Below are 132,314 nucleotides of genomic sequence, written 5' to 3'. Positions count from 1 at the left end.
CAACCACCCATCCAACTACCCCACCCACACCACCCCAACTCGCCCTCCACCCAGAACCACCCCTTTCGACACCCCCTCGACTACACTCGACGCACATGACCCCCCACCTCCTGATCCCCGTACGGTGCATCCACCCACTCAGACCCCACCTCCTTCCCCCAGCCTCCTGACCGCCCCCTGACCGCCCTACCCCAGGTTATGGGGTCAATGGTAAGTGAATGTGGCCGGCAGATATAGAGGGGGGAGTGTATTTCACCCCGGTCTCTTTGGCGGTGGGGGGAGGGGCCGGGCCAATATTTATTCCTTAACCAACGTCGCTAAAAAAGAAAACCCACAGACGATCGGGTTCGTGATGGCCTTCCCCTGCGTGGGATCTTGCTGTGCGCCAACGGGCTGCCAGGTTTGTGACGCTGCGACAGTGACCTCGCTTGTGAAAGTGCACCATTGGCTTGTTAGGAGCTGTGGGAGGTCCTTGGGGTGGAGAAAGGCGCTATGCAAATGCAAGCCCTTGTATCAAACAGTCAATCGGGGCAGGGGACAGGGAGCTGAAGAGGTAACAGGAATGAGGCTGTACCCCCGGCCTGGGATTAGCACTCGGGTGACCAAACTCATCCAGGAATCCGGATAGATTAATGAGAAATAGTGGCGGTGTTCAAATGCCTCCTCTAGCCCTCCCCATCTCTATAACCTCCTCCAGCCCCCTCCAACCTTCCCTATCTCTGTAACCTCCTCCAGCCCCTCCAACCCTCACTATCTCTATAACCTCCTCCAGCCCCTCCAACACTCCCTATCTCTATAACCTCCTCCAGACCCTCCAACCATGCCTATCTCTATAACCTCCTCCAGCCGCTCCAACCCTCCCTATCTCTGTAACCTCCTCCAGCCCCTCCAACCCTCCCTATCTCTATAACCTCCTCCAGCCCCTCCAACCCTCCCTATCTCTGTAACCTCCTCCAGACCCCTACAACCCTCCTTATCTCTGTTAACTCCTCCAGACCCTACAACCCTCCTTATCTCTGTAACCTCCTCCAGCCCCTCCAACCCTCCCTATCTCTATAACCTCCTCCAGCCCCTACAACCCTCCCTATCTCTGTAACCTCCTCCAGCCCCTACAACCCTCCCTATCTGTGCAGAGATAGCTACAGGTAACTAGCCTTGCAAGCCAACCAGGAGTATCCATGGAAACGCGCGCACAATGTCAAACCACATGTATGTGAGCTGGGGGTTGTTGGTGGTCGGTGGGTTGGTGGGGGTGTATTTCGATAACAGGGTGTCTATTTGAATGTTTTTGACCACCACTTTCTCGCCAATTTTATGTCCTGTAACACGAGCCTAACCAAAAGATGATCTTAATCAGCCTTATCTCTCCATCGGTCGGTGGTTAGTAGTTTGTTCCTATTTTTATTCGTCTACTCATGACAGTTCCGGTTTTGCTAGCCCTCTTGCAGAGTGCACTACAAACTGCTGCACCGTCCCAGATCAAACCATGCTCCCAATGTCACAGGAATTCCCCCATCAAGATGCCTGGTTTACTTCCTCTTCCCCTCAGCAGGGCACACCCGCCAGAGGTTTTGGCACAGCCGTGTACAGTCAGGAGAGGGTCAGCTGGCACTCTTCACCATTGACTCCAGACTCGTCTCCCCTCCCACTGGCATCGGGTCAAACATGGGCAAGGAGACCTCCTGCTGATGACCACGTACCGCCCTCCCTCAGCCTGATGAATCAGTGCTTCCTCCATGTTGAACATCACTTGGAGGGAGCACTGGGGGTGGCAAGGGAGCTGAAAGTCCTCTGGGAGGGGGGACTTCAATGTCCTATCACCAAGAGTGGCTCGGTAGCACCACTACTGACCGAGCTGGCTGAGTCCTAAAGGACATCGCTGCTAGACTGGGTCTGCGGCAGGTGGTGAGGGAACCAACAAGAGGGAAAAACATACTTGACCTGATCCTCACCAACCTGCCTGCCGCAGATGCATCTGTCCATGACAGTATCGGTAGGAGTGACCACCGCACAGTCATTGTGGAGACAAAGTCCCGTCTTCACATTGAGGATACCCTCCATCGTGTTGTGTGACACTATTGCCGTGCTAAATGGGATAGATTTCAAACAGATCTAGCAACTCAAGACTGGGCATCCATGAGGCGCTGTGGGCCATCAGCAGCAGCAGAATTGTACTCGAACTCAATCTGTAACCTCATGGCCTGGCATATCCCCCACTCTACCATTACCATCAACCCTGGTTTAATGAAGAGTGCAGGAGGGCATGCCAGGAGCAGCACCAGGCAAACCTAAACACGTGGTGTCAACCTGGTAAACCTACAACACAGGACTACTTGTGTGCCACACAGCATGGGATCATTTATTGCGAGGGGGATGGAATATAAAAGTAGGGGCGTTTTGCTACAGATGTACAGGGCGCTGGTGAGACCACATCTGGGGCAAGATGTTCAGCTTGGCGGGCGGGCGCTCAGCCAACACGAACGAGCGTAAAATAGAGCGTGATGATGTCGGGCGAGCGTCCCAACGCCATCGCACATCCGAGCGATATTTCACCAATCAACAATTAAGAGACTGTTAAGCCCATTAACCAATTCATTGGGTTGACAAGTGTCAGGCAATGACCATCTCCAACAAGACAGAATCTAACCATCGCCCCTTGACATTCAATGGCATTACCATCACTGAATCCCCCACTATCAACATCCTGGGGGTTACCATTGACCAGAAACTGTACTGGACCAGCCATATAAATACTGTGGCTACAAGAGCAGGTCAGAGTCTGGGAATCCTGCAGCGAGTAACTCACCTCCTGACTCCCCAAAGCCTGTCCACCATCTACAAGGCACAAGTCAGGAGTGTGATGGAATACTCCCCACTTGCCTGGATGAGTGCAGCTCCCACAACGCTCAAGAAGCTCGACACCATCCAGGACAAAGCAGCCCCGCTTGATTGGCATCCCATCCACAAACATTCACTCCCTCCACCACCGATGCACAGTAGCAGCAGTGTGTGTACCATCTACAAGATGCACTGCAGGAACTCACCAAGGCTCCTTCGACAGCACCTTCCAAACCCACGACCACTATTATCTAGAAGGACAAGGGCAGCAGACACATGGGGAACACCACCACCTGGAAGTTCCCCTCCGAGCCACTCACCATCCTGACTTGGAAATATATCGGCCGTTCCTTCACTGTCGCTGGGTCAAAATCCTGGAACAACCTCCCTAACAGTGCCGTGGGTGTACCTACACCACATGGGCTGCAGCGGCTCAAGAAGGCAGCTCACCCACCACCTTCTCAAGGGGCAATTAGGGATGGGCAATAAATGCTGGGCCCAGCCAGTGAAGCCCATATCCCTGTAAATGAACAAAATGTCCGAGCATTTATCCTGGACGATATTACTGGATAAATTAAGTCAGAAATGTTCCTTCTAGTGAGATTAATACAGTGGAAATACTGTAAAGACAGTAAAAGATCATCAGGCCACAAGAAACTGTCTTATTAGACACAGAAACAGAGGTGGAGGCAGACAGAAGATGAATGCTGGTTTTAATACTGAAAGAGATTGGGGAGAGGTTTCCTGTTTCTTCGAGATATCTATTGGGATCCTCATCATGGTCCTTTCTGTGGTGGCAGCAGTGAGTCACCCTGAATCTGTCAGCAACATCGTGTCAGCACCTGATCACAAACAGAAATACACCACACGCTGCAGCTGGCCTCGACCCTGTGGGCGGACTTGCTCATGTGAAACTTCCTCTTCCAGCAGTGAGGGAGATAGCGATCGGCGTACCGGCCAGCCACACCAACACGCTTCTCGTCATTCTCCCTCTCTCCGTCCAGCTGCATCTCTCTCACACTCACTCTCTCCCTGTCACAACCACTCTCCCTTTCTCCGTCCAACTGCATCTCTCTCTCTCTCTCTCCCTGTCACAACCACTCTCCCTCTCTCCACCCATCTCCATCTCTCCCTCTCTCCCCCTGTCACAACCACGCTTCCTGTCTCTAATCAGCTCCACCTCTCTCTCTCTCTCCTTGTCACAACCACTCTCCCTCTCTCCATCCAGCTCCATCTCTCTCTCCTGCCACAACCACTCTCTCTCTCTCTCCATCCATCTCCATCTCTCTCTCTCCCTGTCACAGTCACTCTCCCTCTCTCCATCCACCTCCATCTCTCTCTCTCTCCCTGTCACAGTCACTCTCCCTCTCTCCATCCACCTCTATCTCTCTCTCTCTCCCTGTCGCAGTCAGCCTCCCTCTCTCCATCCATCTCCATCTCTCTCTCACCCCATCACAATCACGCTCCCTCTCTCCATCTATCTCCATCTCTCCCCGAGACAATCACGCTCTCTCTCTCCCTCCATCTCCATTTCTCCCTCTGTTGTAGGGTGCCCGAGTGGTACTATTAGTGATGGAGTTGAACTGCAGACACTTGTTGGGTGAAAACATTAAGTTTATTTACAATATGCTCAGCAGCAACTACACGCGTGCGCTCAACTCCAACTCTACCTCAACTCTGACTGCTGAGGTGGCCAGCACTACTCTCCTATTGGTTACTACAGGTCATGTGATCTTGCTTAACAAGCATCATTCTTAAAGGTACATTACACACTAAATAAAACCATGGGGCAGGATCTTCCAATGTAAAATGACGTAGGCTGGAACTCCCATTGTCACCCCGCGTCATTTCCATTTTCAGGTCAGCGGGGGCTCAGCCATGTCAGCTGTGCACCCCCGCCGACCTGTCCACAGCCTATTGAGGCCACTGAAAAACTAATTAAGGTCATTAATGGACCTGTCCGTCCGACGTTAAGGTTGGCGGGCAGTGAGGGAGCCCTGGCAGGCTTCAGAGAAAGCATGAAACCTCATCCACGGGCGGGATGAGGGTAGTTAACATTTTATCAAGCCTTTCGATAGAAGTCATGGACCATGTCCCAACCCAACGTGACACGTGAGGGGACATGTCAGGGAAATTTCTTTATCATTTGTATTAGAGATTTTAGTTCTGAGCCGATCACCCTGAGGCTGCACTTAGCCTCAGGGAAACAAGTGTGCTCTTTTGTGTGCATGTGCGATAGATTGGACTCCCGGCTCAGGGAAATCCCCACCCCCACCTGCACAGGGAGCGCATAGCGCTTCCGAAAGGACGTCACGCTGGGCGGGCCTTAACTTAGCCCGCCCGCGTAAAATGGCGGCGCGCCCCACATCGGGGGCGCCGATCGGAGGTGTGCTCACAGATGCCCACTCCCGCACCTCCCTCCCAACGGGGGGAAAATTGTTCCCCATAATTACTCCATTCCTCCCCCCTTTAACTCAGCTATAGTAAGCGCATATTTTTCAAGGCAACGTAATGTTTACACTGGGCAAGGAATTTACAAGTTCGGTTTCTCGGATGGTTTCCTGTGGTATGTGTGGAATGTCGCAGCTCCACAATGTCGGAGTCTTTGTCAGGAACCTCCTTCTCCGGAGTTGCCTGGACATCAGGTGCTTGCAGTTCTGGATCCTCAACTCTTACAGGCGTGGTCAGTCCTGGGTTGAGTTCCCTCAACATGGAAACACAGACCCGGTCATGATCACTGGTGGAACCAAATCTTGGTGATTTGTCTCTCTCTCTTCCTTAAATAGTCCACATGTTTACTTCCACCTCCACCTGGTAAGATAGAGGTCCAGTCACCACACTTATTTCACCCGGTAACCACTTTGGCCTTTCCCCGAGGTTCTTCACACATACCGGCTCTCCCATGGTAAATTTCCTCTCACCACCATGTCGGGCGTGTCTACTTTTCTGACTTCCCTGACTCCTTTCCCACCTTCCCCTCGAAATTCGGCGTTATTAACCTCGATCTTGCCCTGGGACAGCGTTTCGGCAATAACATCCGCGGGTGTGACCCCTGTCGTTGTTGTTGTTGTTGTGAGGGGTGGTCCTGTAACGGTAAAGAAAGCGTGCTAACCTGGTTGCCAAGGAATCGCCAGTCAGCGTTCTCATGCCCGTCTTGAACGTTTGATCCGCCCTCTCGGCCAGTCCGTTCGAGGAAGGGTGGGCGCGGTGCAGTTTTCACGAGAGATACCGTTGAGGCTGATCAACCGTTGAAACTTAGCTCTCGTAAATGCCGTGGCGTTATCGGAAACGACTACTTCTGGTGGTCCGTGAATGGCAAAACTCTGAACGTAGTTTCTCAATCGTAGCGGCCGACGTCGGTGACTTCACCTCATGTGTAAGGAACACAAGAAATAGGAGGAGGAATAGGCCATTCGGCCCCTCAAGCCCACCCCGCCATTCAATAAAACCGTGGCTGATCGGCCCCATGCCTCAAGTCCTCTTTTGTGCCAGCCCCCCATATATTCCCCATTATCTCAAAAATCTATCCCCTCCTCTCTAAATACTTCCAGTGATCTGGCTTTCACAACGTTCTGGGGTAGAGAATTCTAGACATTCACTACCCTCTGAGAGAAGAAATTTGTTTGCACCTGTCACGAAGCTATTAATGTAAATGACGTTGTTGGAAATTATTTTTTCTCGAATAGAGGTTTAGTCTGTGGGCGTATCATAATTGGATTAAAGCCAGCTAGTCTGGGTGCTTGACATGTACTAGTTTTGAGATGTAAGAGAGGTAGAGAGCATTTGCATTTTGTTGGATAGAGCATTCAAGAAGGGGAGTGAAATCTGGGACCTAGCTAGCAGAGACCAAGCAATACATTTATATTACTGATAAAATCGGTACTGTGAAAGGGGTTTTATTGTTAGAAGAGGTGGAGTTCAAAGGGGCTGGTGATACAATGAGAATTTGCATTCAATGGGATGTGCTGGGTATAACCGATAGCAGTTTCATGTGCGCAGGGCAGAGGCGATGTAAGATCAAAGCCTGTAACTTACCACTGTGTCTGCAAAGGAACCAAAGTGAAAAGAACCTCATTTTGAATTTGTCAGGTGAAAATGCTTTGCCTGGTGTTTTGGTTAAGTCTATGGGTTGCTGTTGCCTTAATGGAGATTAGTTTGGGGATTTGTTAAAAAGCTATGATAGTAGTAATTTGTAGCCATGTGTATATATATTTAACTTGTGTAAAATAATAAATGTCTCGTGTATCTTGATATAAAACCTCTCGAGACCTGGTGGTCTTAATCCTGAATTTAGAGCTGCATCTCAAAATATACCGCTTGGAAATTATAGGTTATGACAGTTGTTTAAAGTTCCCCTCTGGGATTTTGAACTAACTCTGTTTTACCGACTGCCGGGTCATAACCAGCATCTCAGTTTTAAATGAGTGCCCCCTTATTATGTAACTATAACCCCTAGTTGGAGATTCCCCCACTAGTGGAAACATCTTCTCAACATCTACCCTGTCAAAGCCCCCTCAAAATCTTGTAGGTTTCAGTAAGATCACCCCTCATTCTTCTAAACTCTAATGAATAAAGGCTTAACCTGTTTCGCCGTTCTTGATAAGTCAACCCCTTCACCCCAGGAATCAGCCTAGTGGATCTTTTTTGGACTGGCTCCGACGCCAGTACATCCTTTCTTAAACACGGTGACCAAAACTGTACACGGTGCTCCAGGTGCGGCCTCACCAACATCCTGTACAGTTGCAACTAAGACTTCCCTATTTTTAAACTCCAACCCCCTAGCAATAAAATTCCATTTGCCTTCTTAATTATTTGCTGCACCTGCAGGCTAACTTTTTGTGTCTCATACGCGTCCAACCATTTTGAACGGGCATCACCAATGAGCAGGAACATTGTTCCCGGGAAAGGTCCGGTGTAGTCAATGTGTAACCGCACCCAGGGTCTACCTGGCCACTCCCAGGGGTGTAAGGGAGCTGGTCACTGGCAACTCCTGCAGTTGCTGACATTGTCTACAGCGCTTTACTAAACTCTCCATTTCACCACCCATCCCAGGCCACCATAGATAGCTGAAGCGCTGTGGTCCTCATTCAGGAAATTCCTGGATGGGCAACTGCGTAGCTCAATTAAATAGTGGCTCCCTTCCCTTTGGAGGAACTATCGCTCGTGCTCCCCACAATAAGACGCCATCCTGACTGGTTATTTCATGCCTGCTGTTGAAGTAGGGCTTCATTTCGTCAGACACGGGCTCCTGAGACCAACCCTGTAGCACTGGCTCTCATACTTGAGACGGGACTGGGTCCCGGCTTGTCCAGTCTCCGACCTGTCGAACACACACACCGGCGAGGGACCGAAGAAATTTAACATACAACAAGTTCCTGTGGAACCGGGACGCGCTCATCATTTTCTTGTTAAAGGCAAACGACGAAGGGCATCGGAGTTTGCGATTTGACTGCCGGGCCTATGTGCAAAAGTGTATCCGTGTGCTGCCAGGGTTAGAGTCCCATTGGTATTTCTGCATCTCCTTTCCGTGTGCCTTCTCCTTCCTAGCGCAGGCTTTAATCCCGGCCTACTTTCTGACTTGGCCTATTGGACGGACTTCTCTCAGACGCCAGCTCAACATGTCTGAGCTGAGTGGCTGAGTCTCCCAGAATTTCGCCATCTGTCTATCTTCTTGGGAAATTCTGCGGCTTTTGCTTCCAAAGTCTCTTTGGCTTCATTCAGCTGATTCATCAGCTCTTCTTCCTCTTTTTGGGTATCGGTTTGCTGCCTCCTGGAAAATCGAACATTGTTGTGTCCCCTCCGCCAACTCGTCCTTCAGTTTGTTCAGAGAGGCGCCGAATTCTTTCCGTTCCTCTTCAGACTTTTCCAGAAGTACAAACTCGGACCTGGGGAGAATCTCGTCATCTGTGAGGGTCTCTCAACAGGTTCCCTGCGAGGGTAGCTCACCTCGTCTCGAACTCTGTCACCAAGCAGGGTCTCTTCGAGCTCCTTCTGCTGTTCTTCCAGGTCTTGGCTTAAGACAGCCTGCATTTCCTCCAGGTTGTTGAGTCCTTACACACTCCTTTTCCAAAACAGGAAGGCTTCCAGCTTCCTTTTGGAGCCTCAGTGGCCAATCACGGTTGATTTCCCTTGGCCAATTTCACCCTAGAAGACTTGGTCCTCTGCCTCTCAAGACCAACACTGGTGGCTTTGCCGATTGACATCCACAACGGACAGTTACTCTGCTTGTGCCTTTGACTTGAATGTCTTCACCCGCCTAGGTTTTTGGCTTGGCGGCTGCTTGTTCCAAACTTAACTGATGTTCACCATTATTGAAATATCTGAAGGCACGATCCTCAGTTCCTGTAGTGGAAACTCCCGTGTCCACATCCATTTTGACAGATCTGCCGTTTACTTTCACTGTGACAAATATTGGTTCTGTCCTTCCAACTTTCAGGTTAAACAACGAGTAAATGTCTGAATTTGTTGTTTCCACCTCTTCCACATTGTAGATTCCATTGGGCTTCTTCTTTTGTTTACCAGCTTGTTTGGATCTTTCCATGCGCTGCCTCACTGTGTGTCCGTTCCTGTGACAAGAATAGCGTTCGATTTTTTTTAAACTGCCAATCGCTGGGGGAACTGATGGTTTCCACCGCTACTGAAATGATGCAATGATTTCACTGCTAAGCAATGTTTCCTTTTATCTTCGACTAGTGGAGGCTGTTTCCTGATTCTCAGGAGAGTCGCGCATTTTCATGGCCTTTACAGCTGGGGTTTTCCATCTGATGTGGAGGACGGGGCCATTTTGCTGACCCTGTTTTGCTTGTAAGTCTCTTACAGTGTTTTCCACGGCCAACGCTGTCTCTAGCGCCTTCCAGAAAACCAGCTCGACTTCGGACAATAATCTTTTCTGATTAGTGCCCTCTTTTCACACCGCACGCCAAGTGATCTTTGAGCATGTCGGTCAGAGTCGTACCGAGCTCACAGTATTCCACTAGCTGCTTCAAATTTACCACTCCCTCAGTGCTGACCCTCCGACAGTGCAGCGCTCCCTCAGTACTGACCCTCCGACAGTGCAGCACTCCCTCAGTGCTGACCCTCCGACAGTGCGGCACTCCCTCAGTACTGACCCTCCGACAGTGCAGCACTCCCTCAGTACTGACCCTCCGACAGTGCAGCGCTCCCTCAGTACTGACCCTCCGACAGTGCAGCGCTCCCTCAGTACTGACCCTCCGACAGTGCAGCACTCCCTCAGTACTGACCCTCCGACAGTGCAGCACCCCCTCAGTGCTGACCCTCCGACAGTGCAGCACTCCCTCAGTACTGACCCTCCGACAGTGCGGCACTCCCTCAGTACTGACCCTCCGACAGTGCGGCGCTCCCTCAGTACTGACCCTCTGACAGTGCAGCGCTCCCTCAGTACTGACCCTCCGACAGTGCAGCGCTCCCTCAGTACTGACCCTCCGACAGTGCGGCACTCCCTCAGTACTGACCCTCCGACAGTGCGGCACTCCCTCAGTACTGACCCTCCGACAGTGCGGCGCTCCCTCAGTACTGACCCTCCGACAGTGCGGCGCTCCCTCAGTACTGACCCTCCGACAGTGCGGCACTCCCTCAGTACTGACCCTCCGACAGTGCGGCACTCCCACACTGCTGACCCTCTGGCTAATTGTTTCACTGAATGGCCATCCACAGCTGCCCTGCTGGGGTGTAGAATTCCAAAGATTCACAAATCCCTGAGCGAGGTCATTTCTCCGCGTCTCAGTCCACAATGGTTGACAGGCTGTTCTGCTGTTAGAGTGATGTAGGACCCTCAGAGATACTTTCCTGTGGTGGACATTGCAATGAGAATCGTGGACAAAGGGAATACAGTGATTTTAGAGCAAACTTTACCATTAATTGTCTTCAACTTTCTTTCAGACTTTGGAAATGAAATCATTATTAATCCTCGGACTGCTGCTGTCGGCTTGCTGGGGTAGGTGTCCCTTTAATTGTACTTTAACCGCTGTGATTTAGAGTGTTAGTGTTAAGATGGTGAGAGATAACCCAAGGTGACTCACCGAGGAGGATGGGAGGTCGGGGGGTGGACAAGGAGGTATCGGGTACAAAGATGACTTTTAATCATGGGTAGGAAGGTACAGAGGCTGAGGGGGTTGTGATGGAGAGGGAGAGTCTGGGAGTAGATTGGGTGGGATATGAAAGGGTGTGGGGAGTGAGGGGGAGAGTGGGACTAGACTGGGTGGGATATTAAAGGGTGCGGGGAGTGAGGGGGTGAGTGGGATTAGACTGGGTGGGATATTAAAGGGTGCGGGGAGTGAGGGGGGAGAGTGGGATTAGACTGGGTGGGATATTAAAGGGTGCGGGGAGTGAGGGGGGAGAGTGGGATTAGACTGGGTGCGATATTAAAGGGTGCGGGGAGTGAGGGGGGAGAGTGGGATTAGACTGGGTGGGAAATTAAAGGGTGCAGGGTGTGAGGGGGAGAGTGGGATTAGACTGGGTGGGATATAAAAGGGTGTGGGGGGTGAGGGGGCAGAGTGGGATTAGACTGGGTGGGATATTAAAGGGTGTGGGGAGTGAGGGGGCAGAGTGGGATTAGACTGGGTGGGATATTAAAGGGTGTGGGGAGTGAGGGGGGAGAGTGGGTTTAGACTGGGTGGGATATTAAAGGGTGCGGGGAGTGAGGGGGAGAATGGGATTAGACTGGTTGGGATATTAAAGGGTGCGGGGAGTGAGGGAGAGAGTGGGATTAGACTGGGTGGGATATTAAAGGGAGCGGGGAGTGAGGGGGAGAGTGGGATTAGACTGGGTGAGATATTAAAGGGAGCGGGGAGTGAGGGGGAGAGTGGGATTAGACTGGGTGGGATATAAAACGGTGTGGGGGGTGAGGGGGCAGAGTGGGATTAGACTGGGTGGGATATTAAAGGGTGTGGGGAGTGAGGGGGGAGAGTGGGATTAGACTGGGTGGGATATAAAAGGGTGTGGGGAGTGAGGGGGGAGAGTGGGATTAGACTGGGTGGGATATTAAAGGGTGTGGGGAGTGAGGGGGGAGAGTGGGATTAGACTGGGTGGGATATTAAAGGGTGTGGGGAGTGAGGGGGGAGAGTGGGATTAGACTGGGTGGGATATTAAAGGGTGTGGGGAGTGAGGGGGGAGAGTGGGTTTAGACTGGGTGGGATATTAAAGGGTGCGGGGAGTGAGGGGGAGAGTGGGATTAGACTGGTTGGGATATTAAAGGGTGCGGGGAGTGAGGGAGAGAGTGGGATTAGACTGGGTGGGATATTAAAGGGAGCGGGGAGTGAGGGGGAGAGTGGGATTAGACTGGGTGGGATATAAAAGGGTGTGGGGAGTGAGGGGGAGAGTGGGATTAGACTGGGTGGGATATTAAAGGGTGTGGGGAGTGAGGGGGGAGAGTGGGATTAGACTGGGTGGGATATTAAAGGGTGTGGGGAGTGAGGGGGAGAGTGGGATTAGACTGGGTGGGATATTAAAGGGTGTGGGGAGTGAGGGGGGAGAGTGGGATTAGACTGGGTGGGGTATTAAAAGGTGCGGGGAGTGAGGGGGAGAGCGGGATTAGACTGGGTGGGATATTAAATGTCTCCCTTCTTGGACCTGCAGTGATTTATGAATCACTGGGTGGTCTTTAATTGTGATTAAGACACTGTACAAATCCACATTGTTCTCGTTCTAGATATTCTTTGTGATAAATGGGGAGTGGATGCCCCAAAGTCTGTCAGGGGCGTCGAGGGTACCTGCCTGGTGATCCCATGCACATTCCGGTATGAAATCCAGCGCAGCAGTGACACCCTGGTGCGGATCGCCTGGTTACATGAAGACAAGATCCATGGAAACCAAGTGATCAACTCAAGTGGGAAATCAGACGCACAGTTCCAGGGACGCACCAAATTCCTTGGCGATTGGAGGAAGAACAGAGATTGTACCTTGCAAATAGAGAACTTGCAGGAGAGGGACAAAGGGCTATATCATTTTCGCATGGAAGTCTCTTATGGACATAAGTATTCAGACCCAGTTGGAGTCACCATTGACATAGCCAGTAGGTTTCAAAATTCTTCTCCTTAGTCATAATCAAATGAACAGAAGACAGGATGCAGGGGGCTGAATAGCCTCCTCCTGTTCCTGTGTAACAGGTTCGAGGGGGCTGAATGGGCCTCCTCCTGTTCCTGTGTAACAGGCTCGAGGGGGGTGAATGGGCCTCCTCCTGTTCCTGTGTAACAGGCTCGAGGGGGCTGAATGGCCTCCTCCAGTTCCTGTGTAACAGGCTCGAGGGGGATGAATGGGCCTCCTCCTGTTCCTGTGTAACAGGCTCGAGGGGGCTGAATGGCCACCTCCTGTCTCTGTGTAACAAGCTCGAGGGGCCGAATGGACTCTTGCTGATCCCATGCGCTTATTTCAAACCGAACCTAATGTGAGCTTTCTCTGGTATGTTTTTATTCAATATTATAGCACCAGGAGCAGGCCATTCAGCCCATCGTGCCTGTGCTGGGTCTTTGAAAGATCCATCCAATTAGTCCCCTCTCTCCCCCTCTCTCCCCCTCCTGCTCTGTCCCCCATAGACCGGCAAATTTTTCCCCTTCGAGTATTTATCCAATTCCCCCTTTTTGAAAGTTCCTATTGAATCTGCTTCCACCGCCCTTTCAGGCAGCACCTTCCAGATCACAACAACTCGCTGTGTGTAAAACAAAATCCTCCTCATCTCCCCCTCTGGTTCTTTTCCCCGATTCTCTTCAATCTGTGTCCCTATGGTTACCGACCCTCCTGCCCACAGGAAACACTTTCTCCCTCATCGACTCTATCCAAACCCCCTCGTGATTTTGAACGCCTTGATTCAATCTCCCCCTTAACCTTCTCCGCTCTCCGAGGAGAACAATCCCAGATTCTCCCGGTCTCTCCACACGGACTGAAGTCGCTTCATCCAGATCACAACACATTGCTTGGAGTTGGAGCACTGTGAAGTCTCCATATCCCTTGGTTAGACCACACTGGGAGCACTGTGCACAGTTCCGGTCTCCATATCCCTTGGTTGCACCACACTGGGAGCACTGTGCACAGTTCCGGTCTCCATATCCCTTGGTTAGACCACACTGGGAGCACTGTGCACAGTTCCGGTCTCCATATCCCTTAGTTAGACTACACTGGGAGCACTGTGCACAGTTCCGATCTCCATATCCCTTGGTTAGACCACACTGGGAGCTCTGGGCACAGTTCCGGTCTCCATATCCCTTGGTTCGACCACACTGGGAGCACTGTGCACAGTTCCGGTCTCCATATCCCTTGGTTAAACCACACTGGGAGCACTGTGCACAGTTCCGGTCTCCATATCCCTTGGTTAAACCACACTGGGAGCACTGTGCACAGTTCCAGTCTCCATATCCCTTGGTTAGACCACACTGGGAGCACTGTGCACAGTTCCAGTCTCCGTATCCCTTGGTTAGACCACACTGGGAGCACTGTGCACAGTTCCGGTCTCCGTATCCCTTGGTTAGACCACACTGGGAGCACTGTGCACAGTTCCGGTCTCCGTATCCCTTGGTTAGACCACACTGGGAGCACTGTGCACAGTTCCGGTCTCCATATCCCTTGGTTAGACCACACTGGGAGCACTGTGCACAGTTCCGGTCTCCATATCCCTTGGTTAGACCACACTGGGAGCACTGTGCACAGTTCCGGTCTCCATATCCCTTGGTTAAACCACACTGGGAGCACTGTGCACAGTTCCAGTCTCCATATCCCTTGGTTAGACCACACTGGGAGCACTGTGCACAGTTCCAGTCTCCATATCCCTTGGTTAGACCACACTGGGAGCACTGTGCACAGTTCTGGTCTCCGTATCCCTTGGTTAGACCACACTGGGAGCACTGTGCACAGTTCCAGTCTCCATTTAGACTCAGTATAATTTTGTACTCTGTGCCTTTCTAGTCCAGTGCGTTCCTGGATCGTTGGTATTATCTTTCGGAGCTGACTGTGTATTAACATTGTGTCTCCCTTCACTATTTCTCTGAAGATGCGTCTAGTTTGATCGCCATATCACCAATGAGTGATATCAAGGAGGGAGAACAGGCGAACATTGTTTGCTCGGTGAAGTTTTTGTGTCCTGGGTTCCTCCAATGGTACGATTTCGAAGGCTTAAACAAATCCACAATCTCAAATATCAGTGGCATTGCACTAAATGGATGGGCGACCGGACGCGGCCTGAGTTTTATCCCTTCGTACAAGGATAATGAGAGGACACTGAGATGTGGAATTCGAACAGCAAAAGGAGAGGTCCACAAAAAGAGCTTCACTTTAAACGTGCAATGTAAGTAATGAGCGCTCACTAACGGAGATCCAACCACCAGGCGTTTAGATCCGGCATTGCTCTGCAGCTTGGCTCAATCGCAGAGTCATTAGGGCACGGGGGAGGCCATTCAGCCCATCGGGTCCACGCCGTCTTCATGTAGAGCAATCCCGTCAGTCCAAATCCCCCTCCCCCCAGCTCTATTCCCATATCCCTGCAAGATTATTTCCCCTCAAGTGTCCGTCCAATTTCCTTTTGAACTCGATCATTGCAGCTTCTGATGAGCACCGTGGTCAGAAGGTCATGGGTTCAAACCATTGACTCCACAGATTTGCGCACCAAGACTCAGGCTGACATTCCCCAGGCAGGGTGTGCTGCACTGTCGGAGGGTCAGTACTGAGGGAGTGCTGCACTGTCGGAGGGTCAGTACTGAGGGAGTGCTGCACTGTCGGAGGGTCAGTACTGAGGGAGTGCTGCACTGTCGGAGGGTCAGTGCTGAGGGAGTGCCGCACTGTCGGAGGGTCAGTACTGAGAGAGTGCCGCACTGTCGGAGGTTCAGTACTGAGGGAGTGCCGCACTGCCTGAGGGTCAGTACTGAGGGAGTGCTGCCCTATCAGAGGGTCAGTGCCGAGGGAGTGCTGTACTGCCGGAGGGTCAGTACTGAGGGAGTGCTGAACTGTCGGAGGGTCAGTGCTGAGGGAGTGCTGCACTGTCGGAGGGTCAGTGCTGAGGAAGTGCTGCACTGTCGGAGGGTCAGTGCTGAGGAAGTGCTGCACTGTCGGAGGGTCAGTACTGAGGGAGTACTGCACTGTCGGAGGGTCAGTGCTGAGGGAGTGCTGCACTGTCGGAGGGTCAGTACTGAGGGAGTGCTGCACTGTCAGAGGGTCAGTGCTGAGGAAGTGCTGCACTGTCGGAGGGTCAGTGCTGAGGAAGTGCTGCACTGTCGGAGGGTCAGTGCTGAGGAAGTGCTGCACTGTCGGAGGGTCAGTGCTGAGGAAGTGCTGCACTGTCAGAGGGTCAGTACTGAGGGAGTGCTGCACTGTCGGAGGGTCAGTGCTGAGGGAGTGCTGCACTGTCGGAGGGTCAGTACTGAGGGAGTGCTGCACTGTCGGAGATGCTGTCTGTCAGAAGAGACACTAAACCGAGGCCCCGTCTGACCTCTCGGGCGGGTGTGAAAGATCCCACAGCCGCTATTTGGAAGACGAGCAGGGGGCAGCTCTCACCGGTGTCCTGGGGCCAATATTTATCCCTCAACCAAGAAACAAACTGTTAATTATTTCAATTGTTGGAGTCACTGGGTTCAGTTCTGTGTCCCGCTCCTCACGGAGGATATATTGTCCTTTGAGCGGGTGCAGAGCTGAGTCACCAGAACGCTCCCGGGGCTAAATGGCCTCCTACTGTTCCTGTGTAACAGGCTCGAGGGGGCTGAATGAGCCTCCTCCTGTTCCTGTGTAACAGGCTCGAGGGGGCTGAATGAGCCTCCTACTGTTCCTGCATCCCTGTCAGCTTCTGCATAACAATGTGTGTCCCGTGGTAATGAATCCCTGGCGCTAGGAGGGCTTTGGGCTGTATGTGATCTGCCTGATGTCTGTGATCTCCCTCTGGCATTAACATGGTTCAGTGACTCTGTTCTCCTCTTAATCAGATGCCCCGAAGCTGGTTTACGTTGACTCTCCTCAATATTCACCAACATCTTACATACGTAGTGTGAGTTTAACATGTGTGGTCTCAACCAGTAACCCTCCGGTATCAATGTACAGATGGAAGAAAGTGACTGGCGCCAGTGCCAGCCAGATTGCAACTACCCAAATATTGAGAAAGCTTCAAGAGCATGAGACCTATCGGTGTGAAGCATCTAATTCAGTTGGAATAACCACCTCCGATGACGTCAGCATCGCAACATTACGTATGTATCAAAAAACCTCCCGCCTCCCGCCCTCCATCCACTCCACCTCGTCCAAAACTGTTGCTCTCCTATCCTAACTCGACCCATGTTTCGTTCACCCATCACCCCCCATGTCAGTCGCTGAGCTACACTGGCTCCTGGTCCAGCAACGAGTCCATTCTCAAACTTCAACCCTGCCTTCAAATTGCTCCCTCTCCCCTCCCTATCTCTGTAACCTCCTCCAGTCCCTGCACCCCTCCCTAACTCTGTAACCTCTTCCAGCCCCTACATCCCTCACTATCCCTGTAACCTCCTCCAGCCCCGACATCCCTCCCTAACTCTGTACCCTCCTCTAGACCTTTCAACCCTCACTATCTCTTTAACTTCCACCAGTCCCTACACCCCTCCCTATCTCTGTACCCTCCTCCAGACCCTTCAAGCCTCCCTATCTCTGTAACCTCCTCCAGACCCTTCAACCCTCCATAACTCTGTACCCTCCTCTAGACCTTTCAACCCTCACTATCTCTTTAACCTCCACCAGTCCCTACACCCCTCCCTATCTCTGTACCCTCCTCCAGAGCCTTCAAGCCTCCCTATCTCTGTAACCTCCTCCAGACCCTTCAACCCTCCCTAACTCTGTACCCTTCTCTAGACCCTTCAACCCTCACTATCTCTGTAACCTCCTCCAGTCCCTACACCCCTCCCTATCCCTGTAATCTCCTCCAGACCCTTCAACCCTCGCTATCTCTGTAACCTCCTTCAGCCCCTACATCCCTCCCTATCTCTGTAACCTCCTCCAGCCTCTACAACCCTCCCTATCTCTGTAACCTCCTCCAGCCCCTGCATCCCTCCCTATCTCTGTAACCTCCTCCAGCCCCTACATCCCTCCCTATCTCTGTAACCTCCTCCAGCCCCTACAACCCTCCCTATCTCTGTAATCTCCCCAAACCCTACAAACTCTCCCAATCTCTGTAACCTCCTCCCAGATCTCTGCGCTCCTCCAATTCCGGCCTCTTGACCATCCCCCGATTCCCTATCGCTCCACCATTGGCGGCCGTGCCTTCAGCTGCCTGGGGGCCCTGAGCTCTGGAATTCAACCCCAAAATTAGGAATGGCGGAGAGGTATTGATCTTGGGGGGTAGAGTGGGGAGTGGGGAGTTCCCCCCGGTGTCCTGGGGTCCAATTTTTATCCGTCAACCAACATCACTAAAAACTGAAGATCTGGATCATTATCACAGTGCTGTTAGTGGGATCTTGCTGTGCGCAACCTGGCAGCTGCGTTTCCTACATTACAACAGTGACCATGCTTAAAGAAAAAATGTCCTTCATTGGCTGTGAAACGTCCCGAGGTGGGGAAAGGCATTAGAGAAATGCAAGTCATACTCATCTACAGAACTGAGAGGTTATAACTATCAGGAAAAATGGAACAGGCTGGGGCTCTATTCTCTAGAAAAGAGAAGGCTGAGGGGTGACCTGATCGAGGTCTTTAAAATGATGAAAGGGTTTCGATGGGGTAGACGGAGAGAAGATGTTTCCACTTGTCGGAGTGAGACCAGAACTAGGGGACCATCGATTATAAGATCGTCACTAATAAACCCCAATGGGGAATTCAGGAGAAACTTCTTTACCCAGAGAGTGGGGAGAATGTGGGACTCGCTCCCACAGGGAGTGGTCGAGGTGAATAGTGTCGATGTGTTTAAGGGGGAAGCTGTATAAACACGTGGGGGAGAAAGGAATAGAGGGATATGGGGATGGGGTGAGATGGAGAGGGGGTGGGAGGAAGCTGGTGTGGAGCAGAAATACCGACACTGAGCAGATGGGCCGAATGGCCTCTTTCTGTGCTGGAAATATCTCCGTCGGATTTGACCATGAGTCTCAGTGCTGTCAGGGGCGTGCCTAAGCCAGTGCACCCTCTCGTTCCCCACCCTGTCCCAAATATGATATAATATATGATATATAATGCTCAGCCTTCTTGAGTATTGCTGATGGAGAGACATCCTGTCAAAGCTTTTCATCTTGAACTCATCAGAACAAACACAAACCCGCCAAATTCCCGACCAAGCTATTTGCTGATTAGCAGGGACCGCACGAGTGGTATCTTCCACTCACAGGTTGCTGCTGTCCGTTGGAGAAGATGTACAGCCTGTTACACAATTGAGCGATGTTGCCTATGAATTTCAACGTCGGTGTGATACCAGGTGCGTCGGCCATACGATCCCGCGATTGGCTGATCGTACCAAACAGCGCATTCCTTTGGCTGCTCGTAATAGGCAGAGTGCGGACTGTACACAGCCAGTTAGCGCTTGCAAAAAACCCAAAACGTCCACTGTGAGGAGCGATTCCACGATTGGACAGCACTTCCTGAACAACCCTGACTGCGCTAGTAGCGACACTAACAACTGAATCAAGATAAATCGCTCGCGCTCCTAACGTGGCTCGTTTTACGCTCGCTGGAAGCGACCTACATTCATACACAGGGGTCGCGTGCTCTGCAAGCGAAAGGAATATGTTCAAGCCTAGCATCTTTGGTAAAATTACCAGGGAGCTCATAGTACCTCACTGCTTTCTCCAAGGCAGCCAACCAGGGCGGTCTTGCCAATCTCTTCTCCTGCAGTAACAATTGTTGTGATAGTTTGAAATTTGGCGTTCTTGTGTTTGTCCCAGTGAGCGCACAGCAAAAATCATCGGCGACATGTCCCTCTTTTCAGCAAATCCCAAACTCTTCCCCCGCCCGGGTAAGGTTCCTCCCAGGTCTGTGATGACCCTCACTGAGGTCTTGTCTCTTACAGGTAACGGCAATTGGGGAGTGTGGAGTCCGCTCGTGCTGAGGGCTCGAGAAGGCTCATGTGTGACCATCCCGTGTCAGTTCAGCCACCCGAACGCGGAGCAGGATGCCCCTCAGAAGATTGGGATGTGGCTCAAAGGGAACAATTACGATGGAATTAAAGTCTTTCACAACAAGGAGAGCAGCAATGTTGCCTACAGGCAGCGGGTCGAGTTCCTCGGCAGCATGGACAACAAAAACTGTACTTTGAAGATAAATAACTTAATGGCAAACGACAGTGGGAAATATTACTTCCGGATTGAAATGAGCAGAGATAAGTGGTCCCAGAAATCAGGCAGCAGGCTTCTGGTATCTGGTGAGTTTCTGAATGAAATGGTGCCCATTAATGTAATTAATGTAATGCCCAGAATGTTAAATGTGGCGCGGTGGGGTCAATATTCTTCCTCCTACACTCTCTCCTCTCTCTCTCTCTCTCTCTCCTCTGCCCTCCTCCCTCTCTCTCCTCTTCCTCTCTCTCTCTCTCTCCTCTGCCCTCCTCCCTCTCTCTCCCCTCCCTCTCACTCCTCTCCCTCACTCTCCTCTCCCTCTCTCTTCTCCCTCTCTCTCTCTCTCCTCTGCCCTCCTCCCTCTCTCTCCCCTCCCTCACTCTCCTCTCCCTCTCTCTTCTCCCTCTCTCTCCCTCTCCTCTGCCCTCCTCCCTCTCTCTCCTCTCCCTCTCTCTCCTCTCCCTCTCTCTTCTCCCTTTCTCTGTCTCTCCTCTGCCCTCCTCCCTCTCTCTCCTCTCCCTCTCTCTCTCCTCTCCCTCTCTCTCTCTCTCCTCTGCCCTCCTCCCTCTCTCTCCTCTCCCTCTCTCTCTCTCTCTCCTCTGCCCTTTCTCTCTTCTCCCTCTCTCTCCTCTCCCTCTCTCTCCTCTCCCTCTCCCTCCCTCTCCCTCTCTCCCCACTCCCAATCTCTCCTTTCCCTCTCTCTCTCCTCTCCCTCTCTCCCCCATTCTCTGTCTCTCACCCTCTCCAACTCTCTCACTCTCCCACTCTCACTCTCTTTCTCGCTCTCCCCTTTATCTCCAGTTCTTTCTCTCCCTCTCTCTCCCACTTTCTCTGTCTGCCCTTGCCCTCCCTCTCTCTCCCTCCCTCTCTTCTCGCTCTACTCACCCCCATTCTTTCTCTCAAACCCTCGAATTACCTCCCTCTCTGTCTCTCTCTCTCTATATATACATTACTCTCCTAATCACTCTCTCTCTCCTCTGCACTCTGCCTCGATAACTCTCTCCTGCTTAACAACCTCTCCTTCCCATGTAATCACTCTTTCTCTCTCTAACTCTCACCTTTAAGATACAAAATCCATATATTGAACCCAGAGAAGCCAGGTGCCAGAGCGGAGGAAGCGCTGCACAGTCAAAGATAGCACCCCACAGTACTGACCCTCCGACAGTGCAGCACTCCCTCAGTACTGACCCTCCGACAGTGCAGCACTCCCTCAGTACTGACCCTCCGATAGTGCAGCACTCCCTCAGTACTGACTCTCCGACAGTGCAGCACACCCTCAGTACTGACCCTCCGACAGTGCGCCGCTCCCTCAGTACTGTATCCATTATTCCGTATTAACCATTTCCTTGGCTTGTCTATCCCACAGAGACACCAGAGAAACCCGTGATCTCGCCCGTGGAGGGGTTGGTCGAGGAGAAACTTGCCAAATTGACGTGTTCTTTTCAGACCTTATGCCCTGAAGATGCCCCTGTCCTGAACTGGACCATCCCATTCAACAATTATCCAACTGCGACCACGCATTCCTACAGGGATAACGTGTGGACCTATTCCAGCCTTGTGACCTTTACCCCAAGGTTTGAGGATCTGGATCAGCCTCTGAGATGCACGGCTCTGTTTGGAGACATGGGGATTTCGGCATGGAGTGAGATACATCTCCAGCTTCAGTGTGAGTATCTCAACCTCAGCCCCGTGGCTGACCAGGTTTTCCTAAGGATAGGATGGGAGTCCATTCAGCCCATCGTGCCCGCGTTGGCTCTTTCTAGAAACTCTCCAGTTCATCCCAACACAACCCCATTTTATCTCCTCCTTGTAATGTTTTTCTCACTCGAATCTCACCTCTGTGTTAACGTTCTGGTTTTGACTGGGGATATCTTCCCCAGTGACCTGACCTGTGTGGGCTATGCAGAGTTGGGCAGGGCCCTGTCTCCCTGAAGGCAGAGGTTCATCTGAAACCCTGCAACCCCTGTTTTAGTCCAGAGCACGCCCCGATCCCCCATCGCCCCATCAATTCGCCGGCTGACATTGGTTCCTGCTCAACGAACATTGACTTTAAAATTATCATGTTTGTATTCAAATCCCTCCTCCCGAGCTCCCTATCTCTCTAACCTCATCCAGACCCTACAACCCTCCCTATCTCTCTAACCTCCTCCAGCCCCTACAACCATCCCTATCTCTGTAACCTCCTCCAGCCCCCACAACCCTCCCTATCTCTGTAACCTCCTCCAGCCCCCACAACCCTCCCTATCTCTGTAACCTCCTCCAGCCCCGACAACCCTCCCTATCTCTGTAACCTCCTCCAGCCCCTGCAACCCTCCCTATCTCTGTAACCTCCTCCAGGCCCTACAACCCTCCCTATCTCTGTAACCTCCTCCAACCCCTACAACTCTTCCCTATCTGTGTAACCTCCTCCAGCCCCTACACCTCTCCCTATCTCTGTAACCTCCTCCAGCCCCTACACCTCTCCCTATCTCTGTAACCTCCTCCAGCCCCTACACCTCTCCCTATCTCTGTAACCTCCTCCAGCCCCTACACCTCTCCCTATCTCTGTAACCTCCTCCAGCCCCTACACCTCTGCCTATCTCTGTAACCACCTCCAGCCCCTACACCTCTCCCTATCTCTGTTACCTCCTCCAGTCCCTACACCTCTCCCTATCTCTGTAACCTCCTCCAGTCCCTACACCTCTCCCTATCTCTGTAACCTCCTCCAGCCCCTACAACCCTCCCTATCTCTGTAACCTCCTCCAGCCCCTGCAACTCTCCCTATCTCTGTAACCTCCTCCAGCCCCTGCAACTCTCCCTATCTCTGTAACCTCCTCCAGCCCCTACAACCCTCCCTATCTCTGTAACCTCCTCCAGCCCCTGCAACTCTCCCTATCTCTGTAACCTCATCCAGCCCCTACAACCCTCCCTATCTCTGTAACCTCATCCAGCCCCTACAACCCTCCCTATCTCTGTAACCTCCTCCAGCCCCTGCAACTCTCCCTATCTCTGTAACCTCATCCAGCCCCTACAACCCTCCCTATCTCTCTAACCTCATCCAGCCCCTGCAACTCTCCCTATCTCTGTAACCTCCTCCAGCCCCTGCAACTCTCCCTATCTCTGTAACCTCATCCAGCGCCTACACCTCTCCCTATCTCTGTAACCTCCTCCAGCCCCTACAACCATCCCTATCTCTGTAACCTCCTCCAGCCCCCACAACCCTCCCTATCTCTGTAACCTCCTCCAGCCCCCACAACCCTCCCTATCTCTGTAACCTCCTCCAGTCCCTACAACACTCCCTATCTCTGTAACCTCCTCCAGCCCCTGCAACCCTCCCTATCTCTGTAACCTCCTCCAGGCCCTACAACCCTCCCTACCTCTGTAACCTCCTCCAACCCCTACAACCCTTCCCTATCTCTGTAACCTCCTCCAGCCCCTACACCTCTCCCTATCTCTGTAACCTCCTCCAGCCCCTACACCTCTCCCTATCTCTGTAACCTCCTCCAGCCCCTACACCTTTCCCTATCTCTGTAACCTCCTCCAGCCCCTACACCTCTGCCTATCTCTGTAACCTCCTCCAGCCCCTACACCTCTCCCTATCTCTGTTACCTCCTCCAGTCCCTACACCTCTCCCTATCTCTGTAACCTCCTCCAGCCCCTGCAACTCTCCCTTTCTCTGTAACCTCCTCCAGCCCCTGCAACCCTCCCTGTCCCTGTAACCTCCTCCAGCCTCTACTACCCTCCCTATCTCTGTAACTTGCTCCAGCCCCTACAACCCTCCCTATTTCTATAACCTCCACCAGACCCTACAACCCTCCGAGATCCCTGCGCTCCTCCAATTCCGGCCTCTTGACCATCCCCCGATTCCCCATCGCTCCGCCATTGGCGGCTGTGCCTTCAGCTGCCTGGGGGCCCTGCGCTCAGGAATTCCCTCCATGAACCTTTCCGTCTCGCTATGTCTTTCGCTCTCTCCTTGTCTGCGTGTGTCTCTCCCTCTCTCTCTCTATTTTCTTCCTCCTCGTCACTCTCCCTCTCTCCTCCTTTAAGATGCTCCTTAAAAACCGACCCCTTCGGCCGAGGTTCTGGCCGCCCGTCCTGAGTATCTCCCCCCGTAAGACTGAAGGGGTAACCTATTTGGGCAGGAGGAGGTTATGTGGTCGGGCGCCGGGGCTTGTTTGGAGTGTAAACCCCATGACAGGGGTGAGTCGGGCTGAATGGCCTTCCCGTATTGTCGGTTCGATGTAACTCGCCCTCTCCTCTCTGTGCGTTTTCAGATAAACCTCGGAACATCGATACCTCACTGACCGTAAACGGTGTGGCCGACACTCACACAATGAAAGAAGGAGACTTTGTCACTGTAGAATGCAAAGCCCTCGCCAGTAACCCCACCGTCCACGATTACACCTGGCACAAGATGGGAAATGAGGGTTGGAGTTGGTCTGGTCAGACCCTGGAATTCCATGAAATCTCCTACACAGACTACGGGGAATATTATTGCAAGGCTTTCAATAACATTGGGAATGACGTTTCCAATGATGTCCAGCTGCGGGGCCAGTGTAAGTATTGCACGAGTGAAAGCTCTGTTTGCCGGGGTTCGGACAGGAATCGGCGAGGGGACCGGGCCCTTTCCGTGACCCGCTCGACCCTGAGGGGACTCTGTCTCCAAATAACGGTCCCCAGGGGATGAGGCGTGGAGGGACTGGGAGAAGCTGGGATCGTTCTCCTCGGAGCGGAGAAGGTTAAGGGGGAGATTGAATCGGGGCGTTCAAAATCACGAGGGGGTGTTTTGGATAGAGTCGATGAGGGAGAAAGCGTTTCCACTGGGCAGGAGGGTCGGTAACCAGAGGGACACAGATTGAAGAGAATCGGGGGAAAAGAACCAGAGGCGGAGATGAGGAGGATTTTGTTTTACACACAGCGAGTTGTTGTGATCTGGAAGGCGCTGCCTGAAAGGGCGGTGGAAGCAGATTCAATAGGAACTTTCCAAAAGGGGGGGGGAATTGGAGAAACACTCGAAAGGGGGAAACATTTTCTATGGGGTGAGATATTAAACCGAGGCCCGTCTGCCCTCTGGGGCGGGTGTGAAAGATCCCACAGCCACTATTTGGAAGAAGAGCAGGGGGGAGTTCTCCCCGGTGTCCCTGGGGCCAATATTTACCCCTTGACCAACATCACTAAAAATAGATGATCTGGGTCATTCTCACTTGGCTGTTTGATGACAGGACATGGAGATTCTTGGCAATTCGATACCGAACCGGGGCTTAGCGCGGGGACATTGTGCTGCAGGCCGTCCAAGAAGGTAAAATACTCTGGTCCGCCACAGCTGGGAAGGGAATCAAATCCAATGTGGTCAGCGTGAATCTGAAGCAAATACTAGCCCACCTTGCTGGCGGAGTTAACCATCTCCCCGGTATCACTCGTCAATCCAATCGGGGAATTCAGGAGAAACCTCTTTACCCAGAGAGTGGGGAGAATGTGGAACCCACTCCCACAGAGAGTGGTCGAGGTGAATAGTATCACTGGATCACAGAGTGCTGAAGAGGCCCTTCGGCCCATCGAGTCTGCACCAACACATGAGAAACAAACACCTGACCTACCTACCGAACCCCATTGACCAGCACTTGGCCCCATAGCCTTGAATGTTATGAGGTGCCAAATGCTCATCCAGGTACTTTTTAAAGGATGTGAGGCTAACCCACCTCCCCCACCCTCCCAGGCAGCGCATTCCAGACCCTCACCACCCTCTGGGTAAAAAAGTTCTTCCTCACATCCCCCCCCAACTAAACCTCCTGCCCCTCACCTTGAACTTATGTCCCCTCGTGACTGACCCTTCAACTACGGGGGAACAGCTGCTCCCTATCCACCCTGTCCATGCCCCTCATGTTGATGTATGTAAGCGGGAAGCTGGATAAACACATGAGAGGGAGAAAGGAATTAGAAGGGTATGGGGATGGGGTGAGATGGAGAGGGGGGGTGGGAGGAGGCTCGAGTGGAGCTGAAAAACCAGCACGGAGCAGATGGGCCCAACGGTCTGTTCTTGGGCTGCAAACACTCAACGTGAAATGAACACTTGAATAGAATTCACCCCGTCATCAAAAAATAACTCGTTCGCTCTCTCAACTCTGTTTCAGACGCTCCCAGAGATTTCAGCATTTTCGACAATGAGAATGGTAAAAAGGTCAGTGATTCAATTGGCGTCAGGGAGAGGAGCAAGGTGAATTTGACCTGCGTCAGTGCAAAGAGTGACCCTGCAGTCAGGACTTACAGATGGTTCAAGGAGGGGGACGCACGTTACAGAGGCGATAATCAGATACTGCTCCTTGACAGCATCACAAAACAAGACGCTGGTGAATACTACTGCGAGGCAGGGAACGAAATTGGAAAACAGAGGTCAGACAGAGTCACCATCAATGTTGAGCGTGAGTATAGCCCCCATCGCCTTCCCGAGACACGCCTCTGTCACTTTCTGATCTGCTCCACCACGTCTGATGTCCCTGGGTTCTGCCGATTAAAGGGTTAATGGTGATGTCAGTGAGCGCAAGGCGACATTAATGACGTCAAGGTGACATCAAAGGTCGCGGATGACCAATAGGCCCCAAGAGTGCTTTCCCGCCTATTGGCCTGCGTCCCATCAGCATCATGTGATTAACCTGAGTCTTTGGAATAAGCCCTTCAACATTCACTTGAAGTTAGGCTACACAAACCATCTCAGGGCTGTCAAGGCAGACGCACAGCATTGTCCAGGTTCAGTAAGACAAGCAGCCATGGTGACAGTAAAACCCCAAAAAAGCGCAGATATAACATGGAACAGCTTCCGAGAGACCCACTCACAGAGGCATGAGTGAGGTTCCAATGTGGACGACATGGTGCCAGTACTGAGGGAGTGCCGCACTGTCGGAGGGTCAGTACTGAGGGGGTGCTGCACTGTCGGAGGGTCAGTACTGAGGGAGTGCCGCACTGTCGGAGGGTCAGTACTGAGGGAGTGCTGCACTGTCGGAGGGTCAGTACTGAGGGAGTGCTGCACTGTCGGAGGGTCAGTACTGAGGGAGTGCCGCACTGTCGGAGGGTCAGTACTGAGGGGGTGCTGCACTGTCGGAGGGTCAGTGCTGAGGGAGTGCTGCACTGTCGGAGGGTCAGTGCTGAGGGAGTGCCGCACTGTCGGAGGGTCAGTACTGAGGGGGTGCTGCACTGTCGGAGGGTCAGTGCTGAGGGAGTGCTGCACTGTCGGAGGGTCAGTGCTGAGGGAGTGCTGCACTGTCGGAGGGTCAGTACTGAGGGAGTGCTGCACTGACGGAGGGTCAGTACTGAGGGAGTGCTGCACTGACGGAGGGTCAGTACTGAGGGAGTGCCGCACTGTCGGAGGGTCAGTACTGAGGGGGTGCTGCACTGTCGGAGGGTCAGTGCTGAGGGAGTGCTGCACTGTCGGAGGGTCAGTGCTGAGGGAGTGCCGCACTGTCGGAGGGTCAGTACTGAGGGGGTGCTGCACTGTCGGAGGGTCAGTGCTGAGGGAGTGCTGCACTGTCGGAGGGTCAGTGCTGAGGGAGTGCTGCACTGTCGGAGGGTCAGTACTGAGGGAGTGCTGCACTGACGGAGGGTCAGTACTGAGGGAGTGCCGCACTGTCGGAGGGTCAGTACTGAGGGAGCGCTGTACTGTCAGGGGGTCAGTACTGAGGGAGTGCTGCACTGTCGGAGTGGCAGTACTGAGGGAGTGCTGCACTGTTGGAGGGTCAGTACTAAGGGAGCGCTGCATTGTCGGAGGGTCAGTACTGAGGGAGTGCTGCACTGTCAGGGGGTCAGTACTGAGGGAGTGCTGCACTGTCGGAGTGGCAGTACTGAGGGAGTGCTGCACTGTCGGAGGGTCAGTACTGAGGGAGCGCTGCACTGTCAGAGGGCCAGTACTGAGGGAGCGCCGCACTGTCGGAGGGTCAGTACTGAGGGAGTGCTGCACTGTCAGAGGGCCAGTACTGAGGGAGTGCTGCACTGTCGGAGGGTCAGTACTGAGGGAGTGCTGCACTGTCGGAGAAGCAGAGGCGGAGATGAGGAGGATTTTGTTTTACACACAGCGAGTTGTTGTGATCTGGAAGGCGCTGCCTGAAAGGGCGGTGGAAGCAGATTCAATAGGGACTTTCAAAATGGGGGGGAATTGGATAAACACTCGGAGGGGGGAAATTTTCAGAGCGGTTGGGGGAAAGAGTGAATTATTAACACAAGGGCCCTCCCGTCGGCCCTCTCAGGCGAGCGTGAAAGATCCCACGGCCGCTGTTTGGAAGACAAATGTCCTGGGGCCTATATTTACCCCTCACCCAACACCAGTGCAATGTTTCACACAAGATTTATTTTCACAGACTCTCCCATCAATGTCAGAGTCAATTCTTTGGAGACCGTTAATGAAGGAGACGCTGTGGATTTAAACTGTCAATCCGATGCCTACCCTATAGCATTTTCATTCAGCTGGGAAAAGGAATGTGATGGTGTTACATCAGGTCTATGTGGAGATAGCTCTCACTGTCGACAGAGAGTCTCAGTAGAGGATGCGCCCTGCAACTATTACTGTACAGCACAGAATCGTATTGGTGAAATGAAGTCTCAGCCCAAACAACTGAATGTACAATGTAAGTGTCTACAGCGGGAAATCTCTCAATCCAAATTAGAAAGTGTGAGATTCACTCAAACTCTCTTTCTGCAACTCCAATTGAATCTTCACATCCTTGTGTTCAAGTCCCTCCAAATCTGCCGCAGGCCCCACACCCCTCCCTCTCTCTGTAACCTCCTCCAGCCCCCTACACCCCTCCCTCTCTCTGTAACCTCCTCCAGCCCCCTACACCCCTCCCTCTCTCTGTAACCTCCTCCAGCCCCCTACTCCCCTCCCTATCTCTGTAACCTCCTCCAGCCCCCTACTCCCCTCCCTATCTCTGTAACCTCCTCCAGCCCCCTACACCCCTCCCTATCTCTGTAACCTCCTCCAGCCCCCTACACCTCTCCATATCTCTGTAACCTCCTCCAGCCCCCTACTCCCCTCCCTATCTCTGTAACCTCCTCCAGCCCCCTACACCCCTCCCTATCTCTGTAACCTCCTCCAGCCCCCTACAACCCTCCCTATCTCTGTAACCTCCTCTAGCCCCCTACACCCCTCCCTATCTCTGTAACCTCCTCCAGCCCCCTACACCCCTCCCTATCTCTGTAACCTCCTCCAGCCCCTACAACCCTCCCTATCTCTGTAACCTCCTCCAGCCCCTACACCCCTCCCTATCACTGTAACCTCCTCCAGCCCCTACAACCCTCCCTATCTCTGTAACCTCCTGCACCCCCAACAACCCTCCCTGTCTCTGTAACCTCCTCCAGCTCCCTACACCCCTCCCTCTCTCTGTAACCTCCTCCAGCCCCCTACTCCCCTCCCTATCTCTGTAACCTCCTCCAGCCCCCTACTCCCCTCCCTATCTCTGTAACCTCCTCCAGCCCCCTACACCCCTCCCTATCTCTGTAACCTCCTCCAGCCCCCTACAACCCTCCCTATCTCTGTAACCTCCTCTAGCCCCCTACACCCCTCCCTATCTCTGTAACCTCCTCCAGCCCCTACAACCCTCCCTATCTCTGTAACCTCCTCCAGCCCCTACACCCCTCCCTATCACTGTAACCTCCTCCAGCCCCTACAACCCTCCCTATCTCTGTAACCTCCTGCACCCCCAACAACCCTCCCTGTCTCTGTAACCTCCTCCAGCTCCCTACACCCCTCCCTCTCTCTGTAACCTCCTCCAGCCCCCTACTCCCCTCCCTATCTCTGTAACCTCCTCCAGCCCCCTACTCCCCTCCCTATCTCTGTAACCTCCTCCAGCCCCCTACACCCCTCCCTATCTCTGTAACCTCCTCCAGCCCCCTACAACCCTCCCTATCTCTGTAACCTCCTCTAGCCCCCTACACCCCTCCCTATCTCTGTAACCTCCTCCAGCCCCCTACACCCCTCCCTATCTCTGTAACCTCCTCCAGCCCCTACAACCCTCCCTATCTCTGTAACCTCCTCCAGCCCCTACACCCCTCCCTATCACTGTAACCTCCTCCAGCCCCTACAACCCTCCCTATCTCTGTAACCTCCTGCAGCCCCTACAACCCTCCCTGTCTCTGTAACCTCCTCCAGCTCCCTACACCCCTCCCTCTCTCTGTAACCTCCTCCAGCCTCCAAAACCCTCCCTATCTCTGTATCCTCCTCCAGCCCCCTACAACCCTCCCTATCTCTGTAACCTCCTCCAGCCCCTACAACCCTCCCTATCTCTGTAACCTCCTCCGGCGCCTACGACCCTCCCTATCTCTGTCACCTCCTCCAGCACCCTACAACCCTCCCTATCTCTGTAACCTCCTCCAGCCCCTACAACCCTCCCTATCTCTGTCACCTCCTCCAGCACCCTACAACCCTCCCTATCTCTGTAACCTCCTCCAGCCACTACAACCCTCCCTATCTCTGTAATCTCCTCCAGCCACTACAACCCTCCCTATCTCTGTAACCTCCTCCAGCCCCTACAAACCTCCGAGATCTCTGCACTCCCCTAATTCCGTCCTCTTGACCATCCCCCGATTCCCACCGCTCCACCATTGGCGGCCGTGCCTTCAGCTGCCTGGTGGGTGGGTAGTGGGGGGGGGGTCCCTGAGCTCTGGAACTCCCTCCCTAAACCTCTCCGCCTCTCTCTCTCTCCCTTTCTCTATCTCTCTCTCCTTCTCCGTCTCTACCCCCGCTTTTGTTCTCCTATCACTAACATCTCCTCATGTGTCTGCGGGTCGGACCCTGTCTGGGATGTTCCACTTTTTGTAAAGGGTTGTACACGTGCACGTCTTGACGTTGTCTACTTGCCATCTTTCTGTTCCTGTACCAGGTTTTCTGTCTCGTGTCAATATTTCCTCTCCGCTTGGCATGTGGGCAAGAATATTTGAGAGATGCCATTGTAACGTTTGAATGATTTCCTTCCCCACAGACAAGCCAAGGAACGTGGAGATTATTTCTAAAGATACAGCTCGGCACGGAGTTACCATTCCTCTAAGATGTGAAAGCGATGCCAACCCTGTTGCAAATATCATCCACTGGAGCAAGCGATGCAGTGGGAACGACAAACAGCTCCCCGAAAAATCTACCACCATTTGGATTGAAATTATCAGTGCCGATGAGCATTGCGAATATTTCTGTAAAGCAGAGAATGACCTTGGGGTACAGGAGTCTCAGTCCAAAAGCATTGCTGTACAATGTAAGTAACCAGTGTGTGACATGCCTGCTAACGGATCTGTACATGCATAGATATATACAGTGAGCACTGTGCACAGTTCCGGTCTCCGTATCCCTTAGTTAGACTACACTGGGAGCACTGTGCACAGTTCCAGTCTCCATACCCTGGGTTAGACCACACTGGGAGCACTGTGCACAGTTCCAGTCTCCATATCCCTTGGTTAGACCACACTGGGAGCACTGTGCACAGTTCCAGTCTCCATATCCCTTGGTTAGACCACACTGGGAGCACTGTGCACAGTTCCGGTCTCCATATCCCTTAGTTAGACCACACTGGGAGCACTTTGGACAGTTCCGGTCTCCATACCCCATGGTTAGACCACATTGGGAGCACTGTGCACAGTTCCAGTCTCCATATCCCTTGGTTAGACCACACTAGGAGCACTGTGCACAGAGTTCCAGTCTCCATATCCCTTGGTTAGACCACACTTGGAACTCTGTGCACAGTTCCAGTCTCCATATCCCTTGGTTAGACCACACTGGGAGCACTGTGCACAGTTCCGGTCTCCATATCCCTTGGTTAGACCACACTGGGAGCACTGTGCACAGTTCCAGTCTCCATATCCCTTGGTTAGACCACACTGGGAGCACTGTGCACAGTTCCAGTCTCCATATCCCTTGGTTAGACCACACTGGGAGCACTGTGCACAGTTCCGGTCTCCATATCCCTTGGTTAGACCACACTGGGAGCACTGTGCACAGTTCCGATCCCCATGTAATAAAATGATATTCAAGAATTAGAGAATGTACATGAAGATTCCAAGAATTATATCAGAGCTGAAACATTATAACTGTCAGGAAGAATTGAACCGGCTGGGGCTCTTTTCTCTAGAAAAGAGAAGGCTGAGGGGGTGACCTGATCGAGGTCTTTAAAATGACGAAAAGGTTTCGATGGGGTAGACGTAGAGAAGATGTTTCGACTTGTCGGAGTGAGACCGGAACTAAGGGGGACCATCAATATAAGATCGTCACTAATAAACCCCAATGGGGAATTCAGGAGAAACTTCTTTACCCAAAGAGCGGGGAGAATGTGGGACTCGCTCCCACAGGGAGTGGTCGAGGTGAATAGTGTCGATGTATTTAAGGGGGGAGCTGGATAAACACATGAGGGGGAGAAAGGAATAGAAGGATATGGGGTTGGGGTGAGATGGAGAGGGAGGGGGGTGGGAGGAGGCTGGTGTGGAGCAGACACACCAGCACGGGGCAGATGGCCCGAATGGCCTGCTTTGGCCTTGCGTTGTGTCTCATCCTGATTGTCTGTCACACAACGGGAGGGGTGGGGTTTAGCATTTGAGGGGGGAAGCCTAAAGATGCAACGAGATTGTCTGGAGAATTGTATGATGTTCCCTCGCGTTCTTCCCTTACCTCCTGTCTGAATCGAGCTGTAATTCATCTTGTAGATGTTCCACAGGATGTGTCTGTTGTGTGCAGTGAGCAGACAGGGCAGGTGAAGGAAGGGGCCCGGGTTACATTGACGTGTAACTCCAGGAGCAACCCGAAACCTCAGTACACCTGGTACAAAGACAGCACGGACAGGAGCATCGAGGAAAGTATCAGCAACATCCTGGTGATCGACCGCGTCAGTCTGAAAGACTCTGGAAAATATTCCTGTAAGGTGCAGAACTCAATGGGCAGTACCACCTCCGCGCCCATTCAGATCGAGGTCTTATGTGAGTGCTTGAATTTCACGGATTGATCTTGTCTGAGTGTATCCGTCCTTCTCGATCGCAGTCAGAGAGCAATCTCTGGAAACGTAACTCTGAGCTGGGCCTCGCACACCCCCCACCACCCCCTTATCCGATCCATCATTAACACCAACTATTGCTATCTCCATCACATTTCCCACTTCCCTCCAGCCCCTACACCCCTCCCTATCTCTGTAACCTACTCCAGCCCCTACACCCCTCCCTATCTTTGTAACCTACTCCGGCCCCAACACCCCTCCCTATCTCTGTAACCTACTCCGGCACCTACACCCCTCCCTATCTCTGTAACCTCCTCCAGCCCCTACAACCCTCCCTATCTCTGTAACCTCCTCCAGCCCCTACACCCCTCCCTATCTCTATAACCTACTCCAGCCCCTACAACCCTCCCTATCTCTGTAACCTACTCCAGCCCCTACACCCCTCCCTATCTCTGTAACCTCCTCCAGCCCCTACAACCATCCCTATCTCTGTAACCTACTCCGGCACCTACACCCCTCCCTATCTCTGTAACCTCCTCCAGCCCCTACAACCCTCCCTATCTCTGTAACCTCCTCCAGCCCCTACACCCCTCCCTATCTCTATAACCTACTCCAGCCCCTACAACCCTCCCTATCTCTATAACCTACTCCAGCCCCTACAACCCTCCCTATCTCTGTAACCACCTCCAGCCCCTACAACCCTGCCTATCTCTATAACCTCCTCCAGCCCCTACAACCCTCCCTATCTCTGTAACCTCCTCCAGCCCCTACACCCCTCCCTATCTCTATAACCTACTCCAGCCCCTACACCCCTCCCTATCTCTATAACCTACTCGGGCCCATACACCCCTCCCTATCTCTGTAACCTCCTCCAGCCTCTACAACCCTCCCTATCTCTGTAACCTACTCCGGCCCCTACAACCCTCCCTATCTCTGTAACCTCCTCCAGCCCCTACAACCCTCCCTATCTCTGTAACCTCCTCCAGCCCCTAGAACCCTCCCTGTCTCTGTAACCTCCTCTAGCCCCTACAACCCTCCCTATCTCTGTAACCTCCTCCAGCCCCTACAAACCTCCCTATCTCTGTAACCTCCTCCAGCCCCTACAAACCTCCCTATCTCTGTAACCTCCTCCAGCCACTACAACCCTCCCTATCTCTGTAACCACCTCCAGCCCCTACAGCACTCCCTATCTCTTTAACCACCTCCAGCCCCTACAACCCTCCCTATCTCTGTAACCTCCTCCAGCCCCTACAACCCCTCCCTATCTCTGTAATCTCCTCCAGTCCCTACAACCCTCCCTATCTCTGTAACCAACTCCAACCCCTACAGCCCTCCCTATCTCTGTAAACACCTCCAGCCCCTACAACCCCTCCCTATCTCTGTAACCTCCTCCAGTCCCTACAACCCTCCCTATCTCGGTAACCTCCTCCAGCCCCGACAACCCTCCCTATCTCTGTAACCAACTCCAACCCCTACAACCCTCCCTATCTCTGTCACCTCCTCCAGTCCCTACAACCCTCCCTATCTCTTTAACCACCTCCAGCCCCTATAACCCTCCCTATCTCTTTAACCACCTCCAGCCCCTACAAACCCTCCCTATCTCTGTAACCTCCTCCAGCCCCTACAACCCTCCCTATCTCTGTAACCTACTCCGGCACCTACACCCCTCCCTATCTCTGTAACCTCCTCCAGCCCCTACAACCCTCCCTATCTCTGTAACCTCCTCCAGCTCCTACACCCCTCCCTATCTCTATAACCTACTCCAGCCCCTACAACCCTCCCTATCTCTATAACCTACTCCAGCCCCTACAACCCTCCCTATCTCTGTAACCTCCTCCAGCCCCTACAACCCTGCCTATCTCTATAACCTCCTCCAGCCCCTACAACCCTCCCTATCTCTGTAACCTCCTCCAGCCCCTACACCCCTCCCTATCTCTATAACCTACTCCAGCCCCTACACCCCTCCCTATCTCTATAACCTACTCCGGCCCCTACAACCCTCCCTATCTCTGTAACCTCCTCCAGCCCCTACAACCCTCCCTATCTCTGTAACCTCCTCCAGCCCCTAGAACCCTCCCTGTCTCTGTAACCTCCTCTAGCCCCTACAACCCTCCCTATCTCTGTAACCTCCTCCAGCCCCTACAAACCTCCCTATCTCTGTAACCTCCTCCAGCCCCTACAAACCTCCCTATCTCTGTAACCTCCTCCAGCCACTACAACCCTCCCTATCTCTGTAACCACCTCCAGCCCCTACAGCACTCCCTATCTCTTTAACCACCTCCAGCCCCTACAACCCTCCCTATCTCTGTAACCTCCTCCAGCCCCTACAACCCCTCCCTATCTCTGTAATCTCCTCCAGTCCCTACAACCCTCCCTATCTCTGTAACCAACTCCAACCCCTACAGCCCTCCCTATCTCTGTAAACTCCTCCAGCCCCTACAACCCCTCCCTATCTCTGTAACCTCCTCCAGTCCCTACAACCCTCCCTATCTCGGTAACCTCCTCCAGCCCCGACAACCCTCCCTATCTCTGTAACCAACTCCAACCCCTACAACCCTCCCTATCTCTGTCACCTCCTCCAGTCCCTACAACCCTCCCTATCTCTTTAACCACCTCCAGCCCCTATAACCCTCCCTATCTCTGTAACCTCCTCCAGCCCCTACAACCCTCCCTATCTCTGTAACCTCCTCCAGCCCCTACAACCCTCCCTATCTCTGTAACCTCCTCCAGCCCCTACACCTCTCCCTATCTCTGTAACCTCCTCCAGCCCCTACAACCCTCCGAGATCTCTGCGCTCCTCCAATTCCAGCCTCTTGACCATCCCCCGATTCCCATCGCTCCGCCATTGGCGGCCGTGCCTTCAGCTGCCTGGGGGGCCCTGAGCTCTGGAATTCCCTCCCGAACATCTCCCTCTCGATCTCTCTCCCAATCTCTCTCCTCCTTTATAAGACCCTCCTTCACAACCGCCCTCGTTGTCGGAGCTTTTGGGTGGCCTGTCTCTCCTGTCTTCCGATGTGGCTCGGGGTCAAATTTTCCCAGACTCGTCGCGATGCCTCACTGAGCGTGCGGCGCTAGGTCAATGCAGGCTCCCTTTGAGTGTCTTTGGTCTCTCACTCAGATGCCCCGAGGAACATCAAGGTATTGACCTCCTCGCCGGATAAAGATGTGATTTGGGAAGGGGACAACATCACGTTGATGTGCAACAGTGAGAGCAACCCCCCTGTCCACTCGTACAAATGGACATGGAAGTATGGAGATAAAACCGTCACTCTGCAGGCGTCTGAGAGAAACCTGACCTTGTCGCAAGTCACCCGCAAAAACGAGGGTCTGTACTTCTGTGAGGCCACAAACGCAGTCGGCTTCCAGCCATCCGAGGGACACAAGATCGAGGTCCAGAGTGAGTACGCCCTCCCTCGTAATGGTAGCTGCAGCCCCTGACCACTCCACCCCTGACCCTTCAGTGCCGCCCGCGCTTGTGGGCACCGCTGCACTTGCCCAGCAGCCTGGGACCCCTGCGGTAGCGGCAAACGAAGAACAGCTCCGAGGCTGGGAGTCCTGCGGGCGGGTCACTCACCCCCTGACTCCCCACAGCCCGTCGCCATCTACAAGGCACAAGGCAGGAGTGCGATGGGACGCTCCCCGCTTGCCTGGATGAGTGCGGCCCCCTCAACACTCAAGCAGCCCGACACCGTCCATATCAACAGCCGAAATTGGAGGCAGGATTAGGCCACTCGGCCCCTCTAGCCTGTTCCGCCATTCAATAAGATCATGGCTGACCTGATTGTAACCTCAACCTCACATTCCCGCCTACCCCCCCCCCGATAACCTTTCACCCCTTTGTTTAGCAAGAATCTATATCGCTCTGCCTGGAAAATATTCAAAGACTCTGCTCCCACCGCCTTTTGAGGAAGACAGTTCCAAAAACTCACCACCCACTGAGAGAACAAATTCTCTTCATCTCTGTCTTAAATGAGCGACCCCTTATTTTGAAACAGTGACCCCCTAGTTCTTAGATCCTCCCACAAGAGGAAACAACCTCTCCAGATCCAGGACCAAGCAGCCAGTTGATCTGCACCCCAACTCCCAACTTAAACATTCACTCCCTCCACCACCGACGCACAGTAGCAGCAGTGTGTGTACCATCTACAAGATGCACTGCAGCAACTCACCAAGGCTCCTTCGACAGCACCTTCCAAACCCACGACCACTACCATCTAGAAGGACAAGGGCAGCAGACACATGGGGAACACCCACCACCTGGAAGTTCCCCTCCAAGTCACTCACCATCCTGACCTGGAAATATATCGGCCATTCCTTCACTGTCGCTGGGTCCAAATCTTGGGGTTGAGGGTGACTATGATTACCTAGAAACATAGAAAATAGGAGCAGGAATAGGCCATTTGGCCCTTCAAGCCTGCTCCTTCAATATGATCATGGCTGATCCTCTATCTCAACCCCATAACTCCCGCACTCTCCCCATACCCATTGACACCTTTAGAGTCTAGAAATCTATCTATTCCCTTCTTAAATATATTCAGTAACTTGACCTATGTGGTAGAGAATTCCTTAGGTTCACCACCCTCTGAGTGAGGAAGTTTCTCCTCATCTCAGCCCTATATGGTCTACCCCGTATCCTGAGACTGTGACCCCTTGTTCTAGACCCTCACCCCAGCCAGAGGAAACATCAACCCTGCACCCAGTCTGCCCATCCCTGTCAGAATTTTATATGTTTCAATGAGATCCCTTCTCACTCTTCTAAACTCTAGTGAATACAGGGCCTAGTCAGCCCAATCTCTCCTCATAACAACCATCCTGCCATCCCGGGAATGGTGAAACTTCGCTGCTCTTCCTCTATGGCAAGTACATCCTTTCTTAGGTAAGGAGACCAAAACTGCACACAATAAGCCAGGTGTGGTCTCACCAAGGCCCTGTACAGCTGCAGTAAGACATCCTGGCTCCTGTACTCAAGTCCTCTCATAATGAAAGCCAACATACCATTTGCCTCCTTAACTGCTTGCTCCACCTGCATGCTTGCTTTCAGTGACTGGTGTACTGGGACACCCAGGTCCCTTTGTACATCAACATTTCCCAATCTGTCACCGTTTAAATAGTACTCTGCCATTCTGTTTTTCGTACCAAAGTGGATAACTTCACACTTGTCCACGTTATACTGCATCTGCCATGTATTTGCCCACTCACTCAACCTGTCCAAATCACCCTGAAGCCTCTTAACATCCTCCTCATCGCTCACATTCCCACCAAGTTTCGTATCTTCAGCAACCTTTGAAATGTTACATTTGGTTCCCTCATCCAAATCATATATATACACATATATAAGTTATAATAGCTGGGGCCCAAGCACTGATCCCTGAGGTACCCTACTAGTCACTGCCTGCCATTCTGAAAAAGACCCATTTATTCCTACTCCCTATTTCCTGCCTGCTAACCAATTCTCAATCCATGCCAATATATTACCCCCAATCCCGTGCGCTTTAATTTTTCACACCAACCTCTAATGTGGACATTCTCAAAAGCTCTCTCAAAATCCAAATACACCACATCCACTGGCTCCCCTTTATCTATTCTGCTAGTTATGTCCTCAAAAAACTCCAGTAGGTTTGTCAAACATGGTTTCCCTTTCATAAATCCATGTTGACTTTGTCTAATCCCGTCGATATTTTCTAACTGTCCTGTTATCACATCCTTTATAATAGACTCCAGCATTTTCCCTACCACTGACGTTAGGCTAACTGGTCTGTAAGTCCCTGTTTTCTCCCTCCCTCCTTTTTTTTTAAATAGTGGGGTTACATTTGCCACCCTCCAATCTGCTTCCCGAATCAAATCTTCCAAAATCTACAGAATTTTGGGAGATGACAACCAAATCATCGACTATTTCCAATGGCCACCTCCTTTAGCACCATGGGATGTAGATTCTCGGGCCCTGGAGATTTATTGGCTTTCAGTCCCATTATGTTCCCTAGCACTATTGTTTTAGTAATACTAATTCCGTTCAATTCCTCCTTCTCACTAGACCCTCGATTCCCGAGTATTTCTGGGAAGTTATTTGTGTCTTCCTCCATGAAGACAGGACTAAAGTAGTTGTTTAATTGCTCTGCCATTTCCTTGTTTTCTACTATAAGTTCTCCCGTTTCGGACTGTAAGGGACCTACATTTGTCCTCAATAATCTTTTTATTTTTACATACCTATAGAAGCTTTTACATTCTGCTTTTATGTTCCTTGCAATTTTACTCTCATACTCTATTTTTCCCCTCTCAGTCAATCTCTTGGTCCTCCTTTGCTGAATTCTAAACTGCTCCCAATTCCCAGACTTGCTACTTTATCTAGCAACTTTATATGACTCCTCTTTGGATCTAATACTACCCTTAATTTATTTTGTTAGCCACGGTTGGGCCGCTTTTCCTGTTGTGTTTTTGCACCAGGTAGAAATGTGTAACTGTTGCAATGCATACATTCATTCCTTAAATATTAGCCATTGCCTATCCACCATCATGCCTTTTAACAAAGTTCCCCAATCTATCTTAGCCAACTCACACCTCACATCTTCATAATTCCCTTTGTTAAGGTTTAGGACCCTAGTTTCGGATTGGACTACTTCACTTTCCATCCTAATGAAGAGTGCTATCGTGTTATGATCACTGTTACCTAAAGGATCCCACAAAACACGATTATAATTAGCCCCTTCTTGCTGCACAACACCAAATCTAGGATAGCCTGTTTCCTAGTCGGTTTCTCAACATACTGGTCTAAAAAAACCATCTCGTACACGCTCCAGAAATTCATCCGTCACGATATTACTGCTAATTTGGTTTGCCCAGCCTATATGTAAATTAAAGTCGCCCATGACCTTTGTTACATGCACCTCTCATTTCCTGTTTAATGTTGTCCCCTACCTTATCACTGCTGTTCGGAGGCCTACAGACAACTCCCACTGATGTTTTCTGCCCTTTAGTTGCTTCATAGCTCCACCCAGACTGATTCTACATCTAGATTTTCTGAGCCGATATCCTCTCTCACCATCGAACTGATTCCATCCTTAAGTAACAGCGCCACCCAACTTCCTTTCCCTTTATGCCTGTCCATCCTAAATATCGAGTACCCTTGGATATCCACTCCCCAGCCTCGGTCACCCTGCAGCCATGTCTCTGTAATCACAATCATATCGTATCTGTTTACATCTATTTGTGCTTTTAATTTGTCTATCCTATTGTGAATGCTCTGTGAATTCAGATACAGTGCCCTTAGACTTGGCTTTTTAACATTTTTACACATTATTTTGTACTATGGCCCTATTTGCTGCTAGTGCCTTGTTTCCTCTGCCTTCCACTTTTGCTTTCTAATTTTCTGTCTTTCATTCTTATCTTTGTTCCCCTCTCCTGTGTCTCCCAGCTCAGGTTCCCATCCCCCTGCCACTCTAGTTTAAGCCCTCCCCCACAGTACTAGCGAATACCCCCTGCCAGGATATCGGCCCCGGTCCTGCTGCAATGCAACCCTTGCACAGGTCCCGTCTTCCACAGAATCGATCCCAGTGCCTCAGGAATCTAAACCCCTCTCCCTCCAACACCATCTCTCCAGCCACACGTTCAACTGATCTATTCTCCGGTTGATGATCTCGCTAGCACGTGGCACTGGGAGTAATCCTGAGATTACTACCTTTGGGGTCCTGCTTTTGAATTTATTCCCTAGCTCCCTATATTCTGCTTTCAGAACATCATCCCTCTTTTTTAGCGATGTGGTTGGTACCAATATGGACCACAACCTCTGGCTGTTCACCCTCCCCCTTCAGAATGTCTTGCAGCCGCTCGGTGACATTCTTGAACCTGGTACCAGTGGGGCAACATACCACCCTGGTATCGCCGTAGAAACATCTATCTGTTTCCCTTACTATCGAATCGTCCACCCATTCCCTTTTTGCCTGTGCACTCTTTACCTGTGGTGGGGCCACCTGACTGTGCATGCTACCCACGGAGACCTCATCCTTGCGGGATATCCACACACTGACTCCAGGCGCAGCTCCAGCTCCAAAACACCAATTTTGAGTAACTGCAGCTGGAGACATTTCCTGCACACACGGCCGCCCTGGACAATGGAAGTGCCCCCTGACTTCCCACGTTGCACAGGAGGAGCATTCCACTTGCCCGAGCTGCCCTGTCATGACTTAACCTCAAGTAACTCCCTTTACTTTCACTTCCTACAGTTTAGAGACTATAAGGACAGAAGGAATACTTACCAGGTCCTACTCACCCAGGCCGCCGCTCCACTTACTTGAGGAAAGGCTGAAAATGAAAGGATCACCTCCTTTCTTCTTTACCGAACTCCCTCTCTCACCAAACTCCAACTGAAGCACTCTAAGATCGCCCATAACAGCACTTTAGAGCAGACAAAAGCAGCTGTAGATGGCTTGCTTTGGTGCTGCCTGAATCTAACTTCTGAAAACCTGTTTAAGCCAGTTAATGAATTAACTATCAGCAGCTGCAAACAGAGCCTATATAACCCCTGTTTTAAAGCTGGGCTAAAACTCACCTTCTCCCAACCCAAAGAGCAACTTTTAGGATTTGCTCAACTAAAAAAGTTTGACTTTGGATAGAAATTAACCCTTAAAGGTTCCTCCCTCACCAAACTCCGACTGAAGCACTCTAATGCAGAACAGAGCAGCACTCCAGAGCAGACAATAAACAGCAGCCATTCCAGTGACACCCACATCTCGAGAATAAATTAAACAAAAATTTTAGATCACCAGCGAACACCCCCACTTCCGACCTTAGGATGGAAGGAAGGTCATCGAGGAAGCAGCTGAAGATGGTTGGGCCGAGGACACTACCCTGAGGAACTCCTGCAGTGATGTCTTGGAGCTGAGGTGACTGACCTCCAACAGCCACAACCATCTTCCTTTACGCTAGGTATGACTCCAACCAGTGGAGAGTTTTCCCCCTGATTCCCATTGACTCCAGTTTTGCCCGGGCTCCTTGATGCCACACTCAGTCAAATGCAGCCTTGATGTCAAGGACAGTCACTCTCACCTCACCTCAGGAGTTCAGCTCTTTAGTCCATGTTTGAACCAAGGCTGTAATGAGGTCAGGAGACAAGGGGCACAGGATTTTAATTCATGTCTCTATAATCTTGTAATTCATTTTCTTTATTCTAGAAAGTCACATCAAAGTGGTAATCATTATTCTCAGCATGCTGTTGCTCATCTTATTTATTGTGGTTTCTGCGATCCTATTTTGCAGACGGTAAGCATGTTCTTTGTCGAGTTTCTCAAATATGACGAAAGGAATTGAGGCAAAACCTGTATTTAAGCTTCTGTGGACCACACCCGGAGCACTGTGCACAGTTCCGGTCTCCGTATCCCTCGGTTAGACCACACTGGGAGCACTGTGCACAGTTCCGGTCTCCGTATCCCTTGGTTAGACCACACTGGGAGCACTGTGCACAGTTCCGGTCTCCGTATCCCTTGGTTAGACCACACTGGGAGCACTGTGCACAGTTCCGGTCTCCGTATCCCTTGGTTAGACCACACTGGCAGCACTGTGCACAGTTCCGGTCTCCGTATCCCTTGGTTAGACCACACTGGCAGCACTGTGCACATTTCCGGTCTCCGTAACCCTTGGTTAGACCACACTGGGAGCACTGTGCACAGTTCCGGTCTCCGTATCCCTTGGTTAGACCACACTTGGAGCACTGTGCACAGTTCCGGTCTCCGTATCCCTTGGTTAGACCACACTTGGAGCACTGTGCACAGTTCCGGTCTCCGTATCCCTTGGTTAAACCACACTGGGAGCACTGTGCACAGTCCCGGTCTCCATATCCCTTGGTTAGACCACACTGGGAGCATTGTGCACAGTTCCGGTCTCCATATCCCTTAGTTAGACCACACTGGGAGCTCTGTGCACAGTTCTGGTCTCCGTATCCCTCGGTTAGACCACACTGGGAGTTCTGTGCTCAGTTCCGGTCTCCATGTCCCTTGGTTAGACCACACTGGGAGCACTGTGCACAGTTCCAGTCTCCATATCCCTTGGTTAGACCACACTGGGAGCTCTGTGCACAGTTCTGGTCTCCGTATCCCTCGGTTAGACCACACTGGGAGCACTGTGCACAGTTCCGGTCTCCATATCCCTTGGTTAGACCACACTGGGAGTTCTGTGCTCAGTTCCGGTCTCCATATCCCTTGGTTAGACCACACTGGGAGCACTGTGCACAGTTCTGGTCTCCATATAAGGAGGATATTAAGGCATTGGATAAGGTGCAAGGAATGTTTACAAGGATGATAGCAGAAATGAGAGTTTATAGCTATTGGCAAAGGTTGAACAGACGGCTGGGAATGTGGAACTCGCTCCCACAGGGAGTGGTCGAGGTGAATAGTGTCGATGTATTTAAGGGGGAAGCTGGATAAACACATGAGGGAGAGAAAGGAATAGAAGGATATGGGGATGAGGTGAGATGGAGAGGGGGGGGTGGGAGAAGACTGGTGTGGAGCAGAAAAAACACAGCACGGAGCAGATGGGCCAAATGGCCACTTCCTGTGCTGTAAAGTCTGTGGGACTTGATCATGAGCATTCAAGGTGTCAGGGACATTCTAACCCATTGCAATGTCCCCTTCCCCACCTCATCTCCAAACTGAAATATCCTTTTAATTCTGGAAAGTTCCACTGATCCCGCAAGCATGAATTCCCGCATTTCAGTCTAATATCTTCATGGGGATGTGGGCGTCGCTGGCCGGGCCCAGTATTGATTGCCCCGTCCCTAATTGCCCCTTGAGAAGGTGGTGGGTGAGCTGCCTTCTTGAGCCGCTGCAGTCCCCGTGTGGTGTAGGTACACCCACAGCGCTGTTAGGGAGGGAGTTCCAGGATTTTGACCCAGCGACAGTGAAGGAACGGCCGATATATTTCCAAGTCGGGATGGTGAGGGGCTCGGAGGGGAACTTCCAGGTGGTGGGTGTTCCCCATGTGTCTGCTGCCCTTGTCCTTCTAGATGGCACCATTTTTATGATAGACAACCCCGCACTGATCTCAGTGAAGACAGCTGAGTTTGTAGATCTCAAACTCTTCACCAAGATTTCCTCAGTTGTTTGTTTTTACCTCCCCCTCTCCTCCAACAGGAGGAAAGGCAATGGAGATTCTCTCAGTCAGCAGCACATCGATGTCACTAACACCGTCTACAGTGTGGTCACAAAACGCAGCAAGGTCAGTACCAGCAAGGCTCGACATAAACCCAACAGACAGGCTGAGGCCATTCTTCCCCTCAAACTCGCTGGCTGGTCTTCTCCCTCGACTTCACTTACCCACCCTATCCCTTCTTCCCCAAACACCCCACCGACCTCAAGGGGACGGGAGGGGAGGGGGAGAGGGAGAGGGAGAGGTGGAGGGGGAGAGGGAGATGGGGGAGGGAGAAAGGGAGGGAGAGAGGTGGATGGGGAGGGAGAGGTGGAGAGAGAGAGAGGGAAGGGAAAGAGGGAGGGGAAGGGAGATGGCGAGAGGGAGGGAGGGAGGGAGAGAGGGAGGGAGGGAGGGAGAGGAAGAGGGGAAGGGAGAGGGAGAGGGAAAGGGAGAGGGAGAGGGAGATGGGGAAGGGAGAGAGGGAGGGAGAGAGGTGGATGGGGAGGGAGAAGTGGAGAGAGAGGGAAGGGAAAGAGGGAGGGGTAGAGCGAGGGAGAGGGAGAGAAGGTGGGAGGGAGAGGGAGAGGGAAAGGGAGAGGGAGAGGGGAAGGGAGTGGGTGAGGGGAAGGGAGAGAGGGAGGGAGAGAGTTGGATGGGATGGAGAGAGAGGGAAGGGAAAGAGGGAAGGGGAGAGGGAGGGGGACGGAGAGGGAGGGAGGGAGAGGAGGAGGGAGAGATGTGGATGGGAAGAGAGAGATGGAGAGAGAGGGAAGGGAAAGAGGGAGGGAGAGGGAGAGAGGGAGGAAGGGAGGAAGAGGGAGAAGGAGAGGGTAAGGGAGGGAGGGAGGGAGAGAGGTGGATGGGGAGGGAGAGATGGAGAGAGGGAAGGGAAAGAGGGAGGGGGAGAGGCAGAGGAGGGGGGATGGAGAGAGGGAGAGGGGGAGGGGGGATGGAGAGAGGGAGAGGGGGAGGGGGAGAGGAAGGGAGGGAGAGAGGGAGAGGGGGAGAGGAAGGGAGGGAGAGAGGGAGAGGGGGAGAGGAAGGGAGGGAGAGAGGGGGAGAGGGACAGAAACAGACAGCTAAATCCACAGATCCAGGACTGATATCTGGTGTCAGATTCTGCTCCTGTTTAAGCAGCTTGGGGATGTTTTGCTACCTGATAAGGCGCTACCTGAATGCAGGTGGTTGAGAAGCGATGAGTGAAACGTGCTTTCAGGTTGCTGCCTTGTGCTTCTCTAGTCCAGGGAGCCGATGGTCTATGAAAATGTGGTGATGACAGAGAGCATGGAGAATCCGATGGCTTCACCCTATAGAGATAACGTGGAATACGCCTCCGTCAACTACACATACCAACAACCCACAGAGCAGCAGCAAGGAGCAGCAGCTCGGTATGTCAGGGCAAGAGGGGTTCGAGGGGTACCACTCGGGAGAGGGCCTAGGAGCAACAGGACCCTGGGGGGGGTCTATGTGCAATGTCTGTCAAACAAACAGGGCAGATTGAGGGAGGGAGAGAGAGAGAGAGAGAGCAAGAGAACTGGGCTGAATGGGTTGCTGTACAGGGTGCAGGCATGAATCCGACGGGCCGAATGGCCTCCTCCCATGCCCTTAATGGCCGTCTACGGCCGTAGAAATAGGCAGCCTCAGAGGTAAATAAATCGCAAACAGACAGACATCGGAAAAACCCCAGGGTCAGGTGGTAAGTCACCTCTCAATGCTGAAGAGGACAGGGAAAGGGTGGGGGGAAGTGAGAGACCTTGGGGAGCATGTCCACAGGATCCCTGAAGGTGGTAGGTACAGGTGGACCAGGTGGTCAAGAGAGCGTGTGGGCTGCTTTCCTTCACTGGGTGAGGTATTGAATACAAAAGCAGGGAGGTGATGGTGGAACTGTATAAAACGCTGGTTGGGCCACAGCTGGAGTTTTGGGTACAGTTCCGGTCACCACAATCACAGGAAGGACATCATTGATCTGGAGAGAGAGAGAGAGCAGAGGAGATTTACAAGAATGCGGCCAGGGCTGGAAAATTGCAGCGATGAGGAGAGACTGGATAAGCTGGGGGTTGTTTCCCTCAGAACAGAGGAGGCTGAGCAGGGGGTGGGGGTGACCTAACTGAGGTGGACAGAATTATAAGGGGCTGAGATAGGGTAGTCAGTGAAGACTAGTTTCCCTTAGCCGAGGGGGTCAATGACCAGGGGGGCATCGATTTAAGGCGATTGGTAAAAGGGTTAGAGGGGACATGAGGGAAAACCTTTTCACCCAGAGGGTGGTGAGCGCCTGGAGTTCACTGTCTAAATCGGTGGTGGGGGCTAAAATGCTTAATTCATTTAAAAGGTACTTGGATCTGCTTCTGAAACGCTGGAACCTGTGAGGCTATGGACCAGGGGCAGGAAAGCGAGGTTTAGACGGGCGGCTAGTTTCTATTTTTTTTTTGACTGGAGCAGACACGATGGGCTGAATGGCCTCCTCCTGGAAGGTCACGGTTCTGTGATTCTGCCAAACTGCTTTTGTTCACTGGGACCAGCCTCAAGTCACATCCACTTGATTGTCAGATGCTCTGTCCTTCTCGGAGCTCCCCCCAAATAGGTTCCTGGCATCTGGTGCTCATGCACAGGGATTTGGGCGTTGCTGGCCGGGCCCAGCAATTATCACCCGCCCCTCATTGCCCCTTGAGAAGGTGGTGGTGAGCTGCCTTCTTGAGCCGCTGCAGTCCCTGTGGTGTAGGTACACCCACGGTGCTGTTAGGGAGGGAGTTCCAGGATTTTGACCCAGCGACAGTGAAGGAACGGCCGATATATTTCCAAGTCGGGATGGTGAGGGGCTCGGAGGGGAACTTCCAGGTGGTGGGTGTTCCCCATGTGTCTGCTGCCCTTGTCCTTCTAGATGGTAGAGGTCGTGGGTTTGGGCGGCGCTGTCGAAGGAGCCTTGGTGAGTTGCTGCAGTGCATCTTGTAGATGGTCCACACACTGCTGCCACTGTGCGTCGGTGGTGGAGGGAGTGAATGTTTGAGGTTTGAGAGATGGGTGAAGGCTGGGAGGGAGGGCGGGAGAGGAGCCTGATACATTTCTCCCTCTCTTAAGCTCGTTCAATTCTCGCTGACCCCCACAGGAAGAAAAGGAACAAAACACCGAAGGTGAAGTGCGACGATGATCCAAGTGTGATCTACAGCCTAGTGCAGAAAGACCCACTGTCACCAAAGGTAGGACACCCATGAGGTGGTTGGGATGAGATTGGGGGGAGGGTTGGCGTGGGGAACTTGGCAGGTGTATTGAATCTGAGTGCTAAGCTCCCTAGGGTAGGGGATGTCTTCCTGTAGAGGTCTGGGAATCGCCATTGCTACTGACTTGAGTGGACGTGGAGAGGAGTACAGGAGTGGATGGTCACCCTGCCGTCCGTGGGAAACGCTCTTCCCTCAGAGTCAGGAGGACAAGGATTCGAACCCTCAGTCCAGAGGTTTCAGTCCCGGAATCCACGCCGGCTATCCCAGGACCAGGAGTAAGGGGGCGCTGCACTGTCCGAGGGTCAGTACTGAGGGAGCGCTGCACTGTCGGAGGGTCAGTGCTGAGGGACTGCTGCACTGTCGGAGGGTCAGTGCTGAGGGACTGCTGCACTGTCCGAGGGTCAGTACTGAGGGAGCGCCGCACTGTCGGAGGGTCAGTACTGAGGGAGTGCTGCACTGTCAGAGGGTCAGTACTGAGGGAGTGCTGCACTGTCCGAGGGTCAGTACTGAGGGAGTGCTGCACTGTCCGAGGGTCAGTACTGAGGGAGTGCCGCACTGTCAGAGGGTCAGTACTGAGGGAGTGCCGCACTGTCAGAGGGTCAGTACTGAGGGAGTGCTGCACTGTCAGAGGGTCAGTACTGAGGGAGTGCTGCACTGTCCGAGGGTCAGTACTGAGGGAGTGCTGCACTGTCCGAGGGTCAGTACTGAGGGAGTGCTGCACTGTCAGAGGGTCAGTACTGAGGGAGCGCCGCACTGTCGGAGGGTCAGTACTGAGGGAGTGCTGCACTGTCAGAGGGTCAGTACTGAGGGAGTGCTGCACTGTCCGAGGGTCAGTACTGAGGGAGTGCTGCACTGTCCGAGGGTCAGTACTGAGGGAGTGCTGCACTGTCCGAGGGTCAGTACTGAGGGAGTGCCGCACTGTCAGAGGGTCAGTACTGAGGGAGTGCTGCACTGTCAGAGGGTCAGTACTGAGGGAGTGCTGCACTGTTGGAGGGTCAGTACTGAGGGAGTGCCGCACTGTCGCAGGGTCAGTACTGAGGGAGTGCTGCACTGTCGGAGGGTCAGTACTGAGGGAGTGCTGCACTGTCGGAGGGTCAGTACTGAGGGAGTGCTGCACTGTCGGAGGGTCAGTACTGAGGGAGTGCTGCACTGTCCGAGGGTCAGTACTGAGGGAGTGCCGCACTGTCGGAGGGTCAGTACTGAGGAGTGCTGCACTGTCCGAGGGTCAGTACTGAGGGAGTGCCGCACTGTCGGAGGGTCAGTACTGAGCGAGTGCCGCACTGTCGGAGGGTCAGTAATGAGGGAGTGCCGCACTGTCGGAGGGTCAGTACCGAGGGAGTGCCGCACTGTCGGAGGGTCAGTACTGAGGGAGTGCCGCACTGTCGGAGGGTCAGTACTGAGGGAGTGCCGCACTGTCGGAGGGTCAGTACTGAGGGAGTGCCGCACTGTCGGAGGGTCAGTACTGAGGGAGTGCTGCACTGTCGGAGGGTCAGTACTGAGGGAGTGCTGCACTGTCGGAGGGTCAGTACTGAGGGAGTGCTGCACTGTCGGAGGGTCAGTACTGAGGGAGTGCTGCACTGTCGGAGGGTCAGTCTGAGGGAGTGCTGCACTGTCAGAGGGTCAGTACTGAGGGAGTGCTGCACTGTCGGAGGGTCAGTACTGAGGGAGTGCTGCACTGTCGGAGGGTCAGTACTGAGGGAGTGCTGCACTGTCGGAGGGTCAGTACTGAGGGAGTGCTGCACTGTCCGAGGGTCAGTACTGAGGGAGTGCCGCACTGTCGGAGGGTCAGTACTGAGGAGTGCTGCACTGTCCGAGGGTCAGTACTGAGGGAGTGCCGCACTGTCGGAGGGTCAGTACTGAGCGAGTGCCGCACTGTCGGAGGGTCAGTAATGAGGGAGTGCCGCACTGTCGGAGGGTCAGTACCGAGGGAGTGCCGCACTGTCGGAGGGTCAGTACTGAGGGAGTGCCGCACTGTCGGAGGGTCAGTACTGAGGGAGTGCCGCACTGTCGGAGGGTCAGTACTGAGGGAGTGCTGCACTGTCGGAGGGTCAGTACTGAGGGAGTGCTGCACTGTCGGAGGGTCAGTACTGAGGGAGTGCTGCACTGTCGGAGGGTCAGTACTGAGGGAGTGCTGCACTGTCGGAGGGTCAGTACTGAGGGAGTGCTGCACTGTCGGAGGGTCAGTACTGAGGGAGTGCTGCACTGTCGGAGGGTCAGTACTGAGGGAGTGCTGCACTGTCGGAGGGTCAGTACTGAGGGAGTGCTGCACTGTCGGAGGGTCAGTACTGAGGGAGTGCTGCACTGTCGGAGGGTCAGTACTGAGGGAGTGCTGCACTGTCGGAGGGTCAGTACTGAGGGAGTGCTGCACTGTCGGAGGGTCAGTACTGAGGGAGTGCTGCACTCTCGGATTAATTCCTCTCTCAGAGACAGGGATACTTTTGTGCCCTCAATCCTCGCCGATCTGTGTGCCGACTGCTCCATCTGCTGGCAAACCAGAGAAAGGTTCCTCACTAAGGACAAGCCTCCCTCGTCTCTCTCTCTCTCTCTCTCTCTCCCTGTCTCTCTCCCTCTCTCTCTCTCTCTCTCTCCCTCCCTCTCACTCCCACTCTCTCCCTCTCTCTCTCTCCCTCTCTCTCTCTCCCTCTCTCTCCCTCACTCTGTCTCTCTCCCTCTCTCCCTCTCTCTCTCCCTCCCTGTCACTCCCACTCTCTCTCTCTCTCTCTGTCTCTCTCTCTCTCTCCCCCTCTCTCTCCCTCTCTCTCTCTCCCTCTCTCCTTCTCTCTCCCTCTCTCTCTCTCCCTCCCACGTCTCTCTCTCTCTCTGTCTCTCTCTCTCTCCCTCTCTCTCTCCCTCTCTCTCTCTCTCCCTCTCTCTCTCCCTCTCTCTCTGTCTCCCTCTCTCCCTCTCTCTCTCTCTCACCCCCTCTCGCCAACTCCAGACGTCCCGGAGCGTTTCACCGCCAACGAAGGAGCTTTTCCCCTCCTTTGGAGGCCTGGTCACCGATGCCATGTTGGGAAAGTCTGAAGCCAATGCACAGCAAGCTCCCAGGATGAAAAAGCGAGGTGGTGGAACGTGTCGGGGGGGTGTGGGGTGGTGGGGTGTGGGGTGGTGGGGGGTGGGCCCTGGGGAAGGTTTGGTGGGGAGGGGGGCGAGGTTGCCGATGCGGAGCGAGGTGGGGTGAGGGAGCGGGCCTCGGTAAAGCCTGACAGGGCCGAGGGGCCACGTTTTCCGGCCTTCCGAACACCGGGATCGGGACGGGAGTTACGAAGACTCCCCCACGCCGGCCGGCAGTGCTCCCGCCTAAACCCCGCCGATCTAACGCAACAACACCCGCATTTGTATAGCACCCGCCCCCTCCTCCTAGCTCCAGGGCGCGTCATGGGAGAGATTGGGGACAGGCGACCAATAGCTCAGCCGGTGGGGGTGGTGTTCGGTTTCCCACTCAGGAGCAGGAGGAGGCCATTCGGCCCCTCAGGGGCCTCCTTGCGCCGTTCAATCACCTCGTGCCCGATCTCGCTGTGGCCTCGATGCTGTATTGCGCCTCCCCCTGGTAACTCCTGACTCCCTCGTCGGCCAAGAGTCTATTCCATCTCCGCGTTAACAACACCCGTCAGCCCTGCATCCATCGCTCCGGCGGGGAGAGATGTCCCGAATATTGGCGAGACTCTGAGGGGAAAAAGAGTTGCCCCTCGTCTCCGTCCTGAAGTGGAGGCCCGGCATGTTGAAACGGTGACTCCCCGGGTCCCACTGCCTCCCACCAGGGGCTTTAAGGAGTTGCTGCCGGGCAGAGAGAGAGAGACGAATAGACAGAGAGAGCGAGAGACATAGCGAGAGGGGGTTTGGAGAGGTTTAGGGAGGGAATTCCAGAGCTTAGGGCCCCCCAGGCAGCTGAAGGCACGGCCGCCAATGGTGGAGCGATGGGGAATCGGGGGATGGTCAAGAGGCCGGAATTGGAGGAGTGCAGAGATCTCGGAGGGTTGTAGGGGGCTGGAGGAGGTTACAGAGATAGGGAGGGGTGTAGGGGCTGGAGGAAGTTATAGGGATAGGGAGGGTTGTAAGGGCTGGAGGAGGTTACAGAGATAGGGAGGGTTGCAGGGGTTGGAGGAGGTTACAGAGATAGGGAGGGGTGTAGGGGCTGGAGGAGGTTACAGAGATAGAGAGGGTTGAAGGGGTTGGAGGAGTTACAGAGATAGGGAGGGGTGTAGGGGCTGGAGGAGGTTACAGAGATAGGGAGGGTTGCAGGGGTTGGAGGAGGTTACAGAGATAGGGAGGGGTGTAGGGGCTGGAGGAGGTTACAGAGATAGAGAGGGTTGAAGGGGTTGGAGGAGTTACAGAGATAGGGAGGGGTGCAGGGGCTGGAGGAGGTTACAGAGATAGGGAGGGTTGTAGGGGCTGGAGGAGGTTACAGGGATAGGGAGGGTTGTAGGGACTGGAGGAGGTTACAGGGATAGGGAGGGTTGTAGGGGCTGGTGGAGGTTACAGAGATAGGGAGGGTTGTGGGGGCTGGAGGAGGTTACAGAGATAGGGAGGGTTGTGGGGGCTGGAGGAAGTTACAGAGATAGGGAGGGTTGTGGGGGCTGGAGGAAGTTACAGAGATAGGGAGGGTTGTGGGGGCTGGAGGAGATTACAGAGATAGGGAGGTTGTAGGGGCTGGAGGAGGTTACAGAGATAGGGAGGGTTGTAGGGGCTGGAGGAGGTTACAGGGATAGGGAGGGTTGTAGGGGCTGGAGGAGGTTACAGAGATAGGGAGGGTTGTAGGGGCTGGAGGAGGTTACAGAGATAGGGAGGGTTGTAGGGGCTGGAGGTGGTTACAGAGATAGGGAGGGTTGTAGGGACTGGAGGAGGTTACAGAGATAGGGAGGGTTGTAGGGGCTGGAGGAGATTACAGGGATAGGGAGGGTTGTAGGGACTGGAGGAGGTTACAGGGATAGGGAGGGTTGGTCGGGGCTGGAGGAGGTTACAGAGATAGGGAGGGTTGTAGGGACTGGAGGTGGTTACAGAGATAGGGAGGGTTGTAGGGGCTGGTGGAGGTTACAGAGATAGGGAGGGTTGTAGGGACTGGAGGAGGTTACAGAGATAGGGAGGGTTGTAGGGGGCTGGAGGAGGTTACAGAGATAGGGAGGGTTGTAGGGACTGGAGGAAGTTACAGAGATAGGGAGGGTTGTAGGGGCTGGAGGAGGTTACAGAGATAGGGAGGGTTGTAGGTACTGGAGGAGGTTACAGGGATAGGGAGGGTTGGTCGGGGCTGGTGGAGAGTTGAGGAGCGATTCGGAAACAGGATGAGGAGCTTGAAGGCGATGGCACTGCCAGAGGGAGAGTTAAAGTGAAGCGATGTTGATTTGCGAGGGGATTTACAGATTTCCGTGGGTTGGGACATGATGGAATCTACGGTAAACCTTGCCTCATGTCTTCATTGCTTCTGAAGCCTGCCGGATGTGTTGTGAAATGCTCTGCTCACATCACTTACATTCCTGCCTGAATAACACGGGGGATGTAATAATCACGTGGATCTCAGGGCGATTACACAGAAACAGGAGCTAAACAGCTTCAGGAACACTTGAAGGGGAAACATTTGCGGGGCTATGGGGGAAAAGAGCAGGGGAAGTTCGGGGGGGTGGGGTTGGGTGTGGAAAGAGTGTGGGGAGCAATTCGATGGACCTCTCACAGACACTGGCATGGGCAGGATGGACCGAATGGCCTCCTCCTGTTCTTTAACCCCAGGCAGGGTCCATCCTGGGACCAGGTTCTGGCCCTGGCGAGTGTTGGGTACCCTGTTGACCATGGCCCTTGCGTCAAAGCCGCAGTTGAATTAGAGCCTCTCCCTGTGGTGGAGTCTCGAGCCCTTGCAGGGAGATAACCCCAGACTAATTCTGACTGAGCCCTTTGACCAGACAGGCTGTTTAAGAGAAATGCCCATTTGCGCAGCCTTGACCGGTGGGGGGGGTGAATATGGTGATCTGGGTGGCACTAGACTGAAAGGGCAGTGGGAGCAGATTCTACCTGAAGCAGGATTGAGGCTGTTAATCCCACGCCCCCGGCTTCCCCTCTCAGCCGGGGAGAAAGGGTCCCTCAGCGACTCTCCGGGAGTGCAGTGCGGAGGAGGGGGAGGTGTTATCCCCGGAGTCCAGGGGCCACTATCTCTCCCTTGAACAGTTATTGAGTCACTTTTCATTACATCCCAAAGAGTTTCACAGCCAAAGGACCTTTTATTTTTTTAAGTGTGCTCACTGTGTTAATGTAGGAATTGTGGCAGCCAATTTCCACACAGCAAGATCCCACAAAGAGCAATCTTATAATGACCTTAGTACTGGACCTCTGACAGTGCAGCACTCCCTCAGTACTGACCCTCCGACAGTGCAGCACTCCCTCAGTACTGACCCTCTGACAGTGCGGCACTCCCTCAGTACTGACCCTCCGACAGTGCAGCACTCCCTCAGTACTGACCCTCCGACAGTGCAGCACTCCCTCAGTACTGACCTTCTGACAGTGCAGCACTCCCTCAGTACTGACCCTCTGACAGTGCAGCACTCCCTCAGTACTGACCATCCGACAGTGCGGCACTCCCTCAGTACTGACCCTCTGACAGTGCGGCCCTCCCTCAGTACTGACCCTCTGACAGTGCGGCCCTCCCTCAGTACTGACCCTCCGACAGTGCGGCCCTCCCTCAGTACTGACCCTCCGACAGTGCAGCATTCCCTCAGTACTGACCCTCCGACAGTGCAGCACTCCCTCAGTACTGACCCTCCGACAGTGCGGCCCTCCCTCAGTACTGACCCTCCGACAGTGCAGCACTCCCTCAGTACTGAACCTCTGACAGTGCAGCACTCCCTCAGTACTGACCCTCCGACAGTGCAGCACTCCCTCAGTACTGAACCTCTGACAGTGCAGCACTCCCTCAGTACTGACCCTCTGACAGTGCAGCACTCCCTCAGTACTGACCCTGCGACAGTGCAGCACTCCCTCAGTACTGACCCTCCGACAGTGCGGCACTCCCTCAGTACTGACCCTCCGACAGTGCGGCACTCCCTCAGTACTGACCCTCCGACAGTGCGGCACTCCCTCAGTACTGACCCTCCGACAGTGCGGCCCTCCCTCAGTACTGACCCTCCGACAGTGCGGCAATCCCTCAGTACTGACCCTCCGACAGTGCGGCCCTCCCTCAGTACTGACCCTCTGACAGTGCGGCCCTCCCTCAGTACTGACCCTCCGACAGTGCGGCAATCCCTCAGTACTGACCCTCTGAGAGTGCAGCACTCCCTCAGTACTGACCCTCTGACAGTGCAGCACTCCCTCAGTACTGACCCTCCGACAGTGCGGCCCTCCCTCAGTGCCTGTGGGAGTTTGGGTACCTATCACGGGAGGTCAGGTCTCTGTAGTGGGGCTCAAAGGGCTCGAGCTGCTAAGGGGTGAGAGAAAGAGAGCAAAGGTGGCGAGATCTGATGTCAGCACCTTCCTGCTCCGAGCGTCTTCGACTGACAAAGTCTGGTTTCCCTCCAAACAGCAACACGCGAATGACGATTATGAAAACGTGGGCAACCTGTACAGAGATGCGGCCGAATCGAGCGAGGACGAGGTTAACTACACCTCCATCTCTCACATTAGCCGGCCTGGTAAACACATACGACGTCAGGATTCGGAGGAGAGCATTGACTATTCTGACATCAGGTTTTAATGCATTGAGGTAGGAAACAGGGACAAACTCCTTCAACGACAGCCAAGGCTGCTCAATCACGAAACTGCCGCAGATTGCGAGAATGACTTGCATTTATGTGGCGCCTTCAATGCCGCACGACCCCTCCCTGAGCCGCCTCGCAAGGGGCCCCATCGTCCAACACTGTCTGACCCCCCCCCACCCATCCCCGAGACACTTCGGGAGATATAAGGGACAGGCGAGCAAAAGCTCGGTCCAAGAGGTCGGGTCTAAGGGCCGTCTTAAAGGGGGAGAGTGGGTGGAGAGGTTTTAGGAGGGAATTCCAGAGCTCAGGGCCCCCAGGCAGCTGAAGGCACGGCCGCCAATGGCGGAGCGATGGGGAATCGGGGGATGGTCAAGAGGCCGGGATTGGGGGAGCGCAGAGATCTCGGAGGGTTGTAGGGGGCTGGAGTAGGTGACAGAGATAGGGAGGGTTGTTGGGGCTGGAGGAGGTGACAGAGATAGGGAGGGGTGTAGGAGCTGGAGGAGGTTACAGAGATAGGGAGGGTTGTAGGGGGCTGGAGTAGGTGACAGAGATAGGGAGGGTTGTTGGGGCTGGAGGAGGTGACAGAGATAGGGAGGGGTGTAGGAGCTGGAGGAGGTTACAGAGATAGGGAGGGTTGTAGGGGGCTGGAGGAGGTGACAGAGATAGGGAGGGTTGTTGGGGCTGGAGGAGGTGACAGAGATAGGGAGGGTTGTAGGGGCTGGAGGAGGTTACAGAGATAGGGAGGGTTGTAGGGGGCTGGAGGAGGTGACAGAGATAGGGAGGGTTGTTGGGGCTGGAGGAGGTTACAGAGATAGGGAGGGTTGTAGGTGCTGGAGGAGGTTACAGAGATAAGGAGGGTTGTAGGGACTGGAGGAGGTTACAGAGATAGGGAGGGTTGTAGGGGCTGGAGGAGGTTACAGAGATAGGGAGGGTTGTAGGTGCTGGAGGAGGTTACAGAGATAGGGAGGGTTGTAGGGACTGGAGGAGGTTACAGAGATAGGGAGGGTTGTAGGGACTGGAGGAGGTTACAGAGATAGGGAGGGTTGTAGGGGCTGGAGGAGGTTACAGAGATAGGGAGGGTTGTAGGGACTGGAGGAGGCTACAGAGATAGGGGAGGGGGTAAGGAGGGATTTGAAACAATGTGAATTTTATAATTGTGGCATTGCTCGACTGGGAGCCAGTGTAGCTCAGTGACCAACAGGGAGTGATGTGTGAACGGGACTCGGTGCGAGTTAGGACACAGGGGCACCAGAGTTTGGGATGAGCCTTAGAGAGAGAGGGAGACAGGAGTTCGATCAAGAGAGTGTTAGAGTTGTCGTGTATGGAGTTTATAAACACTCGGAGTTGTAAAGAAAGAGAGCGTTAGAATGCTCAACATGCCTCCAACAGGCAAACTCATAACCCCACATGACACATCCATTGATAAAGCAACCCTGAGAACATCTCGAAATGGCCCAAGAGAGATGAGCTGGGGCTCTGTTCTCTAGTAAAGAGAAGGCTGAGGGGGTGACCTGATCGAGGTCTTTAAAACGACGAAAGGGTTTCGATGGGGTAGACGTAGAGAAGATGTTTCCACTTGTCGGAGTGAGACCAGAACTAGGGGACCATCGATATAAGATCATCACTAATAAACCCCAATGGGGAATTCAGGAGAAACTTCTTTACCCAGAGAGTGGGGAGAATGTGGGACTCGCTCCCACAGGGAGTGGTCGAGGTGAATAGTGTTGATGTGTTTAAGGGGGGAGCTGGATAAACACATGAGAGGGAGAAAGGAATAGAAGGATATGGGGATGGGGTGAGATGGAGAGGGGGTGGTGGGAGGAGGCTGGTGTGGAGCAGGAACACCAGCACGGAGCAGATGGGCCGAATGGCTTGTATCTACACTGGGAATATTTGTAATTCTATATCGCAGTTAACTCTCTCTCTCTTTCTCTCTCTCTCTCATTCCCCTGCTCCCAGTTCGATCAGTTGAGGGGTAATGAACTGCCTTTGCCTGGGAAGAAACGTTGCAGCAAATCATTCCCTCCACCCTCAGGAAGCGACTGCAACACCAAAACAAAGTTGAATCAATAAGACTTCGTTTGGAAGGCCTGTGATTTCCTAGAACGATTGCCAAACGACTGACTTGCACTGAAGATATGGTTGTCAGTTCTGTCCAATTAGGGCTTCACTTGTAGCACTGTGCACAGTTCCGGTCTCATAACCGTTTGTTTAGACCACACTTGTAGCACTGTGCACAGTTCCGGTCTCATAGCCGTTTGTTTAGACCACACTTGTAGCACTGTGCACAGTTCCGGTCTCATAGCTGTTTGTTTAGACCACACCTGGAGCACCGTGCACAGTTCCGGTCTCATAACCGTTTGTTTAGACCACACTGGGAGCACTGTGCACAGTTCCGGTCTCATTACCGTTTGTCTAGACCACACTGGGAGCACTGTGCACAGTTCCGGTCTCATAACCGTTTGTTTAGACCACACCTGGAGCACCGTGCACAGTTCCGGTCTCATAACCGTTTGTTTAGACCACACTGGGAGCACTGTGCACAGTTCCGGTCTCCGTATCCCTTGGTTAGACCACACTGGGAGCACTGTGCACAGTTCCGGTCTCATAACCGTTTGTTTAGACCACACCTGGAGCACTGTGCACAGTTCCAGTCTCCAAATCCCTTGGTTAGACCACACTGGGAGCACCGTGCACAGTTCTGATCTCCATATCCCTTGGTTAGACCACACTGGGAGCACTGTGCACAGTTCCGGTCTCCATATCCCTTGGTTAGACCACACTGGGAGCACTGTGCACAGTTCCGGTCTCCATATCCCTTGGTTAGACCACACTGGGAGCACCGTGCACAGTTCCGGTCTCCATATCCCTTGGTTAGACCACACTGGGAGCACCGTGCACAGTTCTGATCTCCATATCCCTTGGTTAGAACACACTGGGAGCACCGTGCACAGTTCTGGTCTCCATATCCCTTGGTTAGACCACACTAATGAGGGAACATCCCAGGAATGTTGATAAGACATAGTGTGTGTGGGTTTTTTGTTTGTTTCATTTACTGTGAATGTTTTTGCGTTGTCTAATAGCCTGACTGTGAAAAAAGAAAAGATCTCTTAAATTGGTGATGGAAAGAAATTCTGCATTTGACTGCGAAATCAAGAGTTGGTTAATTGGGGCTTTCTGATTTGCCAGGAAGGGGCTGCGGGGCCTAGTGAGGTTGGGTGTCTCCGATGCCGAATGGGTTCAAAGGGGGTAGAATGAGGGGAGGGAAGGGTGGTGGTGGGTCATGGGATTTGTTGACCAGCCAATAGAGTTGGGATTCCCGGGTCTATCTCCGACATTAAGCCCGTGGACCTTATTAGCACTTCCCATTTCATCGCTGTTTATAATTTTCATCATCTTTTCTGTATACATACCAGATTTCACTTTGTAGCAATTTTGTACAACTGGGCGTCTTGCTTGGCCATTTCAGAGGGGTAGTTAAGAGCCAACCACACATCGCTGTGGGGGTCTGGAGTCACGTGTAGGACAGACCGGGTAAGGACGGGCAGATTTCCCCCCACCCAAAGGGACATTAGTGAACCAGATGGGGTTTTTTATCATCAATCGATGATAGTTTCATGGTCACCGTCCCTGAGACCCGCCCTCAATTCCAGATTTTATTCATTGGATTTAAATTCCACCAACTGCCATGAGGGGATTTGAACCCAGGTCTCCAGAGCATTAGCCTGGGCTAATAGACTACTAGTCCAGTGACGTTAGGTCTTTGCCATCTCCCCTCAAGAAGCTCGACACCATCCAGGACAAAGCAGCCCCGCTTGATGGGGCACCCCATCCACAAACATTCACTCTCTCCACCACCGACTCACAGTAGCAGCAGTGTGTGTACCATCGACAAGATGCACTGCAGGAACTCACCAAGGCTCCTTCGACAGCACCTTCCAAACCCAAGACCACTACCATCTAGAAGGACAAGGGCAGCAGACACATGGGGAACACCCACCACCTGGAAGTTCCCCTCCGAGTCACTCACCATCCTGACTTGGAAATATATCGGCTGTTCCTTCACTGTCGCTGGGTCAAAATCCTGGAACTCCCTCCCTAACAGCACCGTGGGTGTACCTACACCACACGGGACTGCAGCGGCTCAAGAAGGCAGCTCACCCACCACCTTCTCAAGGGGCAATTAGGGATGGGCAATAAATGCTGGGGCCCAGCCAGCGAAGCCCACGTCCCGCGAATGAACTTGATATGAAGGGATAAAAAGGTGACACGTCTCCCTTGGGTACGCATAGTGCCTCCTTCGAGGGCAGACTTTTAAGGTCAGGAAGATCCCACACACTTTGCCCAACCCTCAAAGAGTTTGCAGCACTCAACCGGCCAGGACACAGCAAACCAATTCCACTGGCGTGAGGGACACAGATTGAAGAGAATCGGGGAAAAGAACCAGAGGGGGGGGAGATGAGGAGGATTTTGTTTTACACACAGCGAGTTGTTGTGATCTGGAAGGCGCTGCCTGAAAGGGCGGTGGAAGCAGATTCAATAGGAACTTTCAAAAGGGGGAATTGGAGAAATACTTGAAGGAGAAAAATTTGCAGGGCTCTGGGGAAATGAGCGGGGACTAATTGGATGGATCTTTCAAAGAGCCGGTACAGGAACGATGGGCTGAATGGCCAACTATGCTGTAAGATTTTATGCGTCTAGGAATACTAAGCACATTTTGGACAAAACAGTGTCTTCCCTTAATGCTGTTCTCTTTGTTTAATGCTCTGCTAAGCATTTATAATAAACAGCCACACTGCCCATAACAGGTGACCAGAATGCAGTCGGAGAGGTAGGATATGAAGAACATCTTAAAGGAGGAGGAGGAGAGAGAGAGAGAGGGAGACAGAGAGGAGTGGAGAGGTATAGCGAGGGAATTCCTGAGCTCAGGGACCCCAGGCAGCTGAAGGCACGGCCGCCAATGGTGGAGCGATGGGGAATCGGGGGATGGTCAAGGGGCCGGAATTGGAGGAGCGCAGAGATCTCATAAGAACATGTGGACTAGGAGCAGGAGTAGGCCATTCAGCCCCTCGAGCCTGCCCCGCCATTCAATACGATCGTGGCCGATTTCATTTTGGACTTAACTCCAATTTCCCGCCCTCTCCCCATAACCTTTCAACCCCGTCGCTCATTAAAAATCTGTCTACCTCCTCCTTAAATTTATTCAGTGTCCCGGCATCCACAGCGCTTTGAGGTAGTGAATTCCACAGATTCACCGCCCTTTGAGAAAAGGAATTCCTCCTCATCTCTGATTTAAATCTACCGCCCCTTAGCCTAAAACTATGGCCTCTCGTTCTAGAATGCCCCACAAGGGGAAACATCCGCTCCACGTCTACTTTGTCTATCCCCTTTAGCATCTTATATACCTCAATTAGATCCCCTCTCATCCTCCCTAAACTCTAGCCAGTATAGGCCTAAACTGCTCAATCTCTCCTCATAAGACAAGCCCCACATCTCTGGAATCAATCGAGTGAACCTCCTCTGAACCGCCTCCAGTGCAACTACATCCTTCCTCAAGTAAGGGGACCAAAACTGTGCACAGCACTCCAGGTGCAGTCTCACCAATGCCTGGCACAGTTGCAACAACACTTTGGAGGGTTGTAGGGGCTGGAGGAGGTTACAGAGATAGGGAGGGTTGTAGGGGCTGGAAGAGGTTACAGAGATAGGGAGGGTTGTAGGGGCTGGAGGAGGTTACAGAGATAGAGGGGGTTGTAGGGGCTGGAGGAGGTTACAGAGATAGGGAGGGGTTGTAGGGGCTCGGGGAGGTTACAGAGATAGGGGGAGTTGTAGAGGCTGGAGGGTGGGTTACACTAATAAGGAGGGTTGTAGGGGCTGGAGGAGGTTACAGAGAGAGGGAGGGTTGTAGGGGCTGGAGGAGGTTACAGAGACAGGGAGGGGGTGAGGAATGGTTTGAAAACAAGGATGAGAATTTTAAAATTGAGGCCTTGCTGGACTGGGAGCCCGTGTAGCTCAGTGTGTGACGAGGGGGGTGGGTGATAAGTGAATGGGACTCAGTGCAAGTTAGGACACAGGGGCAGCAGAGTTTTGGATAATCTGAAGTTTATGAGCATGAACAATGGGAGGTCTGGCAGGCGAGTGTTGGAATAGTGGAGTTGGCGGTAACAATAGATAAATATTCATCTGTAAAAGCACTGAGGAACTAATAGAGTGAAGCACCAACATACCAGACTCTGGCTCCAACGCTTTCAGTTATGGTTTTTTTAGACTCTTGTTCATAAGGCTACTACAAATGAGGAAGCGATGAAGATTTATTCCGTGTCTAAAGGTTTCACCATCTCTGTAATCTTGCAATACAAACTCAGACATTTCCTTCTGGTTGCAGTGTTATTTACTGAAACAGAAAAGTGACTCACTGGTCAGCTGTCCTACCTGAGCTCTGAGGCAAGAGATCATGGGTTCGATGCATGCTCCTGGGACTTATCCACAACATTCAGGCTGACATTCCCGCTGACGGCGATGAGGGAGTGCTGCATTGTCGGAGGGTCAGTACTGAGGGAGTGCTGCACTGTCGGAGGGTCAGTACTGAGGGAGTGCTGCACTGTCGGAGGGTCAGTACTGAGGGAGTGCTGCACTGTCGGAGGGTCAGTACTGAGGGAGTGCTGCACTGTCGGAGGGTCAGTGCTGAGGGAGTGCTGCACTGTCGGAGGGTCAGTACTGAGGGGGTGCTGCACTGTCAGAGGGTCAGTACTGAGGGAGTGCAACACTTGGACAGTCAGTCCTGAGGGAGACATTAAACTGAGGCCCCCGTCTGCCCTCTCGGGCGGGTGTAAAGGATCCCACGTCCACGATTTGGTAAAAGACCTGGGGTGGGGTGGGGAACATCACCCCAATGTCCCTATCCCTCAACCGACATCACTAAAAAAGCAGACGATCTGGCATCATTGCCACACTGCTGTTTGTGGGATCTTGCTGTGCGCGTCGCCTCACGGGCTGCGGCATCCGCTACGTCACAACCGGGACCGCGCCTCCATTCCGAAAAAAAAAAATGCTCCTTCGCTGGCTGTGGGTGGGTCTTTGGGGGAACGCCCTGAGGGGTGGAGACAGGCGCTAGAGAAAGGCAAGTCCGCCTTTCGTGGTTGTGGCTCACCACCGCCCTCCTGAAGGGGGCGGGGGGGAGTGAGGGGGCAGTTAGGGAATGGGGCAATAAACTCTGGCCTCCCCAAACCCCCCACCCACACCACCCACCCCCTCCCCCGCTTGCCAGTGGCTGTCCACATCCTGGGAGAGGATGTGCAATAAGCGGAGTCTACAAACAACCTTCAGCAACACTTCATACACATCTTTGTCATTTACATCAACCGAGGCGTTTAATACGGACAACTCCCCGGCACCATTCGATGCGTTTTAATAATCCAGCTCTTCATTATTCACCGGTAATGATGATGATGATGGACAGTTCCTTTCAGTCACACACACAACAACAACAACAACAACGTGAAGCACGGCGTTGGCCCCAATGGCTCCCTCCACCTCCCTGCCTGTCCCCCTCTCCTCTCGGCCCCCAGGGGCGTCTCCCTCTCTCACTCGGGCCTTGAATTATATTCAGCGACCAGGCTTCCACTGCTCCCCGGGGCGGGGGAGAGAATCGCACAGGCGAACGCCCCCCCACTCTTGAGAGCCGTCTTAAACAGGAGACACCTCCCCCCTACCCCACCTCTTATTTATAAACTGGACCCCCCCCACTAGTTCTAGATTCCCCCCCATGAGGCGGGGAAACATCCTCTCTGCACCCACCCTGTCAAGTCCCCTCGGAGTCGGATATGTTTCAATAAGGTCGCCTCTCATTCTTCTCAACTCCGATGGGTACAGGGTCCAACCTGCTCAACGTTTCCTCATTAGACAAACCCCCCTTCATCCCAGGAAACAGCCCAGTGAACCTCCTCTGAACAGCCTCCAATGCAACTCTATCCCTCCCCTAAGTAAGGAGACCAGAACTGTACCCACTGCTCCTGATCCAATCTCACCAACGCACTGTACAGTTGTAGCAAGACTTCCCTCCTTTTATGCTCCATTCCCCCTTTACAATAAATAATAACATTCCACTTGCCTTCCTAACCACTTGCTGCATTTGCATATCGACTTTTAGTGATTCATGTACCAGGACACCCAGATCCCTCTGCACCTCAAGAGTTCTGCAACCTCTAACCATTAAGAGTTGAGGCCCGATGCATGGGTTCATCAACTCTCTCCACCAGGAACGTGCTGAAACATTCAGAGATCGGAGATTCACCTCCAAGGGGAGATAGACAAAACCATCGCTATTTGGCGGTGATATATTTTAAGATAATCGGCAAAAAAACCAGAGTGGGGAGATGAGGAGGATTTTGTTTTACACACAGCGAGTTGTTGTGATCTGGAAGGCACTGCCTGAAAGGGCGGTGGAAGCAGATTCAATAGGAACTTTCAAAAAGGGGGGGAATTGGAGAAATATTTGAAGGTGAAAAGATTTGCAGGGTTGTGGGGGAAAAAGCGGGCGGGGAGGTGGGGGAGAGCGGGGACTAATTGGATAGATCTGTCAAAGAGCTAGCACGGGCATGATGGGCCGAATGGAAATTCTTCAAAATTGGAGGGAGTGAAGGTGCGGAAAAGATTCACGAGAATGGTCCCAGGGATGAGGGACTTCAGTTCCGTGGACAGGTCGGAGAAGCTGGGACTGTTCTCCTCGGAGAAGAGAAGCCCGAGAGGAGATTTGATCGAGATTTGTTCAAAACCATGAGGGGTCCGGGACAGAGTCGATCGGGGTGGGGGGGAGACTGTTCCCGTTGGTGGGAGGATGGAGAACCAGAGGGGACGCGGGTTGAAGGCGATTGGGTGACAGAAGCTACGGCGACAGGAGAAGAAACCCTTTCACGCAGCGAGCGGTTGGGATCCGGAACGTTCCGCCCGAGAGTGTGGTGGGGGGAGGCTGATTCGACCGGGGATCTCAAAAGGGGATCGTTATCTGCAGAGGGGAAGACGTGCAGGGTTACGGGGAGGTGGCGAGGGAGCGGGACAAGGGAAGTCGCTCTTGTGGGGAGACACGATGGGCTGAATGGCCTCCTTCTTGCCCGTCGGTGACTCTCCGAAGTTCGAGACGTGACGGGGTTCGGGTGGGTGCCGAGACGCGGGAAATGGGGAGTGGGGGGAAGAGCCACTGGGAAAGTCTATGATAAGAGAGGTTCAATGGCCCCCGGGGATGATGGCGCGAGGTCAACGGGACAAGTAAAGGAACAAAAGGTGCCCCTAGATGGGGTGCGAAGGGCATCTGAGGAAACATCAGCAATGGCTGCCGGTCAAAAAACAATAAATAAATAGGGGCAGAGGTTACGCGGTGAAATTGTTGAACCCAAACGCGTAACCCGGAAGAGGAGGTGCCATTCCCCGGAGTTTGCTTTGAGCTTTGTTGGAGCAGTGCAGACCGAGGGCAGAGAGGTCAGTGTCAGCGCAAAGGCGGAGGGTTAAAAACGCCGGGCAACAGGAAGCTCAGGGTCAGGGGGGTGGGTGGAGGTTCCCCACCCCCCCGCAAAACGGAAGAACCCGGCCTGCCCTTTCGAGGCGTCGCTCGCCACGTCAGAGTCCACGGGAGGATCGCGACTCAGGGGGGAAGGGCGCGGAGAGGCTGCACAGGGGCCCGATAGAGCGCGGTCCTTCGGAAACTTCCCCGGCTCCCTCCCGGCGATCCTGCTCGAAGCATCGAATCATACAGCCCGGGGGGGTGGGGGAAGGGAGGAGGGAGGGGGCCCTTCAGTGCTGGAGGAGGTTACAGAGATAGGGAGGGTTGTAGGGGCTGGAGGAGGTTACAGAGATAGGGAGGCTTGTAGGGGTTGGAGCAGGTTACAGAGATAGGGAGGGTTGTAGGGGCTGGAGGAGGTTACAGAGATAGGGAGGGTTGTAGGGGCTGGATGAGGTTACAGAGATAGGGAGGGTTGTTGGGGCTGGAGGAGGTTACAGAGATAGGGAGGGGTGTAGGGGGCTGGAGGAGGTTACAGAGATAGGGAGGGGTGTAGGGGCTGGAAGGGGGAGCGGAAAATCGTCCAGGCGAATGTTGGGGGGAGCCTCATCTCGAGATGAAAACTCTGCCGTTTCCAAAGTGACGGGGTCACACACTGGGCAGCGAGGGAGCCTCCCCTCGGGAGGCCTGGTCACTACCAGGCCACGAGCCTCTGATCCCTGCCCTCACTGTGGTTTAATCTCAGCGTACTGGGTACTGTCCCCGTCACCAACAATTTCGCCCGAGGAACGGGCTCGAGAGAAGTCGATGCAGGCGTAGTGCAGCTCCTGGTCCAGCTCCTGCTCCTGGTCCAGCTCCTGCTCCTGGTCCTCGGCCTCCTGTCCGGCCTCCCCGTTCTCCAGCCTCTTCAGGCTGCCCGCCTCGCTGACCCCCTCCATCCCCTGGTAGGCCTCGGCCTCTCCCTCCTCCTCATCCTCCACCTGAAATACAAACGGCAGCAGCGATGACTCGACAGGTTTAAATATCAACACTCCCGGATTACAGGAGTGTAGGCCCCGTTCAGCACCCACCTCGAGCCTGTTACACAGGAACAGGAGGAGGCCATTCAGCCCCCTCGAGCCTGTTACACAGGAACAGGAGGAGGCCCATTCAGCCCCCTCGAGCCTGTTACACAGGAACAGGAGGAGGCCCATTCAGCCCCCTCGAGCCTGTTACACAGGAACAGGAGGAGGCCCATTCAGCCTCCTCGAGCCTGTTACACAGGAACAGGAGGAGGCCATTCAGCCCCTCGAGCCTGTGACACAGGAACAGGAGGCCATTCAGCCCCTCGAGCCTGTTACACAGGAACAGGAAGAGGCCCATTCAGCCCCCTCGAGCCTGTTACACAGGAACAGGAAGAGGCCATTCAGCCCCCTCGAGCCTGTTACACAGGAACAGGAGGAGGCCCATTCAGCCCCCTCGAGCCTGTTACAAAGGAACAGGAGGAGGCCCATTCAGCCCCCTTGAGCCTGTTACACAGGAACAGGAAGAGGCCCATTCAGCCCCCTCGAGCCTGTTACACAGGAACAGGAAGAGGCCATTCAGCCCCCTCGAGCCTATTACACAGGAACAGGAGGAGGCCCATTCAGCCCCCTCGAGTCTGTTACACAGGAACAGGAAGAGGCCATTCAGCCCCCTCGAGCCTGTTACACAGGAACAGGAAGAGGCCATTCAGCCCCCTCGAGCCTGTTACATAGGAACAGGAGGAGGCCCATTCAGCCCCTCTCGAGCCTGTTACACAGGAACAGGAGGAGGCCCATTCAGTTGGATCACGGGTGATCTGTATCTTAACCCCATCCACCCACCTCGGTTCCGTGACCCTTAACCCCCCGACCCAACAAAAGTCTCTCAATCTCGGTTTTGAAATTTCCAATTGACCCCTCCCAGCCTCGACAGCTTTTTCTGGGGGAGGGAGTTCCAGATTTCCACCCCCACTTTGTGTGAAGATAGTGCTTCCTGACATCACCCCCTGAACGGCCTGGCTCCAATTTAAAGGTTCTGCCCCCTTGTTCTGGACTCCCCAAACATCACCACTGCACCCAGAGGGAGTAGTTCCTCTCTATCTTGTCAATTGGGTGCACGGGATGAATACTGAAAGGGGGGAAATTTGCAGGGCTATGGGGGAAAGAGCTTGTCGGGTTGGAGGGGGGGAGTGTGTGTGGGTGGGAGAGTGGGGACTGATTGAAGAGGCCTTTCAGAGACGGCACAGGCGCGATGGGCTGAATGGCCCTCCTGTGTGCTGTTTGGTCCCACAGTCTGATCTACCCGCTCCGATCACAGAATCACACACAGTGCAGAAGAGGCCCTTCGGCCCATCGAGTCTGCACCGACACGGGAGGAACAAATACCTGACCGACCCGCCTAACCCCATTGACCAGCGCTTGGCCCCATAACCTCGAATGTTCTGAGGTGCCCAGTGCTCATCCAGGTACTTTTTAAAGGGTGCCCCCATCAGGCACATATGAATGGGGAGGGGGGTGAACATTATCATGCATAACGAAACCAAGGAGGTCCTTCCCATACCAGGATCGCAGCTGAGACTGAGGTGTGCCGTGCGGTCAGCTGTTCCATTTCTGTAGCTACGCCTGGGATCTGCTCCTTCTTCTTCCTGTAATGAGGAGCAAACAGGTGACGAGACCACGAGCGACAGCAACACAGCTTAACAAGGGCCAGGGGAGAGGCGACGGAAACATCGGGGTTCATTCCCAGACAGACAGAATTGAACAGCTGCAAACCTACGTACAATTGTTCTACAGCCACACTGGGAGCACTGTGCACAGTTCCAGTCTCCATATCCCTTGGTTAGACCACACTGGGAGTACTGTGCACAGTTCCAGTCTCCATATCCCCTGTTTAGACCACACTGGGAGCACTGTGCACAGTTCCAGTCTCCATATCCCTTGGTTAGACCACACTGGGAGCACTGTGCACAGTTCCAGTCTCCATATCCCTTGGTTAGAACACACTGGGAGCACTGTGCACAGTTCCGGTCTCCATATCTCTTGATTAGACCACACTGGGAGCACTGTGCACAGTTCCGTTCTCCATATCCCTTGGTTAGACCACACTGGGAGCACTGTGCACAGTTCCGGTCTCCATATCCCTTGGTTAGATCACACTGGGAGCACTGTGCACAGTTCCGGTCTCCATAGCCCTTGGTTAGACCACACTGGGAGCACTATGCACAGTTCCAGTCTCCATAACCCTTGGTTAGACCACACTGGGAGCACTGTGCACAGTTCCAGTCTCCATATCCCTTGGTTAGACCACACTGGGAGCACTGTGCACAGTTCCAGTCTCCGTATCCCTTGGTTAGACCACACTGGGAGCACTGTGCACAGTTCCGGTCTCCATATCCCTTGTTTAGACCACTCTGGGAGCACTGTGCACAGTTCCAGTCTCCGTATCCCTTGGTTAGACCACACTGGGAGCACTGTGCACAGTTCCGGTCTCCATATCCCTTGTTTAGACTACACTGGGAGCACTGTGCACAGTTCAGGTCTCCATATCCCTTGGTTAGACCACACTGGGAGCACTGTGCACAGTTCCGGTCTCCATATCCCTTGGTTACACCACACTGGGAGCACTGTGCACAATTGTGGTTGAGAGATATGCTGGTGAGTTAGAGCTGGGTGTAGCCAGTGTACAAGTGAAAAACTAAGGCACAGTCAGCGGATGAAGGCACCCGAGGGTGTGAAGGGCGCTACAGAAATGCGCTTAATTCATCTCCTCGTCGGAACGCGATCTTACCTCTGGCTGCAAAAGACGATCTTAATCAGTAGCAAAGACAAAATGAGAGCCCCCAGAGCACCAGCCAGCACGGCCAGAACCAGCTGCACCAGGTCAGGTCCATTTCCTGAAAACACAACGTCCCGAGTTACTCTGGCCGTTAAAAACCAGGCAGAGCGCAGAAACTGTGCGATATGTCAGCTCAGTCACCACGAAGGCATTGCTGCAATGTTTCAGAGAGGCACTCAGATGTTATAAGGTGATGCAGGTTGGCTTTAGCACCCAAACCCTCTCTGTTAAACCTGAGCTAAAGAGTGGGGTCCCAGAGACATCGCCACATAGCCCAGGCCGACACTCACCAGTGTCAGTGCTGAGGGAGTGCTGCACTGTCGGAGGGTCAGTACTGAGGGAGCGCCGCACTGTCGGAGGGTCAGTACTGAGGGAGTGCTGAACTGTCGGAGTGCCAGTACTGAGGGAGCGCCGCACTGTCGGAGGGTCAGTACTGAGGGAGTGCTGCACTGTCAGAGGGTCAGTACTGAGGGAGTGCTGCACTGTCGGAGGGTCAGTACTGAGGGAGCGCCGCACTGTCGGAGGGTCAGTACTGAGGGAGCGCCGCACTGTCGGAGGGTCAGTACTGAGGGAGTGCGGCACTGTCGGAGAGTCAGTACTGAGGGAGTGCTGCACTGTCGGAGGGTCAGTACAGAGGGAGTGCCGCACTGTCTTTCAGGTGAGACACTAAACCGAGGCCCCCGTCTGCCCTCTCGGGCGGGTGTGAAAGATCCCACAGCCACTATTTGGAAGAAGAGCAGGGGGGAGTTCTCCCCGGTGTCCTGGGGCCAACATTTATCCCTCAACCAACATCACTAAAAACAGACGATCACATTGCTGTTTGTGGGATCTTGCTGTGCACAAAGTGGCTGCCGCTTTTCTGACATTACAACAGAGGTTACACTTCGCCTAAAGTCCGCCGCACTGTCGGAGGGTCAGTACTGAGGGAGCGACGCACTGTCGGAGGGTCAGTACTGAGGGAGTGCCACAGTGTTGGAGAGACAGTACTGAGGGAGTGCCGCACTGTCAGAGGGTCAGTACTGAGGGAGTGCTGCACTGTCGGAGGGTCAGTACTGAGGGAGTGCCGCACTGTCAGAGGGTCAGGACTGAGGGAGTGCCACAGTGTTGGAGAGACAGTACTGAGGGAGTGCCGCACTGTCGGAGGGTCAGTACTGAGGGAGTGCTGCACTGTCGGAGGGTCAGTACTGAGGGATTGCCGCAGTGTTGGAGGGACAGTACTGAGGGAGTGCCACACTGTCGGAGGGTCAGTACTGAGGGAGTGCCGCACTGTCGGAGGGTCAGTACTGAGGGAGTGCCGCACTGTCAGAGGGTCAGTACTGAGGGAGTGCTGCACTGTCGGAGGGTCAGTACTGAGGGAGTGCTGCACTGTCAAGGGGTCAGTACTGAGGGAGAGACGCACTGTCGGATGGTCAGTACTGAGGGAGTGCTGCACTGTCAGAGGGTCAGTACTGAGGGAGCGCTGCACTGTTGGAGGGTTGGTACTGAGGGAGCGCCACACAGTCGGAGGGTCAGTACTGAGGGAGTGCTGCACTGTCGGAGGGTCAGTACTGAGGGAGCGCTGCACTGTTGGAGGGTCAGTACTGAGGGAGCGCTGCACTGTTGGAGCGTCGGTACTGAGGGAGCGCTGCACTGTCAGAGGGTTGGTACTGAGGGAGCGCTGCACTGTTGGAGGGTCGGTACTGAGGGAGCGCCGCACTGTCGGAGGGTCGGCACTGAGGGAGTGCCGCACTGTCGGAGGGTCGGTACTGAGGGAGTGCTGCACTGTCGGAGGGTCAGTACTGAGGGAGTGCTACACTGTCGGAGGGTCAGTACTGAGGGAGTGCCGCTCTGTCGGAGGATCGGTACTGAGGGAGCGCTGCACTGTCGGCGCGTCTGTACTGAGGGAGTGCCGCACTGTCAGAGGGTCGGTACTGAGGGAGTGCTGCACTCTCAGAGGGTCAGTACTGAGGGAGTGCTGCACTGTCAGAGGGTCGGTACTGAGGGAGTGCTGCACTCTCAGAGGGTCAGTACTGAGGGAGTGCTGCACTGTCGGAGGGTCAGTTCTGAGGGAGTGCCACACTGTCGGAGGGTCAGTACTGAGGGAGTGCTGCACTGTCGGAGGGTCAGTGCTGAGGGAGTGCTGCACTGTCGGAGGGTCAGTACTGAGGGAGTGCTGCACTGTCGGAGGGTCGGTACTGAGGGAATGCTGCACTGTCGGAGGGTCAGTACTGAGGGAGCGCTGCACTGTCGGAGGGTCAGTACTGAACGAGTGCCGCACTGTCGGAGGGTCAGTACTGAGGGAGTGCTGCACTGTCAGAGGGTGAGTACTGAGGGAGTGCTGCACTGTCAGAGGGTCAGTACTGAGGGAGCGCCGCACTGTCGGAGGGTCAGTACTGAGGGAGTGCCGCACTGTCGGAGGGTCAGTACTGAGGGAGCGCCTCACTGTCGGAGGGTCAGTACTGAGGGAGCGCCGCAATGTCGGAGGGTCAGTACTGAGGGAGTGCGGCACTGTCGGAGAGTCAGTACTGAGGGAGTGCTGCACTGTCGGAGGGTCAGTACTGAGGGAGTGCCGCACTGTCTTTCAGGTGAGACACTAAACCGAGGCCCCCGTCTGCCCTCTCGGGCGGGTGTGAAAGATCCCACAGCCACTATTTGGAAGAAGAGCAGGGGGGAGTTCTCCCCGGTGTCCTGGGGCCAATATTTATCCCTCAACCAACATCACTAAAAACAGATGATCACATTGCTGTTTGTGGGATCTTGCTGTGCACAAAGTGGCTGCCGCTTTTCTGACATTACAACAGAGGCTACACTTCGCCTAAAGTCCTCCGCTGGCAGTGAAACTTTCGGAACCTCCTGACGTAGGACCAGGCACCGATATCAGACTAAAACTCCTCTCTCCGCGATCCCGAGCGAGTCTCTCACCTTTGACCCACAGATACACCTTGAACATGGCTTCCCCGTGAGGGTTTTGAACCGAGCAGGATGCCATCACTTCCCCCTCATCCTGGGGTCTCATCAGGGTCAGGGAACCAGTCACCAGATGCCCATCTCGGACCTGCCACGACACGAAACCTCCGTGTGTTTGGTTACCACTGATGTTGGCACTGGGCAGGTGCCAGGTGAGGTCTCCGGGTGGGTTGGAGTTGGCCACACAGATGCAGGTGACCCCCTCTGACCTCTGAGTGCACTTCGACTGCTTGGAAATCTCCGGCTTATCTGAGAAAGTAGGAACAGAGGCTGGTGTGTTATACATTTATTGCAGTTTGATCAAAATGACAGATTAATAACTCTTGCAACGATTATCGAGGGCGTTGGGGAGATTGGACCTGGATCGCTGTGTACAGTTCCGGACTCCTTACCTAAGGAAGGATGGACTTTTCATAGAGGCAGTGTAAGGAAGAATCATCAGACTGATTCCTGGGATGTGAGTTGGGAGGGAGATTTGTCCGATGAGGAGAGATCGGGGAGAATGGGCCGATATTCTCTAGAGTTTTGGAGATTGAGAGGTGATCTCGTTGAAAGGTATAAAACCCTCGGAGGGTTTGACAGGCTCAGTGCAGAGAGGCTGTTACCCCCACACAACCTCCCCACACCATTGTCAAGACAGGTTCAGCACGGGGTTAGATACAGAGTAAAGCTCCCTCTACACTATCCCCGTCAAACACTCCCAGGACAGGTACAGAACGGGGTTAGATACAGAGTAAAGCTCCCTCTACACTGTCCCCATCAAACACTCCCAGGACAGGTACAGCACGGGGTTAGATACAGAGTAAAGCTCCCTCTACACCGTCCCCATCAAACACTCCCAGGACAGGTACAGCACGGGGTTAGATACAGAGTAAAGCTTCCTCTACACCGTCCCCCATCAAACACTCCCAGGACAGGTACAGCACGGGGTTAGATACTGTGTTATTAAAGGGACAGTGTGTAAGTGTGAGGTGCAGAATTCTTAAAGTGTATCCAGGAGAGATTTTTAAGCCAGCATGTAGAAAGTCCTACAAGAGAGGGGGCGGTGCTGGACTTAATTTTAGGGAACGAAGCTGGGCAAATGGCAGAAGTGTCAGTGGGGGAGCATTTCGGTGATAGTGACCATAACTCAGTAACATTTAAGGCAGTTATGGAAAAGGACAAAGATGGACCGGAAATAAAGGTCCATGAATGGGGGGAAGGCCAATTTCAATATGATAAGACAGGATCTGGTGCAAGTGGACTGGGAGCAGCTACTTGTCGGAATGTCTACATCAGATCAGTGGGAGTCATTCAGAAAGGAAATCATGAGAGTTCAGGGCCAGCGCAGGGGTTACTTCAAAAAGAAATTTGGGGAGCGAAGAGGGGGCATGAGACAACATGGGCATGTAAAAGAAAGGAAAATCCAAAGGTGTTTTATAAGTATATTAGGGGCAAGGGGATAACCAGGGAAAGAGTAGGGCCCATTGTGGACCAGTGACAATCTGTGTGGGAGCTGGAAGACGTAGGTGAGGTTTTAAATGAGTACTGTATTCACTATGGAGAAGGACGATATCGGTGTAGAAATCAGGGAGGAAGACAAATCAGCATTTGGTAAATCGGATCCAAAATTGACTTAGTGGCAGGAGGCAGAGGGTGATGGTCGAAGGTTGTTTTTGTGACTGGAAACCTGTGTCCAGTGGCGTGCCACAGGGTTGGGTGCTGGGTCCCTGGCTATTTGCCGTGTACATTAATGATCTAGATGTGAATGGAGGAAGCATCATCAGTAAGTTCGCAGATGACACGAAAATTGGCGGTGCGATAAATAGCGAGGAGGAAAGCCTTAGATTACAGGACTATATAGGCGGGATGGTCAGGTGGGCAGAGCAATGGCAAATGGAATTTAATCCTGAACAGTGTGAAGTGATGCATTTTGGGAGGACTAACAAGGCACGGGAATACACAATGAATGGTAGGACCCTAGGAAGTACAGAGGGTCAGAGGGGCCTTGGTGTACATGTCCATAGATCTCTGAAGGCGGCAGCACAGGTAGATAAGGTGGTTATCTACCTGTAGCTGTGGTGTCTGGGGCATGATTTAAAAATTTGCAGATGACACGTAGACTGAAAACATTGTTAACTGTGACGAGGATAGTCTTGATCTTCAAAGGGGCATAAACGTGTTGGTGGACTGGGCAGACAAGTGGGAGATGAAGCTTAATGCAGAGGAGTGTGAGGTGATTCATTTTGGCAGGAGGAATGTGGAGAGACAGTATAAAATAAAGGGAGAAACTCTAAAGGAGAGGCAGGATCAGAGGGACCTCGGTGTATATGTACATAAGTCATTAAAGGTGGTTGAGAGAGCAGCTAATAAAGCATCTAGTATCTTAAGTTTTATTAATAGGGAAATTGAGTACAAGAGTAAGGAGGTCATGTTGAACTTGTATAAGACACTAGTTAGGCCTCATCTGGAGTATTGCGTCCAGTTCTGGGCACCAGACTTGAGGAAGGATGTGAAGGTATTAATGAGAGTACAGAGGAGATTCACAACAATGATTCCCGGGATGAGGAACTGTAGCTATGAGGATAGATTGGAAAGGTTGGGACTGTTTTCCTTGGAGAAGAGGCTGAGTGGAGATTTGATAGAGGGTATTGGAGATCCTGGGGGGTATGGGCAGGGTAAATAGTGAGAAACCGTTCCCACTCAAGGGAGCATCAAGAACGAGAGGGCACAGATTCAAAACAATTGGCAAAAGGAGTAAATGTGAGGTGAGGAAAAATTTTTTTCACCCAGAGGGTGGTTGGAGTCTGGAACGAGCTTCCTGAGAGGCTGGAGGAGGCAGTCTCGATCGAGGTATTCAAACAGGAATCGGGTTTGCTCCCTGAAAAGAGAGAACGTGCAAGGTGACAGGGGATAAGGCAGGGGAAGTGGGGCTGGGCAGAATGGTCTATCAGGGAGCCAGCGCAGACTCGATGGGCCGAATGGCCTCCCTCTGCGCTGTATAGGTCCTGCGATTCTGTGATCCATTCTGAACAATTCACTCAATGCACCACGACAGACTGGTAGACTTTGAAAGCAGGATTGAACGCTGTTAAGACACCTGGTACAGGTGTAAGAATGCTGTAAGAACGCAAATTTCACTAAGCTGGGGGCGGGGAGAGCATCTTTCAAACAATCACTATGTTGCGTTAAAAGTTTAAAACCGCTTTATGAAAATATAGAAGCAACTGAAATTAATTAGGATTGATATTAGAATAAATCACGGGTGCGTATTGACCGTATGACAGTAGGAGAGACTAGGACCCGAGGGGCACAGACTCAGAGTAAAGGGAAGACCTTTTAGAACAGAGATGAGGAGAAACTTCTTTAGCCAGAGAGTGGTGAATCGATGGAATTCATTGCCACAGAAGGCTGCGGAGACCAGGTCATTGAGTGTATTTAAGACCGAGATAGATACGTTCTTGATTGGTAAGGGGGATCAAAGGTGACGGGGAGAAGGCGGGAGAATGGGGGTTGAGAAACTTATCAGCCATGATTGAATGGCGGAGCGGACTCGATGGGCTGAATGGCCTAATTTCAGCTCCTATCTCTTATGGACTGCTCACAGTGTTCATGCGATCAGCCCATTCTCAACAGTTAAATTATCGTGAATCACAAGCGATAATGAAAAGGGAAGGCGTTCAGCGAAGGAGGCAGTTAGTTAGCTTCGAAGGGTATAAAGGTGCAAGGTTTCCCCCTAGAGAATATGATGTGTCGTAGGAGGGTTTAAGAAGTATTGAGAACCCTCCCACGCTTCTCGGGTTGTCGAAGAGCCCATGCAGTTTGGAACAGTTTTAGTGGCCCTTCTGCTTGTGCAACTGAAACCCTCAGGGATTTAAAGTAACACTTTGCTTCCCATATTCGATGGGTACCCGAAAGAGATTTTTAGTCTGTAGCGTTGCATTTTTCACTGGATTCTATATCAGAACTGAGACGATCTACAATCTTGTACTTGTCCATTTCAAAGTTAATTGCATGTTAAATGGTTCTTTATTAAACCTGCAAATAAGTTAGTGAAATGTAACATCTCACGTAGTTTCCCGTTAAGCAGTTTAAGAACCCGCCTCTCTGAAAGTGGGAAAATACAATTTTTGAATAGATAATCCCGCCACCCCACCCCACCCCCCCCTTCCCCGCTTACCCGGACCCTGATAAGATCCGGGTAATGATAATCTAAGTATTGCTGAAAAAAAGAGACGTGTCGAAGGGTTTTGTCTTGCACTCATCAGGACACTTTGCAAGAATACCAAAGTAAGGGGGGGGGCGGGAAACAACAATTTATACTGCATGTGAAGAGAGTGCTGATTGGCTGGCTAGTGGGCTCTGATTGGTAGAGGCTGCGCCATGGAGAATGCACCGGTGATGGTGACTGACAGTTCACCGCCAAGCATTGTTTGAGAGTTAAACCGGGCAGCTTGACCCTAATGGGTCAAGGCATTTGCCCTGAGGAATGAGTCAGTGAATGGCTGTAACTTATTCTGTTTAGCTGAAATTTCAAACAATGCTTGGCGGTGAGCTGTCGGTCACCACCACTGGCGCAATCTCCATGGCAACGCCTCTACCAGTCGGAGCCCACTTGCCAACCAATCAGCACTCTCTTCACATGCAGTATAAATTGTTGTTTTCCCCCCTTGCATTGGCGTTCTTGCAAATCCTGATGAGTGCTAGACGAAAAGGTTCGACATGTCTCTTTTTTCAGCAACACTCAAGTTCCGTGCTCCGGAACGATTATTACTTATAACCTAGCTGACAGATTATCGAATAGGCTCTCTGGAAGCAGGGAATATCTCTCGATAGTCACCTTCCTTGGTGGGGGTGGGGGGGGAGAGGTAATTCACTTGCACAAACCCCCAAACAAGTGTCTGTGCGAAATGGCTACCGTGAACTCAAGTGAGGCCGGTTATTTTGGTGGGGGGGGTGGGGGAGCGGGGTGGTGCTCCTGGATCCAAGGCAGCTTCCCCCCCACCCCCCAAAAAGGGATTGATCTTACAATCCAGTTCAGCTCTTGGTCAAACATTGGTCGATCGCTGCTCCTCTCAAGTGCCTGAGAGGGACATTTTAGTGTATTAAAGGCGGCATATAAATGCAGCTGGTTGTTGAAGCAGGGGGGCTGGTGGTATCACTTACACTCAGCGCTGATGAACAGGGGGCTCGAGTCGCTGGATCCCAGTGCGCTCTCCGCTCTGCAGTAGAACCAGGCATCATTGTCCCGCGTCACCAGGCCCAGGATAACGGACTGACCGCTCGGGGTCAGCTCGGTCCAGTTGCTGTTGCCAAGCCGGAACCAGCTGTAGTTGGCGACCGGGGGGTTACTTTTGCTGAAGCAGGTCAGCGTGACGTTGTCTCCCTCTCTTATCGCGGGCCGACCTCCGACCACCCTCACCGCTGTCTCCTTGGGAGAATCTGAAAGGTCGAGTGAACAGAGCAGAAACGTGAGGCGAGGAGTGACTTTTACGGACTGGCCTTGGGAGTGGGTGATGCACATCAGCGGGAGTCTTGGAGTTTCCATAGGACAGTCGCGGAGGACACCAAGCTGTGTGGATGCTGAGAGCTTAAATGGTTTTTTGTCTGGAGTGTGAACTGGTTAACATCAGACTCGTACCCAATGATGATGTCAAAGGCTGGGAATTCTGCGGAGAGTAACTCACCTCCTGACTCCCCCAAAGCCTGTCCACCATCTACAAGGCACAAGTCAGGAGTGTGATGGAATACTCCCCACTTGCCTGGATGAGTGCAGCTCCCACAACACTCAAGAAGCTCAACACCATCCAGGACAAAGCAGCCCCGCTTGATGGGCACCACATCCACAAACATTCACTCCCTCCACCACCGACGCACAGTAGCAGCAGTGTGTGTACCATCTACAAGATGCACTGCAGCAACTCACCAAGGCTCCTTCGACAGCACCTTCCAAACCCACAACCACTACCATCTAGAAGGACAAGGGCAGCAGACACATGGGGAACACCACCACCTGGAAGTACCCCTCCGAGCCACTCACAATCCTGACTTGGAAATATATCGGCCGTTCCTTCACTGTCGCTGGGTCAAAATCCTGGGACTCCCTCCCTAACAGCGCCGTGGGTGTACCTACACCACAGGGACTGCAGCGGCTCAAGAAGGCAGCTCACCCACCACCTTCTCAAGGGGCAATTAGGGATGGGCAAGAAATGCTGGGCCCAGCCAGCGACACCCACATCCCGTGAATGGTTTCTGTGCTGTGGGCGTTTGGATAATCGTGGACACTTCCCACTGTACAGCTGTCCGGGCTCAGAGTCAACCAAAAGTTTGAAGACTGAGATTGAGAGATTCTGGTTGGGTTCGGAGATTAGAAAGACCTGAAGCAAAGCTGGGTAGTTACAGTAAAGACACAGATCAGCAGTGGTTTGACAGAACAGTGCAACAGGCTCGAGGGGGCCGAACGGGCCTCCTCCTGTTCCTGTGTAACAGGCTCGAGGGGGCTGAATGGGCCTCCTCCTGTTCCTGTGTAAGAGGCTCGAGGGAGCTGAATGGGCCTCCCCCTGTTCCTGTGTAATAGGCTCGAGGGGGCTGAACAGGCCTCCTCCTGTTCCTGTGTAACAGGCTCGAGGGGGCTGAATGGGCCTCCTCCTGTTCCTGTGTAACAGGCTCGAGGGGGCTGAATGGGGCCTCCTCCTGTTCCTGTGTAACAGGCTCGAGGGGGGCTTCACGGGGCCTACACTCCTCCCGGTGCCGGTGAGTTTGGACACCGCCATTTTCTCAGCGCCAAATATCTCGACTTGGGAACCCCTCAAGCACCGTGTGTTGTCGATCCCGACGAAGAGGGGGAGGGCAGGGCGCCTGCGAGGGTACTCACATCTAACAGTGACAGCCACTGAAGTCCGATCCACACCATGAGGATTCACCGCCACGCACTCATGCTTTCCATCTTCCAGGTAGGTGACGTTGTCGGTGTGCAGCCACAACTGGTTGCTCCCGACGCTGCTGTTCCGGACCACCCCGTTGACTTCCCAGGTCAGGTTGGAGGCCGGAATGCTTTCCACGGAGCAGAAGAGGGACAGCGACTGCCCTTCGGCGCTCTCGATGGAAGAGTTGGCTGTCGTGTTGTCGGGCAGGGCAATGGATAGGTTCCTGGGAGAGGCTGAAAAGGATAAAAGCGTTACCGATACCCCGGGCTGGCTCTCTGCTCAACATTGAGACACCGCCTACCCTGTGTGGAGGGATCCTAAACTCACCTAGCCCAACAAACAGGAGGCCATTCGGCCCATCGTTCCTGTACAGGCTCTTTGAAAGGTCTATGCAATTAGTCCCCACTCTCTCCCCCTCCTGCTCGTTCCCCCCACAGCCCTGCAAATTTTTCCCCATCAAGTATTTCTCCAATTCCCCCCCCTTTTTGAAAGTTCCTATTGAATCTGCTTCCACCGCCCTTTCAGGCAGCGCCTTCCAGATCACAACAACTCGCTGTGTGTAAAACAAAATCCTCCTCATCTCCCCCTCTGGTTCTTTTCCCCGATTCTCTTCAATCTGTGTCCCTCTGGTTCCCGACCCTCCTGCCCACTGGAAACACTTTCTCCCTCATCGACTCTACCCAAACCCCCTCCTGATGTTGAACGTCTTGATTCAATCTCCCCCTTAACCTTCTCCGCTCCGAGGAGAACGATCCCGGATTCTCCCAGTCCCTCCACATGAACTGAAGCCCCTCATTCCCTGGGACCGGTCCCAGTCAATCTCCCTTGCACCCTCTCCAAGGCCCTGACATCCTACCCAAAATGTGTGTGTGTGTGTGTGTGTGTGTGTGTGGCGCCTGGGATTGGACACAATCCTCCAGCCATGTTCACCTCCTTCAGCCTACACCAGGCCCTGGTTGGACCACACCTGGCGTCACTGTGACCAGTCCCGGGCTCCACACCTTAGGGGCAGAATTTTACCCCCCGTCGGTCTGGGGAGGTGGGGTGCGGGAGGAGTTCAGGGGGGGGCCAATTAAGTACCGCCCAGCGTTATGTCCACCAGGAGGCGCCGTGCGCTCCCTGTGAGGGCGGGGTGGGGGGGGTGGAATCCCAAAATCGAGACTGCGCTCTTTCGCAAGACAGAGCGCGCTCACCTCCCTGAGGCTAAGTGCAGCCTCAGGGCGATTGGCCCCAAATGTTAAAAAAAATTCTAAAAATAGAAAAATAAAATTTTCCCTGACATGCCCCCACCTCATGTGACAACAGCTGGGACATGCCCATCACTTTTGAGTTAAACTTTTATTCAATTTTGAAAAAACCAACATGGAACCTCATCCAAGCCCGTGGGCGGGGTTTCAGGCTTTTTTCTAATGCCCGCCGGGGCTCCCGGCCTACCCGCCGACCTCGAGGGTGGACGGGCAGGTCCGTCAATGGTGTTGGTGAGTTGGTCAATGGCCCCAGTCGGCCATTGCCGCCACCCCCCCTCCTCTCCGGCGTCAATATCCCGGCCTAGGCCGAGCCCTCAAGCAGGGTCCTACTGACTCCAAACATCGACTTCCTGTTTCTCCCTCTCCACCCGGATGCTGTCCGACCCGCTGAGCTTCTCCATCATTTTCAAACGCAGACTGGGCCTCCATTCCCTGGAATTTAGAAGGGTAAGGGGAAGGATTTGTCTGAGGATTTATTCTGGGTGGGGGATGGTGGGGCGGTTTTGTAAAGGGAGTAGATAGAGTGAAACCTGCTCCTCTGGTTGGGAATAGAGGGTGGGGGTGAGAGGTGCACAGAAGCCTAAGGGAACAAAGAACAAAGAAAAGTACAGCACAGGAACAGGCCCTTCGGCCCTCCAAGCCTGCGCCGATCATATTGCCCGTCAACCAAAACATTTTGCACTTCCGGGGTCCGTATCCCTCTATTTCCCATCCTATTCATGGATTGGTCAAGCTGCCTCTTAAACGCCACTATCGTACCTGCTTCCACCACCTCCTCTGGCAGCGAGTTCCAGACACAGAGGAGAGATGAGGAGAGAAGGTTGGAAACAGTTCTTCACACAGAGGGTGATAGGCAAGTGGAACTCTGGGCCCCACAACAAACAGCGGAGGCTGGGAGGGTTGGGAGGGGGGGGTTGAGGAGGGGGGGGTTGTGGGAGGTTGAAGGGGTGGTAGGTGGGTGGGTGGGTGGGAGGACAGTAATTCATTTCCAATCCAGGATCGCTGGATTTGTCCTTGACCACAGGATGGAGGGATTCGGAGCGGAGATGGACGGACGGGGTTAAGGTGTAGTTCAGCACTCAGGAACTCAGGGCCAAAGACCATAAGACCATAAGACATAGGAGCAGAAATTAGGCCATTCGGCCCATCGAGTCTGCTCCACCATTCAATCATGACTGATAAGTTTCTCGACCCCCATTCTCCCGCCTTCTCCCCGTAACCTTTGATCCCCTTACCAATCAAGAACCTATCGATCTCGGTCTTAAATACACTCAATGACCTGGCCTCCACAGCCTTCTGCGGCAATGAATTCCATCGATTCACCACTCTCTGGCTAAAGAAGTTTCTCCTCATCTCTGTTCTAAAAGGTCTTCCCTTTACTCTGAGGCTGTGTCCTCGGGTCCTAGTCTCTCCTACTAATGGAAACATCTTCCCCACGTCCACTCTATCCAGGCCTTTCAGTATTCTGTAAGTTTCAATCAGATCCCCCACCTCATCCTTCTAAACTCCATCGAGTATGGACCCAGAGTCCAAAAAGCAGAAGGCAGCCATTCCACCATTCAATAGGGTCATAGCTGATCTGACTGCGGCCTTCACTCCACACTCCTGTCCATCCCCAGTACCCTTCGACTCCCTCACCGATCAAAAATCGGACTCGGCCGTGAATCTGCTCAGTGACCCAGCCTCTACCGCTCTCTGAGGAAGAGAATTCCACAGGCTAGCGCCCCTCTGAGAGAGGAAATTCCCACTCACAGAATCACACAGTGCAGAAGAGGCCCTTTGGCCCATCGAGTCTGCACCGACACGTGAGAAACAAACACCTGACCTACCTACCTAATCCCATTGACCAGCACTTGGCCCATAGCCTTGAATGTTATGAGGTGCCAAGTGCTCATCCAGGTACTTTTTAAAGAATGTGAGGCAACCCACCTCCACCACCCTCCCAGGCAGCGCATTCCAGACCCTCACCACCCTCTGGGTAAAAAAGCTTTTCCCCACATCCCCCCCTAAACCTCCTGCCCCTCACCTTGAACTTATGTCCCCTTGTGACTGACCCTTCAACTAAGGGGAACAGCTGCTCCCTAACCACCCTGTCCATGCCCCTCATAATCTTGTACACCTCGATCAGGTCACCCCTCAGTCTTCTCTGCTCCAACGAAAACAACCCAAGTCTATCCAGCCTCTCTTCATAACTTAAATGTTTCATCCCAGGCAACATCCTGGTGAATCGCCTCTGCACCCCCTCCAGTGCAATCACATCCTTCCTATAATGTGGCAACCAGAACTGCACACAGTACTCCAGCTGTGGCCTCACCAAGGTTCTATACAACTCCAACATGACCTCCCTACTTTTGTAATCTATGCCTTGATTGATAAAGGCAAGTGTCCCATTTGCCTTTTTCACCACCCCACTAACATGCCCCTCCACCTTCAGAGATCTATGGACACACACGCCAAGGTCCCTTTGTTCCTCAGAACTTCCTAGTGTCATGCCGTTCATTGAATACTTCCTTGTCAAATTACTCCTTCCAAAGTGTATCACCTCACACTTTTCAGGGTTAAATTCCATCTGCCACTTACCTGCCCATTTGACCATCCCGTCTATATCTTCCTGTAGCCCAAGACACTCAACCTCACTGTTAACCACCTGGCCAATCTTTGTGTCATCCACAAACTTACTAATCCTACCCCCCACATAGTCATCTATGTCGTTTATAGACATGACGAATAATAGGGGACCCAGCACAGATCCCTGTGGTACGCCACTGGACACTGGCTTCCAGTCACTAAAGCATCCTTCTGTCATCACCCTCTGTCTCCTACAACTAAGCCAATTTTGAATCCACCTTATCAAATTACCCTGTATCCCATGTGCATTTGCCTTCTTTATAAGTCTCCTATGTGGGACCCTTGTCAAAGGCTTTGCTGAAATCCATATAAACTATATCAACTGCACTACCCTCATCTACACACCTGGTCACCTCCTCAAAAAATTCAGTCAAATGTGTTAGGCATGACCTCCCTCTGACAAAGCCATGCTGACGATCCCTGATAGTCAGCATCTCCATTGTCGAACATTCATCCTGGTTTTCATCTCCACCCCCGGTCCCCACCCTATCTCTGTGACCTGCTCCAGCCCCTACAACCCACATCTCATCTCATCTCATCTCCGTCTTAAATGGGAGGCCCCCTGCTTTTAGACTGTGTCCCCCTCGTTCTGGGATCTCCCACAAGGAGGAACACCCTCTCAGCACCCACCCTGTCAAGCCCCTCCAACCCCCGGCCCCTCAGGATCGTATATGTTTCACTCAGATCAGGCATGATCTCATTGAATGGTGGGACAGGCTCAAGGGGCTGAATGGCCTCCTTCCTGTTCCCATGTTCCTGATAACCGTATGTCCAACCACAACAAGCTGCATTTATATAGCACCTTTAACGAAGCAAGGCATCTCAAGGAGCTTCACTGGTGCAATTAGCAAACAATATCTGACCCCGACTCACACGAGATATTAGGGACAGGCGGCCAAGACCTCGGTCATGAGGTCAGTTTATAAATAGCATCTTAAATGAGGAGAGAGAGAGAGCGAGGGAGAGGGGTGGAGAGGTTTAGGGAGGGAATTCCAGAGCTTTCGGCCCCCAGGTAGCTGAAGGCACGGCCGCCAATGGTGGAGCGATGGGAATCGGGAGATGGTCAAGAGGCCAGAATTGGAGGAGCGCAGAGATCTTGGAGGAGGTTACAGAGATTGGGAGAGTTTGTAGGGGTTTGGGGAGGTTACAGAGATAGGGAGGGTTGTAGGGGCTGGAGGAGGTTACAGAGATAGGGAGGGTTGTAGGGGCTGGAGGAGGTTACAGAGATAGGGAGGGTTGTAGGGGCTGGAGAAAGTTACAGAGATAGGGAGGGTTGTAGGGGCTGGAGAAGGTTACAGAGATAGGAATGGTTGTAGGGGCTGGAGGGGGTTACAGAGATAGGGAGGGTTGTAGGGGCTGGAGAAGGTTACAGAGAAGGGAGGGTTGTAGGGGCTGGAGAAGGTTACAGAGATAGGGAGGGTTGTAGGGGCTAGAGGAGGTTACCGAGTTAGGGAGGGTTGTAGGGACTGGAGGAGATTACAGAGATAGGGAGGGTTGTAGGGGCTGGAGGGGGTTACAGACATAGGGAGGGTTGTAGGGTCTGGAGGAGGTTACAGAGATAGGGAGGCTTAGGGGCTGGAGGAGATTACAGAGATAGGGAGGGGTTTTGGGACTGAAGGAGGTTACAGAGATAGGGAGGGGTTTTGGGACTGGAGGAGGTTACAGAGATAGGAAGGGGACCGGGGGAGGGAGATGAAAACCAGGATGAATGTTCTATAACGGAGACCTTGGCGGACAGGAAGTCAACGTCGAGGGTTATGGGTGTGGGGATCTGGTGTGAGTTAGGGACCCGGGGGAGCAGAGTTTCAGGCGAGTGGAAGTTTCTGGAAGGAGGGAACGGGAGGCCTGGTAGGAGGATCATTGGGAAGGTCACGTCTATCGCAAAGGGGGAGGGAGGGAGGTTTGAGGAACAGATTGGCAGGTTATAAAAAGGCAATGTTACCGAGGTGGCAATCGGCAGCCTTGGTGACAGGGAGGGTAAGTCTGAGATCTCTCTCTTCAACACAATATTATATTCCTGACTTACACTCCATTATGATGGCGACAGAGAGGTTCGAGCTTCCAAACAGATTCACGGCAGAACATGTGTAGAATCCAGAGTCAGCATCTGTCACTCCCGGGACATTCAGAGTTAGCATTCCAGAGGTTGTCCAGTTTAGAACTGACCCTTCTCTGGACCAAGTGATGTTGGACTCTGGGTAACTGTCGACAAGGCAGTCCAGCGCCAAAGCATGGCCTTCCTGAACGCTAATACTCCCATCCATCGGTTCAATCCTGGGTCCATCTGACAGGCAGAGACGGGGTGTGAGGGGGGAGAGGTTTGTGGGGGTGAGGGAGAAGGAGGAACGAGAGAGAGAAAAGGAAACATATTCAGTGACATTCTGTACATGAGCAGGAAATGGAAGAAGCAACATGCATTCCTAGAGAGGCCTTCAGTGACTCACATAGTGACAGTGTAAAGGGAGCTTTACTCTGTATCTAAACCCGTGCTCTACCTGTCCTGGGAGTGTTTGATGGGGACAGTGTAGAGGGAGCTTTACTCTGTATCTAACCCCGTGCTGTACCTGTCCTGGGAGTGTTAGATGGGGACAGTGTAGAGGGAGCTTTACTCTGTATCTAACCCCGTGCTGTACCTGTCCTGGGAGTGTTTGATGGGGACAGTCTAGAGGGAGCTTTACTCTGTATCTAACCCTGTGCTGTACCTGTCCTGGGAATGTTAGATGGGGACAGTGTAGAGGGAGCTTTACTCTGTATCTAACCCCGTGCTGTACCTGTCCTGGGAGTGTTTGATGGGGACAGTGTAAAGGGAGCTTTACCCTGTATCTAACCCCGTGCTGTACCTGTCCTGGGAGTGTTTGATGGGGACAGTGTAAAGGGAGCTTTACTCTGTATCTAACCCTGTGCTGTACCTGTCCTGGGAGTGTTTGATGGGGACAGTGTAGAGGGAGCTTTACTATGTATCTAACCCCGTGCTGTACCTGTCCTGGGAGTGTTTGATGGGGACGGTGTAGAGGGAGCTTTACTCTGTATCTAATCCCGTGCTGTACCTGTCCTGGGAGTGTTCGATGTGGTGAAGCCTTTCCATGCTGGGGATCAGTGTTGAAAGTCTCCCAGTCACCCGATGCCTGTGTTGTAATGAGTGTCTGTATCGGGAGCTGAGTGCATTGCTCACTGTGTCTCAGAGCGCATACTCACAGTTCACGGTGATGGTTGCATTGTTTTCCACTCGACCATAGCCATTCCAAGCTGCACAATAGTAGTCGCCCTTGTCTTGATGGGTGATGTTGTTAATCTGCAGTGTCAGTGTTTCGTTCACTGCTGTCACAACGCTCCTGTTATTCCTGAACCACGATACTCTCGCAGTAGGGTTGCTGTGGACAATGCACATGACGCTGACTGAATCCGACTCGTTCACTCTGACAGGCTTCATCTTTTCAATCTTCGGGCCATCTGAACGTCAAGTTACACAGGGTTACATCGAACTTTCCAGTACAGGAACCAGGCCATTCGGCCCATCTCCTCCGTGCTGGTGCTCCTGCCCCCACACCAGCCTCCTCCCACCCATCCCCCTCTCCATCTCACCCCATCCCCATCTCCTTCTATTCCTTTCTCCCCCTCATGTGTTTATCCAGCTTCCCCCTGAATCACATCGACACTATTCACCTCGACCACTCCCTGTGGGAGCGAGTCCCACATTCTCCCCACTCTCTGGGTAAAGAAGTTTCTCCTGAATTCCCCATTGGGTTTATTAGTGATGATCTTATATCGATGGCCCCCCTAGTTCTGGTCTCACTCCGACAAGTGGAAACATCTTCTCTATAAGGCCATAAGATGTAGGAGCAGAAAGTAGACCATTCGGCCCATCGAGTCTGCTCCGCCATTCAATGAGATCATGGCTGACCTGATAATCCTCAACTCCACTTTCCTGCCTTTTCCCCCTAACCCTTGATTCCCTGACTGATTAAAAATCTGCCTTGAATATAGTTAGCGACCCAGCCTCTCCAGCCCCCTGCGGTAAAGAATTCCACAGATTCACTACATATGAGAGAAGAAATTCCTCCTCATCTCCATTTTAAATGGGTGACCGCCTTACTCTGAGATTATGCCCTCTGGCCCTAGACTCTCCCACAAGGGGAAACAACCTCTCAGCATCTACCCTGTCAAGCCCCCTAAGAATCTTATATGTTTCAATAAGGTCGCCTCTCATTCTTCTAAACTCCAATGAGTACAGGCCCAACCTACTCAACCTCTGCTCATAAGTAAATCTCTCCATAACCGGAATCAAATTAGTGAACCTTTTCTGGACTCCATCCAATGTCAGTACATCTTTCCTTAGATAAGGGGACCAAAACTGCTCACAGTATTCTAGGTGTGGTCTAACTAGTGCCTTGTATAGTTTTAGCAAGACTTCCCTATTTTTATACTCCATTCCCTTTGAAATAAAGGTCAACATTCCATTTGCCTTCCCTATTACCTGTCGAACTTGTATGTTAGCTTTTTGTGATTCATGCACATGGACCCCCAAATCCCTCTGTGCTGCAGCTTTCTGCAGCCTTTCTCCATGTAAATAATATTCAGCTCCTCTATTCTTCCTGCCAAAGTGCATAACCTCACATTTTCCCACATTATATTCCATCTGCCAAGTTGATGCCCACTCACTGAACCTGTCTATGTCCCTCTGTAGACTGTTCGTGTCATCCTCACCACTTGCCTTCCCATCTATTGTTGTGTCTTCCGCAAACTTGGCAATAGTACATTAATTTCCCTCATCCAAGTCATTAATATATATTGTAAATAATTGTGGCCCCAATACTGATCTCTGTGGCACTCCACTAGTTACAGGTTGCCATCCTGAAAATGCCCCCCTTATCCCAACTCTCTGACTTCTATTAGTTAGCCAATCCTCTATCCATGCTAATATACTACCCCCAACACCATGGGTGCTTTAGTAGCCTTACGTGTGGTACCTTATCGAATGCCTTTTGGAAATCCAAATATATTACATCTACTGGTTCCCCTTTATCTATCCTGCTAGTTACCTCCTCAAAGAATTCTAATTAATTTGTCAGGCACGATTTCTCCTTCATGAAGCTGTGCTAACTCTGTGTAATTAAATTATGCATTTCTAAATACTCTGCTTTTACATCCTTTATAATGGACTCTAACATTTTCCCAATGACAGATGTTAAACTTACTGGCCTATAGTTACCTGTTTGTTGTCTCCCTCTCTTTTAGAATAAGGGTGTTACATTGGCAGTTTTCCAATCCTCTGGAAGTTTTCCAGAATCTAAGGACTCTTGGAAGATTAAAACTAGTACATCCACTATCTCTGCATCTACTTCCTTTAATATCCTAGGATGCAACCCATCAGGTCCAGGGGACCTATCAGCCTTGAGACCCATTAGTTTCCCTAGTATTTTTCTCTAGGGATAGTTATTGTATTTATTTCCTACCCCCCTTTTGCCCCTTGATTATTTAGTATTTTTGGAATGCTATTAGTAAGTTCTACCGTGAAGACTGATGCAAAGTATTTATTCAACTCCTCTGCCATTTCCTGGTTCCCCATTATTATTTCCCCAGCCTGATTCTCTAAGGGGCCTATGTTCACTTTGGTCTCTCTCTCCTTTGTTATGTATTTAAAGAAGCTCTTACTGTCCATTTTTACATTACTTGCTAGTTTACCCTCAAAGTTTATTTTCTCCCTATTTATTCATTTTTTGGTCATCTTTTGTTGGTTTTTAAGACTTTCCCAATCCTCTGGCTTACCACTAAACTTTGCCACATTGTATGTTTTTTCTTTTAACTTGATACACTCCTTAACTTCTTTGGTGAACGATGGTTGGTTTATTCTCTTCCTACAATCCTTCTTCCTCACTGGGATATATCTTTGTTGTGAGTCATGAACAATTTTCTTAAACATCTGCCATTGTTCATCAACCATCTTTTCTGCTAAAATCCTATCCCAGTCCCCTCCAGCCAACCCTGTCCACATTCCTTTGTAATTACCCTTATTTAAGTTTAGCACAGTTGTTTCTGACCCAAGCTTCTCACTCTCAAACTTTACGTCTACCCTACCAAAACCCTTTCATCATTTTAAAGGTCCCTATCAGGACACCCCTCAGCCTTCTCTTTTCTAGAGGGAAAAGCCCCTGTCTGCTCAGTTTGGCCCCATCAGATTGGAAAATAGCGAATGTGACTCCTCTATTCAAGGAAGGAGACAGAAAGCAGGAAACTACTGACCAATTTGCTTAATTAGCATTCCAGTACTAAATAATCAAGGGGCAAAAAGGGGGGGAGGAAATAAATATGATTTGTCCACATGGTTTTGTGAAAGGGAAATCATGTTTGACTAATTTATTGGAGTTCTTTGAAGAAGAGAGAAGTAACGGGGGTAAAGGGGAACCTGTGGATGTGCTGGACTTAGATTTCCGAAGGCATTTGACAAGGCGCCACATCAAAGGTCACTACGCAAAATAAGAGCTCACGGTGTAGGGAGTGACATATCAGCATGGATAGAGGATTGGCTAGCTAACAGGGAACAGAGAGTAGGTATAAATGGGTCATTTTTGAGTTGCCAAGATGGGATGAGTGGAGTGCCACAGGGATCAGCGCTGGGGCCTCAACTATTTACAACTTATATCAATGACTTGGTTGAAGGGACCGGATGTAGAGTTGCTGAATTTGCTGATGACACAAAGATAGGCAGGAAAGTAAGTTGTGAAGAGGACATAAGGAGTCTGCAAAGGGATATAGATAGGCTAAGTGAATGGGTAAAAAAATGGCAGATGGAGCATAAGGTGGGAAAATGTGAACTTGTCCACTTGGACAGGAGAAATAGAAAAGCAGCAAATGATCTAAATGGAGAGGGATTGCAGAACTTTAAGGTACAGAGGGATCTGGGTGTCCTAGTACATGAATCACAAAAACGTTAGTATGTAGGAACAGCAAATGATCAGGAAGGCAAGTAGAACGTTGTCATTTATTGCGAGGGGAATGGAACATAAAAGTAGGGATGTTTTACTAAAGTTGCACAGGGCGTTGGAGAGACCACATCTAGGGAACTGTGCACAGTTTTAGTCTCCTTATTTTAGAAAGGATATCAATGTGTTAGAAACAGTTGAGAGAAGATTCACTCGCCTGACATCTGGGATTTTGTGGGGTGTTGGGTGTGGGGTGGGTTACCTTACGAGGAAAGGTTGGACAGGCTGGGCCTGAACCCATTGGAGTTTGGAAGAACGAGGGGTGACCTTATTGAATCGTATAAGATCCTGATGGGGCTTGGCCGGGTGGACGCTGAGAGGGCGTTTCCCCACGTGGGAGAGACTAGGACTAGGGGATGCAGTTTAACATATGAACAAGGAGCAGGAGTTGGCCATTCAGCCCCTCGAGCCTGCTCCGCCATTTAATAAGATCATGGCTGATCTGATAGTCACCTGAATCTACACCCCACCTACCGCCAGTCACCTATCACCCCCTTGCTTACCAAGAATCGATCTAGCTCTGCCTTAAAAATACTCAAAGCTTCCACAAGCTTTTGAGGGAGAGAGTTCCAAAGACTCACGACCCTCTGAGAGAAAAAAATTCTCCTCATCGCTGTCTTAAATGGGCGACCCCTTATTTTTAAACAGTGACCCCGAGTTCTAGATTCTCCCACAAGAGGAAACATCCTCTCCACATCCATTCTGTCCAGACCCCTCAGGATCTTTTATGCTTCAATCAAGTCGCCTCTTACTCTTCTAAACTCCAGCGGATACAATCCTAGTCTGTCCAGCCTTTCCTCATCAGACAAACCCACCCATTCCAGGTATTGGTCTGGTAAACCTTCTCTGAACTGCTTCCAACGCATTTACATCCTTCCTTAAATAAGGTGACCAATACTGCACACAATATCCTAATGTGGTCTCACCAGTTCCCTGTAAAACTGAAGCATAACCTCCCTACTTTTATATTCAATTCCCCTCACATAACATGATAACATTCTATTGGCTTTCCAAATTACCTGCTGTACCTGCACACTAGCCTTTTATGATTCATGCACTAGGACACCCAGATCCCTCTGAATCTCAGAGCTCTGCAATCTCTCACCATTCAGATAATAAGCTGCTTTTTTAGTCTCCCTGTCAAAATGGACAATTTCATATTTTCCCATGTTATGTTCCATTGGCCAGATCTTTGCCCAGCCACTTAACCCGTCTACATCTTAGATTCTACCACAAGAGGAAACATCCTCTCTCCCCACCTCCACCCTGTCAAGGCCCCTCAGGATGTTTCAATCAAGTCGCCTCTTACTCTTCGAAACTCCAGCGGATACAAATGGGTCACCCATTTAAGGCAGAGATGGGGAGAAGCATTTACTCTCAGAGGCTGTGAGTCTTTGGTGAGGGCAGGGTCCTTGAACATTTTTAAGGCTGCATCAGATAGGCTCTTGACTGACGAGGGGGGCCAAAGGTTATCGAGGGGTAGACAGGAAAGCAGAGTTGAGGCCACAATCAGAGCAGCCATAATTTTATCAAAAGGATGGAGCAGGTTCGAGGGGCTGAATGGCCTTCTCCTGCTCCTGAGTTGCATGACTGCACGTACATTCATATCCTCCCCCTATTCACCTCGACCACTCCCTGTGGGAGCGAGTCCCACATTCTCCCCACTCTCTGGGTAAAGAAGTTTCTCCTGAATTCCCCATTGGGGTTTATTAGTGACGATCTTATATCGATGGCCCCCCTAGTTCTGGTCTCACTCCGACAAGTGGAAACATCTTCTCTACGTCTCCCCTATCGAAACCCCTTTCATCATTTTAAAGACCTCGATCAGGTCACCCCCTCCTCAGCCTTCTCTTTTCTAGAGAAAAGAGCCCCGGCCTGTTCAATTCTTCCTGACAGTTATAACCTCCCAGTTCTGGGATTATTTCTGCAAATCTTCTTTCTCGCCCATCCTCCAACAACCTGATATCATTTTTCTGATAATATGGAATGCAGAACTATGAAATGTGCTCTGACACTGTCTAATCACAGCAATATGAAGGCCAGAATGTGTACAGAGCTCCAGGTTTGGTGGAAGAGGCGAGAACTGGGAGAGCAGAGAGAGGACAGAGGGTTGTAGGGGCTGTAGGAGGTTACAGAGATAGGGAGGGGTGTAGGGGCTGGAGGAGGTTACAGAGATAGAGAGGGGTGTAGGGGCTGGAGGAGGTTACAGAGATAGGGAGGGGTGTAGGGACTGGAGTAGGTAACAGAGATAGGGAGGGTTATAGGGGTTGGAGGAAGTTACAGAGATAGGGAGGGTTGTAGGGGCTGGAGGAGGATACAGAGATAGGGAGGGGTGTAGAGGCTGGAGGAGGTTACAGAGATAGGGAGGGTTGTAGGGGCTGGAGGAGGTGACAGAGCTAGGGAGGGTTGTAGGGGCTGGAGGAGGTGACAGAGCTAGGGAGGGTTGTAGGGGCTGGAGGAGGTTACAGAGATAGGGAGTGTTGTAGGGGCTGGAGAACGTTACAGAGATAGGGAGGGTTGTAGGGACTCGAGGAGGTAACAGAGATTGGGAGGGGCGTAGGGGTTGGAGGAGATTACAGAGATAGGGAGGGTTGTAGGGGCTGGAGGAGGTTACAGGGATAGGGACGGTTGTAGGGGCTGGAGGAGGTTACAGAGATAGGTAGGATGGTAGGGGCTGGAGGATATTACAGAGATAGGAAGGGTTGTAGGAGCTGGAGGAGTTTTCAGGGATAGGGAGTTTTATAAGGGCTGGAGGAGGCTGCAGAGGTAGAGAGGGTTGGAGGGGGTTACAGAGATAGGGAGGGTTGTAGGGGCAGGAAAGGGTTACAGAGATAAGGACGGTTGTAGGGGCTTGAGGAGGTGATAGAGATACTGATGGTTGTAGGGGCTGGAGGAGGATACAGAGATAGGGAGGGGTGTAGAGGCTGGAGGAGGTTACAGAGATAGGGAGGGTTGTAGGGGCTGGAGGAGGTTACAGAGATAGGGAGGGTTATAGGGGTTGGAGGACGTTACAGAGATAGGGAGGGTTGTAGGGGCTGGAGAACGTTACAGAGATAGGGAGGGTTGTAGGGACTCGAGAAGGTAACAGAGATTGGGAGGGGCGTAGGGGCTGGAGGAGGTGACAGAGCTAGGGAGGGTTGTAGTGGCTGGAGGAGGTTACAGAGATAGGGAGGGTTGTAGGGGCTGGAGAACGTTACAGAGATAAGGAGGGTTGTAGGGACTCGAGGAGGTAACAGAGATTGGGAGGGGCATAGGGGTTGGAGGAGATTACAGAGATAGGGAGGGTTGTAGGGGCTGGAGGAGGTTACAGGGATAGGGACGGTTGTAGGGGCTGGAGGAGGTTACAGAGATAGGTAGGATGGTAGGGGCTGGAGGATATTACAGAGATAAGAAGGGTTGTAGGGACTGGAGGAGTTTTCAGGGATAGGGAGTTTTATAAGGGCTGGAGGAGGCTGCAGAGATAGAGAGGGTTGGAGGGGGTTACAGAGATAGGGAGGGGTGTAGGGACTTGAGGATTATACAGAGATAGAAAGGGTTGGAGGGGTTGGAGAAGGTAACAGGGATAGGGAGGGATGTAGGGACTGGAGGAGGTAACAGATATAGGGAGGGTAGTAGGGGCTGGAGGGGGTTACAGGGATAGGGAGGGTTGTAGGGGCTGGAGAACGTTACAGTGATAGGGAGGGTTGAAGGGACTGTGGAGATAACAGAGATAGGGAGCGTTGTAGTAGCTGGAAGGGGTTTCAGAGATAGGGAGGGTTGAAGGGGCTGGAGGAGATAACAGAGATAGGGAGGGTTGTAGGGGCTGGAGGTGGTTACGGAGATAAGGAGGGATGTAGGGGCTGGAGAAGGTTACAGAGGTAGGGAGGGGTGTCGGGGGTGGTGGAGGTAACAGAGATAGGGAGGTTTGTAGGGTCTGGAGGAGATTACAAATATAAGGATGGTTATAGGGGCTTGAGGAGGTTACAGGGATAGGGAGGGTATAGGGGCTGGAGGAGGTTACAGAGATAGGGAGGGTTGTAGGGGCTGGAGGAGGTTACAGAGATAGGGAGAGTTGTAGGGGCTGGAGAAGTTTGCAGAGATAGTGAGGGTTGTAGGGGCTCGATGAGGTTTCAGAGATAGGAAGTGTTGTAGGGGCTGGAGGATGTTACAGAGATAGGGATGGTTGAAGGGGCTGGAGGAGGTTACAGAGATAGGGAGTGTTGTAAGTGCTGGAGGGGGTTACAGAGAAAGGGAGGGTTGTAGGGGCTGGAGGAGGTTACAGAGATAGGGATGGTTGAAGGGGCTGGAGGAGGTTACAGAGATAGGGAGTGTTGTAAGTGCTGGAGGGGGTTACAGAGAAAGGGAGGGTTGATGGGGCTGGAGGGGGTTGCAGAGATAGAGTTATAGGGGCTGGAGGAAGTTACAGGGATAGAGAGAGTTATAGAGGCTAGAGAAGTTTGCAGAGATAGTGAGGGTTGTAGGGGCTCGATGAGGTTTCAGAGATAGGAAGTGTTGTAGGGGCTGGAGGATGTTACAGAGATATGGAGGGTTGTACGGGCTGGAGGGGGTTACAGAGTTAGGGACGGTTGTAGGGGCTGGAGGAGGTTACAGAGATAGGGAGGGTTGAAGGGGCTGGAGGAGGTTACAGAGATAGAGTTATAGGGGCTGGAGGAGGTTACAGGGTTAGAGAGAGTTATAGAGGCTGGAGGAGGTGACAGAGATAGGGAGGGAGGGTGAGGAGGGATTGGAAACGTGGATGGGGAATTTTACAATGGAAATGCTGTCGGACCGGGAGCCAGTGTCGGTCAGCGGGCAGCAGGGTTGGGGCGATGTGTGTGTATGTGTGTGGGGGGCTTGGCGCGAGTCTGGGGAGTGTAAGGGGGAGAGTTTCGGACGAGCTGAAGTTGGGTGGGTGGGAGGCGATGGTGAGGACTGTTGGGACGATGGAGCCGGGAGGGAACAGCACCACGCTCAATCCCGGCGACACTTACAGTTAACATTCAGACGAAGAGTTTGCGAAGACTCGGCAGTCCCGGGATGGTACTGGGCCCGGCAGCCCAGGAGCCGGCCGTGATCTGCCTCCGATGGGAGGAAGCTCAGAGAGGTGGAAAACACTGAGGTAATGTTGTCCCATTCCGTCTCGTTGGAGGAAGCAGAGAGATTTAACCCGGAAACATTAAACCAGGTCAGGTTGACTCCGAAGCCATCACAGGGAGCGAGGAAGCTGCAGGTCAACGTCGTCTGGTTATTCTCGATGATTGTCGAAGCCGCTGAAATGCTGGGTTTCTGCTCTGGATCAGGCAGAAGGGAGAGGAGGTAGAATTAGGAACCTATGAAAAAGGAGGAGGCCCATTCAGCCCCTCGAGCCTGTTACACAGGAACAGGAGGAGGCCCATTCAGGCCCTCTATCCTGTAATATTTCCCTTTACCTTTATTATGAATGAAATATTAAAATGAGATTTTTAACAGCTCACTGAGTCCTCTGCTGTAACTGTCCTGGGAGTGTTTGATGTGGACAGTGTAGAGGGAGCTTTACTCTGTATCTAACACCGTGCTGTACCTGTCCTGGGAGTGTTTGATGTGGACAGTGTAGAGGGAGCTTTACTCTATATCTAACCCGGTTCTGTACCTGTCCTGGGAGTGTTTGATGTGGACAGTGTAGAGGGAGCTTTACTCTGTATCTAACCCCGTGCTGTACCTGCCCTGGGAGTGTTAGATGGGGACAGTGTAGAGGGAGCTTTATTCTGTATCTAACCCCGTGCTGTACCTGTCCTGGGAGTGTTTGATGTGGACGGTGTAGAGGGAGCTTTATTCTGTATCTAACCCCGTGATGTACCTGTCCTGGGAGTGTTTGATGTGGACGGTGTAGAGGGAGCTTTGCTCTGTATCTAACCCCGTGCTGTACCTGTCCTGGGAGTGTTTGATGGGGACGGTGTAGAGGGAGCTTTACTCTGTATCTAACCCTGTGCTGTACCTGCCCTGGGAGTGTTTGATTAGGACAGTGTAGAGGGAGCTTTACTCTGTATCTAACCCCGTGCTGTACCTGTCCTGTGGGTGTTTGATGGGGACAGTGTAAAGGGAGCTTTACCCTGTATCTAACCCCGTGCTGTACCTGTCCTGGGAGTGTTTGATGGGGACAGTGTAGAGCGAGCTTTACTCTGTCTCTAACCCCGTGCTGTACCTGCCCAGGGAGTATTTGATGGGGACAGTGTAGATGGAGCTTTACTCTGTATCTAACCCCATGCTGTACCTGTCCTGGGAGTATTTGATGGGGACAGTGTCGAGGGAGATTTACTCTGTATCTAACCCCATGCTGTACCTGTCCTGGGAGTGTTTGATGGGGACAGTGTAGAGGGAGCTTTACTCTGTATCTAACCCCGTGCTGTACCTGTCCTGGGAGTGTTTGATGGGGACGGTGTAGAGGGAGATTTACTCTGTATCTAACCCCGTGCTGTACCTGTCCTGGGAGTGTTTGATGTGGACGGTGTAGAGGGAGCTTTATTCTGTATCTAACCCTGTGCTGTACCTGCCCTGGGAGTGTTTGATTAGGACGGTGTAGAGGGAGCTTTACCCTGTATCTAACCCCGTGCTGTACCTGTCCTGGGAGTGTTTGATGGTGACAGTGTAGAGGGAGCTTTAGCCTGTATCTAACCCCGTGCTGTACCTGTCCTGGGAGTGTTTGATGGGGACAGTGTAGAGGGAGCTTTACTCTGTATCTAACCCCGTGCTGTACCTGTCCTGTGGGTGTTTGATGGGGACAGTGTAAAGGGAGCTTTACCCTGTATCTAACCCCGTGCTGTACCTGTCCTGGGAGTGTTTGATGGGGACAGTGTAGAGCGAGCTTTACTCTGTATCTAACCCCGTGCTGTACCTGCCCAGGGAGTATTTGATGGGGACAGTGTAGATGGAGCTTTACTCTGTATCTAACCCCGTGCTGTCCCTGTCCTGGGAGTATTTGATGGGGACAGTGTCGAGGGAGATTTACTCTGTATCTAACCCCGTGCTGTACCTGTCCTGGGAGTGTTTGATGGGGACAGTGTAGAGGGAGCTTTACTCTGTATCTAACCCTGTGCTGTACCTGCCCTGGGAGTGTTTGATGGGAACAGTGTAGAGGGAGCTTTACTCTGTATCTAACCCCGTGCTGTACCTGTCCTGTGGGTGTTTGATGGGGACAGTGTAAAGGGAGCTTTACCCTGTATCTAACCCCGTGCTGTACCTGTCCTGGGAGTGTTTGATGGGGACAGTGTAGAGCGAGCTTTACTCTGTATCTAACCCCGTGCTGTACCTGCCCAGGGAGTATTTGATGGGGACAGTGTAGATGGAGCTTTACTCTGTATCTAACCCCATGCTGTACCTGTCCTGGGAGTATTTGATGGGGACAGTGTCGAGGGAGATTTACTCTGTATCTAACCCCATGCTGTACCTGTCCTGGGAGTGTTTGATGGGGACAGTGTAGAGGGAGCTTTATTCTGTATCTAACCCCGTGATGTACCTGTCCTGGGAGTGTTTGATGTGGACGGTGTAGAGGGAGCTTTGCTCTGTATCTAACCCCGTGCTGTACCTGTCCTGGGAGTGTTTGATGGGGACGGTGTAGAGGGAGCTTTACTCTGTATCTAACCCTGTGCTGTACCTGCCCTGGGAGTGTTTGATGGGAACAGTGTAGAGGGAGCTTTACTCTGTATCTAACCCCGTGCTGTACCTGTCCTGTGGGTGTTTGATGGGGACAGTGTAAAGGGAGCTTTACCCTGTATCTAACCCCGTGCTGTACCTGTCCTGGGAGTGTTTGATGGGGACAGTGTAGAGCGAGCTTTACTCTGTCTCTAACCCCGTGCTGTACCTGCCCAGGGAGTATTTGATGGGGACAGTGTAGATGGAGCTTTACTCTGTATCTAACCCCATGCTGTACCTGTCCTGGGAGTATTTGATGGGGACAGTGTCGAGGGAGATTTACTCTGTATCTAACCCCATGCTGTACCTGTCCTGGGAGTGTTTGATGGGGACAGTGTAGAGGGAGCTTTACTCTGTATCTAACCCCGTGCTGTACCTGTCCTGGGAGTGTTTGATGGGGACGGTGTAGAGGGAGATTTACTCTGTATCTAACCCCGTGCTGTACCTGTCCTGGGAGTGTTTGATGTGGACGGTGTAGAGGGAGCTTTATTCTGTATCTAACCCTGTGCTGTACCTGCCCTGGGAGTGTTTGATTAGGACGGTGTAGAGGGAGCTTTACCCTGTATCTAACCCCGTGCTGTACCTGTCCTGGGAGTGTTTGATGGTGACAGTGTAGAGGGAGCTTTAGCCTGTATCTAACCCCGTGCTGTACCTGTCCTGGGAGTGTTTGATGGGGACAGTGTAGAGGGAGCTTTACTCTGTATCTAACCCCATGCTGTACCTGTCCTGTGGGTGTTTGATGGGGACAGTGTAAAGGGAGCTTTACCCTGTATCTAACCCCGTGCTGTACCTGTCCTGGGAGTGTTTGATGGGGACAGTGTAGAGCGAGCTTTACTCTGTATCTAACCCCGTGCTGTACCTGCCCAGGGAGTATTTGATGGGGACAGTGTAGATGGAGCTTTACTCTGTATCTAACCCCGTGCTGTCCCTGTCCTGGGAGTATTTGATGGGGACAGTGTCGAGGGAGCTTTACTCTGTATCTAACCCCGTGCTGTCCCTGTCCTGGGAGTATTTGATGGGGACAGTGTCGAGGGAGATTTACTCTGTATCTAACCCCGTGCTGTACCTGTCCTGGGAGTGTTTGATGGGGACAGTGTAGAGGGAGCTTTACTCTGTATCTAACCCTGTGCTGTACCTGCCCTGGGAGTGTTTGATGGGAACAGTGTAGAGGGAGCTTTACTCTGTATCTAACCCCGTGCTGTACCTGTCCTGTGGGTGTTTGATGGGGACAGTGTAAAGGGAGCTTTACCCTGTATCTAACCCCGTGCTGTACCTGTCCTGGGAGTGTTTGATGGGGACAGTGTAGAGCGAGCTTTACTCTGTATCTAACCCCGTGCTGTACCTGCCCAGGGAGTATTTGATGGGGACAGTGTAGATGGAGCTTTACTCTGTATCTAACCCCATGCTGTACCTGTCCTGGGAGTATTTGATGGGGACAGTGTCGAGGGAGATTTACTCTGTATCTAACCCCATGCTGTACCTGTCCTGGGAGTGTTTGATGGGGACAGTGTAGAGGGAGCTTTACTCTGTATCTAACCCCGTGCTGTACCTGTCCTGGGAGTGTTTGATGGGGACGGTGTAGAGGGAGATTTACTCTGTATCTAACCCCGTGCTGTACCTGTCCTGGGAGTGTTTGATGTGGACGGTGTAGAGGGAGCTTTATTCTGTATCTAACCCTGTGCTGTACCTGCCCTGGGAGTGTTTGATTAGGACGGTGTAGAGGGAGCTTTACCCTGTATCTAACCCCGTGCTGTACCTGTCCTGGGAGTGTTTGATGGTGACAGTGTAGAGGGAGCTTTAGCCTGTATCTAACCCCGTGCTGTACCTGTCCTGGGAGTGTTTGATGGGGACAGTGTAGAGGGAGCTTTACTCTGTATCTAACCCCGTGCTGTACCTGTCCTGTGGGTGTTTGATGGGGACAGTGTAAAGGGAGCTTTACCCTGTATCTAACCCCGTGCTGTACCTGTCCTGGGAGTGTTTGATGGGGACAGTGTAGAGCGAGCTTTACTCTGTATCTAACCCCGTGCTGTACCTGCCCAGGGAGTATTTGATGGGGACAGTGTAGATGGAGCTTTACTCTGTATCTAACCCCGTGCTGTCCCTGTCCTGGGAGTATTTGATGGGGACAGTGTCGAGGGAGCTTTACTCTGTATCTAACCCCGTGCTGTCCCTGTCCTGGGAGTATTTGATGGGGACAGTGTCGAGGGAGATTTACTCTGTATCTAACCCCGTGCTGTACCTGTCCTGGGAGTGTTTGATGGGGACAGTGTAGAGGGAGCTTTACTCTGTATCTAACCCCGTGCTGTACCTGTCCTGGGAGTGTTTGATGGGGACGGTGTAGAGGGAGGTTTACTCTGTATCTAACCCCGTGCTGTACCTGTCCTGGGAGTGTTTGATGGGGACAGTGTAGAGGGAGCTTTACTCTGTATCTAACCCCGTGCTGTACCTGTCCTTGGAGTGTTTGATGGGGACAGTGTAGAGGGAGCTTTACTCTGTATCTAACCCCGTGCTGTACCTGCCCTGGGCGCGTTTGTTGGGGACGGTGTAGAGGGAGATTTTCTCTCTATAGGCGTGAATGAATTTTACCTGAAATTGTTAAATTGAGGGCTGTGCTTTCGAAAGTCTGGTTAAGATCGACAAGCTTGATTCTGAAGCGATAAGTCCCATTATCCCCGTCTCTGATGTTAGAAATGAGAAGGGAGCAATTGAATTGGGAAAGGTTGCCAATCAGCTTAGTTCGGGCTCTGTAATCCATGTCGATGGACCGGTTGTCTGTGTGGTAGACGGTCACCTCCGAATGCATCTGATTGCCTTTCAACCAAGCGGCTTCAAGCTGTGTCGAATTCATTGCCCCCAGGTCAGTGTAGTTACACGGAATCATCACACAGAGACCCATTTTCACTGTCAATTGTTCTGGCAGCAGAATCGTCCAATTAGATTCCGTGGCTATTACCCCTGGAACGAAATAAGAAGTGTTTTGCATCATCCGTGTAAATACCGGTTACGGTGTCTTACCTGACCTGGATGCGGTCAGCACTTGCGTTTTCCCACAGTGAAGCAGCCCATGTCCAAATGCAGCAAGACCTGGACAATATCCAGGCTTGGGCTGACAAGTGACAAGTAACATTCGCGCCACACAAGTGTCAGGCAATGACCATCTCCAACAAAACAGAATCTAACCATCTCCCCTTGACATTCAATGACATTACCATCACTGAATCCCCCACTATCAACATCCTGGGGGTTACCATTGACCAGAAACTGTACTGGACTAGCCATATAAATACCGTGGCAACAAGAGCAGGTCAAAGGCTGGGAATCCTGCGGTGAATAACTCACCTCCTGACTCCCCAAAACCTGTCCACCATCTACAAGGCACAAGTCAGGAGTGTGATGGAATATTCCCCATTTGCCTGGATGAGTGCAGCTCCCACAACACTGAAGAAGCTCGACACCATCCAGGACAAAGCAGCCCCGCTTGATTGGCACCCCATCCACAAACATTCACTCCCTCCACCACCGACGCACAGTAGCAGCAGTGTGTGTACCATCTACAAGATGCACTGCAGCAACTCACCAAGGCTCCTTCGACAGCACCTTCCAAACCCGCGACCTCTACCATCTAGAAGGACAAGGGCAGCAGACATATGGGGAACACCACCACCTGGAAGTTCCCCTCCGAGCCACTCACCATCCTGACTTGGAAATATATCGGCCGTTCCTTCACTGTCGCTGGGTCAAAATCCTGGAACTCCCTCCCTAACAGCACGGTGGGTGTACCTACACCACAGGGACCGCAGCGGGTCAAGAAGGCAGCTCACCACCACCTTTTCAAGGGGTAATTAGGGGTGGGCAATAAATGCTGGCCCAGCCAGCGAATCCCACATCCCGTGAATGAATAAATGAAAACTCTGGACTGGCTCATTGCCAGTGAATTTTGCAGGCTGCTCGACTGAGTGGGGCTTCATGTCCAAATCCAGTTTGCACCTTCATTTGCAAATCAGCCACAGACCTGAGGTTTCCAGCGAACCCTGATGGGGGTCCAGGGTCCCAGTGAGAAGCCAGGAGAGTTCCAAAATATCAGCAACGCAGCTTTCCCCACACACACCCCCAACCCCTCTTCCCTCTACCAGCCCTGTCAGAGGGTCAGTGCTGAGGGAGTGCTGCACTGTTGGAGGGTCAGTGCTGAGGGAGTGCTGCACTGTCAGAGGGTCAGTACTGAGGGAGAGCTGCACTGTCGGAGGGTCAGTGTTGAGGGAGCGCTGCACTGTCGGAGGGTCAGTACTGAGGGAGTGCTGCACTGTCGGAGGATCAGTGCTGAGGGAGTGCTGCACTGTCAGAGGGTCAGTACTGAGGGAGTGCAGCACTGTCTTTCCGATGAGACACTAAACCGATGCCCCCGTCTGCCCTCTCGGGCGGGTGTGAAAGATCTCACAGCCATTATTTGGAAGAAGAGCAGGGGGGAGTTCTCCCCGGTGTCCTGGGGCCAATATTTATCCCGCAACCAGCATCACTAAACACAGATGATCTGGGTCATTATCACAATTTAAACAGGGAGCACACTTCAAAACATTCCACCATTGGCTGTGAAACACTTTGGGGCATCCTGAGATGGGAACAGGCACTAGAGAAATGCAGGCTTTCTCTTCTCTTGCAGTTTTTCCTTCGCTCTTTTCCTCTTCTTCATTCTCTCCGTCTCTCTCTTTCTCTGTCTCTCTCTCTCTGTCCCTCTGTCTCTCTCTTTCTCTATCTCCCTCTCTCTATCTCTCTCTGTCTTTCTCTCTCTGCCTCTCTTTCTCTGTCTCTCTCTCTCTCCGTTTCTCTCAATCTGACTCTCTCTCTCTATCTTCTTGCCATCAGTCATGATTTCAATGAGCTATTTCCCCAAGTTATAGATCAATTCTTTCTCTATCAGATGTTGACAGACCCAATTTAATATTCATAATTCTTCTCTGTCTCTCTCTCTCTCTGTCTTTCTCTGTCTCGCTCTCAGTCTCTCTCTCTTTTCTCTCTCTATGTCTCTCTCTCTTTCTCTCTTTCTTTCTCTTTCCCTGTATCTCTCTTTACCTCTCTCTGTCTCTCTCTCTATCTCTTTCTCTCTGCCTCTCTCTTTCTCCTTCTCTCTCTCTCTGCCTCTCTACCTCTCTCTGTCTCTCTCTCTGTCTCTCTCTCCCTCTGTCTCTCTGTCTCAGTCTATCTCTCTCTCTCTCTGTGTCTGTCTGTCTCGCTCTCCCTGTGTCTCTTTCTCTCTCTATCTCTCTCTCTGTCCCTCTGTCTCTCTCTTTCTCTATCTCCCTCTCTCTATCTCTCTCTGTCTCTCTCTCTCTGTCTCTCTCTCTCTTTCTCTCAATCTGACTCTCTCTCTCTATCTTCTTGCCATCAGTCGTGATTTCAATGAGCTATTACCCGAGATATAGATCAATTCTTTCTCTATCAGATGTTGACAGACCTATTTTAATATTCATAATTCCTCTCTGTCTCTCTCTCTGTCTTTCTCTTTCTCTGTCTCTCTGTCTCTGTCTTTCTCTGTCTCGCTCTCCATCTCTCTCTCTTTTCTCTCTCTCTGTCTCTCTATGTCTCTCTCTCTTTCTCTCTTTCTTTCTCTTTCCCTGTCTCTCTTTACCTCTCTCTGTCTCTCTCTCTATCTCTCTCTCTCTGCCTCTCTCTTTCTCTTTCTATCTCTCTCTACCTCTCTCTCTACCTCTCTCTGTCTCTCTCTCCCTCTGTCTCTCTGTCTCAGTCTATCTCACTCTCTCTCTCTGTCTTTCTGTCTCGCTCGCCCTGGGTCTCTCTCTCTCTCTGTCTCTTTCTCTCTCTCTGCATCTCTGTCTTTGTCTTCTCTGTGTCATTCTCTTTCCCTCCCTCTCTCTCAATCTCTCTCTGTCTGTCTGTCTGTCTGTCTCTGTGTCCCTCTCACGCCCCTGCCCCATGACTGGTTCCCCCTGTGCCCTGCTGTCTCTCCCTGTCTCCCTGTGTCACTGCCTCTGGTTAATATTACACTGTTGATACCTTGGATCAGAACAGGAAACAGAAACACTGCTCCCACAGAGCCAATCATCTTCAGGAATTGATTTCACGGTAACAATACCCGATACGTGAATCTGGAAAATAGTAGGAGAGGATGAGTATCAAAACAACTTCAAAACCGGGCTTATACATCACAAATTAAACAGCAAAATATCCCCAGGGCCCTTCAGAGGAACAGCAGTCATACAGCGGCCATGCCAGGACAAGTTAGGGACAGGTACCCAAACACACGGTCAAAGGGGTCAGTCCACAGGAGGAAACAAAGCCAGAGAGTGAGAGAGAGAGACGGATGGAGAGGTTTAGGGGAGGAATTAAAGGGCTCAGGGCCCCCCAGGCAGCTGAAGGCACGGCCGCCAATGGTGGGGCGATGGGAATCGGGGAATGGTCAAGAGGCCGGAATTGGAGGATCAGCGCTCCCGCAGTACTGACCCTCTGACAGTGCATCACTCCCGCAGTACTGACCCTCTGACAGTGCAGCACTCCCGCAGAACTGACTCTCTGACAGTGCATCACTCCCGCAGTACTGACCCTCTGACAGTGCAGCACTCCCGCAGTACTGACCCTCCGACAGTGCAGCACTCCCTCAGTACTGACCCTCTGACAGTGCAGCACTCCCGCAGAACTGACTCTCTGACAGTGCATCACTCCCGCAGTACTGACCCTCTGACAGTGCAGCACTCCCGCAGTACTGACCCTCCGACAGTGCGGCACTCCCTCAGTACTGACCCTCCGACAGTGCGGCACTCCCTCAGTACTGACCCTCCGACAGTGCAGCACTCCCTCAATACTGACCCTCTGAGAGTGCAGGACTCCCTCAGTACTGACCCTCCGACAGTGTGGCGCTCACTCAGTACTGACTCTCTGACAGTGCATCACTCCCTCAGTACTGACCCTCCGACAGTGCAGCACTCCCTCAGTACTGACCCTCCGACAGTGCAGCACTCCCTCAATACTGACGCTCCGGCAGTGCAGCACTCCCTCAGTACTGACCCTCCGACAGTGCATCACTCCCGCAGTACTGACTCTCTGACAGTGCATCACTCCCACAGTACTGACCCTCCGACAGTGCAGCACTCCCTCAGTACTGAGTCTCTGACAGTGCAGCACTCCCTCAGTACTGACCCTCCGACAGTGCAGCACTCCCTCAGTACTGACCCTCCGACAGTGCAGCACTCCCTCAGTACTGACCCTCTGACAGTGCGGCACACCCTCGGTACTGACCCTCCGACAGTGCAGCACTCCCGCAGTACTGACCCTCCGACAGTGCGGCACTCCCTCAGTACTGACCCTCCGACAGTGCAGCACTCCCTCAGTACTGACCCTCTGACAGGGCAGCACTCCCTCAGTACTGACCCTCTGACAGGGCAGCAGTCCCTCAGTACTGACCCTCCGACAGTGCAGCACTCCCTCACTACTGACCCTCCGACAGTGCAGCACTCCCTCAGTACTGACCCTCCTACAGTGCAGCACTCCCTCAGTACCGACCCACCGACAGTTTATTTTTATTCATTCACTGGATGTGGGCATCGCTGGCTGGGCCAAGAATTTGTTGCCCATCCCTAATTGCCCCTCAAGAAGGTGGTGGGTGAGCTGTCTTCTTTAGCCGCTGTAGTCTGTGTGGTGTAGGTACACCCACAGCGCTGTTAGGGAGGGAGTTCCAGGATTTTGACCCAGCGACAGTGAAGGAACGGCCGTTATGTTTCCAAGTCGGGATGGTGAGTGGCTTGGAGGGAACTTCCAGGTGGTGGTGTTCCCCATGTGTCTGCTGCCCTTGTCCTTCTAGATGATATTGGTCGTGGGTTTGGAAGGTGCTGTCGAAGGAGCCTTGGTGAGTTGCTGCAGTGCATCTTGTAGATAGTACACACACTGCTGCCACTGTGCGTCGGTGGTGGAGGGAGTGAATGTTTGTGGATGGGGTGCCAATCAAGCGGGGCTGCTTTGTCCTGGATGGTGTTGAGCTTCTTGAGTGTTGTGGGAGCTGCACTCATCCAGGCAAATGGGGAGTATCCCATCACACTCCTGACTTGTGCCTTGTAGATGGTGGACAGGCTTTGGGGAGTCAGGAGGTGAGTTACTCGTTGCAGGATTCCCAGCCTCTGACCTGCTCTTGTAGCCACAGTATTTATATGGCTAGTCCAGTACAGTTTCTGGTCAATGGTAACCCCCAGGATGTTGATAGTGGGGGATTCAGTGATGGGAATGCCATTGAATATCAAGGGGCGATGGTTGGATTCTCTCTTGTTGGAGATGGTCATTGCCTGACACTTGTGTGGCGCGAATGTTACTTGTCACTTGTCAGCCCAAGCCTGGATATTGTCCAGGTCTTGCTGCATTTGGACATGGGCTGCTTCAGTATCTGAGGAGTCATGAATGGTGCTGAACATTGTGCAATCATCAGCGAACATCCCAACTTCTGACTTTATGATGGAAGGAAGGTCATTGATGAAGCAGCTGAAGATGGTTGGGCCGAGGACACTACCCTGAGGAACTCCTGCAGTGATGTCCTGGAGCTGAGATGACTGACCTCCAACAACCACAACCATCCTCCTTTGTGCTAGGCATGACTCCAACCAATGGAGAGAGACCCTCTGACAGTGCAGCACTCCCTCAGTAGTGACGCTCTGCCAGTGCAGCGCATCCTCAGAATTGACCCTCAGACAGTGCACCATTCCCTCAGTACTGACCCTCTAATAGTGCAGCGCTCCCTCAGTACTGACTCTCTGACAGTGCAGCACTCCCTCAGTACTGACCCTCTGACAGTGCGGCACTCCCTCAGTACTGACCCTCGACAGTGCAGCACTCCCTCAGTACTGACCCTTCGACAGTGGAGCACTCCCTCAGTACTGACCCTCCGACAGTGCAGTCCCTCAGTATTGACCCTCTGACAGTGCAGCTCTCCCTCAGTACTGAACCTCTGATAGTGCAGCGCTCACTCAGTACTGACCATCTGACAGTGCAGCACTCCCTCAGTACTGATCCTCCGACAGTGCAGTACTCCCTCAGTACTGACCCTCCGACAGTGCAGCACTCCCTCAGTACTGACCCTCCGACATTGCAGCACCCCCTCAGTACTGACCTTCCGACAGTGCAGCACGCCTCAGTACTGACCCTCCTACAGTGCAGCACTCCCTCAGTACTGACCCTCTGACAGTGCAGCACTCCCTCAGCACTGACCCTCAGAAAGTGCGGCACTCCCTCAGTACCTGCACTGGGCCTGTGGGCCTGGAGTGATCGTGCTTGTATTTGTGGCTGTGGCTAAATCAAGATGAAACTAAAATAAATAGGAAGTAAGTGGAAGGATTGGAACCTGACTTCTGTCTCTCTGGGACCAAAGGTCAGCTCCAAACTGTCCTGCTGCCCTCATTGCACAACCTGTTGGAATCATGCATTGAATTTCACAACCCCTCTTGTAACAAAGCCATTCACACTTCATGTTTCCCACTCTGCACTCTCCGACTGCCCCCATTAAGGGGTCCTCCTCACTCCATACTCGTGTGAAGGGGCAGAATAGACAGAGGGAGGAGAACGAGAGAGAGGGAGATTGGAAATGGGGAGTGAAGAATCAGGGAGAGGGATGGAGAGTGAGAGAGGCAGGAGAGTGGGAGGGGAGGGGGAAATGGAGAGAAAGAAGCAGAGAGGGGAAGGAGGGTGGGAGAGAGCGAGAGATGGGAAAGAGAGAAAGAGAGAGAGAGAGAGGGAGGGAGAAGGGAACTGGGAATTAAGAAACGGAGGGGGGAAAGGAGGTTAGAGAGAGCAAGAGGATAGAGGGAGAGGGGAAATGGAGAGTAAGAAGCAGAGAGAGGGATGGACAGTGAGAGAGGCAGGAGAGAGAGAGAGAGTGAGAGGAGGGGGAGGGAGTTGTGACCTTGGAGAGGTTGGGACTGTTTTCCTTGGAGAAGAGGCTGAATGGAGATTTGATGAGGTATTGAAGATCCTGAGGGGTATGGACAGGGTAAATAGTGAGAAACTGTTCCCACTCAAGAGAGCATCAATAACTAGAGGGCTCAAGGGGGCTGAATGAGCCTCCTCCTGTTCCTGTGTAACAGGCTCGAGGGGGCTGAATGGGCCTCCTCCTGTTCCTGTGTAACAGGCTCGAGGGGGCTGAATGGGCCTCCTCCTCTTCCTGTGTAACAGGCTCGAGGGGGCTGAATGGGGCCTCCTCCTGTTCCTGTGTAACAGGCTCAAGGGGGCTGAATGGGGCCTCCTCCTGTTCCTGTGTAACAGGCTCAAGGGGGCTGAATGGGCCTCCTCCTGTTCCTGTGTAACAGGCTCAAGGGGGCTGAATGGGGTCCTTCTGCACTGTAAAGATACTGTGATTCAAGTTTGAAGTGGAGAGGGGGAAGAGGGGTGACAGAGGCAGGAAAGACAGAAAGAGGAGGGAGGGAGAGGGGAAATGGAGAGCAAGAAGCGGAGAGAGTGAAGAAGAGAGAGAGAGAGAGAGAGGAGAGGGAGGGAGAAGAGACCTGGAAAGCAAGAAGCAGGGAGGGGGAAGGAGAGTGACGGAGGTGGGAAAGAGGGAGGGGGAGGGAATATAGAGAGTAAGGAAAGGAGGCGGTAGGAGAGCGAGAGAAGTGGGAGAGCAAGAGGAGAGGGAGGGAGAAGGGAAATCGAGAGGAAGGCAGTGGGGAGAGGAAAGGAGAGGGTAGGCGGGAGAGAGGGGAGGGAGGGAAGAAGGCAGGGAAGTGAGAAGGAGGGAGAGGAGGGGATTGGTTGGAGCAGGAGGACTGGGTATGCCAGCAACAACACCTTACATTTAAATAGCACCTTGAACATGATAAAATAAGCCATGATCCTCCACAGGAGCCACATCAGGAGATATTAGGGAGCGATAGCCAAATGCTCGGTCAAAGAAGTCGGTTATTAAGGAGAAGAGACACAGAGAGAGAGAGAGAGAGACATAGAGGGGCAGAGAGGGGCAGAGAAGGGCAGAGAGGTTCAGGGAGGGAATTCCAGAGCTCAGGGCCCCAGGCAGCTGAAGGCACGGCCGCCAATGGCGGAGCGATGGGAATCGGGGGATGGTCAAGAGGCCGGAATTGGAGGAGCGCAGAGATCTCGGAGGGTTGTAGGGGCTGGAGGAGGTTACAGAGATAGGGAGGGTTGTAGGAGGCCGGAGGAGGTTACAGAGATTGGGAGGGTTGTAGGAGGCCGGAGGAGGTTACAGAGATAGGGAGGGTTGTAGGGGCTGGAGGAGGTTACAGAGATAGGGAGGGTCGCAGGGGCTGGAGGAGGTTACAGAGATAGGGAGGGTTGTAGGAGCTGGGGGAGGTTACAGAGACAGGGATGGTTGTAGGGGCTGGAGGAGGTTACAGATTTAGGGAGAGTTGTAGGAGCTGGGGGAGGTTACAGAGATAGGGAGGGTTGTAGAGGCTGGAGGAGGTTACAGAGATAGGGAGGGTTGTAGGGGTTGGAGAGGCTTACAGAGATAGGGAGGGTTGTAGGGGCTGGAGGAGGTTACAGAGATAGGGGGAGTTGTAGGGGCTGAAGGAGGTTACAGAGACAGGGAGGGTTGTAAGGGCTGGAGGAGGTTACAGGGATAGGGATGTTTGTAGGGGCTGGAGGAGGTTACAGAGACAGGGAGGGGGAGAGGTGGGGTTTGAAAACAAGGGGGAGAGTTTGGAAATGGAGGCATTGCCGATGTGGGGGATCTGATGGTGGCGAGGGAGCGAGGGGTGGGGGTTGGTGGAATAACGACCAGGACTCGGCCTGGGTTAGGGCACAGGGGCAGCAGGAGTTTGGAGCGAGTTCGGGTTAGGTAGGCCCCCAGGGGGGGTGGGGGTGGGGAGGTGAGGGAGCGCAGCTGTTTTGCTACCCACCTCTCTCTCTCTCTCTCTCTCTGTCTAGACGTCTGCAGGCTGCATGTTGACGGGAGCCAGAACCCTGAATTGCACCCCCGGAGGTGGGCTTGTCACAGCATCAAGGGAGCCAGCCGAGAGGGGGTCTTCCTCCCCTGAGGGGTCAGTGTGTCCACCAGTGGTCAGGTCGGCGGGAGGGATCGGAGTCAATGGGAGAGGAGAGCTGAGAAAGGTCTGGGGAAAGGGAACATTGTGCTCGACACGGCTGGGTTTTTACTCTGCTCTGTGGGAACCTTCAAACAGGGAAGTTCCTGTCGCTGCATTAACCTGACACACGCTCCAACAGTCCTACAGGCGCTGCCCAGAGAAATTTCCTGTTGCACTGTTTAAAACTACAAGGACAGGAAATCGTTGTTTCCTCCCCTGGTGTCCCTGCCTCCAGCAGAGTTTCGGTGACTGTGAACGATGGAGTAACATCCTTCGGTTTGGAAAGCACCGAGCACTCAAATTCCACCCCCAAGGCCCACCTTCCCCCCCTACCCCCTCCCCACCCAACCCAGGTAACCCCCACCCAAGTGACTGAGGGTGGGACCGAGGGAGACCCGGAGAGAGGGCGAGACAGAGCGGCGGAGGGAAAGAAAGAGAGATAGCAGAGTTAAAGTGAGAGACCAGAAGAGAGATAGAGAGAGAGAGAGACATTGAAAGAGAGCAACGGAGAGAAAGAAAGAGAGATAACAGAGTTAAAGTGAGAGACCAGAAGAGAGATGGAGAGAGAGAGAGACATTGAAAGAGAGCAACGGAGAGAAAGAAAGAGAGATAACAGAGTTAAAGTGAGAGACCAGAAGAGAGATGGAGAGAGAGAGAGAGAGACATTGAGAGAGAGCAATGGAGAGAAAGAAAGAGAGATAACAGTGTTAAAGTGAGAGACCAGAAGAGAGATGGAGAGAGAGAGAGACATTGAGAGAGAGCAACAGAGGGAAAGAAAGAGAGATAGCAGAGTTAAAGAGGGGGAGAGAGAGAGAGAGAGAGAGGTGCCGAAGAGAGGTGGAAACAGGGACGTGGAGAGAGAGACCTTGTGAGAGAGCAACGGAGGGAAAACAAGGGGGATAGCAGAGTTGAAGTGAGAGACCAGAAGAGAGATGGAGAGAGGGAGAGAGAGAGACATTGAGAGAAAGCGACGGAGAGAAAGAAAGAGAGATAACAGAGTTAAAGAGGGGGCGAGAGAGAGAGATCCGAAGAGAGGTGGAGACAGAGACGCGGAGAGAGAGACCTTGTGAGAGAGCAACAGAGAGAAAGAAAGAGAGATAGCAGAGTGAAAGTGAGAGACCAGAAGAGAGTTGGAGAGAGGGAGAGAGAGAGAGGGAGAGAGACATTGAGAGAGAGCGACGGAGAGAAAGAAAGAGAGATAGCAGGGTTAAAGTGAGAGACCAGAAGAGAGTTGGAGAGAGGGAGAGAGAGAGAGAGAGAGATATTGAGAGAGAGCGACGGAGAGAAAGAAAGAGAGATGGCAGAGTTAAAGTGAGAGACCAGAAGAGAGAGGGACAGAGAGAGAAAGAGAGAGAGAGACCTTGAAAGAGGGCAAAGGAGAGGAAGAAAGAGAGATGGCAGAGTTAGAGAGACAAGAAGAGAGAGAACAGAAGAGAGACCTTGAGAGAGAGACATTGAGAGAGAGAGAGAGAGAGAGAGAGAGGGAGGGAGATAGAGAGGGAGGGAGAGAGAGAGGCAGAGAAGGATAGAGAGAGAGAGAGAGGCTAAGTAGGATTGCCAGACCTCCAGGATTGGCCAGGAGTCTCCAGGAACTGAAGACCAATCTCCGGGACACTGCTGTGGGCAACCCCGGAGTAAAACCATCGGATCATTAAAAAAAAGATTTTCTGTCATTTTCTTCCAATGTTTCTCTTTACCAGATATAAAAATATTGAAAATGCTGGTGGGGGTGGGGGGAAAGGTTGTTTGGTCAACAGTCAAACATCGTCCAATTGGCTAATGAGTCTTTTTTTTTGCTGTCCAGTTGGCGTAGGAGGGCCGCTCGTCACAAGGGTGGACGGGTTAGACCGACCCTAAGGCTGAGAGCCAAGGAGGCAGAGAGAGAAAGAAAGGTGAAGAGGGAACAAGGGAGAGACAGAAACTGAGAGCAAAGTGAGACTGAGAAAGAGGAACTTCCTTTGACTAGCCAAGTCCTAGACTGGAGGTCATGGTGAACGTTAGAAAACAGTAGCTAGACCGGGGGAGGGAAGTTATTGCTCATGGAATAGAAGGGACAGCAGCAACGCGGATACAAAATTGCCTTAAAAATAGGAAGCAGAGAGTAATGGTCAATGGATATTTTTCGGGCTGGAGGGAGGTTTTTTAATGGAGTTTCCCGGGGGTTGGTATCGGGACCCTTGCTCTTGATGAAGCTTGGGAGCGTTGTGAACTGTGAGGAGGACGGTGTAGAACTTCAAAAGGACATAGACCAGTTGGTGGGGTGGGCAGATAGGTGGCAGATGGAGTTCAATGCAGAGAAGTGTGAGGTGATGCATTTTGGTAGGAAGAACATGGACAGACAATATAAAATAAGGGGTGAAATTTTGAAAGGGGTACAGGAGCAGAAAGACCTGGGGGTATATGTGCGTAGATCATTGAAGGTGGCAGGACAGGTGGGGAGAGCAGTTAATAAAGCAGATAGTATCCTGGGCTTTATTAATAGGGGCATAGAGTACAAGAGCAGGGAGGTTATGCTGAATTTATATAAGACACTCATTAGACCTCAGCTGGAGTATTGTGCACAGTTCTGGGCACCACACTATAGGAAGGATGTGAACACATTGGAGAGAGTGCAGACGAGGTTTACAAGAATGGTTCCAGGGATGAGAAACTTCAGTTACGAAGACAGATTGGAGAGGTTGGGACTGTTCTCCTTGGAGAGGAGAAGGTGACTGAGAGGAGACTTGATGGAGATGTTCAAAACCATGAGGGGGGCTGGACGGAGTAGATCGGGAGAAGCTGTTCCCGCTCGTAAAAGGATCGAGAACGAGAGGGGCACAGATTGAAAGTGATTTGCAAAAGGAACAAACGAGAAAAAACTTTTTAACACAGTGAGTGGTTGGGGTCTGGAATGCACGGCCTGGAAGTGTGGTGGAGGCAGGTTCGATCGAGGCATTCGAGAGGGCGTTAGATGGTTATGCGAATGGAAACAATGTGCAGGGGTACGGGGAAAAGGCAGGGCAATACATTCATAATACTCGCTCGGAGAGCCGGTGCAGACCCAATGGGCCGAATGGACTCCTTCTGTGCCATTGTGATTCTGTGATTCGAAAAACTGGGGTTGTTTTCTTTGGAAGAGGGGAGGCTGAGGGGAGATTTATTTCAGGTGGGTGTAATGATGAGGGCCCTAGATAGCGTGGGTAAGAAGGAGCTCCCTAACAGAGAGAGGTCAATAACCAGACAGCAGAGGTTAAAAGTCATCGGGAGAAGCATTATTAGAGGGGAGTTGAGAAGGAATTCTTTCAATTCAGGGGGGTAGTGGGGGTTTGGAACTCAATGCCTGAAAGGGTGGTAGACTGAGAGAGAGAGAGAGAGAGATTGAAAGAATTAAAGACTGAACGTGTCAGCCTGGAATATGGGACCCAGTGAAGAATCTTGCTTCAGAGACCATTAAGTAGGCATTGTAATCAGGAGTACAGTAACAGCAAGTCTTTATCGCTAACTCGTAATTACCTCAAGTCTTACATTCTTTTAAGTCTTGCGCACTTGCCTTATTGTTACCACTTCAATGCTATTCCAGTATTGCAATTACAGTATGCACATTAACAGCATTCTCACTGCCCCATTCCCCCGCCCCCCTCCCCTTGAAGTTAGAATTTCTTTGGAGGAGAAGATGTTTAAGGTACAATGTTGCTGCAGGTCTCAAAAAAAATCAGAAGCAGAAGAAGTGAGTACGCTTCTTTACTCAATTGGGCTAATGGAAGACGACATCGTTGCACGACAAGCTACCGATGCAACATCTGCCAGGTTTGATAATGTTTGGAAATCTTCCAGCAGCTATTTCAACTTGAGACCCAATAAAGCACTGGAGAGGGCTAAGTAACCCTCTTATAACCCTTCCATGTTTGGTTCACCGGTCTGCCGGGGGAATGTGCTAGGCCCTGGTGTTGCTTGTCCTCGCTGTTGGCTTGGGGTTTGCTTGCAGGGTGGACAGAAATGGTATTCGTCTACTTGGCGGTGTTTTTTTCCCTCCTGGCTTTTCCGTTTGGGGAGGAGTAGGGCAGCTCTCATGAGGGTGAGGAAGAGGGTTCCTGTGGCAAGAGTAAGATTGATTGTTGTCGATGGTGCTACCAGGTTCCAGCAGCCCCCTTGTGGTTTCGGCCGGGAGTTGCTGCGTGTGCCCTGAGATTGTTTGCGTCCACCCGATTGTACCATCATCGTAGCTGGAGGTAGAGACCCCCCTCAGGCTGTTGATCCTTCTCCGGTAACACTTTGTCCCCGAGGTGCTGTGGTAACCAGGCGGGTGGTGGGTTGGCCGCTGGGGACTTTCCGGGGCCTGGAATGATGATGGACAAACCTTCTGCACCAAAAGAGAAGAGGGAACGCGGGTGAAATCTGAGCCTGAATACTCTTTCATGTTGGCAGGCTCAGGCCAGCGCTGCTCTGGTAGGCCGACACCCTCCCTCAGCTGACGAATCAGATCTCCTCCATGTTGAATGCCACTTGGAGGAATCGCTGAGGGTGGCAAGGGCGCAGAATGTACTCTGGGTGGGGGGACTTCAATGTCCCATCACCAAGAGTGTCTCGGTAGCACCACTACTGACCGAACTGGCCGAGCCCTTAAGGACATCGCTGCTAGACTGGGTCTGCGGCAGGTGGTGAGGGAACCAACAAGAGGGAAAACCATTCTTGACCTCACCCTCACCAACCTGCCTGCCACAGATGCATCTGTCCATGACAGTATCGGTAGGAGAGACCTCCGCACAGTCATTGTATAGACAAAGTCCCACCTTCACATCGTGTTGTGTGGCACTACCACCGTGCTAAATGGGATAGATTTCAAATAGGGCTAGCAACTCAAGACTGGACATCCATGAGGCGCTGTGGGCCATCAGCAGCAGCAGAATTGCACTCGAACACAATCTGTAACCTCATGGCCTGGCATATCCCCCACTCTACCATTCCCACCAAGCCAGGGGATCAACCCTGGTTCAATGAAGAGTGCAGAGGGACATGCCAGGAGCAGCACCAGGCATACCTAAAAATGAGGTGTCAACCTGGTGAAACTATAAAACAAGACTACTTGTGTGCCAAACAGCATAAGCAGCAAGTGATAGACAGAGCTAAGCAATCCCACAACCAACGGATCAGATTTAAGCTCTGCAGTCCTGCCACACCCAGTCGTAAATGGTGGTGGACAATTAAACAACTCACTGGAGGAGGAGGCTCCACAAATATCCCCATCCTCAATGATGGAGGAGACCAGCACATCAGTGCAAAAGATAAGACTGAAGCATTTGCAACAATCTTCAGCCAGAAGTGCCGAGTGGATGATCCATCTTGGCCTCCTCCGGAGGTCCCCAGCATCACAGATGCCAGTCTTCAGCCAATTCGATTCACTCCACGTGATATCAGGAAATGACTGAAGGCACTGGATACTGCAAAGGCTACAGACCCTGACAATATTCCGGCAATAGTACTGAAGACTTGTGCTCCAGAACTTGCCGCGCCCCTAGCCAAGCTGTTCCAGTACAGCTACAACACTGGCACCTACCCAGCTATGCGGAAAATTGCCCAGGTATGTCCTGTACACAAAAAGCAGGACAAATCCAACCCGGCATTACCACCACATCAGTCTACTCTCCATCATCAGTAAAGTGATGGAAGGTGTCATCAACAGTGCTATCAAGCAGCACTTGCTTAGCAATAACCTGTTCACTGATGCCCAGTTTGGGTTCTGCCAGGGCCACTCAGCTCCTGACCTCATTACAGCCTTGGTTCAAACATGGACAAAAGAGCTGAACTCCCGAGGTGAGGTGAGAGTGACTGCCCTTGACATCAAGGCAGCATTTGACCGAGTGTGGCATCAAGGAGCCCGAGCAAAACTGGAGTCAATGGGAATCAGGGGGAAAACTCTCCGCTGGTTGGAGTCATACCCAGCACAAAGGAAGATGGTTGTGGTTGTTGGAGGTCAGTCATCTCAGCTCCAGGACATCACTGCAGGAGTTCCTCAGGGTAGTGTCCTCGGCCCAACCATCTTCAGCTGCTTCATCAATGACCTTCCTTCCATCATAAGGTCAGAAGTGGGGATGTTTGCTGATGATTGGCACAATGTTCAGCACCATTCACGACTCCTGAGATACTGAAGCAGTCCATGTCCAAATGCAGCAAAACCTGGACAATATCCAGGTTTGGGCTGACAAGTGGCAAGTAACATTCACACCACACAAATGTCAGGCAATGGCCATCTCCAACAAGAGAGAATCTAACCATCGCCCCTTGACATTCAATGGCATTACCATCACTGAATCCCCCACTATCAACATCCTGGGGGTTACCATTGACCAGAAACTGAACTGGACTAGCCATATAAATACTGTGATTACAAGACCAGGTCAGAAGCTGGGAATCCTGCAGTGAGTAACTCACTCCTGACTCCCCAAAGCCTGTCCACCATCTTCAAGGCACATTCAGGAGTGTGATGGATTACTCCCCACTTGCCTGGATGAGCGCAGCTCCAACAGCACTGAAGAAGCTCGACACCATCCAGGACAAAGCAGCCCCGCTTGATGGGCACCCCGTCCACAAACATTCACTCCCTCCATCACCGACGCACAGTAGCAGCAGTGTGTGTACCATCTACAAGATGCACTGCAAGAACCCAGGGTACTCAAGGAAGTGGCCCTAGAAATAGTGGATGCATTGGTGGTCATCTTCCGAGATTCTATAGACTCTGGGACTTTTCCTACAGATTGAAGGGTAGCTAATGTAACCCCACTATTTAAAAAGGGAGGCAGAGTGAAAACAGGGAATTATAGACCAGTCAGCCTGATGTCGGTAGTGGGGAAAATTCTAGATTCCATTATAAAAGATTTAATAGCTGAGCACATGGAAAACAGTGGCAGAATCGGACAGACTTAGCATGGATTTACGAAAGGGGAATCATGCTTGACAAATCGACTAGAATTTTTCGAGGATGTAACTAGTAGAGTTGATGAGGGGAAGCCAGTGGATGTGGTTTATTTGGACTTCCAGAAGGCTGTCGACAAAGTCCCACATAAGAGGTTAGTGTGTAAAATTAAAGCGCATGGGACTGGGGGTATTTTATTGAGATGGATAGAAAACTGGTTGGCAGACAGGAAACAAAGAGTAGGAATAAACGGGTCTTTTCCCGAATGGCAGGCAGTGACTAGTGGGGTACCGCAGGGATCGGTGCTGGGACCCCAGCTATTCACAATATATATTAATGATTTAGATGAGGGAATTAAATGTAATATCTCCATATTTGCAGATGACACAAAGCTGGGTGGGTGGGTGAGCTGTGAGGAGGATGCAGAGATGCTTCAGTGTGATTTGGACAAGCTGAGTGAGTGGGCAAATGCATGGCAGATGCAGTTTAATGTGGATAAATGTGAGGTTATCCACTTTGGTAGCAAAAACAGGAAGGCATATTATTATCTGAATGGCTATAAATTGAGAGAGGAGAATGTGCAACGAGACCTGGGTGTCCTTGTACACCAGTCGCTGAAGGTAAGTATGCAGGTGCAGCAGGCGGTAAAGAAGGCAAATGGTATGTTGGCCTTCATAGCCAGAGGATTCGAGTACAGGAGCAGGGATGTCTTGCTGCAATTATACAGAACCTTGGTGAGACCACACCTGGAATATTGTGTGCAATTTTGGTCTCCTTATCTGAGGAAGGATGTTCTTGCTATAGAGGGAGTGCAGCGAAGGTTTACCAGACTGATTCCTGGGATGGCGGGACTGACATATGAGGAGAGATTGAGTCGGTTAGGATTATATTCGTTGGAGTTCAGAAGAATGAGGGGGGGATCTCATAGAAACCTATAAAATTCTAACAGGACTAGACAGGGTAGATGCAGGAAGGATATTCCCGATGGTGGGGGAGTCCAGAACCAGGGGGTCACAGTCTGAGGATACGGGGTAAACCATTTAGGACTGAGATGAAGAGAAATTTCTTCACCCAGAGAGTGATGAGCCTGTGGAATTCGTTACCACAGAAAGTAGTTGAGAATAAGACATTGTATGTTTCCAAGAAGGAGTTAGATATAGCTCTTGGGGTGAAAGGGATCAAAGGATATGGTGAGAAAGCAGGAGCAGGCTATTGACTTGGATGATCAGCCATGATCATAATGAATGGCGGAGCAGGCTTGAAGGGCCGAATGGCCTACTCCTGCTCCTAGTTTCTATGCAACTCACCAAGGCTCCTTAGGCAGCTGTGGTAATCTGAGGTGCGATACACCTTTAAGAGAATGTGAGCAGATTGACCATGTGACTGTGAGACCCAATGGCTGTGTCGCCCGGGCTACCACGTGAATGTTAGTCTGGAGTAGGGTCTGGCCAGATTAGCACACATCATGTCAGTGCTCTGTTGTCTGTGTAAATAATGAGTATGTCCTTCATTTCATATTGGTCTCTGCGTCTGCCGTACATTGTAATCGACTCACCCGCCGATAAATAAACATGCAACCGGTTCACAGGCAAAGCGACCCTATAGTAAAACGACAAGGCAAAACGCAACCAGTCGACAGTGCCAGGGAAAGCCACGGAAACTCAACTGTACTAAACCAGCCGTGCCTTGCCGGCCGATTGGAAGCACAGCCCTCACCAAAACCGTCGGAGTTATTGCCCTCCGGCCGTGTCACAATTTGGCTGTGTTGAACCGTTTGATCAGACTGCCCATGACTGGTCACGTCATATCCAACGCCGCGTGGTTTTTCCTTTTGGCCAACGACCACATCGGTGGTGGGGGTGGGGACGAGAAGAGGCGAGCGATCCTCTCATCGACAAGTAGCAGTTAAAAAACGTACGGCCTAACGCGTAGCCCGTCGGCACCCAACGCCCCAGATTCCAAGAGGCGTGACCGGCCGGGTGAACCCGGTAAAAGGGTTAGAAACGGCGGGGAAGTGGAATACTCCGCGGGGAGGCAGGGAAACAGCCGCCATTAACGGGCCCAGCAAGACGGCGACGGCTTTGAGGGGACCACACGAGCCACACCAGTCACAGCAGAATCGAAACCAGACGGCCTGGAAACGAGCGACAACCTAAAAGAAAACGGGTACTTCTGCTCCCATCATATTGGGCAGATTGAGCAACGTCGCGGAGAAAGACTGAGACCACATTTCACACAAAAAAGGCAGAAGTTGTGACGTTTACATAGCGGACGAGCCAGGAGAAACAGAAAGTCAGGTGTTTACTCACTGCACAGCTCCAAAAATGGGGTAAAACAGACAGCGGGAGCCAACAGAAACCCCACTGGAAGGGAGGTGGATACAGGGACACCCACGACAGTCAGAGGGGGAAACACACGTTTGAGTATCTGAATGGAGGAGGCCACTCACTAGAGCTGGAAAACCCAGATACTAGATCAAAGGCAATATACTGACCAGGACATATATAAGTGAAAGGTAAATGCAAGGTTCCAGTACAATATCGAAGCCCGTCTGCTAACCTACCCCAGGTGGTGGGAGCAGGGTTAGGGTCCAAGTCCACTTGGCCGGAACTGGCTGAAGGAAATAAAGTTGGGAGCAGACCGAGATTTCTTAGCTCAGAGTGAAAGGCCTGCAAGAATTATGACGGAATCGTGCTTCTGCGATTCAGGGAAGAGCTCGGGAAGACTTGGAGCTAAAATCCACGTGGGCCCTACAGCAAACCCCCCCCCAGGTACTTGAAGGCCAGGCCAATCCTCTTTACATTACGAGAAAAAGTGGATGTTGAATTAGAACGAGGACGATCCCGGGAATGAAAGGCTTAACGTATGAGGAACGTTCGAGGACTCTGGGTCTATACTCGATGGAGTTTAGAAGGGTGAGGGGGGATCTGATTGAAACTTACAGAATACTGAAAGGCCTGGATAGAGTGGGACGTGGGGAAGATGTTTCCATTATTAGGAGAGACTAGGACCCGAGGGGCACAGCCTCAGAGTAAAGGGAAGACCTTTTAGAACAGAGATGAGGAGGAACTTCTTTAGACAGAGAGTTGGGTGAATCGATGGAATTCATTGCCACAGAAGGCTGTGGAGGCCAGGTCATTGGGTGTATTTAAGACCGCGATAGATATGTTCTTGATTGGTAAGGGGGATCAAAGGTTACGGGGAGAAGGCGGGAGAATGGGGGTTGAGAAACTTATCAGCCATGATTGAATGGCGGAGCAGACTCGATGGGCCGAATGGCCTAATTTCTGCTCCTATGTCTTATAGACTGGCTGGAAAGGCCGGGAGTCTTACAATCCGTACAATCTTCCGATTGGGCAGCACCCATGGTTCCAGTACTAAAGCCTGACCAGAGTGTGCGAATGCGCGGGGATCACAAGTTGACCATTAACAAAGTGGCCAGACTAGACGGACATCCCAGACCGAGAATTGATGAATCGTACTCTGAGCTAGCAGGGGGGGAACCCGCATATACAAAACTCGACCTCAGTCACCCTTACCAGCCAGTCGAGCTAGGAAAGGCCCCTCGGGACTTTGTGACTGTCAACGCACATTGGGGTTTATCCCAATATTACCCGGTTATTCTCCAGAGTCTCGTCAGCGTGTGCCATTATCCAACGGACAATGGAAAATTCACTCCAAGGGCTGTGGTGGTTTATCTCGATGATGCCCCTAGTGAAGAGCACCAGGCCGGCCTGGAAGAGGCATTGAAGTGTTTCTCACGAGACGGGGCACATTGGCAAAGGGGAAAAAAAAACGCATCTTCCAAGTAAAAGAAGTGGTTTACCCGGGTCATAGGGTCGACTCGCAGGGCCTTCACCCAGGCGAGAGCTACTCGTCAGGCACCAGCACCGAGAAACGCCACAGAACCCGCGGTGAGAGGGGGCGGAGGAGAGGCTGTGGGGAGGGGGGGAGGCGGGTGTGGGGCTGAGGGTGAGGCTGGTGATGATGTGAAACAGCCCGTCAGCCAATCAGTGCTGAGGTCTCCGCGGCCAATCAGAGCGTCAGGTCCCCTGGGCTGTTTAACCTTTCGGTTTTGGGGGCCATGAGGAGAGAGACCATAAGAGCATAAGACATAGCAGCAGAAATTAGGCCATTCGGCCCATCGAGTCTGCTCCGCCATTCAATCATGGCTGATAAGATTCTCAACCCCATTCTCCAGCCATCTCCCCGTAACCTTTGATCCCCCTTACCAATCAAGAACCTATCTATCTCGGTCTTAAATACACTCAATGACCTGGTTCTAAAAGGTCTTCCCTTTACTCTGAGGCTGTGCCCTCGGGTCCTAGTCTCTCCTACTAATGGAAACATCTTCCCCACGTCCACTCTATCCAGGCCTTTCAGTATTCTGTAAGTTTCAATCAGATCCCCCCTCATCCTTCCAAACTCCATCGAGTATAGACCCAGAGTCCTCAAACGTTCCTCATACGTTAAGCCTTTCATTCCTGGGATCGTTCTCGTGAACCTCCTCTGGACGCCTCTCCAGGGCCAGCACATCCTTCCTGAGATACGGGGCCCAAAATTGCTCACAATATTCTAAATGTGGTCTGACCAGAGCCTTATAAAGCCTCAGCAGCACATTCCTGCTTTTATATTCTAGTCATCGCGAAATAAATGCCAACATTGCATTTGCCTTCCTAACTACCGTTCACCAGCGTGGAATTCCAAAGATTCACCAGCCTCAGCGGCATAACACAGGTCAAGGCATCTCGCCACACCCACCCGGCATCCAACAGGTTGGCCGAGAGGGCAGTCCAGACCTTCAAGGCCGGAATGAAAATACTAGAGGGTGACCCTATCGCAACCGAGTTTTAACGTTTCCTGCTCAGCTACAGGGCAACGCCACATAAAACCGCCGCTATTGACCCCGCGGAGTTATTAATAAAGAGACATCTTCAGGACACGGTTAAGATCCATAAGGCCAAATTTAGGAGTGGGGGGGAGGGTGGATAGAAGTCAGGGAGGCCCAGAAAAATCAACACGTTTATACCACAGCCGTGAAAGAAACTTCACTGTTTGGGGAAGCCATTTTCGCAAAAGGGCTTGGGAGATGGGGCCCCAAATAGCTATCGGGGTGAAGTCATTGCAGCGACAGGACCCCTGTCCTAACATGTATCGGTTGAATGTCAAGATTAATCAAGAGACATGCGGATCACCTCAGGAAAAGGGGACCAGGTCCACAAGATAAGGTTCCCCTTGGGAGCCTACACCACAGATAGAAGGGGAACCCCTCTTGCTTTGGAAGTACCTGTCGGACGCATTGCGCCCGAGAGAGTCAACGAGACGAAGCTTACAGGTTCCAACTCGGGAACCTAGCGGGCAGATAACGCCCTGAGAGGGAGGCCGTCCGAAGCCGTGGAACCACGCCGGTCGACGTGTGTGAGAAAGCCTCCTGAGACCAAACAGTTAATATGTTGTAAAACATGCTTTCAAGTCAAGGGGAGGGATGAGGTGACCTGAGGTGCGCTACACCTTTAAGAGAATGTGAGCAGGTTGACCATGTGACTGTGAGACCCAATAGCTGTGTCGCCCGGGCTACCGTGTGAATGTCAGTCTAGAGTAGGGTCTGGTCGGAGTTGCACATGTCAGGTCCGTGCTCTGTTGTCTGTGTAAATAAATAGCGTGCGCTTCATTTCATGTTGGTCTCTGCGTCTGCCGTATATTGTAATCGACTCACCTGTCGACAGGTAAGGTGCAGCCAGTTTGCTAGCAAAGTGACCCCTAAAGTAAAACATAACCGCAGCACCTTCCAAACCCACGGCCTCTACCATCTAGAAGAACAAGGGCAGCAGACACATGGGGAACACCCCCACCTGGAAGTTCCCCACCAAGTCACTCACCATCCTGACTTGGAAATATATCACTGTTCCTTCACTGTCGCTGGGTCAAAATCCTGGAACTCCCTCCCTAACAGCGCTGTGGGTGTACCTACACCACATGGACTGCAGCGGCTCAAGAAGGAAGCTCACCCACCACCTTCTCAAGGGGCAATTAGGGATGGGGCAATAAATGCTGGGCCCAGCCAGCGACACTCACATCCCTGTAAAAATGAATTTTAAAAACAACACGGTTTTGTGAAAGGGAAATCACGTTTAGCCAATTTATTGGAACGAGTCACACTTGCTGTGGATAAAGGGGAATCAGTGGATGTGCTGTACTTAGATTTCCAGAAGGCATTTGATAAGGTGCCACGTCAAAGGTTATTGTGGAAAATAAAAGCTCATGGTGTAGGGGGTAACACATTGGCCTGGTGAGAAGATTGGCTGGCCAACGGGAAACAGAGAGTTGGCATTAATGGGTCTTTTTCTGGTGGGCAGGATGTGACGTGTGGTGTGCCACAGGGATCAGTGCTGGGGCCTCGAGTATTTAGGATTTATGTAAATCCTCGGATGAAGAGACCGATGGGATGGTTGCTAAATTCGCTGATGACACAAAGATAGGTCGGAAAGTAAGTTGTGAAGAGGGCATAAGGAGGCTACAAAGTGACAGAGAGAGAGGTTAACTCAATGGACAAATCGTGCACAGTGTGGGAAAATGTGACATTGTCCATTTTGACAGGGAGTATAGGAAAGTAGCTCATGATCTAAAGGGTGAGAGATTGCAGAGCTCTGAGATACAGAGGGATCTGGGTGTCCTAGTGCATGAACCACAAAAGGTTAGTGTGCGGGTACAGCAGGTAAATCGGAAAGCGAATAGAATGTTATCGTTGACTGTGAGGGGAATTGAATACAAAAGTAGTGGTGTTACCTTTCAGTTTTACAGGGAGTTGGCGAGACCACCTCCGGGTGGACGAATTCCATTATTAATGAGGTTTGGTTTTATTTCGGGCTCAGGCGCCAAGTGCTGAAAACTCAGAGGCTGGGATTGAGTTTGCCGGTCGGTTGCTTCCACACGGCGCTCGCCGCTGTAACGACTTACAAGGGGTTTCTCCGGACTCGGTGTCCTGGAATTTAAAAATTTTAATCCCACCTTTAACGCTCGCCGGTCTTCCGAGGAGGATGCAATGGGGTCTTGCGCTTGGAGCAAACATCCGTCTTTTCTTGTTTGCTGCCAGGCTCTTCGGTCTCTGGAGCCATTTCTTCATTTTTTTCTCTGGTGAGATTTCTCGGCGTCTGCAGCTTCAGTCGGGGGTTGGTTTCAGTTTGGAATCGGTTGAATGTGTCCTTTATCTTTCTCTTTTCAGCATTCTTGTGAGGATGACGACTTTGGTTACACCACTGCCACCATATAGAATCCTGCTTCAGACACCATGAAGCAGGCTTCGTAGTCCAGAGTATGTTAACAGCAAGTCTTTATCAATAACTCATACCTATATACAGACTTACAGCAGAAGGTACAGGAACCGAGCTGACTCCAAGTCTAGGCCTTTACCCATCTCTGTCCAACACCAGATTGACATTGGCTCCAGGTCGTGTGGGTTCTTACAACACTGGGTGGGTGGCACTGTGTTCAGACCCACATTGACCCCTTATGCACCAGGCCCTCCTACTACGCTCAGGTCTCTGGAATAGGGGTTTGCCCACAAACAGAAGGAGGGGGAGGGTGGTAGATTTGGGCTGAATGGCCTCCTCCTGTTCCTGTGTAACAAGCTCGAGGAACAGGAGGAGGCTGATCTGCCCCTCGAGTCTGATACATAGGAACAGGAGGAGGCCCATTCAGCCCCCTCGAGCCTGTTACACAGGAACAGGAAGAGGCCCATTCAGCCCCCTCGAGCCTGTGACACAGGAACAGGAGGAGGCCATTCAGCCCCCTCGAGCCTGTTACACAGGAACAGGAGGAGGCCCATTCAGCCCCCTCGAGCCCGTTCCCCCATTCAATCAGATCATGGCTGATCTGTGTCTTAACTCTATCTACCCGCACTGGTACCGTAACCCTTAGTCCCCTCGCCCAATCAGACAGCCAGGGTAAATACTTCAGCAGGGCCTTCTGCTAACAGAACCTAGTCATGAGATTAATGATTCTCCTTTATGGGTGTGAGGTCCATGTCTGACCCCAGTCCGAATGGGCTGTAGAGAGAGGGCGTCACCTCCTGGTCACGAGGGGTAGTGGAGCTAAAGATACATTTTCTCAAGTTCCCAGTTTCAGTAAAGCCTTTTACCGTTGAGAGTTAATCCAAAACGATATCCACTCAGTGACGCACGATCAAAGTGCAGTCAATGCTGAAAGGCAATAATCCAAAGAGTTTCCATCTTCAGAGACAGAAGCTCATGGTTTCAAGGCCCAATCCAAGGACCCAAGTACAAAACCCAGGCGAAAACACAGAGCGCTGCCCTGTCGGAGGGTCAGTACTGAGGGAGCGCTGCACTGTCGGAGGGTCAGTACTGAGGGAGTGCTGCACTGTCGGAGGGTCAGTACTGAGGGAGTGCTGCACTGTCGGAGGGTCAGTACTGAGGGAGCGCTGCACTGTCGGAGGGTCAGTACTGAGGGAGTGCTGCACTGTCGGAGGGTCAGTACTGAGGGAGCGCTGCACTGTCGGAGGGTCAGTACTGAGGGAGTGCTGCACTGTCGGAGGGTCAGTACTGAGGGAGCGCTGCACTGTCAGAGGGTCAGTACTGAGGGAGTGCTGCAATGTCGGAGGGTCAGTACTGAGGGAGCGCTGCACTGTCAGAGAGTCAGTACTGAGGGAGTGCTGCACTGTCGGAGGGTCAGTACTGAGGGAGTGCTGCGCTGTCGGAGGGTCAGTACTGAGGGAGTGCTGCACTGTTGGAGGGTCAGTACTGAGGGAGCACTGCACTGTAAATAATCTTCTTCATGTCTACCTTTTGAAAGCCTGTGATTGACTGGCTATTTGTCCAGCATCAAACACTACACTGCCCTACACTATCTATACATTCATTTTATAATTTCAGTCATGCCTCATTAAAAACAGCACACACAAGACCGTTCTCCTCGGAGCGGAGAAGGTTAAGGGGGAGATTGAATCGGGATGTTCAACATCAGGAGAGGGTTTGGGTAGAGTCGATGAGGGAGAAAGTGTTTCCAGTGGGCAGGAGGGTCGGTAACCAGAGGGACACAGATTGAAGAGAATCGGGGAAAAGAACCAGAGGGGGAGATGAGGAGGATTTTGTTTTACACACAGCGAGTTGTTGTGATCTGGAAGGCGCTGCCTGAAAGGGCGGTGGAAGCAGATTCAATAGGAACTTTCAAAAAGTGGGGGGAATTGGAGAAATACTAGAAGGGGAAATATTTGCAGGTCTGTGGGGTGAAAGAGCAGGGGCACGGACAGTGGGGGCTAATTGGATAGACCGTTCAGAGATCTGGCACAGGCGTGATGGGCCGAATGGCCTCCTCCTGCGACGCTGTCGGATCGAGGGTCGCCGGACTGACTGACGGACGGATCGGTTCAGTCCGGGCTAACTGCATTTTCCCGGTGTGCCTGCGGAGGGAGCTCAGTCACCGGGATTTCCCCCCAGGAGATTCAGTTCCAGTCCGGACTCGTCGCAGATTTGCACTCAGGTGCGTGGGAAGGAAGGACATTTCACCCTCCGGCCGCAGCGGCGGGCTCTCCACACCGACCATATCGCCGGACTCTGGCCGCAGGAAGGGGGCCGGCAATCTCACCCCCTCCGGCTCGGGAGTCGATGGCAGTGCTGGTCAGCGCCAACACCGCATCACAAGTGGTTGACCACCCAGGGCAGAACCTGAGGCCCCTTCTCCCCCTTTTTCCCCAAGCAAGCCCCAGCCCAGCAGCCATTGAAAAGCCACCCGCCCCGCCCTCCCCTGGGTCTGGTAGGTGCAGACCTGCCCGCGAGCCCCTCTCTAAGAGTGACCTGGCGCTGCCCCGCCAAGCCTGGCACTGATGTGGCCACGAGCACCGCCCGAAGCCAGGTGGGCAAACCAACCTCGAAGACCCGTGTGGGGGGGGGGGTGCAGCTCACCGGGCGCACCCCACCCGCTGTTGGTACAGGCGCAGAAAGATGCACTGGTGCGCCCGGATGGCGCAGCGTGGGCGGGGACGGGTCCCCAGCGAAGCCGGACGTACGGCGATCTGTAGACGCAGCGCGACGTCCCGATGTTCCGACCGCGGGAGACGCGGCCCCCACCATGGACGGGCGGAGCGGACGATGGCAAACAGGGGTTTCACCAACGCCCTGGAAACCGATTTTTGGCATTCCTGCCATATTGTCCACTCACGCCCGCCATGATGCCCAATGCCGGGGGTGGGAGGGGGGCAGGGAAAATCCTGCCCTGTGTCTCATTCACAGGTGTTGCGACAGAGATGGGATGATCTAGCCTCTAGTCCCGCCCCGCCACAGCTCAACAACATACATTTAAATGCTTTCTCCATCTAGCCATTCGGCCAAATCTGTGCTTTCCCTATGAACCTCAGAATGACCAGTCAATGCCCTGGTTTCTTCAATAAACAGCAACATTATTAGCCGGTTATAAAAACCCTGTCTTGCCCAATAGAAAGGCAAAGCTTATTAACGTGAAGTACGAAATGTGAAAGCATCATAATTGCTCTTTCTAAATATCCTTAACTCTCGCACACACCCACATTCGCACCCACATTCACACACACACACACACACACCAAATAATAAAATAAATAAAATAGAGAAACTATGCCAAAGATTCAAAGTCAATGTTTGAAAGGGTAAAGGGCAGGTGGTGGAGTGCTTGAAATGGCGTCCGTGTTATGTGATTGGTCTCTCGGCGCTGATCCGATGCCTCTTGCGCCACTTTTCAGGGTGGACTCGAGGAAAACTTGCAGTCACTCCATTTCGGAACACAGAGAGCAACTTAGGAGCGGCTTATATACGCTTCCGGCTGCGGGCTGGCTCTAGACTGCAAAGAGGCTGCTGTCTTCATTCTCGAGCAGTTGGTCCTTCTCTCCTCAAAAGAAAAAATGCAAAAAAAAATAAACAATTTAAATATGTTTTTTTTCCCAGTCATGGGGTTTTCTTTCCAGAGAAATAAACCAACATGTGACCCCCCCCCCCCCCCCCCCCCCCCCCCCCCCCCCCCACTTTGTACACAGTTCTCCGGGGTCAAGAGGCAGCTCCTTTGCAGCTGCTTAATTACCTTTTCTTGCAAAGCGGGTATCTTTTCCAGGAGTAGCAATCAGGGTCCTGCATCAACCCTTAAAGGTCCTTCAAAACACGAATCATTCCAGATCGTTCTTGGTCCTTGAAGATGGACCATTTTCCATGATCGAGGCGTTTATGACACTTCCCATCTTGGAGAAACGAAATATCGTATTTATACGCGTTTCACTACAGAGTGTAAAAAGCCTAAAGAAAAATACTAAAACACACCCACACGCTCATTCATTCACATTTTATCCAAAGCTAATACAGTTATTCCCTGCATCACTGCGGCCCACAGCAAATTTAAGGCAATGTTAAATTCTAGGCAAAACTTCGGCAAACACGTTGCCTTATCCCCAGTGATGTGGACAATGTTTAAGTGATAAGGCTGTAATAATAAACTCCCATCAAAATAGTCTGGCATTCTGGTTTTCAAACTATTCCACAAAGGCTAAAGGGGGTTGCGGTCAGTACATACCAGCGCCTCCCTGTGTCCATGGGTGGACATACACATCAGAATGTTTAAGAGCTAATAGCAAGTCCCGGGGTTTCCTTTACCGCTAGTAGAGTTATCGCTTTTGGTGTCGGTTTAGCCTCTTTGGAAAAGAAACCCACTGGCCTTTTCGACGCCCGACCCCATCTCCTTGCGACAGGACCGCACCTACCCTCCCTCCCCGGGTCACTAGCCTCAATCGCTGCTTTGAAGGCTTTAGTGACATCTGGAAGAGTCCGCGCTGGTTCCTTGACCAAAATTGCTTTCAGCCTTTCAAGAGACGCTAGGCATGCTCCCGTTCACATTACCGCTGCTTTCCTTTGTAGCAGGTTACGTCAGTGGAGGAGCAGCTACGGCGCTGAAATTTGGTACCAATTTGCGGTAAAACCCACAAGATCGCCAAAAAGCCGCTCGAACTCCTGCTTGGTCTTAGGGGCAGTGAGGTCCACCAATGCCTGCATTTTTGGCTCTTCCTGGCAACACCCAGTCCTTGCCCTACCGTATCCCCTTGATCCGTTACTCGCAATTATGCGAATTCGCTTTTATGTCAAGGTTGATTAGCGAATCAGTTGGCTGCAGTTTGGCGGCGTCTCCAAGTGTCGCTGTACATCAGTACCTCATCAAGATAAGCCACACGGTTAGAGACTTTGGCTCCCATTTAGTCTCTGCAAAGTTGCTGGGTGTTTTTTTTTAGTCTGAATGGCATCACTCGTGTCATGAAAACATAATAATTTTCAAAATATTATTGTGATTTATTGTCAAGGCAGGTTAATAGTGGGGGTTGGATTAGTTCCTGTGCATAGGTGCGTGTGTGTGTGTGTGTGTGTGTGTGTGTGTGTGGGTTTTAATTGAATTACAGACAGCCGGCCTGGGTGCTTTGATGTATCAGAAAGGTTCGAAATGCTAATGATGTAAACATGGCTGAAGTTTCAGAATGTGAGGCGTGAGGAACATTTTACATTTTTAGATAAACCAGGGTCATGAATTTCAAAGAGATGGTGAGATGTTACACTTAGCCATAAGAGGCGAAGCCAAACAGTGTGTTTACTTTTCCCAAAGATTACTGATAGTGTGATTACTCTGAAAGATTTATATTACGGGAACAAGTAAAGTTGCAAAGACATATTGGAACAACGGGATTTACATTAAAAAGGGAGAAACATGTATAAAGGAGATGAGGTTATGTGTAAGGAAAGAAGGCATTTGAAGAAATAATGTGTTAAGAGCCTCCAGCCTCTGTGTACCGAGCTGCAGTCTCCAGGAATTGAAGCTAAGAGAATTTATTTGAAATATCACTGTCCACAATAGTGTGTTTTGCCTGGGGTCTTGTTGAAATCTATATTGTTTTGCTGTTGCCTTAACGGAGGTGTACCTGGGAGTCAGATTAATTCGGGGAGCTAGGAATTATCATAGTTGTAATTTGTAGACCTACATATGTGCTTAAAATCACTTATTTTATGAATAAATGTGTAATTTAGTTTTGTAAAAAAAAACCTCTAAATCTTGGTGGATTTGTTACTCTTAAATTCAAGGCCCACATCTCGAAATAAAAATACAAATTACAAAACAGTCATGGCAACTGTTTCAAGTTTCCCTCTGGGGTTTGAGCAGCTCAGCATCGACCATCCACTGGGCCATAACACTCGTCATTGGAAAAGACTTCCTGGCATGACAGAGGCTGATATTTCATGAGCTCGGGGTGCAAAAAGGAACCTGCCAATGTCCCTTTAACAGGTCTAATGGCACTGCCAACTCTGTCAATACAGTCTTGCGAGTGAGCAATTGGGTCGGAATCTGCTTTTGTTACTGCACTGACATTCCTAGAGTCCCATGCAGAAATCTGGTCGAGCCATCTGGGTCAGGCATTAGCAAAACAGGGGAACTCCAGCTGCTCTGGCTGGGTTCAATGAGACGATTTTCCAACATGTATTGTACCTCTGCTTCCACCTGAGCCCGTTTCTCTGTCCCTAAGCGATAAGGGTGCCGTTTTATCGGAGGAGATCCTCCCACATCCACATCGTGTTCGGCCAAGGCTGCACATCCTGATTTGTCCCTCCTGGTCCCTTTCCATCCTGTAAGTAACCTCACTAGATCTTCTCGTTCTCCTGCCTCTAAGTATGATAATACGGTGTCTAACTGTTCTAATATTTCAGTGTTAGCTCACCGGATAATAGGAGGTTCGATCTGTCAATTGTCTGAGTCTCCTTCTGCCTCATTCCCAGTGTCTCTCTCATCCTCCACTGTCCTTACTACTTGACATACCTGCTCCTTTTATCTCCCTCCCTAGGATGGTATCGTTTTAACATATTGATGTGACACAGCCTACAATCTGGGGTGTCTATCAAATAATTTACTTCACCAGGGAAAAACGGAGACGATCAGACCGTTAATGGCCTCGACGGCCCTTTCATTGTCGGCGGGCGCACCTCCGGCTTTGGCACGTGCCCTCCAAGCAAGATATCGGGCAAAAAAAAAAACAAAAAAACTGCGGATGCTGGAAATCCAAAACAAAAACAGGAACAGAAACACCCGGAAAAACTCAGCAGGTCTGGCAGCATCTGCGGAGAAGAAAAATGTTGACATTTCGAGTCCTCATGACCCATCAACAGAACTAAGTAAAAATGGGAAAGGGATGAAAAATAAGATTGTTTAAGGGTGGGGTTGTTGGGATAAGCAGCCAGTGATAGGAGGAGATAACCAAAAGATGTCACAGACAAAAGAACAAAGAGGCGTTGAAGGTGGTGATATTATCTAAAGGAATGTGCTAATTAAGGGTAGAAAACAGGACAAGCAAGGTACAGATAGCCCTAGTGGGGGTGGGGGAATACTAAAAGGAAGAAATAAACAATGGGTGGAAGTACATTTAAAAATAATGGAAATAGGTGGGAAAAGCAAAATCTATATAAATTACTGGAAAAAACAAAAAGGGAGGGGGAAGAAACGGAAAGGGGGTGGGGATGGAGGAGAGAGTTCATGTTCTGAAGTTGTTGAACTCAATGTTCAGCCCGGAAGGCTGTAAAGTGCCTAGTCGGAAGATGAGGTGCTGTTCCTTCAGTTTGTGTTGAGCTTCACTGGAACATTGCAGCAAGCCAAGGACGGACATGTGGGCATGAGAGCAGGGTGGGGTGTTGAAATGGCAAGCGACAGAGAGGTCTGGGTCATGCTTGCGGACAGACCGAAGGTGTTCCGCAAAGCGGTCACCCAGTCTGCGTTTGGTCTCTCCAATGTAGAGGAAACCGCATTGGGAGCAGCGAATGCAGTAGACTAAATTGAGGGAAGTGCAAGTGAAATGCTGCTTCACTTGAAAGGAGTGTTTGGGCCCTTGGACAGTGAGGAGGGGGGAAGTGAAGGGGCAGGTGTTGCACCTTCTGCGGTTGCATGGGGAGGTGCCGTGGGAGGGGGTTGAGGAGTAGGGGGTGATGGAGCAGTGGACCAGGGTGTCTCGGAGGGAACGATCCCTACGGAATGCCGCCGGAGGCGGGGGGGGCGGGGGGTGTGATCTGCCGTCTTTGAAGAAAGTTTCAGCGGACCGAATCTCAGTCTGTGGTATCGCTTTGACCTCTGACCTTGTTTAGCCATTGCTCGGGTCAGCACACAGAGCAGAACGATTCCCGGAACCTTTTCCTGTAACTTGCTCCCTCTCTCTCTCCACTCTCACTTGGGCTTTCTGTAATGATGGGGGGGGAAGCGACTCCCTTCACTCCGGCTAAATCGTTCCCCAGAAGCGAATCAACTCCCATTTATGGATCCCCACCCCCTCAATGACGGGAGGAGCCCAGCACATCAGCGCAAAAGATAAGGCTGAAGCATTCGCTACAAGGTTCAGCCAGAAGTGCTGAGTGGATGATCCATCTCGGCCTCCTCCGGAGGTCCCCAGCATCACAGATGCCAGTCTTCAGCCAATTCAATTCACTCCACGTGATATCGAGAAACGGTGCCTGAAGGCACTGGATACTGCAAAGGCTATGGGCCCTGACAATAATCCGGCAATAGTACTGAAGACTTGTGCTCCAGAACTTGCCGCGCCCCTAGCAAAGCTGTTCCAGTACAGCTACAACACTGGCATCTACCCGGCTATGTGGAAAATTGCCCAGGTATGTCCTGTACACAAAAAGCAGGACAAATCCAACCCGGCCAATTACCGCCACATCAGTCTACTCTCCATCATCAGTAAAGTGATGGAAGGTGTCATCAACAGTGCTATCAAGCGGCACTTGCTCAGCAATAACCTGCTCACTGATGCCCAGTTTGGGTTCTGCCAGGGCCACTCAGCTCCTGACCTCATTACAGCCTTGGTTCAAACATGGACAAAAGAGCTGAAATCCCGAGGTGGGGTGAGAGTGACTGCCCTTGACATCAAGGCAGCATTTGACCGAGTGTGGCATCAAGGAGCCCGAGCAAAACTGGAGTCAATGGGAATCAGGGGGAAAACTCTCCGTTGGTTGGAGTCATACCCAGCACAAAGGAAGATGGTTGTGGTTGTTGGAGGTCAGTCATCTCAGCTCCAGGACATCACTGCAGGAGTTCCTCAGGGTAGTGTCCTCGGCCCAACCATCTTCAGCTGCTTCATCAATGACCTTCCTTCCATCATAAGGTCAGAAGTGGGGATGTTCGCTGATGATTGCACAATGTTCAGCACCATTCACGACTCCTCAGATACTGAAGCAGCCCATGTCCAAATGCAGCAAGATCTGGACAATATCCAGGTTTGGGCTGACAAGTGACAAGTAACATTCACGACACACAAGTGTCAGGCAATGACCATCTCCAACAAGAGAGAATCTAATCATCGCCCCTTGACATTCAATGGCATTACCATCACTGAATCCCCCACTGTCAACATCCTGGGCGTTACCATTGACCAGAAACTGAACTGGACTAGCCATATAAATACTGTGGCTACAAGAGCAGGTCAGAGACTGGGAATCCTGCAGCGAGTAACTCACCTCCTGCCTCCCCAAAGCCTGCCCACCATCTACAAGGCACAAGTCAGGGGTGTGATGGAATACTTCCCACTTGCCTGGATGAGTGCAGCTCCAACAACACTCAAGAAGCTCGACACCATCCAGGACAAAGCAGCCCCGCTTGATTGGCACCCCATCCACAAACATTCACTCCCTCCACCACCGACGCACAGTGGCAGCAGTGTGTGTACCATCTACAAGATGCACTGCAGC

At 52.1% G+C, this 132,314-nt stretch overlaps 2 protein-coding genes across 2 annotated transcripts; one reads left to right on the top strand and one right to left on the bottom strand.

The window, feature by feature from the left end:
• The first annotated feature begins 10,740 nt into the window (after nt 1-10,740).
• Nucleotides 10,741-59,535, top strand: LOC144673743 (B-cell receptor CD22-like). The gene is made up of 18 exons (XM_078535443.1): nt 10,741-10,792; nt 12,506-12,868; nt 14,837-15,130; nt 16,755-17,015; nt 19,784-20,134; nt 21,412-21,711; nt 24,299-24,580; nt 26,156-26,443; nt 28,370-28,636; nt 30,986-31,252; nt 32,691-32,960; nt 36,093-36,371; nt 42,139-42,226; nt 44,092-44,176; nt 45,329-45,477; nt 47,193-47,283; nt 54,806-54,985; nt 56,940-59,535. Exons 1-17 carry the CDS (start codon nt 10,747-10,749, stop codon nt 54,974-54,976), a joined length of 3,852 nt encoding a protein of 1,283 aa, XP_078391569.1. The 5' UTR covers nt 10,741-10,746; the 3' UTR covers nt 54,977-54,985; nt 56,940-59,535.
• A 5,568-nt stretch (nt 59,536-65,103) lies between these two features.
• On the bottom strand, nt 65,104-99,611 carry LOC144673738 (myelin-associated glycoprotein-like). Its single transcript, XM_078535439.1, has 9 exons — nt 99,247-99,611; nt 93,984-94,283; nt 85,229-85,483; nt 78,107-78,391; nt 76,399-76,674; nt 71,209-71,502; nt 68,260-68,365; nt 67,033-67,117; nt 65,104-65,450 (listed from the first exon to the last, which is right to left on the bottom strand). Exons 1-9 carry the CDS (start codon nt 99,554-99,556, stop codon nt 65,196-65,198), a joined length of 2,166 nt encoding a protein of 721 aa, XP_078391565.1. The 5' UTR covers nt 99,557-99,611; the 3' UTR covers nt 65,104-65,195.
• Nucleotides 99,612-132,314: the final 32,703 nt, after the last annotated feature.

Source organism: Cetorhinus maximus, unplaced genomic scaffold, assembly GCF_964194155.1.
Source record: "Cetorhinus maximus unplaced genomic scaffold, sCetMax3.hap1.1 HAP1_SCAFFOLD_457, whole genome shotgun sequence".
In the NCBI taxonomy this organism is placed as follows: domain Eukaryota; kingdom Metazoa; phylum Chordata; class Chondrichthyes; order Lamniformes; family Cetorhinidae; genus Cetorhinus; species Cetorhinus maximus.
Note: the sequence above shows the minus strand (reverse complement) of the source record. Positions and strands in the feature narration are given on the sequence as shown.

Bases quoted from the DNA above. Each gene is read 5' to 3' on its own strand.
- LOC144673743 (XM_078535443.1), top strand. From the start codon at position 10,747: ATGAAATCATTATTAATCCTCGGACTGCTGCTGTCGGCTTGCTGGG. The intron at 45,478-47,192 runs GTATGTCAGGGC...TGACCCCCACAG, and splicing joins CAGCAAGGAGCAGCAGCTCG to GAAGAAAAGGAACAAAACAC. The intron at 47,284-54,805 runs GTAGGACACCCA...CCCTCCAAACAG, and splicing joins AAGACCCACTGTCACCAAAG to CAACACGCGAATGACGATTA.
- LOC144673738 (XM_078535439.1), bottom strand. From the start codon at position 99,556: ATGGGTCTCTGTGTGATGATTCCGTGTAACTACACTGACCTGGGGGCA. The intron at 76,675-78,106 runs GTGAGTACCCTC...TCGACCTTTCAG, and splicing joins AGTGGCTGTCACTGTTAGAT to ATTCTCCCAAGGAGACAGCG. The intron at 68,366-71,208 runs GTGAGAGACTCG...TTGTGTTTTCAG, and splicing joins GGTGTATCTGTGGGTCAAAG to GAAATGGACCTGACCTGGTG.